The 113,912-nt window shown below is 47.8% G+C and overlaps 2 protein-coding genes across 4 annotated transcripts; both read left to right on the top strand.

Annotated features, from left to right (window-relative positions):
• Positions 1–15,510: 15,510 nt before the first annotated feature.
• On the top strand, positions 15,511–48,656 carry LOC147600333 (transient receptor potential cation channel subfamily M member 8-like). The gene is made up of 9 exons (XM_086751222.1): positions 15,511–15,583; positions 17,079–17,128; positions 19,138–19,373; positions 20,265–20,406; positions 21,048–21,255; positions 21,491–21,668; positions 24,369–24,534; positions 26,825–26,887; positions 48,552–48,656. The coding sequence occupies exons 1-9, from the start codon at positions 15,511–15,513 to the stop codon at positions 48,654–48,656; spliced, it is 1,221 nt and encodes a 406-aa protein (XP_086607348.1).
• Positions 48,657–61,479: 12,823 nt separating this feature from the next.
• Positions 61,480–74,525, top strand: SPP2 (secreted phosphoprotein 2). 3 transcript variants are annotated; one of them, XM_086751060.1, is made up of 7 exons: positions 61,480–61,611; positions 61,716–61,840; positions 63,170–63,292; positions 64,790–64,900; positions 69,446–69,500; positions 69,878–69,985; positions 74,239–74,525. In XM_086751060.1, exons 1-6 carry the CDS (start codon positions 61,563–61,565, stop codon positions 69,973–69,975), a joined length of 561 nt encoding a protein of 186 aa, XP_086607186.1. In that variant the 5' UTR covers positions 61,480–61,562; the 3' UTR covers positions 69,976–69,985; positions 74,239–74,525. The 3 variants fall into 3 exon arrangements, with proteins under 3 accessions (XP_086607186.1, XP_086607187.1, XP_086607188.1); XM_086751061.1 differs by having other exon boundaries at positions 74,236–74,525; XM_086751062.1 differs by lacking the exon at positions 74,239–74,525 and adding an exon at positions 74,075–74,133.
• The last annotated feature ends 39,387 nt before the right edge of the window (positions 74,526–113,912 follow it).

Raw genomic sequence — 113,912 nt, 5'->3', positions numbered from 1 at the left:
GGGATCTTGCAGAAAATTGGCGTTTGCGAGCGCGGGAATGCATTTTGGCGGGCTGCAGACTGGAAGCGGGGGGAGGGGACCTTCCCTTGTTATACCCGATTACCATGGGCCCGGGGGGGCCGGTGTGGAATCCTACAGATTATAAAATTCTGGTTCAGCTGCGAAAAGAGATAAAGGAGGGGGGCATACAAGGGGGGCCGGCTCAACTGCTCCTAGATAGGGTATTCCAAAACTGTCCGAGTGCTTTTGACTGCAGACAGATGGCCAGAGCAATATTCTCCCCGGCACAATGTATGCTTTGGGAAAACGCCTTCCAAGCAGCTTGTGAGGGCGCTTTCTTAGAGGCACAGCATAATCCTGCGCACCCCGCGTGTGGGGCCACGAAGGAGCAGCTAGCGGGGAGGGGGGCCTTCACAGACCCGCAGGTCCTGTGCCATCTGCCGGTGGGTACTTTGATGGCGACGCCGACTGCCGCTCGCAAGGCTTTTGACAAAATGGGAGCGCTTATAAGTAGTTGCCCTGCGTATACCCTGATGAAACAAAAACCGACGGAAAGTTTTGGGGCTTTCGTTGATTGGCTGTCTGCGGCTATAGAGGCGAGTAATTTAGATGATGGGGCAAAAACACAGTGCTAAAAGATCCCGTAGGAACAAACTGCATGCAGAGTTTTAAACAGGCACCGGCTCGTCTCCCATGGGAGGCAAGTCTCGGGGAATTGTTACAAGCTGGGGTAGATTTCGAAAAGGTACAAGAGGCAGCGCCGTTGGCGGCAGCCATCTCTGCAGCCTCTCAGCAGGGGGAGCAGGACCAAAGTGCTTTGGGTGTGGGGGAGAAGGACACCTGCAAAGAGAACGCCCCAACAAGGAAAGGTCGGGGTGCGATCGCCTGCCCGCTGCGGGGTCTGCGGGGGGCAGGGCCATCTGGCCCGGAGCTGCAAACAACGAAAGCAGGCCTCGGCGGTGGGGAAAGGTGCAGAGGGAAGGAATATCGTGGCAGGAAACGGGAGCCGCAGCCAACCGCGGGCCCAGGTGGCTGCGACAAGATCACGGGCCCAGAACCGAGACCAAGCTACGACTCTGACGGCACTGCTCATTCCCTGGAGGGTACCCTGGCCGGGGCCCAACCAAGAGGAAAACTAACATGTGCCCCTATCACGGTCGCGCCCGGTGAAATTCGACTCGCGCGAATAACCTCTCCCATGGAGCCTGGATCAGTGGTATATGGGGCGGGAGCACACGCTTGGGGGGTGGACATCCCTCCTCAAATAACGAATGGACACACGGTGGTAGTAGAATCAGTAGGGCTAGAAGGGGAAATACCGGGAGAGTGCCCGTTAGTAGGCCTAGCCATGCAGGTGAAAGGCGCCCGACCCATGGTATTCCTACAGCTGACGTGCTCAGCGGGGCCTTGTAAGGATCCAACAACACGCGTTGCAGCAATGATCGACACGGGTGCGGACATCACCACGGTACCGGACAGTGTTTGGCCAAAACACTGGCCCCTGAGCACAGCACGACAGCTGGGAGGGTAGGCGGGATGGCGATTGCTAGGCAATCAGAGGTAATGATTACAATTCAGATAGAAGGAGAAAAGGGACAGGGCCGATGTCGGCCGTACGTCCTCCCGAGTTTGTCCATTTCGTTGGTGGGAAGGGATGTCCTCTCACAAATGCAAACACAAATTGTCACTGGGGAACATTTTTGTTAGGGGCCACTGGAGTGAGTTGCCAGCGGATGAAATGGGTTTCCGATAAGCCGGTCTGCGTGGACCAGTGGCCCCTCACAAAAGAGAAGCTGGCAGCTTTGCACGAATTAGTGGACAGAGAAGTAAAAGCAGGACATTTAGTCCCTACCACGAGTCCATGGAACTGCCCGGTGTTCCTTATAAAGAAAAAGTCAGGTCAGTGGCGATTTTTGCATGACCTGAGAGCGGTAGCGCTGTGTTAGAAGCCATGGGCCCTTTACAACCTGGTCTTCCCTGGCCTTCCATGTTACCGGATAATTGGCACACCCTAGTAATCGATCTAAAAGATTGTTTTTCCAGTATTCTGTTGCACCCAGATGACGCTCCAGGATTTGCGATGAGCATCCCCACTACCAATAATGCGGCACCCGCAAAAAGGTATCACTGGGTGGTGCTCCCACAAGGGATGACAAATTCACCCACCTTATGCCAGTTATGCATTGCTGCGATACTAGAGCCGCTCCGCCAGAAACATCCAGAGTGGGCTGTGTATCATTACATGGATGACATCCTGACAGCAGCCGACCTTTGGCCTAGCACTCTGCGTGCTGAGGTTGTAGGGACCTTGGAGTCAGCAGGACTCCAAGTAGCCCCCGGAAAAAGACAAGAGGGATGTCCCACGAACTACTTGGGGGCCCGCATTCAACAACGCTTTATCTCTCCGCAAAAGATAGTAATAGAAGACCCTAAAGTGCATACCTTAAATGACATGCAAAAACTGGTGGGGGCAATCCAATGGCTGCGGCAATTCGCCCTCTTTTCACCCGAAGAGATGAAGCCGTTCACAGACGAACTGGCAGGGACTCAAGATCTTGCAGCCCCGCATAGCTCGGCATAAAAACCTGCTGTCCACCTTCTTCCGCTGACTACAGGAAGGTGGACTACGGCGGTGGGACCCGCAAAAGGAGATGGGACGCCACATCATTCTGCAAAAAGAGGGAGCAATCGTACTCATATTTCAGGGTTTGCCGGAAGCACCCCTGATGTATGGGTATGTGGGAATTCCAAGAGTGGCGTTACCCCAGTGGTCAGCAGTACTGGCCGGAGCCATCTCCTGGGGCTGGAAAAAGATCACACAATTATGCGGGGAGGAACCTCAGAAAATCCAGGTAGAAATGGAGGCAACATCCCTCCACCATGTTATACAACATAGTACGGCAGTGCAAGCCGCCTTAGCCGACTGTCCTGGCCTGCTAATCGGCTCTGCGCCCACAAAAGTAGGCACAATCCTGGCGGTGGTTCGTGTCTTACCAAAAATACTCATTGCAACTCGGCCGGTAAATGGGCCGACGGTATTTACAGACGCCGCAGGAAAAAAGGCAAAGTATGGGGTCGTTTGGTTGCAGAGGAAGCAATGGCAACAACGTGTGGTACATTCACCTGAAACCCCCTCAGTACAGCAGCTGGAACTCGCGGCAGTGTGCGCAGCGCTCCAGCAGTTCGCTGCCTGCCCGGTCAATACAGTGACAGATAGCCAATACTGCTTTTGCATGGCACAACTGTGTAAAGACTGCTGTGGGGCTCGCACCCCCACGGCGCTACGACTGTATCAGGCGCTGAGTGAACGTGCATGCCCCGTGTTTATCATGCACTGCAATAGTCACACCTCCTTACCTGGGTTTATAACAAAAGGAAACCGCAGAGCCCACAAAGCCTGCGCCATGGCCGTGGGAATCTCGTCCTTAGATCTCGCACGCGCCTCGCATGCTCAATTCCACCAGAGCGCAATTGCATTGCAAAATTTGTTCCATATTCCTTTAGCGCAAGCACGGCACATCATTCAAGAATGCGAGGCCTTGCACGTCACTCCCCACTTTCCCTTCAGGAGTAAATCCCCGTGGCTTAAAACCGGGAGATCTCTGGCAAGGAGATGTCACGGAATACCCCATATTTGGTCGCTTTCGTTACCTTCATGTAGTGGTAGATACCTGCCGTGGAGCCATTTGGGCAATGGCTGAAACAGGGCAAACAGCAAGACGTTGGAGAAGGAGTTGCAGAAGGTCCAGAGGAGGGCCACAAAGATGATAAAAGGGCTGGAGCACCTCTCTTATGAGGACAGGCTGAGAGAGTTGGGGCTGTTCAGCCTGGAGAAGAGGAGGCTCCGGGGAGACCTGAGAGCGGTCTTCCAGTACCTCAAGGGGGCCTACAAGAAAGATGGGGAAAGGCTGTTCAGTAGGGCCTGTTGCGATAGGACAAGGAGTAATGGTTTTACAATAGAGGGGGGTAGATTTAGATTAGAAATTAGGAAAAAATTTTTTACAATGCGAGTTATAGAACACTGGAACAGGTTGCCCAGAGAGGTGGTGATGCCCCATCCCTGGAAACGTTCAAGGCCAGGCTGGATGAGACTCTGAGCAGCCTGATCTAGTCGGGGATGTCCCTGCTCCTTGCAGGGGGGTTGGACTAGAAGACCTTTGAAGGTCCCTTCCAACCCTAACCATTCTATGATTCTATGATTCTATGACATTGTGTTTGAGGCCTCCGCGCGGCATTCGCGGTACTGGGAGTTCCAGTAGAAGTAAAAACCGATAACGGCCCCAGCTACCGCAGTCAGACCTTTGCTGCATTTTTGGCCAGGTGGGGGATACGACACTCTTTCGGTATCCCAGGTAATAGCCAGGGACAAGCAATAGTAGCAAGAGCCCATCGAACACTCAAACAGCGTCTACAATGCCTTAAAGAGGGGGGAGGACTAGAGAGGGAGGAGGGGTGTCCTCACGCAATGCTACATAGAGCACTGTCCTCGTTAAATCATCTGGAGGGACGCATTAAAGACCACTTTGGTGGCCCACAGCACCCTATAGGGATAGTGCAGGTAAGAGACCCCCTCTCAGGAATGTGGGAGAAGAAGCCGGTGCCTTTGCTGGTAATGGGACGCGCTTATGGTTGCGTACAAACAGCATCAGGACCGAAACGGTATCCGGCCAGCTCTTGTGAATGCAACACCCAGCGACTAAGAAAACCTGTGAACGCATTTGTAAAAGCCCTAATAATGAAAGCCAAGAGTGTGTTTTGTCTTGACAGGTGAGCAGCCAACGCCTTCTGCTGGGACTGCCAGCAATCATGATCGTCCCAACAACAGCGACAAATTTCTGGGAGGAGTTTGCATCGTACACTCATGAGCATTAGGTTTGCCTGGCGCTGAAAAGCGTGGGAGCACCTTTCACCACTTGTGCCATCGGGGTACGCTTTAGCAACATCTCAGACCGACTAGGCAACGCAAGTCAATGGCTTACTTCACCACAGATACAAGTACGGAATATCAGAATGTCGGAGAGTGGAAATATGTCTGACCGGTACAGCAAAGACAAAAATGTCAAATGGTTCGCTAGCGTTTGGAAGATGAAAAACGAAAACTGCAATCATAACGACATATGTATATTCAAAGACTCGGATCGCTGGATTCAGAGGACTAAAGGCTGGATCGATAGGAGTGGATGGACTGATTATAGACAATTCAGTGGATTCGCTACGGCTGCCTTAATCCTCAGTGGGAAAGAGGTGCCAACAGGAGAAAACATCAGATGGCAGACCCTAGGGACGATGCGCCCAAAAGGTTCCACGGTGGGCTGGCTATGGTTCAACAGCACATAAGCGAAAACAACTCTCCCCATCAGTGAAGACGCCCGTTGGGAAGACATTGGCCCCAATGATTTAGAGTTTCTCGGCAGAATTGAGGGAATCTACAAAAACAGACGCTGTGCCACCATAATACAACTGACACTAACTAACGATCGGCCATTAAGACTGCCGGAAGGGATGTTCCTCATTTGTGGATCAGGCATGGTGTATCCGACCATTCCGCTGAGGCCTCGGGGCGGACCCTGCAGCAGCGGTTTCCTGGCCATAGCCCCAACAACCATAAGGGCGACCAAAAGCGCCGCAAGCAACAGAACAAGACGAGAAAGCATTCCATTAGACCCAACTTGCAACGACCAGATAAGCCTGACCGGAACGACACAGATGGTCTTCGAGACATTCTTCACGTGGCCGCAAATTGTGCGTAACACGGGCAGTCTGAAAAACTCAGCGTGCTGGGCTTTGAAAAATGCCAATCGCACGGCCAGTGCGGTGAGCGCGCTAGCGGATGTCCTGGAAGGGCACGGCGAGGCGCTCATGACTCGAAAACTAGCTATGGACTATACACTGTCCAGACTGGGTATCGGTTGTGAAGACACAACAGAAGAAATAAAAAAAGAATACTGCTGCCTGGACTTTGACAAGAACGCCTCGACAGCCATCGAAAAGGTGCGGGAACAAGCAAAACAGATAGCAGAGTCAGGCAACAAAGCAAGAATCCAAAAAGACTGGGGGTGGTTCTCAGGGCTGTTCAGCCTGCCTGGGTGGTTGTCAAACGTAACATCTATGGGCTTGACGATTTTAGTAATCACCTTAACAGCAATGTGTTTACTGCCATTACTCTTAAAAATGCTGATGCGCGTGGTGGAAGGAGTCGCTAGTAAAGTAGCTATGACCACTTATGCTATGGCAAATTATCAACCGCTACAGCAGAAGGACCAAGCATAAAGAGGGGGGAAATACAGGATAGCAGAAGCGGGGCGGTAGGGAGGCGGAACTAAAAGGGGGAAAGCCAAACAGGGGCGAGAGGGGGCGGGTTAGGGAGGTCGTGGGTTTTTGGGGCGGTCGGGTGTACAGGTGGCACGCGGTATATAAGGCTGTGTGACGCAGCAATAAATCGGCATTTGGAGCTAGATGCAATGTGTCCGTCTCTGCGAGTCCCTGTTCTGGGAGGGCAGACGAGATGGGTCTGAGCCCTAGTATTCGGGACCTCCTGAGGAGAGGAGCCCAGAGAAGAACACTACAGGTATCAGATTGTCTCCACACAGGACACATCTCACTCCACAGCAAATGCTTTGGCATGACACTTACCCTGGCCTGCAAAGGAGAGCTCAGATGCAATGACCAATCCTGTACTCCCTGGGGGTTACAGCACACGAACCTCTGCTCTGCTGACACGCAAGGATTTGTTAATCTACCAGGGAACTGCACAGCCATGCTGGGACAAGGGGCACTGCCAGCACCCTGAAAAACCACCCTCTCTCCCGTTCTGAACTGTCTCTTGGCTTCTGCAGCATCAACTCGACGTGCACAGCACAGCCTGCACGACGCACACATCCTGACCAGCTGCCTTCACCAGCCAGGACCCTGAGAGCTCAGGCATCAGCCCCGTTGTCTGAAATGGTCCTGTGAACCTCCACCCAAGCCAAGCTGGATCAGCCTCCAGCTTCAGAACCTTCCCAGTGAAACAGTTCTGCCTGTTCATGCCCAGCTCTCACAAAGGCCTTTCAGCCTCTGGAAGAACAGAACCACGCATTGCATCCAAAGGTGCCAGACTGACGACAGGGAACCCACCGGAAGCAGAGGCAGGAATACCACCCCCCAGCCCCACCTTGGCTGCCTCCAGCCTCGCACCCAGTTCTCCAGCACACACACACTACTGGCTGCCAGGACAGGAAAAATCTTGGATGTACGGGATTACTGCTGTACTGCTACAGCACTGGCTGTAAGCCCCAGGTGTTACAGAGCACACTTTGGCTTCACCGAGTCCTTTCCCACCCTTCAGTCGGGGGGCAAGGCTGGACAACCGGGTACGAGCAATCTGCACCCTCCTGGAGCAGTCCAGCCTTGCTGTTTTCCCTAGGTGTACGCAGGAACTGCTTCCCAGAAAATCACCCACGGGTTTAAAACGCAAGGGGAGTCGCGGTGAGTCAGCTTTGCAGTCCCTTCCAGCTGGGCCAGCTGTTGCACTTCTCATCATAAGCCTTCACCGCATTTTATAGACAGAGCAAGCACAAATAATCTCACCCCTCATTGACAGGCTGAGCCAGAACATGCAAAAGGCCACGTGCAAGATGAGGAGGGCAACAGCAGCAGCCGCGAGGCAGGCAGCCTCTGTCCCCTCCACGTTTAACCCACAGCCTGGATGCAGTCACAAGGGCATCCCATGGGAAGAAAGGAAGAAGTTTTGGCAGTTTGTCTTTTGGGGAGCAAAGCTTGCTCCCTGTCCAGCTCTGCGGGGGAAGAAGGGGCTCCAGCTCCCAGGCCCTGACACGGAAAGCGCTGCCGCCCCCAGGTGCCTCTCAGGCAGCAGCAGAGCCCCCACTCTGCTCCACAGGCCACCTCACCCCTCAAATCCTCCCCCAGAAAAGCAGCTTGGTCGCAGGGGAAGGGATCCCACAGGAGGGGAGCACAACCTGCTCCCAGGAGAGCTTTGTCAGGCCCGAGGTGGCCCTGGCCCAGGCGCAGCCCTGCCTCTCTCCCCCCTCTCACACAAGGGGTGCCCCCACACCGCTGCGTGGGACAGGGGGTGTCAGCCCTCCGCGAGCTCCCCCACAGCCCTGGGTCTCTGCCCAGCCGCGCTCCCCAGCCCCTCCTCCCCACCCTCAGCAGCCTGGGCTCAGCGGCACCGACGGCTGCCCTCCCTCTTTCAGAGGGGACAAGACGCAGCCACGTCAGCACGGGGGTGCTCACCAGCATCCCTCACCTTTCCCACGCCGCGGGGACACCGAGGCACACTCACCCGCTTGATCCCAGCTCTCAGCCGGACTGTTGCCCTCGTTCCCGTAGCAACAAGGGCATCCCAACACCGCCATGGCGACAGCAGGGACACAGAGGGGAGGAGGCGGCTTCGGAACACCATGGGGGACACGGAGGCAGAGGGGACGGGGACGCTAGCGCCCACCCACTCCCGCAGGAGCAGCGCACGCCATCAGCAGGGATCTCTGACCCGCTCCTTGCTGCCCCAGTGCCACAGAAACCAGCCGCACCTCCCTCCTTTGCTGGGGCACGCACACCAGAGCGCCTGGCTAGCAGGGCCTCATCTCACAGCAGCAACAGCAGCTCAGGGAAAGCACACAATGGCCACTGCAGGCATCTCTGACATTGCCGCCAGCACAGCCTCCCCGCTCCAGCGCAGCCACATCCCTCGGGGTGTTACCCTGAAACACAGCAGCGGCCAGAGAAACTCATGGCAGCACCCAAAGGCTTCCTCCCAGCTCTATCACCTGTGCCAGGGCTCAGACCAAGCCAGCTAGCCTGCAGGACTGACCGTGAGCAGAGCCACACACCACCTGCAAACACCCACTCTGGCCCAATATGCCAAAAGCCAAGTCCCACACAGCCCACAGAGGTGCCAGCGCTGCCCTCAGAAGGGGCCAGCTGCTCTTCTCTCCGGCACGCTTGGTGATAACTTGGACCCTGCTTCAGCCCGCTGCCCTGCTCTGCTGGCACCTCGCACCTCCCAGCCTGCCCGTGGCAGGGCTCTGGGCACAGGCTGACACCCACGCGCACAGCCCAGCACAGCCGGCCCTGTCGCTCTCACAAAGCACCCCGAAAAGCACAGCCTGACACACACAGCTCTCCACTCTCTCCTGAACCCAGGCTCCCCCTGACTCCCTCACCCAGGAGCTCCACACGGCCTCCGCGCTCCATCGCTCTGCGCACCGGGGCTCCCTTCAAACGGATGCGTTTCACCCGAGCGCCCCTGCCCAGGGCTCTTGGGCAGGCTCTGGCACGGGGCTCAAGGGAGGTCAGTGCCTGCTGACTGTGGCTCAGATCCCTCATCTTCATCTCACGGCCAGAGATGCTTCTGCAGCTAAGGAAACAGAACTGCTTGGCTGGCCGTCACGAGCACAGCGGGAAACTCCAGTTGCATAAGATGGCAAACCAGAGCACTTCCAAACCAGGTCTCTGCAGATTAACTTCTGCTTCACAGGGAGCATCGCCGCTATTTCAGTAAGACTCCGTCCACGACACTGCAAACCCTGAGCCCTGGGCAAATCCCACGGGACGTCCAAGTGGCAAATACTTAAAAACAGCGCGTCGGCTATTCATCTTCCCCACGTTTCCTCTCAGACAAAAAGGCCTTGCCTCAAGAACTGGCCCTGAGTAGCACCGCAGTCATTAACGCGCTTCCCCTGGGAGCGTGTGCACTGCGATCCTGAGCACGGCCTGAGCTCATCCTCCGCCCACCATCCTTTCAGCTCAGAGTCAGATGTTACCTGTGGGCCAATCCGTTTTTCCTTCTCTTCCCTACGCTGCTGCAGAGATGAGCCAGACACAGGGAAACACAGGGCTCCCAGGTCGGGTCAGCAGGGCAAGATATGACCTGCAGTTCTTCCCAGCCACTGCTTTCCGTCCGTCAGCCTCAGAGCAGCAGACAAAGGACAGCGCCTTCAGCCCCGTTTCACCAGGCAGACATTGCCATCTGGATACCACGGCCTGGTTATTTCCCTGCATGTTCTCATCCAGATGAAGACCCCTCAAGACCTGACAGAGGTTGCAGCAGCTTGAGGCAGGTCAGTCTTTCTGGCCGGGAGCTACATTAGCAGCAGAGAGAAGCACCTTCACCTCTTCTCTTCAGGGCAGCAGTATTCCCCTGGGAACTCCTCCTGGCTCATGACATGGGGCAGGGTCACACAGCCAAAGGATCTGTAGGCACAAGGCAGGGCTTCACACAAGGGCAGTTGGGCCAGGACCTGGAGAATTCAGATGGCTCAACAGCACAAATCCAGGCCCAGAGGGGCCCTTCGGGGCCCACGAGCTTGGCAGAAGCGGCCGTTTCAGCCACAGGCACAGCTCTGTGTCCCCACAGACGCCGTGGCTGGCACTGCCCACACGCCAGCGCTCTCATTTCAAGGGACCCCACCTCCCTGGGGCTGAAGCAGCAGCAGCGGCCTCTGGCCTGGTCTGACGCCAACCGACGGCGCTGCAGACGGAAAGGCTGGGGACGGATGGGCACACTGTGCGCTGCAGAGCACTGCGCCCAGCTGTTCTTGCAGGAGCACAGGCCAGCGGGTGAATTTGGCCTCAGCGCGCAAGAAATCCTCTTTCTTCTGCCGGCCAGGCCGCTGCGCTGCACAGCTCGGCCTCCATCTGATTGGCGGCCCGGGCTGTCACTCTCTGCAGGCACAGTGCCCGCCCTGCCCTGGGGCGATGCTTCCTGGGATTGGCTCTTTGCTCACTGTCAATCACGTGACTTGGCCCCGCCTACTCAAATGGCACTGGCTGTCCTGGGCCCACTGGCGCCCCCCTGACTTCTGGGCGGGCGTTGCCAGGCAACGGGCTGGGCCTCCCGCGTTTAGGCCCTCAGGGTGGAATTTGGGCCCCCAGAAAAGGCCGGGGGTCAGAGCAGACGGGTTGGGACCCGAATAGTGAGGATTTTGGCCCCAAAAGTGGGGCGGTGGGCACTGACAGGATGGGCTGGTGCTACAAATGGCGCTTTGGGCCCTGAAAACGAGGGGAACCTCTTGGTTCCGACCCGAGCTGGCTTTGGTGCCCAATGGCTCCGCGCCGTGCACCACCCAGAGCCCTCAGCTGCTCCTCTGGGACACGCCTGCCAGCCCCGCCACCAGCTTTCCTGCCCTCCTTTTGACACCGCGGGTATGGGACAGCGAAATAAATTGCTGTGGGTAATGAAAGACACATTGTCCCTTAAAAATGAGACTTTCCAGATCACGACTCGGGGAGGCTGTGCCAGCCCAGAGCACACAGGAGGTGCCCACCTCTGTGCACGGGGACAAACTTGGCAGGATGCGAGTGCTTTTTCGTGCTGTGGGCTGTCTCAGGAGGGGGCAGGTTGCCTAACGCGCCTCTCCCCTTCCTCCCCTCCGGGTTCTTGTGCTCCAGTGGGGCAACGGGGGCTTTGCTGCATGGACACCCCGGGTCAGCGTGACGCGCGGATCAAACTCTACAACTCGGAGAGAGTTACAAAGCAGGCATGTTTATTCGGCGCCGGGTGCGTGGGGGATCGCTCCTCCAAAAGCACGCACACCGACAGCACATTTTATCCAAAATTTATCTGGTGCAGGTACACACATCCATAGGATTGCACAATACAGACATACATGTGCCTGAGCGAGGCGGGGCTATTAAAAAACCACTTGCGTTAGCATTTCAGAGCTGTCTCTGGTGGTCGTTCCCTTCTCCAGGGGTCTGATCTTCCTGGAGATGAGCTTCAGTCGTTCACCCACGCTCTCCTTTCACTGGGGCATTTCAGCAGTTTCCGACTTCTGACCGAATCTGAACTGACATTCTGTCCTTTGCTAGACATATCAGTCCTTGACAAATACCAGTTTCTTGACAAATTCCAGTCCCTGACAAGCTGAAGTGAGTTTCAAGGCAAACAGGATTGCTAGGCATTGTCTAGCAGTCTCCTAAACCAAGCGATATTTCGCAGGCAGTCTTCTAAATCAAGCGATATTTCGCAGGCAGTCTCCTAAATCAAGCGATATTTCGCAGGCAGTCTCCCAAATCAAGCGATATTTCGCAAGCTGTCAATCTCCTAAATCAAGCGATATTTCGCAAGCTGTCAGTCTCCCAAATCAAGCGATATTTCGCAGGCAGTCTCCTAAATCAAGCAATATTTCGCAGGCAGTCTCCTAAATCAAGCGCTATTTCGCAGTCAGTCTCCTAAATCAAGCGATATTTCGCAGTCAGTCTCCCAAATCAAGCGATATTTCGCAGTCAGTCTCCCAAATCAAGCGATATTTAGCAGTCAGTCTCCTAAATCAAGCGCTATTTCGCAGTCAGTCTCCCAAATCAAGCGATATTTCGCAGTCAGTCTCCCAAATCAAGCGATATTTCGCAGTCAGTCTCCTAAATCAAGCGCTATTTCGCAGTCAGTCTCCCAAATCAAGCGATATTTCGCAGTCAGTCTCCCAAATCAAGCGATATTTCGCAGTCAGTCTCCCAAATCAAGCGCTATTTCGCAGGCAGTCTCCGAAATCAAGCGATATTTCGCAGGCAGTCAGTTCCCTGTGCCGGCCCCGGGCACCCTCCTGCGGCCAGAAGGAAGGACGGAGCCCTCGCTCTCCCCAGGGGGGCCGACCACGGCCCCTCCCTTCTGTCCCGGGGGCTCCCCAGCGCTGCCAGGCCCCGCGGGGCTGCAGGGCCCAGCGCAGGCCGAGGCGCCAGGGCCTCCTGGGGCTCAGGGCAGCTTCAGGCGTCTCTGGAGCGCAGGCGCAGCCGCCCCCGGGCTCCTGCAGATGCACTTGTTTGCCTATTTGAGGGGAGGGCCCGGGGCTCTCAGGGAGGGAGCGTGGCCGAGGATGCGGCTCTCGCCGCGGGGAGCCAGGGGGTACAAAACCCAAACGCCCGCTCAGGCTGGGAGGCCCACAGGAAAGGTGGGAACAGCCAGGAGAGCTGGGCCGCCTGCCGGGGCGGGGCGTGCCGGCGGCACCAATCACGGCTGGCGGGAGAGCAGCACGCGCACGATTGATAAGCTGCCTGACCCATCACTTGATGGGAGGGGCAAGGGGCACATCCCACGCAGCCAATCAGAGGACGCAGCGCCTCAGGTGAAGGGCGGGCACTGCAGCCCAGCAGCCTGAACCCCCCGGGGGCCAATCAGAGGCAGCATCCACACAGGGAAGGGCAGGCCCAAACCAGGGCAGAGTGACAGCCAAGGATCCAATCAGAGCAAGACGAGGGCAGAGTGACAGACCTAGGCAACAATCAGAGCCAGAAAAGAGAAGAGTGACAGCCGAGCCGAGCGAACCAATGAGAAGAAAGAGGATTTCTTGCGCGCTGAGGCCAAATTCACCCGCTGGCCTGTGCTCCTGCAAGAACAGCTGGGCGCAGTGCTCTGCAGCGCACAGTGTGCCCATCCGTCCCCAGCCTTTCCGTCTGCAGCGCCGTCGGTTGGCGTCAGACCAGGCCAGAGGCCGCTGCTGCTGCTTCAGCCCCAGGGAGGTGGGGTCCCTTGAAATGAGAGCGCTGGCGTGTGGGCAGTGCCAGCCACGGCGTCTGTGGGGACACAGAGCTGTGCCTGTGGCTGAAACGGCCGCTTCTGCCAAGCTCGTGGGCCCCGAAGGGCCCCTCTGGGTCTGGATTTGTGCTGTTGAGCCATCTGAATTCTCCAGGTCCTGGCCCAACTGCCCTTGTGTGAAGCCCTGCCTTGTGCCTACAGATCCTTTGGCTGTGTGACCCTGCCCCATGTCATGAGCCAGGAGGAGTTCCCAGGGGAATACTGCTGCCCTGAAGAGAAGAGGTGAAGGTGCTTCTCTCTGCTGCTAATGTAGCTCACGGCCAGAAAGACTGACCTGCCTCAAGCTGCTGCAACCTCTGTCAGGTCTTGAGGGGTCTTCATCTGGATGAGAACATGCAGGGAAATAACCAGGCCGTGGTATCCAGATGGCAATGTCTGCCTGGTGAAACGGGGCTGAAGGCGCTGTCCTTTGTCTGCTGCTCTGAGGCTGACGGACGGAAAGCAGTGGCTGGGAAGAACTGCAGGTCATATCTTGCCCTGCTGACCCGACCTGGGAGCCCTGTGTTTCCCTGTGTCTGGCTCATCTCTGCAGCAGCGTAGGGAAGAGAAGGAATAACGGATTGGCCCACAGGTAACATCTGACTCTGAGCTGAAAGGATGGTGGGCGGAGGATGAGCTCAGGCCGTGCTCAGGATCGCAGTGCACACGCTCCCAGGGGAAGCGCGTTAATGACTGCGGTGCTTCTCAGGGCCAGTTCTTGAGGCAAGGCCTTTTTGTCTGAGAGGAAACGTGGGGAAGATGAATAGCCGACGCGCTGTTTTTAAGTATTTGCCACTTGGACGTCCCGTGGGATTTGCCCAGGGCTCAGGGTTTGCAGTGTCGTGGACGGAGTCTTACTGAAATAGCGGCGATGCTCCCTGTGAAGCAGAAGTTAATCTGCAGAGACCTGGTTTGGAAGTGCTCTGGTTTGCCATCTTATGCAACTGGAGTTTCCCGCTGTGCTCGTGACGGCCAGCCGAGCAGTTCTGTTTCCTTAGCTGCAGAAGCATCTCTGGCCGTGAGATGAAGATGAGGGATCTGAGCCACAGTCAGCAGGCACTGACCTCCCTTGAGCCCCGTGCCAGAGCCTGCCCAAGAGCCCTGGGCAGGGGCACTCGGGTGAAACGCATCCGTTTGAAGGGAGCCCCGGTGCGCAGAGCGATGGAGCGCGGAGGCCGTGTGGAGCTCCTGGGTGAGGGAGTCAGGGGGAGCCTGGGTTCAGGAGAGAGTGGAGAGCTGTGTGTGTCAGGCTGTGCTTCTCGGGGTGCTTCGTGAGAGCGACAGGGCCGGCTGTGCTGGGCTGTGTGCGTGGGTGTCAGCCTGTGCCCAGAGCCCTGCCACGGGCAGGCTGGGAGGTGCGAGGTGCCAGCAGAGCAGGGCAGCGGGCTGAAGCAGGGTCCAAGTTATCACCAAGCGTGCCGGAGAGAAGAGCAGCTGGCCCCTTCTGAGGGCAGCGCTGGCACCTCTGTGGGCTGTGTGGGACTTGGCTTTTGGCATATTGGGCCAGAGTGGGTGTTTGCAGGTGGTGTGTGGCTCTGCTCACGGTCAGTCCTGCAGGCTAGCTGGCTTGGTCTGAGCCCTGGCACAGGTGATAGAGCTGGGAGGAAGCCTTTGGGTGCTGCCATGAGTTTCTCTGGCCGCTGCTGTGTTTCAGGGTAACACCCCGAGGGATGTGGCTGTGCTGGAGCGGGGAGGCTGTGCTGGCGGCAATGTCAGAGATGCCTGCAGTGGCCATTGTGTGCTTTCCCTGAGCTGCTGTTGCTGCTGTGAGATGAGGCCCTGCTAGCCAGGCGCCCTGGTGTGCCTGCCCCAGCAAAGGAGGGAAGTGCGGCTGGTTTCTGTGGCGCTGGGGCAGCAAGGAGCGGGTCAGAGATCCCTGCTGATGGCGTGCGCTGCTCCTGCGGGAGTGGGTGGGCGCTGAGCGTCCCCGTCCCCTCTGCCTCCGTGTCCGCCATGGTGTTCCAAACCCACCTCCTCCCCTCTCTGTCCCTGCTGTCGCCATGGCGGTGTTGGGATGCCCTTGTTTCTACGGGAACGAGGGCAACAGTCCGGCTGAGAGCTGGGATCAAGCGGGTGAGTGTGCCTCGGTGTCCCCGCGGCGTGGGAAAGGTGAGGGATGCTGGTGAGCACCCCCGTGCTGACGTGGCTGCGTCTTGTCCCCTCTGAAAGAGGGAGGGCAGCCGTCGGTGCCGCTGAGCCCAGGCTGCTGAGGGTCGGGAGGAGGGGCTGGGGAGCGCGGCTGGGCAGAGACCCAGGGCTGTGGGGGAGCTCGCGGAGGGCTGACACCCCCTGTCCCACGCAGCGGTGTGGGGGCACCCCTTGTGTGAGAGGGGGGAGAGAGGCAGGGCTGCGCCTGGGCCAGGGCCACCTCGGGCCTGACAAAGCTCTCCTGGGAGCAGGTTGTGCTCCCCTCCTGTGGGATCCCTTCCCCTGCGACCAAGCTGCTTTTCTGGGGGAGGATTTGAGGGGTGAGGTGGCCTGTGGAGCAGAGTGGGGGCTCTGCTGCTGCCTGAGAGGCACCTGGGGGCGGCAGCGCTTTCCGTGTCAGGGCCTGGGAGCTGGAGCCCCTTCTTCCCCCGCAGAGCTGGACAGGGAGCAAGCTTTGCTCCCCAAAAGACAAACTGCCAAAACTTCTTCCTTTCTTCCCATGGGATGCCCTTGTGACTGCATCCAGGCTGTGGGTTAAACGTGGAGGGGACAGAGGCTGCCTGCCTCGCGGCTGCTGCTGTTGCCCTCCTCATCTTGCACGTGGCCTTTTGCATGTTCTGGCTCAGCCTGTCAATGAGGGGTGAGATTATTTGTGCTTGCTCTGTCTATAAAATGCGGTGAAGGCTTATGATGAGAAGTGCAACAGCTGGCCCAGCTGGAAGGGACTGCAAAGCTGACTCACCGCGACTCCCCTTGCGTTTTAAACCCGTGGGTGATTTTCTGGGGAGCGGTTCTGTTGGATACCTGGAGTACCAGGGGCACTTAGTGAACAATGCAGACCGAATGGAATTGTTATGTTTGTGAGCAGCAGGCCTCAAGGACATCACTGAAGCCGCTTGTGAGAAAGTACTGAAGCTGCCTGTAAGAAAGTACTGAAGCCACCTGTGAGAAAATAATGAGGCCGCCTGTGAGAAAGTAATGAAGCTTCCTGTGAGAAAGTAAACGAAGCAACCTTGAGAAGAAGGAAAACAGCTGGCATACGTGACTGGGGGCTGAACGTGAAGCAGGGTGCAGGTGGAGAGAGCCGTGCGCGTGAACATAGAGACTTAACGAATCATATTTTAGCTAGGAGCGCGTGCATGATATAGTTAACCAATTAGTAGAGAGCTTGCGCATGATACGGAATTAGAAGGGCTATATTAACCGGGATGTATCAACAATAAATTGGCATTTGCTTGATCATATTGGTCGTCAGCAGTGTCCGTTACTTCCGCGTCAACAACTTCCAACTTCAAAAATTCCATGATTCTGTGAGGTGTTGAAAGTAAGTTTGCCCCAGATTTAATGTTTCTGGTAGCTGAAGGAAATATGTGTTGCTCTGACCTTGGATCTCTGTTAAACATTGTGCTTGTGTTTCTAGGGGTACCACTTGGCCCACTACATAACGGAAGATCTCGAGAGACCCCCCGTGTATTGCCTTGATAATAATCACACCTCTTACTGGTTGATAACGGCACCCACAGACACCTGACAACAGAGGCAAAAGTATGAACTCAGTTAGAAGAGTATATTTTGGAGTGGGTTATTCCAGGTAGGTGTGGGTGTCAGGTCACAGACCTGCTTCTCCTTAATCCTTGCATTGCTTTGTGGCTGATTTTCTGGGAACAAGAGTAGTTCTCCTCCAGGTAGCCTCCCTTGGATGCTGAGCTGGAAGGGATATGTTAACTGTGTTGCATCTTGAGCACTTTCAGGAACAACCAGGCTTCTTCAGAGCAATATCCCTCCCCTCATCTTCCTTTCTGTATTTGACAGTAGTCCTTCATGGGACACAGCAAAGGATCCATTTCAGCTCTACAGCCCTTCCCTTTCTTCCTGCTGCGCTGTTGGAAGTTGAACCATTCTACTTTTTTCCCATCTGACACTGAATTCCAGGTAGCTGAAGCACAACTACACAGGAGCTGAAACTGGACTTGTCCCAAAATATTCATTTGTGAGGGTGATTGATCTATCTGCAGCCTGCTCCTAAATAATTTCTTTTTCAGCCTCTTCATCAAAATGGAAAAAAAAAATCAAAAGCCTTGAGAGGAAATTCTTAGTTATAGAGTTTGTTTGGATTTTTTTTTTTTTTTTACCTCTGTAACCTCAGCTGAAGCGTACTTGCTGTTAGTCATGATGAAGTACCTAGAATCCTTATGAAACACTGTATGTCTCTCAAACACTAGCTCCTAGAGTTACAGGATTCTTAGTTTTCCTTCATGACTGAAAACGTGAAGTCAGAGGTTCTGAATCTTCAACTTACGATAAGAACCTTACACCTGTACTCAAAATTATCAAAGCAGTTGGTAAATACAGTAAAATCACATGTTTTGGAGATTTCTGGAGCTAGTAAGAATTATCATTGTTAGGAGAAAAAAGCATCTGTTGGAGAAGAGTGTCTGAAGCCAGCTATGCAAAATGTCAGGTGAAACTGAATTTGCATTAAAAAAAGGAAAAGCTGTTAATAGATTTGGCAAAATCAACAGTAAACTAGTATTGAAGTGTTTGCATGAACTGCTTGGAAAATCTCTGGGAGAGATGGAGGAGGGGGAGGTGGATGCCTGAAGGAGGCTGTGGCCCGTGGGGGCCCCGCTGGGACAGCTGTTCTGGAGAGACTGCACCCCGTGGAAGAGATGACCCACCCCGAAGCAGTTTCAGGAAGGACTGTGGCGCATGGGTGGGACCCCACGCTGGAGAAGGGGAGGAATGTGAGGAGTTCTTCCCCTGACTATGAAGCAGCGGCGTAAAAGAACGCATTATGAACTGACCACAACCCCCATTCCCTCTTCCCCCCGTGCCACCTTGGGGGAAGGTGGTAGAGATAATGTTAAACTCGGGAAGAGGGAGGGGTGGGGGGAAGTTATCTCATTCTCTGTCTCATTATCCTGCTGTTTTTAGTAACAAATGAATAGTTTTCCCCAAGTCGAGTCTGTTTTGCCCGTGACGGTAACTTTAAGGATCTCTCCCTGTCCTTATCTCAAACCTTGAGCCATTTTTCTTATATTATCTCTCCCTATTCTCTTGGAGGGTGGGGGGAGTGAGAGAGAGACTGCGTAGTCTGGTCCCGATTGGGGCTGAACTACGACACCTGGCCACTGATGAGATCTTCACCAATGACCAAAACTGGGAGGTACCGACTGCTTTTGTCTGAGTCCAGTGACATGGGACAGGGGAGCAGTGGGATGAGAGACTTTCTGACAGCAGCCACTATCTCAGCACCCCAACCTCTGTGATGATAAGCCAGAGTGTCTATTCTTCCTTGCACTGACATCACTGATTGCAAAGGTTATCTACGTGTGCCAGAAGTACTCTGGGCCATCCAACAAAGGCAATTGCATGCAGAAAATGATTCTGATGAAAATATGTCAGTTGGCCACATATGCTTAGGTAAGATTTATGTGTCTCACTTGCCCCCTAATATTTGCTTTTCTATTTCTTTGTAGTCTGCTGACCTGCAGGATGTCATGTTCACAGCCCTGGTGAAAGACAGGCTCAAATTTTTCCGTGTCTTCCTGGAAAATGGCTTGAATCTGAGGAAGTTCCATACCACAGAGGTCCTTAGAGAGCTGTACACCAACAACTTCAGCAGCCTGGTGTTCAAGACCCTGCAGATCGCAAAGAACTCCTATAATGATGCACCACCCACATTTGTGTGGAAGACCGTTGAAGATAGTGCAAGGTCCTGCAGCTGGGTCATGGCAATCTCATCTAGTCCAACCCCCCTGCAAGAAGCAGGGACATCTTTGACTAGATCAGGTTGCTCACAGCTCCATCCAACCTGGCCTTGAACGTTTCCAGGGATGGGGCATCCACCACCTCTCTGGGCCAGTGTCCTACCACCCTCATGGTGAAAAATTTTATTCCTAATATCTAATCTGAATCTACCTCCCTCTGATGATTGAAATGGATTTAGGTTTCATGACAGTGCCTTCAAGACTGACTATATAGAGCATATCAAAGTCACAGAATAAGACGACTAATATCTCAGAGTGTCAGAAATTCTTTGGGATTTTCTGACTACTGTTATTGACTATGTACTATGATAATCTGGAGCCTTTGAGCTTTAGTTTTTTATTTAAGGGCACTACTTCTGCCTACAGTAATTTAACAATGTCATTAGCTCATGTAAGCTGTTTTATGTCAATGTGCAGGTTAACAAGCATGACAAAGAAATGTGTGGAAACACATTTTACAGTGTAATTGTTCAGTCCACTATAACTTTGTTCTTGTTGCCTCAGTGCAGCAGAGTGGTCATTGCACTGTGCTGTTTTTGGAGGGCTGTGGGAGTACTTATAGGTACAAGATTTTTTTTGCGAGTAGTAGTTGTAGGGGGGAAGAGGAGGCATAATGATTATGTGGCTGAGGTAGGAAGTGTGTAAACAAGGCATGCATTAACCAGTTTTACTACCTGTCATTGGATGGGAGTGGGTGGGAGAGGCATGGGGCCCTGCCTAGCTGTGCTCTGTTTTCCAGTTACTCATTTTCCACTCCCTGTTTCAGTGTATTTTTAGCTGATTTCTATATGCTTTACCCAACATTTCTCTTCATTATCTTTTACTGTCTCCATCAGGCTTCTCTCATCTGATGAAAGCTCTTGGTATTCTGGGAAAGCCATCTTCTGTTTGGACTACACAGTTTTCACTCTGAGGCTGATCTATATTTTCACAGTTAGCAGGAATTTAGGACCCAAAATTATTATGCTGCAGAGGATGGTAAGATTCTGGCAACTATCCAAGAGTGTCTAAATAAATGATGTGGCACCTTGTTTTTCCTCAAGAGTGAAAATCACCACCCTTTTGATGATGGCAGCAAGTTCTATCCTTCTCCTTAAATCTGCTAAACAGGATTAATTAAGATTTAAATAGGACCTAATTAAGAGCAGGGCCTTTTTCTCTCCACAAGGAGAGAATAAAGATCAGACTGAAGAACAGAAGAGGAAATTTGTTTTCTGGTAGCTTTTGTCTTACATGTCTCAAGTGTTTCAGTGGTATATTCTGTCAGATTACCTGGCCCTAGAGTGCCTTATGATATCGAAGCAACAACACAGGATTTTTTTTTCCTGTACGTCTTTCTCTTGTTCAGCCTTTTTCCAAAGGGACAAGTTTTTGAGTAGGTCTTAATAACAAAGACGCTTGGGGCTGTGTTCTGAAAGGTGCCTTGGCTTTCTGGTTGCATAAACATTTTTGAAGATCCTTGAGTGGGAATGCTCAATTACTTGTGTGTGTTGGTGACTATAAATTTTAGAAGTGGTGATCTGCATTAAAATGATGCTAACTTGTGCAGGTGTTCCTATTCGTTGTCCACTGTAATATCAAATCAGAGGGGAAAAAAGGCCATGTGTGACTTCCAACAGGCATGGAGTGGCACACTGATGCATTTGCTGGTTGTCTTTTTTGAAATGATAGATGTCGTCTTCCTCTTTGCTGTGTGGATGATGACCTTTGGTGTGGCCAGGCGAGGCATCCTGAGGAAGAACGAGCACCGCTGGGAGTGGATATTTCAGTCTGTCATCTACGAGCCGTACCTGGCTATGTTTGGTCAATACCCTGATGATGTTGACGGTAGCTATCTTCTGTGGGAACATCTGGGCAGGTGGATGGAATGCTCTGTCTTTTGGTGATTGTCCAGTCCCTGTGTTGAACCCTTTGCTCCAAGCAGCAACAAGGTAAGGTTTGATGTCTGATGGGGAGGTGAGGAAGGAGGAGGCCGAATGTATTGTGGTTAGAGGCAGGACCTGACCCAACAGAAAGAGGGGGAGAGGACTCACTGCTTAATCTCTTCTCTTGCCCTCTTGAGGTACCACCTACAATTTTGACTGCTGCACCTCTTCTGGGAAAGAGTCCAAGACTTTGTGTGTGGAGCTGGATGCCAACAACCAACCTTGCTTCCCGGAGTGTATTACCATTCCCCTTGTCTGCATTTACATGCTGTCAACTAACATCCTCCTCATGAACCTGCTTGTGGCCATGTTCGGGTACGTAACAAGGGAGTGATCGCTTGCTTGTGATCTCTGTGTTGATATCCCTCTGAGAAAGGGAGTGAAGTCTTGGAAAACAGCAGGAAGCTAGACCTTGGATTCTGCCTGTATCTTTTGCAGAGGAATTACTGGGAATAGTCTGGACAGGGTTTCTGACTTGAAAGAGACCTATCAAGTGAAAGGTAGTGTGGGAAGGTGAACAAAGGCAAGGTTATTCAGTATTTCTTAGAGCAGTTTGATCAAAACTGGTACAATGTCCTGGGGATGGATTGCTGACTGTCCTTTTACTACTTTTCTAAGCATCCTTTGCACAGTGGATTTCTTACAAACCCCAGTGGTTCACACCAGGGAGGGTGATAGCCTGGTCAGTGTTTTACCAGGTATGAGTTGCTGCACAACTGACCTTGCTAGACTGTATAAATGAGTTGTTATCACAACCTGTTTGACTTGATGGTTTTATTAACCAGAACTGCTGTGTGGTGATGATGAGTGTGTTGTTACTCTGGGGAACCTATTTATTGTTCTGACTTAAACCACAGGCAACGGGCCACATCTCCTTGGGACGTACAAAAGGACTTTGTCTTGAAAAATGCCATCACCTCTGGTTTTATATGGTAATTTATCTGTGGGTCTACCAGTCAGGAGGCCTGTTCTGGCATCTTGTGAAGTGTTACACCATGCAGATGGATCAGACACCTGAAATGTGGTGCTGGTAACCGCTGACCTTATCACATGGCCAACACTAAAGTGCCAAATAAAAATGGTGGCTGTTTTGCATGTTATCAAATATATATTGACTGCACTGGGACCAGCAAGAGCAGGGAGAAGTTTCCTCAGCTTCTTCCAGAAATCTTTGTTGTTTACACTGTGAGCTCTGGTACACAGTTGAGTTAATAATGGGAAGTCCTTCATATTGGACTTTGGGAGTGTGTGGCTCTCCTGTCTCACTTCTGACTTGTGAATACAGTTGGATGGGTGCTGTGGCTCTGTTCTTCCCAGCCCTGCTTCTTTTTTTTGCTTTACACTCCCTTGCAGCATAACAAAAATACTTACAACCCCTGGCCATTATTCTCAAGGTCCACTATATTTATTTTTTGTGTGTTTTGATGGTACCTTGGTAGTGATGGACTTGGCAGGAATTTACTTTGGCAACAGGAGTATTTACAGGAACTCTTGGTTTGCCTCAAGAAGATCTCCCTTCCTCAGGACAGTGTCAATTTTTCCTGGCCTGATGTGAGATGTATTACTGTGATGAGCTGAGAATGCTTCAGCTCTGCTCTAAACCTTTCTTCCCATGCTGACCTGGACTCCAAAGACAGTCAGAAATCTGATTTTTGGCAAGGCAGCTAGGACTGATGCAGGGTATTTATTTATTGTACATCTGTTTTCCTAACCTGCACAAGACCTGGGGAGAGAAGACAATGCTTATACTCCCTAGAAAGGGTGAAAGCAATTCGTATTAGTAAAGGAAAGTATAGCAATAAGCCAGATCTATCCTAGAGCCTTTGATATTTGTTAAAACACTTATTTTAACAGCTTCTAATGGTAAAAGTTCTGGTTTATGCCAACAAAAACCTAGGTTTTGCCAGATCAGCTTATTTTGTGGAAGGGCCCAGCATGAATTCCCTAATGGCACGCTCAGAGCTTTGCCCAGTTCATTTTAACAATAGACTGAACGACTTAAGCAGGAGCGCTGGATGGTGCTGAACTCAGGAGGCCCGGTGGGCAAACAGTAATCCCAGATGGTTGTTTTTTTTCTTGAGGCAATTAGAAATGTGTGAATCTGTGATGGCTCCTCCTAAGACCAGTGTGTACATAGTATTTGTCAATTTTTAATAAAGCTGATGGCTATTAGATAACAGTCCAATCAATGTTGCTATATGTTGTAATTACGATTATACATTAATTTTAACAACAGATAATCCAACTTTTACTTTGCACCCAGTATGCATTAGCTGAAAAGGATGAATATTACATTTTAGATACTTCTGAAATTCAAGATTGTATTTATCTTCTAAAACAATAGATAATTTCCACCAGGTGAAGGGTTTTAGCCTCTCTCCTGTAAGGGTCCATTAGGATCTCAACACAGACATTTTGGAAGTGTCCATCTGCTGTTTAATGTGAGCAATGAAAGGTCAGGCAGTTTGTGAGGTGCTCGCTCTTGTGGTTGTTGCTTTCCTGGGTTCGTACAGTGCTTAGCATGGTAGGTTTGACCCATGTGTGGAGCGTTCTTAATGCCTCTGCTAAAAATCTCGGGAGCTTTTCATTTTTTTTGCAATTGTTCTATTTTTAGGTGGCATTTTTTTTTGCTTAGAAGGAAGTTAGCTGATGAATTAATGAGACAGTATCTTGCAAGGAAGCATCCTGTTCTCATGTGTCTAGGCTAGAAGAAAATTGCCTAGAGCTAAGGCAGTGAAAGTATGTGGAGTATTTTCTCCCTGTTCCTACTTTTTCCAGTTTATTTGTAACTTCGAGGTTTTTTTCCTCCTATCTTAGTTCTTCCAATTTTCAAATTTCTTTTGAAAAAGGAAAACAAACTCTATAACCTCCCAATCAGTAAAAATTACCAGCTTCAGTATGACTTTATGAAAATGTGCCTTGATATGATAAAGAGAAATGCTGTATTCCTTGGTTCTGATGGAGGTCTTTGAATAACTAACACTGTATGTATTTTCCCTTTTTTTCACCTGTTAGTTATACCGTTGTATCAGTGCAAGAGAACAACAACCAGATGTGGAAGTTCCAGTGTTACTTCTTGGTCCAAGAATACTGCAATCGCTTGACTATCCCCTCCCTGGTCATCATCTTTGCCTACATATTCATGGTGATGAGGAAATGTTTCAGATGCTGCTGTAAGAAAGTAAAGAGCCATCTATTTGTTGTGAGTAGGCTTATCCCTTACTGCCTAGAAGTCAGCTTTGTGACAGGAGCATTGCAACCCTTCATGGCATGGTATGCTTAAACCAGGCAGCTAGTGTTTTGGGAAATTTTCATGGGTGACGTAGACCTTGGAGGAACTGTTTGTACCGGAAATGAGGGGCAGCTCATTCATGTTCGCCATCAAATGTGAAACCACTGTGTTGCTGGAAATATCTTCAGTAAGATTCAAATCAAAGCTCCTGGCTGTTTCTCAGCTATAAACTTCCTTCAGTATTCAAGGCATGCTCTCTCTGGGATATGGAGAATTATACTGTTAACCCCTTATGAGAAAACTCCAGTTAAGCTTAGATTTTGGTTTGGTTAAAGAGCTTTTGTGTACCATGAGACCCACTCTGCTTGAGTGCTGTGCAGTTATCTGCTGTTTTCTTGTCCAAGTCATTTTAAGGCAGTTACCCCAAGTGTGTAAATCAATTAAGTCTTCAAATTAATCCTGTCAGTTTAGGGCTGCCTGTGCTGCTTCCTAGCTTTGAAAGGTGGGTGTTTGTTGTTTGTTGTTTGCTGTTTGGGTTTTTTTGTTTGTTTGTTTTTATTATTATTATTATTTTTTATTAGAGCACTGAATAAATTCATCCAGAGCCTGCAGCAGCTGAAAGTCATCTTTATAGTCTACATGAAAAACATAAACCATCCCATTTGTTATTAGCAGCTGGTGGTGTATCCCTCCTGCACTGCTCCCAAGTGGCAGAGATCCCTGATTTTGCAGGCTTTGAATGTTTAGGTAAATTGTACAAGAGGTGGTCTTAGTCTCTGCTTGCCACTCTACCTTCTGGAATTGCATTTCTTTTTGTCCTTTCATTCCAATCTCCCAGCTAATACAGCTGGTAGCTGCTAGGGTAGACTGGTAGAGCCAGATATTCTTCAGAGGCTCTTCTGCCTGCTGCTGAGTGACTGAAAGAGAATGCAGAGCGTCTCCTAGCCCTCTGGGCATGACCAAATGGGCAAACCACCTCAAAAATGCAGCAGCAGCTGAGGCAGTCCTCTAGCTATTTCCCCCTTATTTACTCTGTCACAGGATGCAGATACAAATTGCTTTAATAAGCTTTTTTCCCCCTAACAAATGGAATGTTTTGTTTTTTTTTTTAAAAGTGCTATTCAGAACCAGATGAGAGGGTAAGTTGAGTTAATTGACAGACTTATTCCCATCCATCAGCAAGCTGACTGTTGCCCTGCAGCACAGGCTGGATTTGTTATTAGTTTAGGAGAAAGATGCCCACTTTGGAGTATGAAATTCCTTAGCGGTGACTAAATAATTTTGACTGTCCAAATCACTGTTTGGCTTCCTTGCTGAGGGCATTGTTTCATGGCAGATAATTCTGCCTGAGTGATGTACAGTTGATGTTGCAGTTCCAAAAGCAAATGGAAGAACTGGAGCCAGAATATCATTGCGGTTGAGCTGATGACAGGAACTGAGAACTGCATGGAGAAAGCACACCAATGTATTGACTATTGTGAAATCCTAGCTTCCCCTCTTAACTCTTATGGAAATGGTTTGGATAAGGTGTTTAAATGCCTGTTGGTATCTGGGAGAACAACTGAGGCTGTGTGAGGTCAGAGGAGCACTCGGTGGAGGAAATGGGACTTCAGTCATTTGCCAGCTGTGGGCTTCTTTTGTCTCAGCTAACTTTTCTTTTATTAAAACCCATGTGGTTTGTGATGTCCTGTTGGAACAGGATACAATGCAGAAGTGTTATCCTGGAGAACTTTGCCTCGAAGTAGTTTGTTCTGTGTCAAAAAGACTGTGATGGTTTAGCCCGAATCACCACACAGTTTCTCGCTCACCCTCCCCCTCCCCAGGGGGATGGGGGAGAGAATTGGGAAGGAAGGAGAACTCGTGGGTTGAGATAAAGATAATTTACTAAAATAAAAAGGGAAAACTACAATAATAACAGAATATAAGGATATTTAAAAATATACAAAGTGAACAATATGTGTTTTCTCACCACCTGATGTCCCAATGACCGATACAGCCCATCCCGAGCAGCGATCACGGAAACAAAACCAAGCAGCAAGCAAAGGAGCAAAAGGGAGCCAGCAAGGTAGAGGGAATGATGCCAGCAAAATGAGCAGGAAAGATGGATGCCAGGAAGGCAGATACCCACCCTCACCTGCCCCCATGAGCATGACGTTTATGGCATGGAATACTCTCTTTGGCCAGTTTGGGTCAATTATTCTGTCTGTCTTTCTCCCAGCTTCCTGCATCTGCAAATTAGCGAGACTTGGAAAGCAGGACAGTGTCCTTGGTCTCATTCACAACAACTGGTATCATCAACATGGTGTTTATCAACATTCTTCACACATGAAATCCAAAACATACCAGCTACTGAGAGGAAAAGTTAACTCCACCCCTGCCAAAACCAGGACAGTATTCACCCCTTATTCCATACCATCTACATCATGCGTATACATATACATATATATACACACACACAGATGTAATTCCTTCAATCTATGGGCTATCCCTCCAAAGCCTGTTGAGTTCATTTAGTCCATGACTTTGGGTTCCATATGTCACACAGTCTTTCAGGACAAGAGAGATGGTATGTAGTGTGGGGCTGTTGCATGCTGCATCTGGAACTCGCAGTTGGTGCATCTGGCGTGGCTGGTGTATCATGTCCATGGTCTGCGAGTTGAAGATGTTGATCTTGAGGAAATTGTTGTGCGCCAGTTCCTGTTCCATCATTGTTGCATCTCTCTTGGTTTTATTGAAGCTCATTCTTCACTGATCAGGTGTTCCTTGCTGCAATACTTTGATATGACATATAAGAACTACAGAGATGATTATATACAGTTCAAATTATTGGCTGTTCTCACCTAAAATCAGATCTCCTTGAGGTACACATCGAACTTCCCCATCCTCCCGCATCACCCACCAAATACATCCAGGTCCTTGAGCAAAAGCAATCCCACGGGTGGGTTTGCCTTTGCCCAGGGGAGGAATAACCCAGACCGTCTTTCCTAACATACTCCTTAGATGCACCACAGGGACTTTATCACCCTCTGCAATATGTAACAGTTCTGGCTGGGCAGGGCCAGCTCAATTGGTGGATCCCCGAGTGTTAACTAACCAGGTAGCTTTTGCTAAATGTTTATCCCAATTTTTGAAGGTCCCACCACCCATTGCTTTCAGTGTAGTTTTCAGCAGTCCATTGTACCGTTCAATCTTTCCAGAGGCTGGTGCGTGATAGGGGATGTGGTATACCCACCCGATGCCGTGCTCTTTGGCCCAGGTGTCTATGAGATTGTTTCAGAAATGAGTCCTGTTGTCTGACTCAATTCTTTCTGGAGTACCATGTCGCCAGAGAACTTGCTTCTCAAGGCCCAAGATGGTTTTTTGGGCAGTGGCATGGGGTACAGAATAAGTCTCTAGCCACCCAGTGGTGGCTTCCACCATTGTAAGCACGTGGCGCTTACCTTGATGGGTTTGTGGGAGTGTGATGTAATCAATTTGCCAGGCCTCTCCATACTTATACTTCAGCCATCGTCCTCCATACCAAAGAGGCTTTAACCGCTTGGCCTGCTTAATAGCAGCGCATGTTTCACATTCATGGATAACCTGTGCAATAGTATCCATGGTCAAGTCCACCCCTTGATCACGAGCCCATTTGTATGTTGCGTCTCTTCCTTGATGGCCCGAGGTGTCATGAGCCCACCAAGCTAAAAATAGTTCACTTCTGTGTTGCCAGTCTAGGTCCACTTGGGAAACTTTAATCTTAAGCAGCCTGATCCACCCTTTGGTTATTTTGGTGTTCATCTGTGGCTTGACTCTTGGGTACGTGGGCATCTACGGGACGTACTTTTACAACCAGATTCTCTAGCCGAGCAGCAATATCTTGCCACAATGTGGCAGCCCAGATGGGCTTGCCTCTACGCTGCCAGTTGCTCTGTTTCCATTGCTTTAACCACCCCCACAGGGCATTTGCCACCATCCATGAGTCAGTGTAGAGATAGAGTTTTGGCCATTTTTCCCGTTCAGCGATGTCCAAAGCCAACTGGATGGCCTTCACTTCTGCAAACTGACTCGATTCACCTTGGCCGTCAGTAGCTTCTGCAACTCGTCGTGTAGGACTCCACACAGCAGCTTTCCACTTCCGATGTTTTCCTACAATACGACAGGACCCATCAGTGAACAGGGCATATCTCTTCTCATCTTCTGGTAAATTATTATATGGTGGGGCTTCTTCAGCACGTGTCACCTCTTCCTCTGGTGGCATTCCAAAATCTTTGCCTTCTGGCCAATCTGTGATTACTTCTAAGATTCCTGGGTGATTGGGGTTTCCTATTTGGGCTCGCTGTGTGATCAGTGTGACCCATTTACTCCACGTGGCATCAGTTGCATGATGTGTAGAGGGGACCTTCCCTTTGAACATCCAGCCCAGCACTGGCAGTCGGGGTGCCAGGAGGAGCTGTGCTTCAGTACCAATCACTTCTGAAGCAGCTCGAACTCCTTCGTATGCTGCCAGTATCTCTTTTTCAGTTGGAGTATAGCAGGCCTCAGAACCTCTATATCCCCGGCTCCAAAAGCCTAGGGGTCGACCTCGAGTCTCCCCTGGTGTTCTTTGCCAAAGACTCCAGGTAGGACCATTTTCCCCAGCTGCGGTGTAGAGGATGTTTTTCACATCTTGTCCTGTCCAGACTGGCCGAAGGGCCAGTGAACAGCTGGCCAGCTAGCCCAGCTACTGCATGAACAATCTCCTGTTTAATTTGTTCAAAGGCTTGTCATTGTTCAGGGCCCCATTTAAAATCGTTCCTCTTTCAAGTCACTTCATAGAGAGGGCTTACAATCATACTGTAATTTGGAATATGCATTCTCCAGAAACCCACAACGCCCAAGAAAGCCTGTGTTTCCTTTTTGTTAGTCGGTGGAGCCATAGCTGTTATTTTATTGACCACATCCATTGGAATGTGACAACGTCCATCTTGCCATTTTACTCCTAAAAACTGGATCTCTTATGCAGGCCCTTTGACTTTGCTTTGTTTTATTGCAAAACCGGCTTTCAGAAGGATTTGGATTATTTTCTCCCCTTTTTCAAAAACTTCTTCTGCTGTGTTGCCCCATATGATGATGTCATCAATGTATTGCAGGTGCTCTGAAGCTCCACCCTTTTCTAGTACAGTCTGGATCAGTCCATGGCAAATGGTGGGGCTGTGTTTCCACCCCTGGGGCAGTCGATTCCAGGTGTACTGGACACCCCTCCAAGTGAAAGCAAACTGTGGCCTGCATTCTGGTGCCAAAGGGATGGAGAAGAACGCATTGGCAATATCGATGGTGGCATACCACTTGGCTGCTTTTGACTCCAGTTCATACTGAAGCTCTAGCATATCTGGCACGGCAGCACTCATTGGTGGCGTAACTTCATTTAGGCCACGATAGTCCACTGTTAACTTCCACTCTCCATTAGATTTTCTCACTGGCCATATGGGACTGTTAAATGGTGAGTGGGACTTGCTGATCACTCCCTGGCTCTCCAGTCGACAAATCAGCTTGAGGATGGGTATTATGGAGTCTCAGTTGGTGCGGTATTGCCGCCGGTGCACTGCGGTGATAGCAATTGGTACCTGTGTTCCTCAACCTTCAGTAATCCCACAACAGAAGGGTCCTTTGAGAGCTTGGGCAAGGTGGCCAGCTGTTTATTCTCCTCTGTCTCCACAGTGGCTATACCAAAAGCCCACCGATACCCTCTTGGGTCTTTGAAATACTCACCCCTGAGGTAATCTATACCAAGAATGCAGGGAGCATCTGGGCCAGTCACTATGGGGTGCTTTTGCCACTCATTTCCAGTCAAACTTACTTCAGCCTCCAATACAGTCAGCTCTTGGGATCCTCCTGTCACTCCAGAAATACAAATGGGTTCTGCCCCTTTATAGCTTGATGGCATTAGGATACACTGTGGACCAGTGTCTACTAGAGCCTTATACTCTCGTGGGTCTGATGTGCCAGGCCATTTAATCCATACAGTCCAATAAACCCTGTTGTCCCTCTCCTCCGCCTGGCTGGAGGCAGGGCCCCTCTAATCCTGTTCATAATATTCGTCGCTCACTTCCTGTGAATATGAATTAGAATTCCCTTCCATAGGATCATAGGTAAGATCAGCCCTTCTATTCCATCTGGGGAACTGTCCACTGGAGACCGGAGCAGCAGTTTTCTGGGGAGAACCTCTATTTGCAAATGTTTTTCCCTGCAGCTCACGTACCTGTGCCTCTAGGGCTGAGGTAGGTTTCCCATCCCACTTTCTCATAACCTCTCCTTGGTCACGCAAGGTAAACCACAGGATACCTCGCCGTGTGTACTGTCTCTCTTGAGCAGGGAAACGTTTACTCCTAATAGCTGAAATACTGCTCTGTATGGGCGGGGAGTAGGACCTATCTTCTTTTAACTGCTGGACCTCCCGAGATAGTTTCTCCACAGCTGAGACAAGGGAAGAAGAGAAAGTGTCTTCATATTGCCAGAGCTGAGTAGCCAATTCATCTATTGTTGGTCCCTCTCCCTCTTTCCAGAGCATAATTGCCTATGAATTGGCATATGATGATGGTACATTCCGTAGAAACTTCTGCCACATAAACCGTGTGCACCGGACTTCATCTGGATCTTGGGGTGACTCCTCACTGTCTAGGTCACTATATATGGCTTCCAGCACAGCTAATTCCCTTAGGTACTGGATACCTCTCTCTATGGTGGTCCACTTGCCTGGATGATAAGTAATATCTTCCTTGAAGGGATATCTTTCCTTCATACCTGACAGGAGTCGCCTCCAGACGCTGAGAGCTTGTGCATCTCTTCCAATCACTTTGTCAATGCCTGCTTCCCTAGAAAGGGATCCCAGCTGTTTAGCTTCCTTACCTTCTAATTCCAGGCTATTGGCCCCATTATCCCAGCATCGAAGCAGCCAGGTGAGAAAGTGCTCGCCTGGACGGCGGCCAAAGTCTTTTCGTATGTCTCGCAACTCATTCAGGGATAGGGATCGGGTGGTTTCAGTCTCCTTTATGAGTTCCTCTCTTATGAGTTCCTCTCTCATGAGTTCCTCTTCTTCCTCCTCTGTTCGTGATGGTCCTGGTTTTCCCTCATCCCTTACTAAACGAGCTGACTTTCGCTTCCAAGATTTCTTCTTCTGTACAGGGGTGACTGATACTGACACAGGTTGGCTCTCTGCTCTGGCTGCAGTGCCAGTAGCTACAGTTGGAGTAGCCGCAGTGCCTGTTGTTGGGGCTGGAGTAGCCGCAGGGCCGGTAGCTGGGGCTGGAGTAGCCGCAGGGCCGGTAGCCGGGGCTGGAGTAGCTGCGGTATCGGTCGGTTGATTTTTTCTCCCTCCTTCCTGGAGGTGCTGCACATTAAGCAGTTTTTGGTAGATACTAGCCAGTGCCCAACACAAAGCGATAAGCTTTGCCTCTTTAGAATAGCCATGGCATTTTTCTTTCAAATATTCGATCACTTCATCAGGATTCTGTAGTTGTTCGGGAGTGAAGTTCCAGACCATTGGAGGTGAGAAGTTCTCTAGGTACCTGCCCATCTTCTCCCACATACCATGCCACCCCTGCCCCTCCAACCTCAAGGCAGATCTCTGGGTGAATTTTTTAAATAGTTGTTTAATCCTAAACAACATCTGAAACCCATTCAGGAGACAGAACAATAGGAGTATGCTGGCTTGCACATCCCAAGGATATACAAAATTATCGAGAGCTGATGTAACTAGCTCAAAAGAAAAAGGGAAGGTAAAGGAGTAGGGGAAGGTACCCTCCTCTGACTTCCCCATAGATTGGTTCTCCAGGGAGAAAAAGAAAAATGTGCGATTATTAATAATTCTTACCAAATGGCATCCAAAGTACGGAGTTGCGGGCAATGCCGAAAACAAGGACCAGACTAATTTCATGACCAGTGATGTTACCATATCATAAGCCAGTAGTGCCCAGTAAATCAAAATGAGAATTCTCATCCATTTCTGACAAATGATAAACAGCATCAAAGGAAATATGTGATGCAACTTAGGAAAGACATAACACAACCATGTGAACACGTAGTACAACATTGTGACCAGGGATTCAAATAAAATAATGAGCACTTGTAACAACTTTAACACACACTAGTCAGATCTCTCCTTACCTCAACCCTTCGAGCCCCACGTTGGGCGCCAAAAAGACTGTGATGGTTTAGCCCGAATCACCACACAGTTTCTCGCTCACCCTCCCCCTCCCCAGGGGGATGGGGGAGAGAATTGGGAAGGAAGGAGAACTTGTGGGTTGAGATAAAGATAATTTACTAAAATAAAAAGGGAAAACTACAATAATAACAGAATATAAGGATATTAAACAATATACAAAGTGAACAATATGTGTTTTCTCACCACCCGATGTCCCAATGACCGATACAGCCCGTCCCGAGCAGCGATCATGGAAACAAAACCAAGCAGCAAGCAAAGGAGCAAAAGGGAGCCGGCAAGGTAGAGGGATGCCAGCAAAACGAGCAGGAAAGGTGGATGCCAGGAAGGCAGATACCCACCCTCACCTGCCCCCATGAGCCTGACGTTTATGGCATGGAATACTCTCTTTGGCCAGTTTGGGTCAATTATTCTGTCTGTCTTTCTCCCAGCTTCCTGCATCTGCAAATTAGCGAGACTTGGAAAGCAGGATGGTGTCATAGAATCATAGAATGGTTAGGGTTGGAAGGGACCTTCAAAGGTCATCTAGTCCAACCCCCCTGCAAGGAGCAGGGACATCCCCAACTAGATCAGGTTGCTCAGAGCCTTATCCAGCCTGGCCTCAAACGTTTCCAGGCATGGGGCCTCCACCACCTTTCTGGGCAACTTGTTCCAGTATTCTATAACTCGCATCGTAAAAAATTTTTTCCTAATTTCTAATCTAAATCTACCCCCCACTATTTTAAAACCATTACCTCTCGTCTTATTGCAACAGGCCCTACTAAGCAGCCCTTCCCCACCTTTCTTGTAGGCCCCCTTGAGGTACTGGAAGACTGCTATCAGGTCTCCCCAGAGCCTCCTCTTCTCCAGGCTGAACAGCCCCAACTCTCTCAGCCTGTCCTCATAAGAGAGGTGCTCCAGCCCTTTTATCATCTTTGTGGCCCTCCTCTGGACCTTCTCCAACTGGTCCATGTCCTTCTCGTGCTGGGGGCTCCAGAACTGGACACAGTACTCCAGGGGGGGTCTCACCAGGGCAGAGTAGAAGGGGAGAATCACCTCCCTCGACCTGCTGGCGATGCTCCTCTTGATGCAGCCCAGGATGCAGTTGGCCTTCTGGGCCGCAAGGGTGCATTGCCTGCTCATGTTGAGCTTCTCATCCACCAGCACACCCAAGTCCTTCTCCTCAGGGCTGCTCTCAATCCATTCCCCGCCCAGCCTGTATTTGTGCCTGGGATTGCCATGACCCAGGTGCAGGACCTTCACTTGGCCTGGCTGAACTTGATGAGGTTGGCACGGGCCCACCTCTCCAGCCTGTCAAGGTCCCTCTGGATGGCATCCCTCCCTTCCAGCGTGTCAACGGCACCACACAGCTTGGTGTCGTCGGCGAACTTGCTGAGGGTGTGCTCTATCCCACTGTCCATGTCGCCAACAAAGATGTTGAACAGGGCCGGGCCCAGCACGGACCCCTGAGGGATGCCACTCATGACCGGTCTCCACATGGACATTGAGCTGTTGACCACCACTCTCTGAGTGCAGCCATCCAGCCAACTCCTTATCCACCGAGTGGTCCGTCCATCAAACCCATGTCTCTCTAGTTTAGAGAGAAGGATGTCGTGCGGGACAGTGTCAAAAGCTTTGCACAAGTCCAGGTAGATGATGTCAGTTGCTCGTCCCTTGTCCACCGATGCCGTCACCCCGTCATAGAAGGCCACCAAATTGGTCAGGCACGATCTGCCCTTGGTGAAGCCATGTTGGCTGTCACCAACCACCTCCTTGCTCTCCATGTGCCTTAGCATGGTTTCCAGGAGAATCTGCTCCATGACCCTGCCAGGCACAAAGGTGAGGCTGACCGGCCTGTAGTTCCCCTGGTCCTCCTTATTCCCCTTTTTAAAAATTTGGGTTATGTTCCCTCTCTTCCAGTCATCGGGGACCTCACCACGACTTCTCAAATACGATAGCCAGTGGCTTGGCAACTTCATCCGCCAGTTCCCTCAGGACCCGCGGATGGATCTCATCAGGTCCCATGGACTTGTGCACCTTTAAATTCCTCAGATAATCCCGAACCTGCTCTTCAAGTACAATGGGCAGTTCTTCATTCTCGCAGTCCCTGCTTGCACCTTCTACAGCTTGGGTGGTGGGACAGGAACTCTTGTCAGTGAAGACTGAGGCAAAAAAGTCATTGAGTACCTCAGCCTTCTCCATGTCCTGGTTAACCAGGACACCAGTTCCCTTTCGGAGGGGGCCTACATTTTCCCTGGACTTTCTTTTCTCCCCTACGTACCTATAAAAGCTCTTCTTGTTGCATTTTATATCCCTGGCCAGATTCAGTTCTGCCAGGGCTTTGGCCTTCCTTACCTTATCCCTGGCCGCTCGCGCAGCCTCTTTGTAGTCCTCCCAAGCTACCTGTCCCCACTTCCACCCTCTATAGGCTTCCTTTTTCACTTTCAGTTGGTCCAGGAGCTCCTTGCTCATCCATGCCGGCCTCCTGGCCTTTTTGCCCGACTTGTTTTTCATCGGGATGCACCTCTGCTGAGCTTGGAGGAGGTGCTCCTTGAATATAGACCAACTTTCCTGGGCCCCTCTTCCCTCCAGGGCCGCCTCCCATGGCACTTGGCCCATCAGGTCCCTGAAGAGGCCAAAGTCCGCCTTCCTGAAGTGTAGGGCAGAGAGCTTGCCATGTAGTTTCCTTGCTGCCCCGTGGATCTTGAACTCCACCATGTCGTGGTCGCTGCAGCCAAGGCTGTCCTTTAGTTTCACATCCCCCACCAGCCCCTCCCTGTTGGTGAGCACAAGGTCAAGCATGCTCCTCTATCGCCTGCAGGAGGAAGTTGTCGTCCACACATTCCAGGAACCTCCTGGACTGCCTGTGCCCTGCCTTGTTGCCTCTCCAACAGATATCAGGGTGGTTGAAGTCCCCCATGAGGATCAGGGCCTGTAACCGTGAGGCTGCTCCTATCTGCCTATAGAGCACTTCATCTGCTCTGTCCTCCTGGCCAGGCGGCCTGTAACAGACCCCCACCGTAACATCCCCTGTCCATCCCCATCCTCTAATCTTGACCCATAAGCTCTCTGTCAGCTCCTCCTCCATCCCCAGGCGGAGCTCCACACACTCCAGCAGGTTGCTGGAGTGTGTGGAGTGACACCCCCTCCTTGTCTCCCCTTCCTGTCTTTTCTAAAAAGCCTATACCCTTCCATGTTGATGCTCCAGTTGTATGTGTCATCCCACCACGTCTCCGTGATGCCAATGAGGTCGTAGCCCTGCTCGTGTGCAAGCATCTCCAGCTCTTCCTGTTTATTCCCCATGCTGCGTGCATTGGTATAGAGACACTTCAGCTGGGCCCCTGACAAAGCCGACTTGCTGGCTGGAGCGACAGGGGTGCTATTGGACCGCAGTTTAGGTTTGTTTGCACTTATCTGTGATCCTTCCTCAGCTTCTGGACCCTCGGTGCTGGCACTGGCACCATGCTGACAGCAGTGGGCTGAACTGTACTCCCCCTCCCCCAGCAACACTAATTTAAAGCCCTCCGGATGAGCCTGGCAAGTCTTTGTCCAAGCACTCTCTTCCCCCTCTCGGTTAGGTGCACGCCATCCGCCCCTCGCAGCCCGGGCTTCTCAAAGCATGCCCCGTGATCTAGATACCCAAAGCCCTGGCTGTAGCACCACTCCCTGAGCCACGAGTTGACCTGCCAGATACGTCTGGCCCTTTCAGCTCCCTGCCCTTCGACTGGGAGGATTGATGAGAATACCACCTGCGCCCCAGAGCCTTTGACTGTTGAACCCAGAGCCCTGAAATCCCTTTTGATGTTTCTCAGGCTGCTGCCGGCTGTGTTGCTGGCCCCCACATGAAACACCAGCAGTGGATAATAGTCTGTGGGCTGTATGAGGCTAGGTATTCTCTCAGTGATGTCCCTGATACAAGCCCCCAGGAGACAGCATACCTCCCGAGAGACCGCATTGGGGCGGCAGATGGGTGCCTCCGTACCTGTCAGGAGGGAGTCACCCACTACTACCACTCGTCTCTTTTTCTTGGTAGCGCTAGTTATTACACGAGCCAGGCGCGCTACCTCGCACGGCTCCCGTGCCTCCCCCGAGGTGCTGGGTCTTACTTCTTCAGCCTGCAGAGCGGCAAAGCGGTTCTGCAGGGGCACCTCGGGGTTCTGGGGAAGCTGCTTCTTCTTCCTCCTGCGCCTTGCCCTTGCAGCTTTCCATTCAGTGGCATCTTCTGCCTGCTTGCTTACGTTCTGTGTCACTGCGGGGGGGGTTGATTGGTTCACTGGGTGCTGCGGTTCCGGTGCAGACTGTGCCTGGAACCAAGTATCCAGCTCCCTCTCCGCCTCCCTGATGTCCCGCAGCCTCCTGACCGCCTCCTGCAGCTCAGCCACCTGCCCCAGGAGCTCCTCCACCTGGGCACACCTTCTGCAGCCAGGGCTGCCGCCTGCCCCTGCCCCGGGAGCGGGGTCCGGGCAGTGCCTGCAGCCCGAGGTCTGCACCGCAGCCTCCCCCCTCGCTGCTCCGTCTGCACGGAGGCACCGACCGCCGCAGGGGGAGCCGGTGCAGGCCTCCCGGCCGGAGCTGCAGCCTTTGCTCTCAGGCGGGTGTTGGCCATGTCGCCCTGAGAGGCGTGAATCACCCAGTGCCCCGGGGCAGCGCCCTCGCTGACGCGCCCTTCCTGCGCGAACTGCCGTGCCGTGCCGTGCCGTGCCGTGCCGTGCCGTGCCGTGCCACACCCATCCGTTCGCCGCGCTCCGGCTCGCTGGCGCTCCCTAGGTTCTGCTTTATGTGGGGAGAGGGGCCGGATCGCCGGTGCCCCCTGGCTCCGCCCACGGCTCGTCAGCCGCTCTCGCGCGAGCTGCGGGCTCCTGGCGCCCCGCTCCGCGCCCCTCCTGAGCTTCCCTGCCTCGGGAATGCCCTGGCTGCGCTGCGCTGCGCTGTGTCGTGCTGCTGCGAATCGTACCGACTCCGAAGCTGTTGCCTCGGCGACTGAGCCGAGTCCTTGGTCTCATTCACAACAACTGGTATCATCTGGGTGTTTATCAACATTCTTCACACACGAAATCCAATACATACCAGCTACTGCGAGGAAAAGTTAACTCCATCCCTGCCAAAGCCAGGGCACACTCTAACTTACAGCATCAATACGAGGTGTAGGGAGGCAGGCGTTGGTCTCTTTTCCCAGATAACTTGTGATGGGACAAAAGGAGATGGCCTCAAGTTGTGGCAGGAGACGTTTAGGTTGGATATTAGGAAACACTTTTTTTACCAAAAGAGTGATCAGGCACTGGAACAGGCTGCCCAGGGCAGTGGTGGATTCACCATCCCTTGGACGTATTCAAAGAATGTGTAGATGTGGCACTGCAGGACTTGGTTTAGTGGGCAAGGTGGTGTTGCGTTGACGTTTGGACTCTATGATCTTGGAGGTCTTTTCCAACTTTAAGATTCTATGATTCTATGATCATTCTGAAATATTTTAGTTCAATGATAAGTTATATAATATAGTTCTTAACACGTCTTATTCTGTATGATCCTATACGGGATAATGTAGAAACAAATGGAAAGCTTAAACCATGTAGGAAGTTCCTGGAATGTCCTATGCCTGTTGAAGAGGGGTTGAATTTCACAAAGCACTCGTGTTAATCTAGTCTCAAAAGATTCCAGAAAGACTTTTCGTTTTTTTTGGTTTATATTTCCTTTTTTTCTTAACCAACTCTGATTGCTGGGAGCATACAGTAAGATGCATTAATATCATGGTTATTAGAGCTGTGTCACCGGTGGGAAGTGGGGCTGCAAATGCTCTGGAGGCAGAGAAGGGAATTGTTAGGCTCTGAATGCAAGCATTAACCCAACCTTTTTGCATCTTAGTCTTGTTTGTTTTTTTCCTCACATACATATCCCAGGCTCAAAAAAAACAGGACAATAAAATTCTGGATTGGGAAACTATCATAAAGGAAAACTACCTTTTCAAAATCAATACCGAAGCAAATGATTCATCAGAAGAATAGGTCTGCCCTTCTTTGTCTTCGCTCTCTTAACCTTCTGTGGAATATTTTTAGTAAAGTCAAGTTTTCAGCAGCTCTAAATGTTTACAAACTAAGGAGTAGATAAATAAACTCAGCATAAATATGCCTTTTCTTTTTATTTTTTAAGTAAAATGATGGCATTTTTGTCAGCTGCTGCAGACTGTCTTCAGAAGTAGTTGATTGGGCTGGTAAAATGCTAATGGCAATATTGTGAGGGTTATAATGACGTATTATGCTTGTGGTAGCTGGACAGATGTATTAAACACACTTGTTCCAAATATCTGTCACAGTATTTCTCAAATTATTTAACCTTTCTGTACTTTAATCTTTCTATTATACCACCAGAGGAGAGAATGTTGTCTTCCTTTAATGTTCTGAGGTCTCATTGTGGAAAGCAGTGCTGTATATTTAGTGTTCGACCTGGAATATCAAGCATTCCCATGGCACCAATCTAGACATGAGTAGGAAAGACCTCTGGAGAGGGGAAGATGCTATTTGGAATGATGGTATTTGATGCTTGGTGACTTGGACTACTCTTCTTTGACTGCCAGATCCTGACACTTTATCTTTGGGATCCGTCTCAATGTTTTCAGAGTGATAGTATATCGGAAAAGAGAAATATAAAGAAAACTAGAAAACAGCAACAGTAACCTGCTGTGTCTGATGGCATAATTTTGTAGCTAGCTTCCAGCAGCTTGAATATTTCCATAAATCAAATGAAGGAAAGAGCTGGTAAGAACAGATAGGAAAATCCAGACTCTTCCATTGCTGTCCACAAGCAAGTGTTTAGGTTAAGACTACCCAGAGGTGCTCAGCATTGTATTAAGAAGCCAAACAAATAAAAAGAAATAACTTTTATACTGGAAGCAGAAGAGTCTTGACAAGGAAAATGGAATAGTGCAGCGCTAATGGTAATTCATACGTTAGTTAATATACTTGTAATAAAACCAATGCCAAACCACCTGCAGCCCTGCCTTCTTGGAAGGATGAAAAACTGGTGTTCCCAAGCAGGGGTGTCTGCAGATGATCTGTTTGGTAACTGACCTCTGGCTACATGCAAAGAGGGCAGTTTTCTGACAACATCAGCCTCTGCAGTTGCCTTAACTCCTCTTTTTGGCAAAAGATAAGGACTAGATCTCTTAGCTCCAGACTTCTGCAAAGCAGTTCTACACAGATTTGTCAGGAGGGGAGGGGGTTAGCCAAGGCTTCTCTAATACCCAGGCTTAGCCTTCTCTCTGTCCTATTTCTGTTTTCAGGATGGTGCATCAATTTAGACAACTGGATGCCAAGGTATTTGTTTCAGACTTCTCTGGGGTATGTGCCCCTGGTAAAGCAGGTAGTGGTGCACAAGAAAAATGAGCGTCACTGAGAGTCATGTGCAGTCTTTGTTACTGTTGCAAGAAGTCCATTTTAATTGGGCTTTTTTAACATACTCCTTTGCTCCTTTGATTCCATATGTAGCTTCATGTTGTGCTGGAAAATGAAGTAGAAAGATGCTTGCTTAGCATTGAAGAAGTGCTTCTCATTATGCCTCATTTTGTGGAATAGAAATAAAAATAACTTCCATCTTATAAAACTGCAATATTGTGCTGCATAACAGACCCATGAAACACCGATGGGAAGAAGAGGCATGACATGCTTCGAGTGTACCCTTCTCAAATATGTGTTCTGTCAAGTTTAGCTTCTAGTGCTGAAGGCATGAGGTAATTAACCTTTTTTTTTTTTGTTAGTTTAACCTCTATTTATAAAATGAAATGGCAGTTCAGCTATATTGTGGCAAGCCTTCAGATAGCACAGGCAACACATACTAGGTAAACAAAGGATGCTCCATACATAGTGCAGGGTAGGAAGACCTTTAGTTATTATTAAAATAACCAATTGTCATCTGATTCACAGAAACGTCTGGTGTTGAAGCAATATAAAGCTACCACTCTACTAGAGAGCATGCCATTATCAGAATTGTCATACAAGAATACTTTTTATGACTGTGATACTGGAAAGACCTTCATAATGGGTATTTTTTTGAGGGCTTGATTAAATTATGTATTTTTCTTCTGAAGTGGGGAGTTGCTTTAATGTGAAGAACACAGGCTTCATAAGAGTCCAAGGGTGAAAAAAACCCACATACACTTCAAAATGCTTCTAAATTCCTTAACAGCAATCGAAAGATTACAAAATGATAGCTTGCTTTCAAGAGTGAAATGGAAATGATGAGCAACTATGTGTCCAGTGATGCTCCTCTTGAAACTGAAATAGGATAACTTTAATTCTCTAATGAAAAGTAATAACCAAATTGTAGCTGGTATGCTGTGAGGGAATACCTTACAGCAAGCTGGTTTGTCTATTCGTGCCTTCAGCTTTAATGACAGAAATATGCTGAAGCCAGTGCTTAGGAGAAGTGCCTTAGAGAGCCAGGCACTCCAGGGATATCTCACTGGCTCTTACTTGAGATGATGTCATAAAAACAAGGATGTAACTGAGTCCTAGGCATAAGCCTTGATCATGGGGTAAACTTTTCTTTAAACATGATACAGATGTCTGTCCCGAGGAATAATGGACTTCAGTTACAGCATAGGGAGGGTTTGAAGGCAGCTTCCCGCATCAGAATGAATGCTCCACAAAACTCCACTGATTTGCCATCTCTGATTTGAAGGAGCACAATGAGACGGGATATAGATGGGAGCTTGTAGCTGCTTGTGAACTAGGTAAAATACATATGCATTAGGGCTCACTGTAAAAATTGCATTGATGAAAACTGTGATTGGGAGTGTCCTTTCAAGCACTGTTGCATTTGGTGTAATATTTGGAGAGGCAATTACTTGTTACTCATATTACTTCTTAGCATTGCTTTCCTGTGAGAAGCAATGTTAACACCGCTTTATTTCCCACCACAATGTGACTACTGAATATAAAAAGCAGTCAGTTACTGCTTTTGAAGTGTTGGCTGGTGTCCACATGGTAGCCAGGAGTTCAGATAACAGGTTTTATGCCTGTTGTTGTTGATGTTGTACAGTATTTTCTGGGGTATGTATGTTCTAGGGTATTTTAAGGTACTTACTACTGCTTGCTTGCTTTTTTCTCTTCCCTTCCCTGCGATCATCTCTTGGAATGAGTTAGACTGACTTTATATACACAAAGCTGCTTGGTTTTTGGTTTTTTTTTTTTTTTATTCTTAAACTCTCTGATTTGAAAGAGATTTCCAGCAAAATCAAACGAATGCAGCTGAAATCCAAGAGCAGCTATCTGAGCAGGGTAAGCCCTCTTTAAACCCATCCTCTGACTTGAATAAGTTTTCAGCATCTGTGATGTTACATCAGTATGTCTTTGGAAGAAGAGTTAGTATTAATTATTGATGTTGTCTAATATTGGAAATTAAATCAGAGCTAAAAAATTCTCATCCTCATTTGTTTTTTCTGAAAAATATGATTTTCTATCTGGTGTTTCTAAGAATTTTTGACAGGGTTTAAAATATTTTATTTTGCTCCCTTGCCTTTGAAAAACTGTGAATAACCCAAAGTTATTTTAGCTGTCTTTGTGCTGGAGGTCCTCTGGAAAATGAGGAGCTGCTGTGCTGGATCCTTTACAGTTGGTTCATTTTTATGCCGAAGAACATTAAAAACAAATAGAAAAGAGAGAATTGTGGGTAGGAATAAAGTTTATTTTCCCATTGTCAAAGCAGGGCATTATGGCAGATCACTATGGCCTTCCCGTGTCCCCTGTGATAAACTGCAGAGTGAAGAGTTGACCCCAAGTTTCCAGAGCTGCAGTTTAGTGTCTGGTCGTGAGCCTAGTGTCCTTTTTCACCAAGTTCTCTGGAAGATCTAGTTTGGAGCCACAGGTACCCATGGGATGTGAAAGTCAGGCAGAATACTGAGGGATGTGGAGAACTCGTCTTCTTTAAAGACAGCCGGTTAAGACATGTAGCTGTTGACAAGGATAATCTGGAACAGACTGAATAACCTGAACATTAGAGCCTGGCTCCTTCTCCCATAAAGGATTTTTCTGTAAGATAGCTTATACCTGCGCCAAACGTTCCTGAATCACCTCCCTCACCATTTGTCATAGTTTAGCCCCGATTGGGACCAGACTACCCAGTCTCTCTCTCACTCTCCCCACTCTCCAAGAGAATAGGGGGAGATGATATAAGAAAAATGGCTCGAGGTTTGAGAAAAGGACTGGGAGAAATCCTTGAAGTTACCGTTACCAGCAAAACAGACTCGAGTTGGGGAAAAATACTCATTTATTTCTACAACTAGCAGGAGAATGAGACAGAGAACAAGATAACCTCCCCCTCCCTCCCCTCCCTCTTCCCGGGCTTAACATTATCTCTACTACCTTCCCCCCCCCGAGCGGCACAGGGGGGAAGAGGGAATGGGGGTTGCGGTCAGTTCATCATGCGTTGTTTTATGCTGCTGCTTCATAGTCAGGGGAAGAATGCCTCACATTCCTCCCCTGCTCCAGCATGAGGTCCCACCCACAGGCCACAGTCCTTCGTGAAACTGCTCCGGCGTGGGTCATCTCTTCCACGGGGTGCAGTCCCTCCAGAACAGCTGCCCCAGCGGGGCCTCCACAGGCCACAGCCTCCTTCAGGCCTCCACCTGCCCTGGCGTGGAGTCCTCCCGGGCTGCAGGGGGATCTCTGCTCCTCTGTGGACCTCCATGGGGTGCAGGGGGACAACCTGCTCCACCATGGTCATCACCACGGGCTGCAGGGAAATGTTGGCCAGGAGTCGCGTTACTCCTCCCACTCCTTCTTCACTGACCTTGGTGTCTGCAGCCGTTCCTCACAACAGGCTGGCAGACGCCTCTCAGGATCCTTTTTACATCTTATTCACTTCTCATCTCCTCTCCACTTCTTGCACCCAGGCCAGGCCGATTTGGGCCCAGTCAGCTGCTCAGCAGGAGGCCAGAGGGTGAGGCCTGCAAGGCCCACAAGGCTCATGCCTCCCCCTCTCTGCCCCCGCTCAGCTTCTTCACATCTTCTCTTCTCCCTTTTTTTTTTCCTGTTTCCCCCTTCTTAAATACCTTATCACAGGGCATTATGAGGGAACATTCTTCTACCAATTGGCTTGGCCTTGGCCAGCAGCAGGTCTGCCCTAAGCCTGGCCGAGTCCACTGAACAAAGGGGAGCGACTTCTAGCAGTTTCCTACAGAAGCTACCACCTTAGCCCCCCCCCCCCCACTAAACAAAACCAGAACACTATTTTTCAGGGATAACTTTGTATTCACTTGACCTGAAGTTCCGTTTAGTTATGAATGACTTGCAACCACCTAATAAAATCTACAAGGTTTGCCAGTTACTGGGTGTTTTCTTGGATGCACTAAACTCCAGGTCACATAGAGAATAGGCTGTAGAATTATGGAATTCTGGAGGTCATCTTTGATGGATGGACCACTTGATGGATAAGGAGTTGGCTGGATGGCCGCACTCAGAGAGTGGTGGTCAACAGCTCAATGTCCATGTGGAGACCGGTCACGAATGGCGTCCCTCAGGGGTCCGTGCTGGGCCCGGCCCTGTTCAGCATCTTTGTCGGCGACATGGACAGTGGGGTAGAGTGCACCCTCAGCAAGTTTGCCGATGACACCAAGCTGTGTGGTGCCATCGACATGCTGGAAGGGAGGGATGCCATCCAGAGGGACCTTGACAGGCTGGAGAGGTGGGCCCGTGCCAACCTCATGAAGTTCAGCCAGGCCAAGTGCAAGGTCCTGCACCTGGGTCATGGCAGTCCCAGGCACAAATCCATGCTGGGTGGGGAATGGATTGAGAGCAGCCCTGAGGAGAAGGACTTGGGTGTGCTGGTGGACGAGAAGCTCAACATGAGCCAGCAATGCGCCCTTGCGACCCAGAAGGCCAACCGCATCCTGGGTTGCAGCAAGAGAAGCGTGGCCAGCAGGTCGAGGGAGGTGATTCTCCCCCTCTACTCTGCCCTGGTGAGACCCCACCTGGAGTACTGTGTCCAGTTCTGGAGCCCCCAACACAAGAAGGACATGGACCAGTTGGAGAAGGTCCAGAGGAGGGCCACAAAGATGATAAAAGGGCTGGAGCACCTTTCCTATGAAGAAAGGCTGAGAGAGTTGGGGCTGTTCAGCCTGGAGAAGAGGAGGCTCTGGGGAGACCTGATAGCAGTCTTCCAGTACCTCAAGGGGGCCTACAAGGGAGAGGCTGTTCAGTAGGGCCTGTTGCGATAGGACAAGGGGTAGTGGTTTTAAAATAGAGGGAGGTAGATTTAGATGGGATATTAGGAAAATTTTTTTTACACTGAGGGTGGTAGAACACTGGAACAGGTTGCCCGGAGAGGTGGTGGAAGCCCCATCTCTGGAAGCGTTCAAGGCCAGGCTGGATGAGGCTCTGAGCAACCTGATCTAGTTGGGGATGTCCCTGCTCCTTGCAGGGGCGTTGGACTAGATGACCTTTGAAGGTCCCTTCCAACTCTAACCATTCTATGATTCTATGATCTTGTCTGTCCATGCTCAAAACTGCGCCGTCTCAGATCAAAGGTAGCTGCAGTTTGACTGAAAAATATGTTGCAATTCAGTAAGACCAAATGCGAACTTTACAGTTACCTGGGAATCTCTGGCTACGCAGTCGTAAAATGGGGGGAAATCTGATAAGACAGCAGCTCTGCAGAAAAGTGTCTGAAATTTAATATTAAATACCTGGTGTTTTGTTTGTGAGATGTATGAACTAATCCTCCTGCTGCTGATAGTGCAATGAATCCTCTCTTGGGCAGAGCATCCAGTGTTAGCGCTAGGCTTCAAGGAAGACAATGGAGTGGCTGGAGAGTGTTTGGAACAGTGACAAGAGGAACTGCAAATCTTAACATCATCATCTGTAGAAAGGAGTGAATGAATTATAGTTAACTAGCCTGGGAAAGAAGATACCTGTTTATGATGGAGTTTGTGGAAACAATCTGTCATTATACATAATCAGTGTCTCAAAAATGGTGTCCCTTTCCAGTTTATGCCTGATAAACTATCTAGATGGCATCTCGATTGTGATCAAACTGTTTAGCGTGCGAGCTGTCCTGGCTCTGAAGCCGAGCCTTGGCAGTCCACCATAGTAACATTGTGGTGTGAACAGAGAGGTTAGTGTCTCACAGGAAGCAGATGTGTGCATTGTGCACTCTCATCTGAAAGGGAACACTTGTATCTGCACTGACCATCTCTGGTATGAGATGCTGGATTGGCTGTTCCAGGTACTTTGCTTGCAGGTGTTTCTTTTGCTTTGACTTCCTGCTAAGACACCGTGTTCTCAATGGGTGCTGCAAAGAGTTCCTTGATCCCAAGTGTTGCACAATACATCCAATTTTCTGAGCTGATGTCACGAGGATGAAAGTAAAACGATGAGGTGGGCTAGGAGCTCTACTCTAAAGTACTTCCTTTTGCTTACACAGGTATTGATTCATCAGAAATAATTTCTCTGAGCTGGCATTAACCACCAAGCGAACGGCAACTGATCCACCAGAGTGTCAATGTCTCAGCAAGAGTTACTAGGATTTTTGTGGGATTGTTTTTGGTAAAACAGCCCTTTCTGCTTGTTGCAAGATGATGGTAAAACATTAAGATGACTGTTTATCTCCTGGCAGGACTCCCATGTTACACAAGCTCTCCTTTTTCCTCATCTCCCCTGATGTTCAATGGCAGCAATTAGTCATAAGCTGCTGTTAAAAAGCACTCCTAATTCCAAGAGTGCTACTGCTGCCTAAATCACTTTGCTTTTCAATTTCACTCAAAGGGGCCTGTTCATGGGTTTCCTTTAGCCACTAATTGCTTATCTCAATGAATCAATCTCCCTGCCCTTTCCTTTGTGTAGTTACCAGATCTAGCTTTGCTTGCATGGTCTGTCTGTCTGACCTGCTGAGGTCCATAATGCTGGTGTGCCACAATACAGCGTGTTTCAGCATCATCCTCCTGGAGGAAAGATAGCCTTTGGTCCAACCGTGCACCCACATCTCAGACTCTACATGAACGCTATGGACTTCTTCCCACTCTGCCTGGAACTGTGCAGCAGTGCAGAAGCTCAACTATTACAACTCCTGATGGGAGAGACTTAGTTCATCTAGCAAGTGTTTCCAAAGGCCTTGTGTGCGATCCTTCCTTTTTTTCTTTAGTGATAATTTGTATACTGGGAGCACTGCAATTCATCTGACATCTGTTTGCAGATGTTTGCATTTTGAAATGGAGACTTGTTGGCCAGCTTTATATATTGTAATACTTGCTGCGGTCAGATTGCTCTTTTTGCTTTCTGAATGGCATGGTGCAAAACAGCAGCTGTGTTTTGTGGGGTATCACTAGGTGCATGACCAACTGAAGGGAAACCGCTACAAGTGGCATTTATTTACCTGGCAAAGCCATCTTTATCCCTAGTGTCTAGGAACGATCTCCCAAGATGTTTGATTTGGAAGGTGTAGGTATTTTCCTTTTGCCTGGCAATGGCTTTCATGGTCTATACACTTTACCATGACTTGCAGTTTGTCTGAGGACTGTCAGGCAGAATATATGGGTGTTTACATGGGTACCACATGAGGTCTGCAGGTAATTAGTTAGGAACGTGGAGATGGAATTTTGGCAGAAGCAGAGCATTCCCCAGGTGAGTTGTCTTGACCAGTGGAAATAAAGCCATGGTAGAAACCAAAGCCTGTGTGCAGGCCTGCCTCTGTGGACAACGACATGCTCCAGTCCATGGCTGCTGTGAAAACATGTCGGTCCAAGATGGTGAAGACAAGACAGTTTTGTATGTTTTGGTGTTTGCTTCAGTACAGGGATATTGCTTCAGTACAGTTTCTACTTCTGGGATGTAGCTGATTGAGGTGCAGCTTCCTGACTGAGGGGGCTAGCACCTGTATGCATCCTTCACTGAAGCTGCTGCTCTGCTTGTCTTTGTAGCTGAAAATCAAATAGTTTTACAGGGAAAAGTGTGATGAGACATTATCAGAAAGGTTATTGCTCTCTTGTTGCTGCTTTATGTTACTTAATGCCATGCATTACAGGATCCCGGGGGATGCAGCACTATCAATAGCAGCGTTGCTTGTTTACATGTGGAAATATCCGTGCGTTGCTGTTAAAAAGTTTATAAAGGACTCAGGCTTTCATTGACTCCAGTTAGCTTGCATCATAAATTATTGAGATAAGTTTCCCTTCTAGAATTTCTTTTTTTCTGGCGTTGTTTGTATGCCTTGAATGTGAAAAATATGCACGTAGTTCATTCCTTTCACATATAAAGCCTGCAGTGTACTTGCCAGCAGTTCTAGTGATCTGTCCTCTTGTAAAATGCTGAAGGTAATTTTGAACCATGTTCTGAAAAATCAAAACCCTGGAGTCTGTCCATGCCCGCTGCTGCAGCCTTTTGCCGCCATCCTGCACCCCATGCACGCTCCCTTCCCTTGGGAGCGTGACCCCATGGGCTCCTCTCCAGGCTCATTCCACCTGGGGATGCTGATGGACCCCTGACCCAGATAGGCTTTGGCAGCAGGGTGGCACCGCAGCTCCCCAGGAGCGCCCAGCCTTCTGCTCCCTCCAAAGCCCAGCACCAGCTGACTGTTGGCTGGGTGTTGTGGGTGTCCCGGCAGGGGACCAGGGACCTGGGACCACCCAGCCAAGAAGGGAGAATCTGTAGACTCTCTACAGAAGATTGGGTGGCTCCTGGCCTCTCCCTGCCCTCTAAGATGACAGCTCCAGCCCTGGGGCCTTTCCCATCCCCTTCACCTGCTCCCAGCCTATCCCTCCGCTTGGCCTTCTGCAAATAAACAGTCCTGCTTCTTCATCTTATCTGTGTGTCTTTTCTTTGTGGAGGTGAAACAGCTGAAAACTTGGGCCCTGAAGCGCATAGGTCCTGGTCCTGCCTTTCTTTTGCCTCGTGTGCTCTGTGTGGAGATGAAGAGCAACGTCAGTTCATGATGGAAATGTCTTCCAGTATGGTCAGTCCCTGTTCTGAAGGTCTCATTACCTTCACAGATGCCAGAGGATCTTTTTCCTTCTGGCCTGGGTCTCGGTGCTGCAGAGGAGAAACCTGGCAATGGATTTAGGAGAATGGCCTTCTCTACACAGGGGTGGATGGGTTGGGATGCTGAGTAAGAGGATGGTGCCCTTGGAGAAGGAAGTTCGGAAGCTTTATTCCCACTATTCCCTGCATATTTCCTAGGTGTTCATTGCTGAGAATAACTGCTGTTTCATCTCCTGCTCACCTCTCTGCCACCACCTTGAATAGCAGCTGGAGCTGTGGAGAGCATTCATTGCCTGGGAGCCCAGCTAGGCTACTGGATCCTGGCAAGTTCCTTATCTCCTACCTTGCTTCTGCAGGGTCTGGTGGAGGGCAGGGCAGTCTCACCGAAGGGTGACCAAGGACAATTCTCAAAAGACAGGGCCTCCCCGTGAGCAGTGGCCACCTCAGTCCATCTCCTATAAAGGCAAAAGAAGAAGGCAGAACAGGAGACCACCCTGGCTTAACAGTGAGTTTTGGATGTGCTTAAAAGCAAAAAAAAAAAAAAAGAAGCATACTGTCAAAACTGTTACTAAACATGGCAGGGAAGCTGGTGACTAATAATGCTGACAAGGCAGGTGTTCTCAATACCTTCTTTGCCTATGTCTTTACTTGTGTACCTGGACCCCAGATCACCAGATCAAGTAGCTATGATAACGCATGTGTCGACCTAGCAGGAGTGGAGGAAGGGCTGGTCAGCGGGCTCTTGCAAGGGTTCAAACAACATAAATTGGATGGAATCCACCCCAGGGCATTGAGAGGTGGCTGAGATGGTGGCAAGGCTGATATCTATAATATTTGAAAAGTTGTGGAAATCAGGGAATGTCCCTGTTGATTTGAAGAGGGCAAATGTCCTACCATCTAGAAGAAGGGCCCAAAAGAGGATCCAGGAAACTACAGTCCTCTTAGTCCTACTCCAGTCCCTAGGAAAGTAATGAAAGAAGTCCTCCTGGAAATGATTACAAACCAAATGAAGCAACTGACTGGGAAAAGCCAGCATGGATTTACCAAGGGCAAACCATGCCAGGCTCGCTGAATCACCTTCTACAACAAAATAATGTCTGTTGTCATGGGGAGAGCAGTGGATGTTGTTTACCTGGACTTCATCAAGGTGTTTGATAGTGTTTCCCATAGCTTTCTCCTGGAAAAACTGACAAGAACAAGATCGGATGGGTCGTCTGCAGGATGGGTAGGAAATCAGAGGAAAAAGAGATCACTCTCAATGGTTTTCACTCAGGCTGGCAGCCTGTCAGAATTGTGATCCCCAGGAACTGATACTGAGTCCCATGCCATTCAACATCATGGACGATGGAATTGAAAGCACCCTCACCAAGTCTGCTGATGCCACCAGACTGGGTGGTGAGGTGGACATGTCAGAAGGGATAGACCTGGGCAGGCTGGAAGAGTGGGCTAGTAAGAACAGCATGAAGCTGAACAAAGACAAGTGCAAAGTCTGGCACCTTGGACACAATAATCAAAGAGCCTAGTACAGACTGGGATCTGTGTGGCTGGGGAGCAGCCTTGCTGAAAGGGACCTGGGAGTTCTGGTGGACAACCACTTGCATATGAGTCTGCAGTGTGCTGCTGCAGCAAGAAGGGCCAATAGGATCCTGGGTTGCAGCCGCAGAGACATTGCTAGCTGAGACAGATGTGTGATTGTCCCACTCCACTCACCGCTTGTCAGACAGCAGCTGGAGTGCTGCATCCAGTCCTGATCCTCACAACTCAAGAATCCCAGCCCCTGCATAAGCCGCAGTCAGAAATCAAACGAAATGAGACCAGAAATAGGGGACCTTTCTAGTTTGTCCTGGACATTACTGCAAAATGGCTGAAGGTGCAGCTGCTCCTTCTTCCTCTGCCAGTATTTGGGGTTTGCCAACACTGGGTCTGAGCCAGGTTGTGCTCCATTGTCCAAAGGCTGTTCAGAGCAAGTATGAAAAATGTGCACAGTGGAGAGTCCTGGATATTGCTTGAAAGAGCATCCTGTGGGAAGAGAGGTCTGGTCTCTTGCTGAGAACGGGCTGGTTTTGCTCTCATGACTGGAGGCAGGAGCTCAGAGCTGTGAAGACAGCAGCCAGCTTGTGTTTGTGGTGGGCCTGGGGCTTTAAATCTGAACCTGAGTCTGGATACACACTTGGAGAAGTAAGGCTCAAATGCCTGTTCTGAAAGGGTTTAAGTGTGTGTTTGTTTTCCCCAAGAAAACTACTAATTTGGGTAAATCCCTTTGGAGGAAAGGGAGTTGGTGGCTAGCCTAGTTCCTGGGACATGGTCAGTTCAGTACAGCAATGAGAACTGTGAATTAAAAGGTCTTTCCCCACACGCTTATGCGTTATCTTACCTATTTAGGCGTTTTTAATCCATGACAATATGCATTTGCCTGGCTTTTGCTGCCGTGTCCCAGGAGGTGACGGATGTATCCTGCTTTTTACTTCCTTTACACACTAATCTAAGCTGGGGATGCATAAATTTAGTGTCATGATGTTCTAGCGCCCTTTCTGAGCGTCTTGGAGAGAATGAGGTAGGCATTTTTGGCAGTTGTTACCGGATGCTGTTTGCTCTTCTCTGGAGACATGGGAGGGTTTGTCTGGTTTGAGGATGACGTTGCGGATATGCGAGGGGATACGACCTGTACACAAGTTGGCCTTTAGGTTCTGTCCCGCAAAACCTCCCAGCAGTGCTCCTTTCACGTGTGGATGGCTGGTGAAGACTGGGCAGTGCTGGAAATTGAGGCAGCTGATACTGAGCTTGCATAGGTACCTACACATCAAGCACGATGATGTTCCTTCAGATATCCTTCAGGACATACCTGTCCTGCTGGGTCTGCCCTGACCTCACGGATGCCTTCCCCATCTCGTGGTACAAACTGCTTTCCTGTGGAAATGTCCTGCCTCTGTCCCCAGGGTCGAGGGCCCTGGCACAGGACGGAGAACTGCAGGGACGGGAGGATGCATTGTGGCCCGCTCTGATATCTGAGGCTCCACGTGGGGCGGGTGATGCCTGAGGCTGTGCTGCTTGTTCAGGAGGGGTGCAGATGCTGCTGGAGCCTGCCATAGGGAGCTCAGCAGGAAAGCAGTGCCTGGGTGTTGTAAATAAGCCAGGCTGTATTTCCTCACAAAGGAGGTGGTTTACATGTTTTTGCCCCTGGTTGTCTCCTGCTTTTCCATTATTAATTTGATGTAAAACATTGATATGATACTGTCTCAAGGCAACTTTGTGTCAGAGTTATTTTCCTGCATCCTCAGTATAAGTGGATAGTAGTTCTTGCTTTATGTCATTCCTATTGTTTTTCTTTTGTGTAGGACGTTGATGTATTTCCAATAACAACATTGTAAATCTAAGAAACATTTAAATCTAATAATCTCCCTGTTAATTTATGAGTTTTCTACTATCAGGAAACATTTCTTGTGAAAAGGAATTTGAACTGAGATCATATAAAATGCCTTTTTTTTTTTTTTAAGAGTATTTGCTTAAAAGATGTAAATTTGTTCTTCATGGTAAATAGCTGAAAAACACTGTGTTTTATCTGCAGTGTGGGCTTGGTCTGGGAGACACTAAAATGACAGACAGTTAAAAATATTGGCTCAAGCAAGGATGTATGAGTAAGTGAAGATTGAAAGCATTCTGCTTGCCTGGGCTGGTGGCTGACCTGCAGGTATTGTGAGAAAGGATTTATGTAATTTGGAGATTAATCATGGACTGTAATTAAACCTTAATTGCAATAAATTTGCTCTCTGTGAAATGTCAGACTCATAAATACAGGATTGTTTCATCAGGAGCAAAAATGCAGGATGAGGTTGTAACCTTGTGGCTGCATCGCCTGCAGCAGAACTGCTCGAGGTGAAGCGTTCCTTGGTATGTACAGGAAATCTTTACCCCTTTTTGAGTGCACTTGGTTGCTAAAAGAAGGCTGATTTGTAATAATTTATTCACAAACGAATTTTTTTCTTTCCTTTTCTGCTCTCAAAATAGTGAGCAAATAAGCATTACTCAGAGGTTCTGTTTGGATATTAGAAATGGGTTTTTGTTGTGTGACTGGTATCAGTCTAGAATTTGAGCTACGAAGTATTCAGGATGTTTGTGCAGTGTTTTGTACTTGGCTTGTGTCCATGTGCTGACGAGGTCCTAGCGCCTATGTTGGAGTGTAACTGTAAAACTTAATCTCTGTAAATTCTTGCTAATGAACTTAGATTGGGAACACTTGATAGGTGACTCCCACAAACGTCTTCTTCAGGGAAACCTGAGCACACTAAATGTTCCTGCCTTGCTGGAGCTGCACTTGTGTAGATTTAGTTGCTTTGGGTAACTTTTGCTCAAGACCTGTGACAGTGTATTTCCCTTAAGGCCTTGTAGAATCTACTTTTTTAAGAAAAAAACCCCAAAAGTTTGGTACCACGTGGCATGGAACATCCCTTTGGGCAGCTGTCCTGGCTGTGCCCCTTCCCCATCTCTTGCCCACCCCCAACCCACTTCCTGGGGAGCAGCTTGAGAAGCAGAGAAGTCCTTGATGGCTGTGTAAGCACCACTCAGTGGTAGCTGGAACATCCATGTGTTCCCAACACTCTTTTCGTTGCTGATCTTAACCAATTGCTCTAAAGAATACTAACTCTGTCCCAGTCAGACCCAGTAGAGCAAGTTATGATTTGGAACAGCAAGCTGCATGTTTAAATAAACTTGACAAAATAATTATCTACCTAGGATGCAAGTGATGAAGCAGAGAATTCCCTTGGAAATGGTTGCTCAGTTTGGCTGGAAGCAGAGTTGAAGAAGCTGGTGAGTGATGCTTGAAGGTGCTGGCAGATGCTTGCAGATAAACTTTAGTGAGTTTATTGTAAAATCAAACCAAGGTGTTCAAAGGTTTCCTCAAAGCATAAGTGGACGGAGAAGTGTCACAGTAACCCTGTGAACCAGGTAGGATCAGTTAGCTTTTGCAGACTGGGTGCATAGGCTGTGTTGCATGATAGGGAACCCAGATTCAGCTCCTGTTCCCATGGTGCTGCCACAGGAGGTTTCAAGATTTGCATACATCCACCTACAAGGGGGTAGAACTACCAGAATTTACAACAGTGCTGCAAAGTCCCTGTCTCAGAAGAGACTGAGCAAAGTGCCTACTGACTGTGATCAGCCAGGATCTGCTCTGGGTCCCCAGGTGGGCCGTAGGGTACAGGTGTTTATCAGGAGCAGTCCTAGGGGCTGTGAACCTGCTCTGTGCCCCCTCTGCTGCAGGACACCAGACTGTGTCTAATTTGGATGGCTCTTGCTTGCCGGAATACTGGCAGATTTAGGGCAGACTGGTAGCATGGAGGGCTGCAGCAGGTGCACCATGGCTTTCCTGCTCAGGCCTTTTCTGCTGTGGTTCAACCCTGGAGCTGATTTGCTCTATAAATCTACAATGAGAGACATGTAAGAGGTTCAGCAGCTCCTCTTTGTATTGTTGCTGCCTTCTGTGCAGGTGTAGGTAATCGCTACTAGTTGGTTGGACTCTAGAATATCTTGTCTTGCCTCAGGAAATGGTGTGGACAGTGTCCTGAGGAGTCTGGGTTTGGAGTGTGTCAGAGAGGAGAGGCCTTATCCTAGCTTTGGGCTTTAATTCTGTCGGGTGTTAAATGTGAGCTTAGGCAGCCTGGCTTGAATAATAAGAGTGGGCTGACAGTACCTGTTCTAAGAGCAGTGTGCTTGGAATTGGAGTTGATTCACCTGCGTGACTCTCAGCAATTCATAGGGAAAAGTGTCAGCAGATGTGCAAGACAAATCCCTTTTTGGCTGTTTCATCTAAGCCTTTGTCAGATGCCCAAGCACAGCCCTTGAATGAATGAATAAATCTAATTTCTCCAAGTAATTAAACGAGTTACTTAAAAAAAAAATACACCACTCTGCTGTATCCTTTCAACAGGGAGGACATGGGTGCTCCTGCTCTCTGGGAGAGCAGGGTCTGTGGTATTCTCAGTCCTGGGAGAAAGGGGTGCTGAGGAGAAGGCTTGGTGGTGGGATCTGGCGTAGGTCAGATAGGAGCTACCAAGCTGTTCCTGGTGTTTTTGTTGGCTCTTAACTGTGCTTGTGCCGAGCGGTTGCCTGGAGGCATCTGTGTACGTGGAGGAGGGAGGGATGGGTACCTGATTTTTGTGTTTGAGGGCTTCCCCTCAAGAGGAGGGTTTGCAGGAGGCCTCCATCCTGGGCTCCCCAATGGACTGGCATGCTGCGGTGCTCTGTCCTTGTGCATTTTTCTCCAGTCTTCCTTCTACTTTTTGCACTTACTTGTTCTCTATGGGCTCAGGTAAACAACTTCTGCAGCCAGTGCCTCTACTTCTTAGGGTCATTACAAGTGAGATGTCTCTAGGAGTATCTCTAAAGAGCACCAGCATCCCTGGGTTTGTCAGTAAGTTTTTTTTAAAAAAAACAGAAAAATGTGGCTGGGCACCATGTGTTGAAGCAGGACCAGAAAGCATTTCTTGGGTTTCTCTTTGCTTCCAACCTCAGGCACCAGAGTGGTCCCTTTCAGCATCTGAAAATCTCTGTGGTTTTATGTGTACCCTGAGACTTTTGCATCCCTTGCTAAATGCCAGGCTGCTGTTTTGCAGGGCATGAGACAAAACAGTGCCTGCAATTGACTGTTTGGCTCTTGGTTTTGCTCCTCATTACTGAAGTAATTATCTGAAATATATGCTGATTTAAAGCTCACTGCCAATGACTTTTTATCTAGTGCTTAAAACCTTGTGTAACTGCTCACAGACTCTTAAAAAACCAGATTAAAGTGACAGCTTTAGTATTTAAAAATCCTTGAAGTTTGTTCGGACTTCTGATTTTTCTGGTTATGGATCTTAACACCTCTGGGAAATTACAAAAAAGATTCTAAACCCTTTTATTGAGCAAAAGAATGTAACTTGAAAAAATAAATTTTTAGTAAAAATTCATGACTCATGTTCCTCTGAATCCAGACCTTCTCATGACTTGCTACCAGAAACAACCCTTTGTGTGTTGAATTACACAGATGCTGAAGTTGGAATAGCATTAAAAGGAGATGCTGGTAATGTGCCTGAATGCCAGAAAGGCTGAGCCCACTTCAGCAGTGCAAAGCCACTTACAATAAATGACAGCATGAAGCTCCCAGGGGACAGAGTGTGACACTGGTCACTGCACTTAGCAGAAGTGGGAGGTGAATGTTTTGCCTGGTTTTGCCTAGGATTTTGAGTTTTACCAGGGTTTGGTTTGACTGGTGGTTTCAGGTAATTTTCACTAAGAATGCAGAAGAGTGTAACAGCAGAACAGAGAATGTGCCCTAGGGATAGGGAGAAAACCTTGGAAATGGTCAGTACGGTCAGCAAAACTTGAAAAAAAGAAATAAATTTAAAAAGAGATGTAGCTCTGGCTTTTCAAGTAACAACCTCTGGGTCTGGAGGTGATGTTTGCATTGCGCCAGCAATGAAGTTGTGCCAGCAGCCCATAAGAGCTATTACTGCTGACCTGGCAGGCATGGGAAATATAAATATTGAAAGTTTCAAAGGCTCAAAGCAATGAAGTGAGGCCTCTGAGATTCTGCTGCAGCCTGTGATGTTTGGGAAGAGTCATCCACTGTGTGTTACTGAGGCTTTGTTTGCTGTAATGTGTGCTTTTTCTTGCTTCACTCTCAGAGTCCACTTCCAGCAGCAACAGCAGAAGCTGTTTAGGTTGTGTTCGTTAGATGAGGATGTACGATGCGTCTCAGAAACGCAGTGCAAAAGGCCTTAGGCACTACCTCTGTGTGCTTACTAACATGTTTGCTTTAATCTTGTAAAATTACTGTTGAGAGCTCAGTTCCAACGATTTTCAGTCTTGACATAGAACAACGCCATGAATTCTCCCAGAGCATCAGCAACCCTTACAGAGTATGAAACTGCCATGGTATAAACTCCAGACTTACAAAATGTATCTGGTTTAATTTTTAATACTGTGGATGTGGGAAGCTGGAGTGTCACTATATTCACTTGCCTTCACTTTACTCTCCTTCCAGCCACCAAATCTTCAAGCGCTTTCCAGCAGAACGCTCAATGCAGGACTGAAAAATGCAGAGGGTACCATCTTATTAGAGAGCATTAGACCAGCTAGAGAAATGGGAGGAAAAAAATATTCTCCATCCCAAGCAGTCAAGGGCTGGAGAACGTTCAGCAGCCCACAGGCAGTGTCTACACTGGCTGTACAATGGTCTGCTAGTTTCTTGAGGGACATGCAGACGAGACCTGAAGGGAATCAAAGCTGAGTCTCTGTTGGTGAGTATGAGCTATGGGTCAGGTTACCAAGCCTCCGTTATTCTGAGCAAAATGTAGAAGCCCTTCTCCTACCTCTGACAGCTGATGTCAATACAAGAGTTAGTCTTCTGATGTGTGAAAAGAACTTTTAGGGAGCCTTTTCATTTTGCCAATGCAATGCTGTGAGAGCTAGGGGAAAAAAATAACAAACACAAAAAAAACCCCCGTTATTTTGCATTTAATCGAGTTTTCTTTTATCTGAAGGGACATCATTAACTTTCATCTGTCATCTAAATGTTCAGGAAACAAGGGCTCAGGAATAGCTCCTCAGTGCATGGGATGCTGTTTAGACTATTTTCAGAGTACAGACATGTGATGATGCTGGATGATTTACTTTTTAAATGAAAACACATCTTGTAATTATCCAAATGTCACTCACAAAGAGAAATTATTTTTCTTCCAGTTGCCTGGGAACAGAGCTGAGAAGATTGCTAGGAGTGAAAGTGGTCTGAAAACAGTAATTTAACAGAAGTTCTTTGATTTGCTCTTTTCTTAAATAGCACGTATCTGTTTGCTATGTGGATTAAATTGGATACAACCCCCTCCTTCTGTCCCAAGATGCATGGCATCTGGAACTTGCTGGTAGTAGTCCTTCAGTTCCTTAAATTAAAAGGGTCTCCATCTCACCTCCTCTCAAGTTTCAGGAGGTTTTGTATTCTTGGGGATTTAACTATAACATTTCTGCTTTCTAAAAAGATGTATATGTATGTGCCTATATGCTTTTTCTGTCTGCTCTGCAAGCTCTCTCTAAAAGTCTTCACAAACTTCTTCAGTCTGGTTAATTGGGGAAAAAAAAAACAACATTACCCTGTTCAGAGACGTTGTGAGCTCTGTTGCTGCCACTGCAATTGGAAGCCTTTGTAAAGCTGGAAGTCTTTGTAAAGACTGTGGCTTCTCCCCAGTGCTACGTGGTGTCTGGGTTGTCTTCCCATGAAAGTCCATGTAATTCCTGGGGATGTGGAAGGCAGCAGCAGTTGGGCAGCAGGCAACATGTCAGAAATGCTTATGGTCTCACTTTTTGCACCTTCTCCGCTTTGTTTTGCCCTGTTTTCCGTTTGAGGCAAAGGCTTCACCTTTTGTTGCTTTTCCATGTGCCACAGCACCACTCACCAATATGGCTTGTAGCACCTAGGAACTCGTGGCAGGGTCCTTATCAGCATGTGGCCAGAGCTGGTCTTTAGAGGAAGGGAAGGATGCTTTGCTCTTTCAAGAGCACATCGTCCTTGGTCTGTGTGGCCGTGACTGTTGTTTCCTTAGCATAGGTGAAACAACAGCTTTCTGTTCTGAATTTTCCAATAACTGAAGAGTCTCTTGGGTTTGATTGCAAAGTATTGAATTTCAGGTGGAATCCCAGTCGCTCTTCACAAATTTAGTGGTGTTTCCTAACCTGATGCTTCAGTTACAGTCTCCAGTCCAAAGAATGCAGTCAAAACCTCAGAACTCCTCAGAAACCCACAACTCAGGACACTTCAAGTCAGAAAATGTAGAATTGGTTCCACTGCTTAAATCTACTGAAAGCAGAGGCTTCCCAAGAATGCTTTTTTTCCAACCCACTGCCCCAAAAAGAATTAAACCATCCTTCTCTTGTTGGTTGCCCCTGACCATTAGCACTAAGCAGGTGCTACCTGTGGAGATCCGTAACCTGTGAGAGGGGACAACTTTGCACCCTGCTCAGATTTACCTTTCCTCCCGCCAGCGTGTGCCCAAGCCTGTTCTCTCCACAGACCTTCCATTCTTCCCATCCCTTCTTCCTTCCCTTCTTCCCATCCTGCCCACCTCCAGTTTCTGCCTCTTGCTCAGCTCCTGCCTCTGGGTTGAGCACCCTTAACCCAAACGCGATGCTGACACGGACAGTGGATGGAACCAATTTTGCTGTAGCATGAATCTACTGGAGTATAATGTATCTGTGGAGAGACAGCAGAAATATTTACCAAGTTCATTACAGACTTAATGAGCCAGGATTCAGAGAGGTGGAATAGCAAACATTTCCATTCTCTGGATGCTGCAAAGCAAAGCAGAGGAACTTTCATTTCATTAAACAACTTTATTTTCAAGCCCCACTCAGCATTACTGCAATCCTACTGGCATCATTTCCTAGTAGCTACTCTAAGAGGAAAATCTTTAAACCCTGTTCAGAAGTTAAAAGTTACTACTGGACTGGCTACAACGCTGTGGCTCGGCAGTTAGGAAGCAGTTTTACATATTCAGATTCTGGTGGAATATCAACCGGTCCCCACCTGCAAGAGGCAAATGGTTCATTTTCTAAAGATGAAGTTGAAGGCTCAATGTTATCCAAACTACTGCAGCAAGTGGGTGGTGAAGCGTGTTGGAAAACAATAAGGACCCTGGGGCTCTGAATGCCAAGTTTTTCCATTCAAGTGATTTGAGTTGTCTTAATTCTTGTGTTTCATTACTGCAGCAGCAGCACAATTGACTGCAGAGAAACCACGGTAGAAGCAGGTCAAAGTGTAACAGAAGGTTTTCTCCTTCACCTGAGGCAGCATGGTCTTGACTCTGGTCGCAGAAAAGTTGGGCATAGGACAACAGACTCTGTTCTTGAGAATCTCCAGCTCAGTTTAAGTCTTCTGTATTGTGGTGCTCTGGCAGGGCTGTGGCCACAGGACACGGGGCCTCCCTGTGACATGAACAGCAGTTAAGGAGAACTGGGAAGCAGTAGGTCAGACCTTACTACAGATGAGTGTCTCCAAGAGCTGGGAGAGAGAGTCTTCAGCCGCAGTCAAAAAGGAGAATGGATGTACAGAAAAGGCTCTGGCTTTTGACTGGGCAAAGTTTCAATTGGCGTTTTTGATCACATTTCCAATGCTGAAATCAGAGTTGGCTGGTAAAAAAATGCCCACCCCTCTTTGGAATATGCACCCACATCCACCTTTCTGAGAGCAGCGCTTGGGCGGGACGGCACGCATGTGGTGTGGCACCAGCCAGTAGTGTGTCCCTGGTGAGGTTCCTGTTTGGCGCCGTGTCTGCTCATCCCTCCCCGGCACAGCTTGTTCCTGGCACGATCTCTGTCCTAACATGCAGCTCTACCAGCTGACACACAAACTCTTTCCTGGGCTTGTACCATGGCTCAACAGGTTCCTTTTCTAGGATCTCACAGGAAAAACGAGTGAATCCAGGGACCATCAGGGCCCACACTTGGGCAGTTGTGTCTTAGAAGAGCATTGGTTTTACACATTTTTGCCTTAAAGTATTTTCAGTGTGAGTGATATTTATCCAGCTCCATTTGTGACCCAAGGAATCAGATTCTCCCAGCATGTGATCGACTGCCCTCCTGCCATCTGACAACTGAACAACCAAAAGGAACTTCATCCTCTTCCTTGTCGTTCTTTGAGTGTAATTTCAACAGTTTTAAAAATTATCTCGTGCCACATAATTCAAGTGGAACTGCGATTTAAAGGTTAATGGAGGAATTTCGCACATGGGATCTTCAAAATGAACGTGGTGAGACACTTTTGTGCCTTGTGAATGGTCAGCAGTGGGTGAACTTGTTTGAAGGCCACAGTTTCCCTCCCAGCTCCCATGGACAGCCTTTAAGCACTTAAAACCCAGGTGCTTCTCTGACCCTTACCAGAAGTGTTTCCATGGTTCTGTTGTGGGGTAGTTGTGGTAGAGTGATAAGATAGATTGCCTGTATCTGGAAAGCAAGACTAGCAGGTGCTATGTGCCATGTGTTGGAGAGGGTGTGGAGAACATGTTGTCCTGTTGCAGTCTGGCTCCAGTTAGCCGAGAGCTGAGGTGTCGTCTCTAGCTCATTCCTTATTGTGTTTTCAGTAGTGAAGTTGGGCCGTAATTTTTCAAAAATCCTGTTAATTTCTGTGCTGAAACTGAAGCCTGAGCATCAGGAGGATCTGACAGGGGAAGCCAAATGTCCGCAGCCACTCACTTTTTTGGTTAGCTGGGCTCGGTGAGTGAGAGCAATGTGGGAGTTCTTCTGGCACGCACCGAATAGTAACGGTCCCAGGAGGTCCCAAGGCAAACAGACCTGGGGTTCCCAAGGGTCTGCCGTGTGCCTCGTGTCTGGGAGGCTTCTGTTGGATGCTTTGGCCTTCGGGGTGATTGTATCAGATGGGTCTACATGGGTGGACTCCCATTCTGTGCTGGGGAATCGTCCCCTTCTCAGGGAATGCCAGCTTCCCATTGCTGCTGAGACACATGAGTGCTGGGTCCGGTGCTAAGGAAAGAGTTGACTCACCACGTGGAAAACTAATGGCTAAAAGTGAACAAAATAACGAGATTGCCTTTGGCTATGGAGAGATGGGGAATTCAGTGCTACCTTTTAGCTGCAGTCCTGGGAAAAAGACACTGCAGCCCCTCTCTTGTTGGAGCACTGCTGCTAAATGGAGAAGGGCTGACAGCAAATATTTACTATCGGATCAATTCTGTTTAAAGTGCAATGTTTGTAGCAGAGCTTGCACACAGGAAGGTCAGATGTGGGATCAAGGCTACATTTATATAAAGACAGAGGAACGTGCGCTGGAAACCTTTATTTAGGAAGGGAAAGGACTGGAGGATTTTGGAAGTCACACCATGAGGATCTTAATTTTTGTCCTCATGCTGAGTGTTTTCTCATGTTCAGGTAAGTTGCTCAGAATGGAACCACCTCTTCCTTCTTATGGTGGTTTTGAGAGGAAAAGCACAAAACTGCACTGAACATCTAATGGAATGATGCGTCTGTCCCAGGGTTTCCAGTGTACGACTATGAACTCCCTGTCACAGAAGAGGCTCTCAATGCTTCCCTTGCAAGGATCAATTCCCAGTTGTGGGGGACAAACCTGTACGGTGTTGTCAGGAGCCATGTTGCAAAAGTAAGTGTGCAGATAACAGAGATCCTTTACCTAAAATATGCTTTGCTGCGGTAGAAAACTCTTTTTTCACCCAACCCTGGAAACCCAGATTTAGTTGGAGTTTTCTGATGTTGCTTGGAAGAGGGTGGGTTTGGGGCATTATCTGAAGCTATGGCTGTAGGAACCTAAATATTCTTTGTATGCTGGTTTGTAATTAAAAATACTTTAGGAGTTTAAATTTTCCACCCCTAAAGTAGACATCTGAGGGATGTCTTGTAAGATTTTCTTCAAAACCAATGTTTTTAAATACCTCCAGCTGACTGCTTTGCTTTGGGTATAAAGTAACCTGGTTCTCAGCCTAATGTCTGCGCTGCTAATTAAAAGCCACCACAAACACATTCAGGATTCTTCTTCCAGTCTGTGTTTACATCATCTGTCTCCACACACCAGTACTGATTTAAATCTATACTAGTGACTAAATGCAAGCAGGAAATCCTTATCTATTTTAATTCGTGTTGCTAAGACTTATATCAGATACCTAGAGTTAAGGGGTTAAAGCTTCCTAATTTAAAGTTAGCACATCCATGTTCCTGAACAACCTCAGAACTGTTCTGTTTCCATAGATCACATGTATCAAGCCTTCTGCAGGAAGGAATGATGAGATGACTTTTGGATTCATCTAGTTTGGGGGGGGGGGGGAAAGTGCTTGAAAGCAGTAGGGTTTTTGTTGTTTGTTGGGGTTTTTTGTTTGTTAGGTTTTGGTTTTGTTGTTTTGTTTTTTTTTCTTTTGAGTCTCCCATCTTGAGCTAAAACATTGATGAGATGGTGAGGAGAAGAAAAGAAAATCCTTATGTCTCAACAAAAGGAGCCAAACTCTTTAAGGCTTGCAGTGCCCATGGAGGCACCTGAGCTGACAGGGAGTGACTCTATAAGCTGCACTCTTTCAATTGCTTGTGGTCATGTGGTTTACTTTCAAAGTCATGTATTTGCTATAGACTTCTCAGCAGTCTGGGTATCTGAAGCAGAGCTGTTAGCATGCAGAAGAGGGGGCAGCATGCAGGAGTGATGCGATGGTTATCTGCCTTTGCACAGCTATAGTTCCCCTCCTCCAGCCGACTCTGAGATGTAGGAGGATCCCACAATGGCTGTGGGGTTTCAACTGAAACCCCCATGGAAGGCTTCTCCCCGTGGAAATGCCCTTTCTCACACACTAATCTGCTCTAAACTGGGTGCTGACCCACGATGCTCTTATGTGTTGCAGAACTTGACAAAGAAGCAAAGTTGCCATGTTGTGGGCATAGAAGAATGACCAGCACTAATTACATCTTCTGCTGGCCTTCCTTTTACCAGGTTGACATGTGGAACAGCAATGCATATAGGCTAGAGCTACAGTTCAGCATTCGTGAAACTGTGTGCATGAAAGCTTCAGGGAGAGACCCGTTCACGTGTGACTTCAAAATGGGGCCTTTCGTGGTAAGTGCCTCTGGTGTTGACATGAACCCCCCGCCCAGCTCTGTGCTGGAAGTGTTGAAACACTGCTGGTACTGTAGAATGAGGAATGGCTGGCCTTCTGAAAACAAAACCAAACCTAAACAAACATAACCTACGGCATCGAGTGGTTTTTAGGTGGGAAGGGTCAGTGTCAGTGCTGGGAAACCCTTCTGCCTGGTCAGTGGGGAACAGAGGAACTGCTCTGAGCTGGAAAGAGGATGCATGTCATGGAGCAGCGTGTAGTGAAAGTGTCTGTGTGCTATGAGACCAAAGCCTGGAAGGGAAGGTATGGCTTCTTTTCTAAGGTAATAGGGTTGAAAATCTTACATTTGACCTGCTTTTGTCTGTTGTGCATAGAGACATCATAGGAAGGCTTATCGTCCTAGGTAGCGCAGATTCCCACTCTGTGCTGACAGCACTGATCTTTTTCAGGTCTTCAACTCTCTTTTCCAGGTGGAAATAAACACGGATGAGGCTCTTGATATAGCTCTTGCTGCTCTCTGCTTCTTAGATGACCAGCTTTGGTGTAAATACATAATCTTTGAATCTGGACTTCTCTGTGTGCAGTGATTTTTGACAAAGCGTGGCTCCCGTTGCAAGCTTCTGAGTGGTTGTGTCCTAACTGCCTGCACAAATTGTATAAAGCATGTGGAGCAGCTCGAGTCCCGTGTGCAGTGATGCCATACTGTATGTCAGACTTCCACATAAATGATCTCTGGTTCTTTGTGCTGCTCCAAGCTGAGCCCTTCTTGCCTCTTTTTCCCCCTGTGAGCACAGCCAAACATGGCTGTCCTTCCTGGGAACAGTCTTTAGGGAAGAGGAGGGATTTGGGGAAGATGCTGAACAGGTGGCACAAAGGCTTTCCTCATAAGTTTTGAGTCATGTTACTACCTCAGGAGGTAGTTTTTCCCACGAAGAAGAGGGCAACCTAGCTAGGTTGCTAGGTTTTCTTTAAAGATGCAAGAGTTGGCTTCTGTGAAATTATCACTGTATCCTCAACAGACACCATCCCTCTTCTTTTCTCCTTGAGGCAATACAATATGAAAGATGGTGTGAGGATTTCTGTTTTCCAAACTTGGGCGTAGGTTTTGCTGGAGCTTCTATCAAATCAGGGAGACAGCTTCTTTAAAGGTAGTTTAACTTCTAGACCTGGAGCTGCCGTCAGCATAGCCCTGTGCAGCTGTTTTGTTTGTGCTTGGCGATGCCAGAGCCATGAAAAGGCTTTGGAGATTTTCTTCTACCTCAAGCAGGCTCAAGGCTTTGTATAGCTAACATGGAGCTGTGGAGCAACAACTTGTGTGTAGCCATATGCTACCAGAATACATTCTTCTGGCCACAGTCTGCTCCAATAATTTGTTAGGTGTATAATCTTGCTTGAGTTTCTCCCGTTTGGAATTTGTTTTTTAAATCCGACTCCCAGTGAAACTCCTGTGAGAGGATCTGTACTGTAGTGTTGCTATATTTTTTGGTCTGTTACAGCCAACCACTTTCTGCAGAAGTGTTGTGGAAGTCTCCGGGGAGCTGATCTCCAGTGTTATCGTGCAGTGCCATCGTGGTACGTCAAGCTCCGAATCAATGAGCAGTGAGGAGGTAAGGAAGGGGAAAAATGATTTTTGCTGCCTGGAGGAGTGAAATTTCTGCTCATCCTCTTTTAAGGAGAAATCAGGTGTCTATGTGTGAACTGCAACTCCTGTTGCAGTTGGAGGTTTTGATCGGAAAACTGAATGTGGTTTGAAATCCAGCTGTCTCCTGTAATGCTTCACTTTCCATCAGCCAAGAGGTTCAACCTTGCTCGATGGCTGCCTGGGGAGAGCGTGAATCTCCACAGCAGTCTGGCACATCCACCAACTCCGACACCCTCTCTTCTCTGACATACAGAGTGTGAGCCTGGAGAACAGCGACTGGCACGTCTTAGAAACAAATACCGACAACTCTGGCTCTGTTACCAAGCCCAGCTCTGAGCTGAGGGTGTAATCCCAGTGTAGCTGAAGAACACTAGCTCTACCAACATTTGTGCTCCCTCTTTGAGCTCTTATTTGGTTTTTAAGGTGTGATTAAATGCTGACCCAACCTGTGAATGCCTACTGGCTGTTTTCAAATCATACCAGTGTCCACTTTTTCCATGAAACCTGGGTGCCTGCACTTACAGATCTACAGTGAGTGTTGTGCTTGAGGATTGCATTCAGGGAACAAAAGATAGCTTCACCATCAAGGTGCCAGAGGATACAGACAGCTTTTATTTTTGGAAGGTGCAAGTGACTAAATGAATAATTTTAAGCAAACAGGACTCTGTATCACCTTCTCTTGGCTTGAATTGCCAAATTAGCTTGTAGTTATTTTTTGTTGTTGTTTAGAATCTCTACTCAGAGCTAGGTGGTGAATGCACCACAAGAATTCTTGATTTGCAGAGCAGAAAGACTGCATGTGAAGTACTGAAATATGTAGCATGGTCTTGGATGTTCAGTCTGTCCTCTGTGGGTTAGGCATAAATCTTGTTTAATAGGGCACTCCGTATAATCACTTGCATTTACAAGCAGAGATCTTCCTGCAAGCCTGCTTTAACCATCACTTAAAATTCAGTACTGCTGCCAATATTCCTGCTAGGGAATATATTTCCTGCAATGTTAACAAGGTAAAAAATGCCAAAGGGAATTATTGCACATGAAAAGGGAAGTATTTATTTCTGCTGAGGGCTGCAGCAAGTGTGCCGCAGCTCTTGCTCTAGAGCTGTAACTCGGTTTGAGGGATTTCAGCCTGGTTCACCGTGGATGGTGTTGGTGTAGCTCCCATAGTATGGGTGGCATTTGGATAGGAGGAGGAATTGTGGTTGACTGAGGCTGGGATCGTATTCCTGGGATAGAGACCAACACAAGTAGAGTGTCTGGAAAGCTTTTAAAAGAGTAACGAGATGAATAAACATTTTAAAAGATAAATGAGTCAAAGAGGTGCCCTGTGTGACTGCAACAGGCTAACTCTGCTCTCCAGGCTTTGCTCTTCTGGCTCTATCTGCCCTGCAGGAAGGTCAGGTAAGGTATGAAGTATGAAATATGTTGACTTGAGGGCCGACCTGCAGCTGCAGCCTTCCTTAGACACATCACTGCTTTGCAATAATATCAGCAGTAATCTTGTTGGGGCTGAGGCAGCCGTCTCGGCTGAAGTGCATGTACACCAATGCACGCAGCATGAGTAACAAACAGGAGGAGCTGGAAGCGATTGTGCGGCAGGATAACTATGACCTGGTTGCCATTACTGAAACGTGGTGGGACCACTCCCACGACTGGAGTGCTGTGATGGAAGGCTACAAGCTCTTCAGAAGGGATAGACGAGGAAGGAAGGGTGGTGGTGTGGCCCTTTATATTAAAGACTGTTTTGACGTTGAAGAGCTTGGGGTTGGGAATGATACAGTTGAGTGTCTATGGATAAGGATAAGAGGAAAGGCGTGTAGGAGTGACATCGTGGTGGGGGTCTGTTATAGACCGCCTAATCAGGATGAAGAGAAGGACGAGGCGTTCTATGGGCAGCTTGAGCGAGTCGTGCAATCGCCAGCACTCGTTCTTGTGGGAGACTTCAACTTCCCTGATATATGCTGGGAATATCATACAGCGCACAGGAAACAGTCCAAAAGGTTCCTAGAGGGTGTGGAAGATAGTTTCCTTATGCAGCTGGTACGAGAGCCTACCAGGGGTGGTGCCCTGATTGACCTACTCTTTACTAACAGAGAAGGTCTGGTGGGAGACGTGAAGGTTGGGCACTGTCTTGGGCAGAGCGACCATGAAATTGTAGAATTCTCTATTCTTGGAGATGTCAGAAGGATCACTAGCAGAACGGCTATCCTGAACTTCAAGAGGGTGGACTTTGACTTGTTCAGGACGCTTGTTGCGAGGGTCCCTTGGGAGTCGCTCCTTAAGGGTAAAGGGTCCAGGAAGCCTGGACGCTCCTCAAGATGGAGATCTTAAAGGCACAAGAACAGGCTGTTCCTGAATGCTGTAAGGCGAGCCGTAGGGGAAGAAGACCGGTGTGGATGAACCGGGAACTATTGTTGAGGCTCCGGAAGAAAAAGAGAGTCTATGTCCTCTGGAAGAAGGGACAGGCTACTTGGGGAGATTACAAAGAAGTTTCTAAGGTATGCAGGGAGGAAATTAGGAAGGCAAAAGCTCAGCATGAACTCAGATTGGCCACTGCAGTAAAAGAGAACAAGAAATCCTTTTACAAATATATCAGTGGTAAGAGAAGAAATAAGGAGCATTTACACCCTTTACTTGATGCAGCGGGGAATGTGATCACTGAGGATAAGGAGAAGGCTGAGGTCCTCAACGCCTTCTTTACTTCTGCCTTTAATAGGCAGATCAGTTATCCTCAGGGCACTTTATGCCCTAATCTGGAAGTCTGGGATGCCAGGCCGAGTACACCCCCTGTGGTACAGGTGGAGACAGTTAGAGAGCTCCTTCTCCATCTGGACTGCCACAAGTCCATGGGACCGGACGGGCTCCATCCTAGGGTGCTAAGGGAGTTGGTGGGGGTGATTGCCGAGCCGCTCTCGGCCATCTACCAGCGGTTCTGGTTATCTGGGGAGGTCCCGGAGGACTGGAGGCTTGCCGATGTGACTCCCATCTACAAGAAGGGCCGTAAGGAGGATCCGGGGAACTACAGGCCTGTCAGCCTGACCTCAGTACCTGAGAAAGTTATGGAGCAAATCATCTTGGGTGAGATCACTCGGCATATGAGTGGCATTCAGGGGATCAGGCCCAGCCAGCACGGGTTCACGAAAGGCAGGTCGTGCTTGACCAACCTCATTTCCTTTTACGACTGGGTGACCAGACTGGTGGATGAAGGAAAGGCTGTTGATGTGGTCTACCTGGACTTCAGCAAGGCCTTTGACACGGTCTCTCACAGTGTTCTCCTAGGGAAGCTGGCTGCCTGTGGACTGGGTAGGTATACCCTTCTTTGGATAAAGAATTGGCTAGGGGGCCGTGCCCAGCGGGTGGTGGTTAATGGAGTCAAGTCCAGCTGGCAGGCTGTTACAAGTGGTGTCCCCCAGGGGTCGGTACTTGGGCCCATCTTGTTCAATATCTTTATTGATGACCTAGACGAGGGGATTGAGTGTACCCTCAGTAAGTTTGCAGATGACACCAAGTTGGGTGGCGGTGTTGATCTGCCTGAGGGTAGGGAGGCCCTTCAGAGGGATCTGGATAGGCTGGATCACTGGGCTGAGCTGAATGGCATGAGGTTCAACAAGGCCAAGTGTCGGGTCCTGCACTTTGGCCACAATAACCCCATGCAGTGCTATAGGCTCGGAGCTGAGTGGCTGGAGGACTGTGAAGAGGAAAGGGACCTGGGGGTGTTGGTTGATGCTCAGCTGAACATGAGCCGACAGTGTGCCCAGGTGGCCAAGAGGGCCAACGGCATCCTGGCCTGCATTAGAAATAGTGTGGCCAGCAGGAGCAGGGAGGTAATCATCCCCCTGTATTCGGCACTGGTGAGGCCGCACCTTGAGTATTGTGTTCAGTTTTGGGCCCCTCACTACAAGAAAGACATTGAAGCCCTGGAACGTGTCCAGAGAAGGGCAACAAAGCTGGTGAGGGGTCTGGAGCACAAGTCTTATGAGGAGCAACTGAGAGAGTTGGCATTGTTTAGTCTGAAGAAGAGGAGGCTCAGGGGAGACCTCATTGCACTCTATAGCTTCCTGAAGGCAGGTTGTGATGAACAGGGGTTTGGCCTCTTCTTCCAGGCAACAAGCAGGACCCGAGGAAATGGCCACAAGTTGTACCAGAGGAGGTTTAGTTTGGACTTGAGGAAAAACTTTTTCTCTCAAAGAGTGGTAAGGCACTGGAACGGCCTGCCCAGGGAGGTGGTGGAGTCTCCGTCCCTGGCAGTGTTCAAGAGGCGGCTTGATGAGAAGCTACAGGATATGGTTTAGTAGCTGTGGCAGCAATGGTAGTGGGAAGACGGTTGGACTAGATGATCTTATAGGTCCCATCCAACCATGTGATTCTATGATTCTATGATTCTTGTTTTTGGAGAAATTAATTATGAATTTTGGGATTACTTCGGTGGTCACATACTATTGAGGAAATGATGGAGAGGCTGACTTATTCACAGATGAGCTTTTGTTAAAAAAAAGTCTTTAATTTACAGATGATGCATATGCCGATAATGAACCCCAGCAGGCGAGGCAGCAGTCGCAGAGAAGGTAAGGCATTCCTGTCATGCCAGACTGTCCTGGTGCGTGTCGGTTTGCCTTTTGGGTCATCTGTTTGGGCCATCAGAAGGTCACCTGTCTGAGGGAGAACAAAATGTGGAAGACCAGCAGTTTGCTCAGGTCACAGCCAGCTGCTTTTTCCTGTGCAGAGGGGTGTCTGCACAGGAAGGCAGAGGAGGTGGGAAGGCATTAGGCTGCAAAGTAGGGCAATGCTGAGGTTTGTACACTCTGTGTACGTATTTTCTGGATTGCCAGATTTGTGCTCTCTTGCGTGAATCCTTGAGATTGTCCTGATATGCAGAATGCTGAACAAATATGTGTTTGAAAGCATATAACTCTTGTGTGTGTCCATGTTCTTTTTTTAAAAGATGTATTTGCTCCTGAAGCCTTCCCTTCAAGGGGAAGAGACGGCAGCCGTGGAGACTGGCATAAATCCAGCTATTTCAGCTCTGACAAGATTGAATAATATGGTTTGGGTGAGTACAGTTCAAAGTGTAGATTTTATGCACCCTAGGTCTGCAGGTTTTGCAACAGAGTGTGAAAGTGACTGCTCAGAATAAAAGACCTCTTTGGGAATGTCCTTCTTGGTTGCAAGCATGTTAAAAGCCATTTTACTCTGGGCATTCGTAGGACGTGCTTATGGGGGAACTCAGTGAAACAGAGTGCAAACAGCACCCTCAACAAGTGTTGATGGGTGCCTACGGGAGGGCTCACAGAACAAGGGTCTGACCAGTGGTCAAGGCAGCAGAAGATATTTCTGATTTTTGTCTTCTTGCTTCACTCCTAGGAAGGTATCCCAACTACAGAGTTCATGGCTTTCGCTCACTCTCATGTAGTCCATCCCATATGCTCATGCAAACACCAGCGTCCTGGTGTGCAGGAAGTGTGGACAGTGCACAAGAAAATCAATCTGCTGGTCTGAGTTCAGAATACGGCTCAAGCCTTGAGCTACAGTTCTGCCTTTTTGTGTCCATCGCTCTTAGCTGCCAGAGATGTGTTTTGGTCTTATGTTTCATGGATATTTTAGACCTTGCCCAAACTGGTTGCCCTTAGCAGGACTGTATTCGCTTGGCTTGTGGGATCTCGAACATGCCCTGCCTGTGTGTTGGCAAAGGCAGATGAGTTGTTGGGTACCCCGTTCTGCCCCAGTCCTTCAGGAAGCCACCCACTGTCTTTATGCTGCTGCTTTCCTTCCACCCATGGCTTGTGGTATCTATTTATATTGCAAAATCTTGGAGAAATGGCCATGTCTTTGTGCCAAATCTAACGCAACAGGGCCCTGAGGCTGCACAGTTCAGCAACCAAAAAAAATGAACATGGTAGTAATGTGGGAGAACCACGATGCAGTGTACACAGAGCAAGTGTTAGAGAGAAGCTGTGAAGGAGATATTTGGAGCCTAGTTAATGGGAAGGATCATGAAAGGCACTCAAGATTCATTGGAGCTGGCAAGGCCTATCCCGCAGACACCACCTTTGCTGGCTTACTTCTCAGGCTTCATGTGGGAGCAGCTCTGATTGCTGCTAACGTTTTACCTGCCATCTTAGGAGTTAAGCAGAAGGGAAGTGTTTTTGAAAGAGTTGCAGCAACTCAGAATAGAGATCAGTTTTTGGCAAGCTGAAGGGTTTTAAGCTAGTTGAGGAAAGGAAGAGGAAACCACTTAGCACTATATCTTTGTGATGACGCACACTCACTTGCATATGTATCGTTAGCAGGTCTCTGTCCCTGTAGAGCGTGCCAGAACTGAATGCTGCATGCATGTGGAGCTCAATTCAGACCTGCTGCATTGGAAACAGGACAGTTTTAGATATAATTTAGCACCGTTGACTCACCAAAAACTAACGTGTTACTCATAAGCATATCCGTGGTAAACCTGTATGTGCTGAAGGAGACATACTCCCTGCTCTCCTAGAAACTAGACATGGAAGGAAAACCTTGTCATTCTGCTAGGTCAGGTCTGTCTTTGTAAAAATTATTTCATTAAATCCATATGCTGTTTTAGTTTATTCATGAGCCAGTGAAGGTGATATGCTGTTTGAATCACTGCCTTTCCTCTTATAGGAATCTCTAATTTTTCTAAATATTTTTGACCTTTCTTGAGCTTATTGCAGTGGCATTCTGTTGTGCACTCTGTGTCCTTTGGGGTGGCTTTAACCCAAGAAGACAGTGTTGAGGCTTAGTGAAGAATAGCATAAGGTTGACTGTCTATTCCAGAGAAGAGAGGGACAGATTTTTTAAATGCATGACCATGGTTGGTTTCTGACAACCAAATTGTCTCAGCGCGGCTGGGTGAATGTGAGTTGAACCTTCTTCAACCAATCTTCCAGAAAAGTTGTGGGGAAGGAGGTCTGTGAGCTGGAAATGAGCAGACATCCTTTTCTTTGCATTTGGAAAATGCCAGGTATCTTAAATTAATTCTTTGGCTCTCAGGAGGAGCTATCTCGATTAAGCAGTAATCACAAATGTTTTGCATTCCTTGATCTAATGCCTAACAAATCTCTAGATCACAAGCAAGCTGCAAAATCTTCTTAAAAGAGAATATGAAACAAATGGGGAGAAATTTATGATTCTTGAAATCCTGCACTGTTCGAGTTTTAGTACTTTCTGCTTGCTCTTGCGGACAGGTTGCAAGTGTCATTTGTGGAACTGTGTTTCACAGACAATCAAATTTCTTCTGCATCAAGCCAAGGGGCTGTGATTTCCTCCTGGAGTTTTCTACATTTTTCTTAAAATGGCTCTCTGACTGAGTTCTCACCTGGCATAGCTCACTGCTGGTGGGAACGTGGTGACACCAGTTGTTACAAACTGATTAGCAGTCTTGCCAGAAGCAAAAGTGAATAGACTGGCATCCTTGAATATTAGGGGGTTTTTTCAATGGAAGAGTAACTGGTAACATTGGGCCTCTTCTCATACCCAAGAACTCCAGGATCCAACATTCAGAGTAAAATGGATGCTTATTTGTCTATTTTCTAGAAAAATAGTAATGGAGCAGGGTGCAAGTCATCCGAGGGTATGGAAAGATGAGTTTTTATCCCCAGTGGCCTCATTAAGCTGTTTGATTTTAGTTCCTGTTTTGCATTCTCATGGCTTCTTATATTCTGTCTTTGTTTTTTTTCCTCTCCGTTCACACACCCTGCTTTCTCCAGTTCTCAGAAAGCAGCTTATCGCTTTCTGGGGAAAAAAAAAAAGAAGTGAAGCAGCAGCAGAAGGGAAATCCCTGCAGAATGGGATCTGTTGCATAGTGCATGAGTTTTGTATCAGATTGGCTTTCAGAGTTGAGAGCTAGAGCAATTTATCGTTTAGCCAATGCGGAGAAAATGACAGGCTACACTTATATTCCTCCTGCCTTGGAGTCTGTCTGCGATAGCTAAGTCCGTGGTGTCACCTGGCATCTGTGATACACTGTAGCCAAGAAGACAGCTTGCTTTCATTTGTCCAGAGGCAAAGGGCTGAAATTGAAACAGACCCAGGCAGGACCTTTCCTGACCTCTAGTCAGATCGTGGCGCGGGGATGAAGCGGAGGTCTTATAGTGAAGGGAAGAATCTCTGCAACAGTCTCCTGTTGCTATTCTGAACAGCAGCAATTTTTGCCTTGCCCTTTGCCCACCTCTCACACGTCTGTTTTGAAGGATTAGACCCACTCCTGCGCTGAGGAAATTGTTCCTGCTTCTGGAGGATGCAGAGCTTGGATGATTTCTTAGACTTCACTATGTCTTTAAGGTCTGATTGTGAGCCCCTGAACCCAATTGCTGGAGAAAAATAACAGGACTTTGCTGGAGGAACAGAAAGGTCTCTCAGCTGTCGTCCAGCACTAGGAATGAATTTGTCAAGGAATCCTGCCAGTTGGGAGGGACCTCTAGAAGCCCAACCCCTGCTCAAAGTCCCAGGCTAGGTTCATCAGGCTATGTAGCTGAGGTTTGACTACCCCAGGATGTAGATGCCTCATCCTCTCTGAGCTCCAGGTTCAGTGTCAGAGCACACTTGTGGGAAGATTTTTCCTTAAACTGAGCTGAAATTTCCCATGCTCCCACCTCTTCCTGTTTTTCCTGTTGTCATTTGGTCCCCAGTAGCTGATCCCAGTTTTTTGGCTTGCATCCCCCATCTCCAGGGCTGGGCAGGGCCCAGGTGCTCCTGGACAAGCCACCCTCAGACAGTCCTGGTGTCTATTGCTACCACATGTATGGATACTCCTGTCTGGCACAAATCTCCCCCTAAAATTTTACTGACAAAACTGCCTTACAGAAAAATTTCAGGTCGCTATGGTGACAAACTTGCTGAAGATAACAGTGTAGGCTACAGACTACTGTAGAAGCAGTCACGTTCTCTTAGAAAAACACAGCTCAAATTTATTGTGCATATTGTAGCTCTTAATTTCTCACGAGACTATCCACCATAGCCTCAACCACCTCAACTTTAGAGACTTTACAATATGCATTGATTTATGCCCCATGTTACTTATTTCACTGTTGTTAATTTTTCTAGCAGTCTTTTTTTTTTTTACACTAATTAGCAATTGACGTGACATATGTGCACATGTAAAGTGTTTTGCACATGTTTCTTTTTACAGATTCCTCATAGTGTGATTCTGACACTAAATAAATGAATAAGCAACTTGGTGCAGCTGAATATGCTTTTTCCGAGATCATGCATGTTTGGTTAGTTCTGTGAAGTATGATACAAATTTTGAGCTATGACATTTCTTCCTCCCCTCTCTCCCTTTTTTTAAAGTAGATTGCTGAATGAGAAGAATCAAGATTCAAAAATCCAGCATGTGAAGAAAACCTGGTGCCATTTCCTTTTCTTCTTCACGGAAAAATGTTCTGTAATGAACTCACAGTCTTTCCCTAAACTTTCTGCTGTAATGTCCAATGGCAGATGAGCTCATGAGATCACTAGCTGCCTTCTGACATGTTAGAGCTCACTGGGGAGGACTGTCTCAGGCACCCAGCATAACTGTGCCTGGTATGTCTTGTGCCATCTCATAATCATGCTATTAAAGGATCGTTATTCCATCTGCAGCTGCTCTCTGGTTGCCTATAATTTTCTGTAGTGCTTGTAGCTAATTATCAATTCATTCCAAGTAATAAAGGCACTTAATTCCTTTTTCTCTGGGGGGCAGCAGCTGTGGGAGAGGTTTCTTGCTGCAAATCCGAAGGCGTGAGTTTTAGCCCACCAGCAAGTCTAGCTTTAATGGGTATTTGACCACAGATGTAGGGGGCTGAGGGAAGCTTGTCGGGTACTAATTGCTTTTGGAACAAGGCCAGAAGAGACCTTTGATGGGTTCCTCTCCTGGAAAACAGGTCTTGTCCCTTTCTCCCCACTCCACACAACAGTCTCCCCTGCAGCCCTTTGGGAATGGGAAAGGTTACTGTGCAGTGGGTTTTTTTTTTGGTTTTTTTTTTTGTTTTTTTTTCCTCCTTTTTGAGTGTAGTGATGGTGTAAGGTGGTATTAGGGCTGTGCTTCTATGCACACCTGGTTCACCTAGTGCAGATGTGACCACACTGGACATAGGCAAGTCAGTTGTAAAGGGGCAATGGAAGCTGTTCCTAAAGAAGCAGTCATGCAGGATTGTCTTTTGTATGTGGGGAAGGTACTGAAGAGGTGTTTCGTAGGTAGTTGGGGTAACAGCAAAAGTTGTCACACCAGCCCGTGAATCAGCAGGGTTATAAGGACTGAGCAGCCCTGCAGTATGCAAAGTCTCTACTGATGGAGCTGCAGAGCCTGCTTCAAACTGCACTGGAGACTCTTGTTGCAGCCGAACTCTTTGGGGAATTTGCTTCCTGCATGAGTGTTACCTGATGCCAAGACCCCAATGAAATAGTTTTCCTCTTACCCAGCACTCTGCGGAGCATGTCTTTCCACTGCTCCTGGATGCAATGGAAAGAAACTAGGTGAGGAGTTTGCAATTCTGCAACCAAATATGTTTTCTTCCCTATCTTTCCCTAAGTCTTTCCTTCCCTGTTTCCAGCTCTGTTTTTCTGGTACAGCTGGGAAGAGGTCTCTGCAGAAGGTGCTCATTCCCTGAGCACTGGAGAGCTGGGTAGGTGTTTCCTTCACCTGCTCATGATGGCTTTGTGCCAAACTGGATCAAAATAACAGGTGAAATTTCTGAAAAATTGTAAAATTAGTTGGATATATGATGGAGTACAACAGTGCCATTTAGTGCCAGAGAAATCTTTAAAACATGCAATCATTATGAAGCTGTCTTCTTTAGGGAGAAGCTGTATGGGAGCTGCAGAATTGATCGTTGGTTCCTTCTCAGTTATGCAACTGGCTCTTCTTTTGAAATCAACCGATTTTTTTCTCTCTAAAGCAACTCTCCCATCCAATTTGATGCTCAGTTAATTTTCCTTACTGCTTGCCACAAGGTAACCTGATTTGTAGGGATTTCTATCTCACGAACATGACAAGAGGCAGTCAGAGGATCCCTCAGTGGTAGCAAGGAGCAGAAGGAGGTGGAAGGTGTCAATAAGGTGTCGCATAGAGGTCTATCACAGGAAGAGCTCTTTTTCCTTTCTCACGGTGGTTTTGCTTTGCCTGTGCCAACAGGACTGGAAGCATCACCCCTTCCTTCACTGTGAACGCACAGCTCCAAGTGCTTCCATAATCTCTCTCTGCTGCAGTCAAGTCATTTTTGCTGAGCATCTTCTTCCTAATAGGGGTGACCTCATGCCTTTGTGCTGATCTTGGGTAGAGCCTTGACTCTTAATTTAAAAGCTGGTGGGAAGAAACAGCTTAGCTGCTCTCTGAAACTCCTGAGCTCAACTGATTGTGGCCTTTGGCTTCTCATGTAGATGTGTACATCTTCCTGTCCTAGGCCAAGGCATGGCTGAGTAGGACTTCCTGGGCTGTTCCTTTAAGACCTGACTGTCTCCTGGGAAGGATGAGGTGGATTGACCCATGAGCCACCTTTAGCGGTGTTTGTACTCTTCCCTGTATCACTTTTGTTTTCCCAATTCTCAGCAGACAGTTCTCTTGATCTGAAAGCGGTCGTAAGTTGCTGAATGAGAGTAGTGGCAGGCCTCTGCATTGGCAGAATAGGAAGGGAGCATGTTTGCTGCAAAATCCTTATATTGTGGCTCTGTATGTCAGGAAAAAGAGATGGAAGAGACCACTGAGTCTGATAGGCAGTGCCAGCTCTCTTGCCAGCAAACCAACCGAGGACGCACCAGAGCCCCGCCCCGGGGAAAGCAGGGCATCACACAGATACCGTCAAGCTAAGCCTTCACTTTAATGCTGCGCAACACAGGGTTAAATACCCATACACCTGCTATGCACCCACCCCCTGCGCCCGTGGATCTATCCGTGCCTGCCACGCACCTGCCCCTGCACCTATGGACTTATCCGTGCCCCCACCATGTACGTGGACACAGCTGCCCCCTGCGCCCATGGACCTATCCGCGCCTAGCATGCGAATCACCACAGACCCCCCCACCTCCTGCATACATGCAGCCCTGCTAACGTTCCCCCACAATTCCCCCCCTCTATGCTAAATCATCCTGGTCTAATTGCTGGTACTCTGGGGCAGATGCCACCATAACATAGTTGATCATGGATAGTCACCTAGTGACCCCTTAATCATAGCATGCATGAAACGTAACAATAACAGAAACAAAGCATTATCAAAGCAACTGCTAGGATTGTCAAACCTATAGACACAATATTTCTTAGCCATCTAGGTAAACCAAACAGGTCTGAAACCTACCCCCAGTCCTTTAGGGCTTTGACGTTGAATACTGACTGGGCAGCATGCGCATGCGTCTTCCCCAAGGCCGAGGAGGTGTTCTTGCTGAAGTCCAAACAGCAGTAACCCTGGAGACCTAGGACTCCCTCTAGGTCGCTGCAACCGATGCCAGGCCTCACAAGGGCAAAATCTAATGCCATCTTCATTTGTGTCAGTCCTTCGTCATATGCTGCTAAAGCAGTCACCGGTTCAGATATGGTGAGGGCTGTGCAGCTGGCATTTTTAAGAGCTCAACAGGCCATGTGGTATGCAAACCTGAGTAGGGTTTGTGTAATGCGTGAACTGCTTCCAGAAGTTACTCGTTATCACTGGCATTGGAAGACTCACAATCAGGATCAATCCCACTAGGGTGAGCTGGAGAGCGCTGCGCCGCTCGGTTACCCTGTCGATCCTCCAGTCACGGCTGTACCAACCAGGCTGGGATCCATTGGGTCCCCGCACCTGTGGAGATACAAGCATACCCTCGTCCCCATGTTAGCAGATCAGCAGGACCTTCCCAACGTGGATTTTCTGGCAGGCGGTACCAGAGCTTTGGGAGTGCCTTGCCCCCAAACAGCAGCTGACGCGAGGAAAAATGGTTTTGGATAGGGGAAATCGATTGGGGGTTAGCAAAGGATACACGATTCAGTACTACAAGCGCTTTATCGACTAAGACCTCTTGCGAACCCCTCTCTCAAGCACGTTAACTGTGCGCCCTGATGTAGTATTCTCTGTATCATTTGTAGGCCGGTGACCAAGCAGGAAATATTAATGATTATACCTAGTATGATGCCTATATCACAATTCCGATTTTAGCCAAGGATAGCAACCACCCAGTTATGCCACACACAAGCTTAGCCAATAAAAGTTACTGATCACACATTATACATATTCATGACTGCTAAGCAAAACTAAGTTTCACTACCTTCTAGTAATTTTCTACTACAGCATTCTTCTACTATTACAGACATAACAACTCCAGTAACTTTCTTATCTACAAGGCCAGTGACTAGTTTTTTGCAAGCCTCTCTTGAAACAAGCCATAAATTCTGCTAACAATGTCTTGTATCTTAAAGCTTCCCTTCTCATTCCATGGCTTTCTTCCAGCGAGCATGATTGTATCCCTCTCCCAAGGTCAGTTTGCTTTCACTGACACCGTACTGGCTCAAGAAATACCGACATCTCTCTCTTCTTTGTTTATGAGAAGAGGCTCGTTTCAATGCTTTATCTATTAAAGTCTGCACATATTTCAACACACACACACAGAATACAGATCAAAATACAAATATTAAAAAGCATGAATAAGCATTCTACAGCTATTTGTAATAAGCTTATATCAATCCACCAAAAAGATTTCTGAATATATCAAAATCACTTTGTTGCAGTTTTTGTACACCTTTTTGCAAGTTTTGAATACTTTGTGAATAGATTCCGAATAATCAGACAGATTCATGCAGCAAAGCCTATCAAAATCCTGACAACCATGATTTGTGCTAATAATAATAATAAAAAAAAAAATCTATTATTGATCTATTCTGTAACCAACCCGACTACGCCAAAGACACTGCCGAGCAAGAGGATGTTTATCAGCGGGGTCAGAGCAGAGAAAGGAGGCAGGCGCAGCACCTTCAGGGCGTCCCCTGTTGTTAATAGAGTGTGCTCCGGGTCCCTCCCCTCTCCTCCACTCCAAGCCATCTCGGTTTTTACTCTCAGCAGATTCAGTGAAAGAGTAGTCACTAGATGTTGCTGCACGCGTGGCCTGACTAGACGTTGCTGCATGCGTGGCCAGCGCACACAACAAGGCCTGTCAAATATGGGCTCTGCAGGCTAACAGTGGTTCTGTTTTGTAAAGTAGTGTTGTGTTTAGAATCTACATCAGTTAACAGCGTTGATAGTACCAATGCAGTTGTATGCGTTTGCTTAGCAAGCCAAAAGCCCAATTTTTTTAGTGTAGCTAATGCCTGGGCACTTGCCACACCAGGTGCAAAGATTAAAGCAGCAATAATTTCACTTGGTTTCCAGAACTCTATATTATCTTGGCAATCAGATTTAAAGCTATGTGTACTTCGTTTAGGTCTTTTATGCTGTCAGGATTTTGATATGCGCTTGCGTGATTACACCATGCTGTATCGTTGCAATGTATAGGTCTTAAAGCATTTACAATCATTACCCCTCTAGTAACATTAGCTCCTGAATAGTTAAAGAAAACAGGCAGAAGTCCATCTTTAGTGATCCCAAGAGTTCCATCTTTTGTAATTTAGCACTCAGCACTCGCGGCTGCTGTTGTTTTACACAGAGTTGCCATCCTACCGCTATCTGATTTGGCAGATTGACCAAGCATGTTCTGAAAGGCTTATTTGAAGATGATACAGACAGACAAATGGCGCCCCACCCTCTGGCACCAGCCATAGTTACCCACACGTTTGTTCTTTCCGTGACTGATGTCCATGGAGCTGCCACACAGCTTGTTAACAATCCGACGAACGCAAGGCAGCTTGGAGCGCTGGTCATACCCATCGTGCAGGGATCCACTTGCTCACTGCTCCTGTAGAAACACAAGCATATCCTTTCCCCCATGTCATAAGAGGGAATGGTCCTTCCCAATTACCCGTTTCCAGATTATTTTCACTCCAACTTTTTTTTTTTAAACTGGACATACAACAAAGGATTATTAATTTCCTTTAACATTGTCCATTCACTGCATTGTATTACATTGACCACATAGGCAGAATCGGAGACAATATTGAGGGATTCATCTTTTCACTTACACAAAGTTTGTACCTCGAAGGAGATGGTAAACCCTGTTGCAAAGGTCCCATAACCTCAATTACTGAATTTACTGCCCTTAAATCCTGTAAGAGTCGTCATTTACCCGATTTGTCTGTATTACAAACACAGGTGTATTCTAGGAACTGTCTGTTGGCTTTATATGTCCAAGTTGTAATCGCTCATCAACTCACTCATTCAAATGGCGCAGCTTTTCTCTTGCTAAAGACCACTGGTCAACTCAGACGGGAGTATCTGTAACCATGGCAGTTTTTGGGTAAGTTGCCCCCGCCCCGCCGGATGGGGGGGGGGTGATGTGCACGCCTGGTGGCAGCCGCAGCAAGAGATCCTTAAAGCCACCGTCACAGGCAAAACAATCTATTACCAAAACCAAAGCAGAATAATGAGAAAGGGAACAAGACAACCTCTCCCCACCCCCACTCTATGCTGAATCATTCTAGCCTAAAGTTGAAATTTCTAAAACAAAATAAAATTTTCTTAAACCACTGATCTATAGTTCTATTAAGTACATAGCCAAAAGTCTTATGCTGTATTCCCAAGTAAACTGATGGGTTTGTTTCCCAAGTAATTAAATTGAAAGCATCAGAAAAAAAAAAATGTTTTTCAAATCAAAAGGCACAGTCAATAACAAATAATTAACAATTATCTGCTTCATTTCATTTATCTGGAGCTGCTTTGCTGCAGGCGCTTGTTCTGCCGACTCCACCTTTGCATTCAGTTGTTCCACCACAACTTTATCCACTCTGTGCAGCTCTTTGAGTTTCATTTCATCAATGGTTTTCATTGCTTTGGTGAGTTCAGGAGGGAGTTTGCTATTTGTATCCTGCAAGCTATTATATCTCGCCTTTTCTTCATATGCCTTGGCTTGTTCCAGCTTGACCTCTGCCTGCACGCTCTCCACCTGAAGTTCCAGCTTCTTGATGGTGTATATTAGCTGCTGCTTCTCCTTCAGTTCTGATGCAGCAGCTGAGCTTTTCTTTCCAGTACTTGGCACTTTTCTTGAAGCTGCTTCTGAATCAATTCTGCTTCTTTTACCTTCTCATGGGCTTCCTGAAGCTTTTTAAACAGCACAAACTTGCAAACTCAGAGTTTCTACTTCACTGCCAACAGCCTCTGAACTCTCCTCTGCTTGCTGTTCAGTTTGTGTCCCACTCTTCAGGCAGTTGCTGGTTTTCTTCTCCAGTTTTGACAGTCTCTCTTTGTGATTCTGCAGCTCCTTCTCAAGTTCTTCCCTCTTTTGAGTTTCATTTGTAAGGCAGTAGAGCAGTTGGCTTACAATTAGCTCCTCTGACTGCAGATTCTTTGATTCGTCGGCAGTTTTGTTCCTGCCGTAGATATCAATGTTACTGGTCATTTCACCACTATTCTCTTGATGTTCCTTTGCAGTTCTATTTATTTCTCCTTCGTTCATCCCAGTCTCCACAAAGGAATCCTCTGCTGAGATGTTCAGCTTGACCTGCAGATCTGAAATGATGCCTAGCATATCGGCCTTCTCAGCCTGGAGCCGTTGCACCTGGGATATCAGCTGCCTCATTTCCTTCTCAGTAGCCATGCAGCCCTCCATTTCAGCTCCTTCTCTTTCCTTTAAGTTCTGAAGTTGTTGTAGCTTTTCATTTTCCATGCACTTGTCTAGCAAGCACTGCTTAACTTCCTTAAACTTTAACTCATAAAATTCTCGTTCTTCTTTCTGCTTCTCTCGACAGATGGAAAGTTCCTCATACTGGTTCTTCATAGCTTGGTTATGCAACTTCATGGCTTCTTTTAACTCACTGCTCTCAGTGATGAGCTCTTTCATCTGCTGTACCATTTCTTCTGGTGTGTAGGCAGCCATGCTGTCCATTCCATTTTCCGTTTTTCTCTTGGGATGCTCTCCATTTTCAGCAGGATGGCTTTTCAGCTTGCTGGACATCTCTGAAGCATACACCCGGATCCGCCGAGTCATCGGGCGAGCCCGCCCACGGTGACCGTGACAGAAACCGGCCTCCGCCCGCCGTTTCTCCCGGCACCGGGCTCGCCTGAGGGGCAGCCACCGCCGTGCCTCTCCCCGCTCGCCCCCCTCACAGCTCGCCCGCGGCGGCGGCGGCCCCGGCCCCGGCTCAGCTGACTGCTGCAGACACTGTTTGGCAAGATGTCCGCCCCGCCCACATCGCAAACATCTCCTTTGCTGGCCGCCTGTAAGTTCTATCCCCTGATCGGTCCCCGAAGGACACTGCCGCTTAAAGTGTCCTACACCCCCACAACCAAAGCAGGTGGGGCCCGCGGGGGGTGATCGCATAGCGGAAACTGCCGCAATGAGCGGCTTTGCTTGCTGCAACGCTTCTGCCTCCGTAACTCGCTTAATCATCTGCGCCACACCCGCATCCCCAGGCAATTGCGCCAAAACTTGTTGCGTTACCTCGTTTGCATTCTGTTTAGCTAACTCTTTCGCGACTAGAGGTTTCACATCTTCTGGCAAATCAGAATTCTCAATCGCCTTCTGTAGCCTTTCCAAGAAAGAGGTATACGGACTCCCCTACGCCCTGCCTCCCCTGAGTGTACGGCTGCCTTTTGCCCTCATATTTACCCATTTTTGCGAACGCCACCCGCGCGGCGGCGTGGATATCCCTGCCCCGCATATTAGCCTGTGCGGCCGGATCAGCAAAGTCACCTGACCCTAGAATCCTTTCCACACTAATCCTGTGCAAGGGCTGATTCGGCTCTAAAGCTTCTAAAACCACCTTGTCCGCTTCCTCCTTTAACGCAGCCTCCCACAGCACCTTTTGGGGGGTTGTAAAAACTGCTCTAGCCAGCTGCCTACAATTCAAAGGAAGCGGGTTTGCTGCCCAGATCACATCCAAAATCGCTTGAGCCGCCACCCCATTAACACCTTCCTCTTTCACCGCCTTCTGCCATTCCCTGAATAACTTGTAATCCAACGGGCTCCACTGCCGACCCTGCTGCCCGTGTCACTGGGCACACCATTATACCCCCATCTCCATGTGATGGCACTAGAGATACCCCTTCCAATACGCAATTCTTAGCAATCAATGTCCAATCCGTTGATCCACTACCTGTTTTCTGTTCAGCCGCTGCCTCCGCTTCCCGCGCCGACCCTTCTACTTTACTCGGTGTTTTTTGTACGTCCGCCGCCAACCGCTCCAACCTGCGGATTAAAGCGTCCGCTATTTCCGCTTCGCTGCCCCCTCCCCTGTCCGCAACCCATGAATCCTCAGGGAGAGGTGACAAGCCGGTCTCGCCCCTCCGCGAATCCACAAGCGGTGGAGCCGATGGGGCAGAAGGAGAGACAGAGGGCACCCGCGCGTCCTCGCATCCGGGGGGTCGCCCCCTCGGCCCAGGCCCCCCCCGACAAGCAAGGCGCAATACACGGGGGAACACACCCAAACTCCACCGCCCCCTTATCACTGTCAGAGGCTCTTGGCCGAACCGGGCAGACCACCGGAGCGCCACCCCCCGTCCCCTCCGCGCCGTTTAGACCCTGTTCGTCCCCCTCCCCTTCCGACGGCTCTTTCCCCGCCGCCTGTAACCGCGCCACGTCCATCACCTCTCCCGGCTTGCCAATCAAGCCCTTCATCAACGGTGCCGTATGCACCGGACAGTTTACCTCTTTTCCCAACGCCTTTATTGTATCCTGGATGGATGCCATCCTAACAGCAGGCAGGCACGACCGCCCCGCGGCCACGCGTTACCTTCTGACACGTCGGGGGTCACCGGTTGTCGCTGCACGACAACTTACAGACCCTCCCTCTATCGGGATCCCATCCCGGGGAATCACGTCGGGGTCACCACTTGCCGGCTCTCTTGCCAGCAAACCAACCGAGGACGCACCGGAGCCCCGCCCCGGGGAAAGCAGGGCATCACACGGATACCGTCAAGCTGCGCAACACAGGGTTAAATACCCGTACACCCGCTATGCACCCGCCCCCTGCGCCCGTGGATCTATCCGTGCCTGCCACGCACCTCCCCCTGCACCCATGGACTTATCCGTGCCCCCACCATGTACGTGGACACAGCTGCCCCCCGCGCCCATGGACCTATCTGTGCCTAGCACGCGAATCACCGCGGACCGCCCCTCCTGCAGCCCTGCTAACGTTCCCCCACAGGCATCGTTTGTGGGACAGGCTGCCGGTACATCGTCAAGGGCAATGGGTTGACATTTAGATTATTAGACATTTATTATTATTAGATAAGAAAGAATCTTACTACTGTTAAAGAATGAAAACTGGGGTTGCCTCTGACCTCCAGATGTGACCCTTGGATAGAAAAGATCTTCTGATCTCTTAGCATTACTAACATGGATGTCCCACAAGAAAAACTTCACAGAAGGCAGGACTTTGCAGTCATGTTCCTTGGGAACGAAGGCAGGAGCTTGTCTGCTTGTCTGCAGGCCAGCACCGTTGTAGCACATGCATGGACTGTAACATCTCCTTTTGATAGACGTGAGGAAAGCAACGAAAGGCCAGCCCTCTCCAGTATGGTAGTCATGTGCACTTCTCTAAAAAAAAAAAAAAAACCCAAACCAAAAAAACACCAACAAAGAAAACACTTTTTTTTTTTTTCCTTAGCAAAATAGATTGCAGGTACTTTAAGCTCCTTGCTGCATTTATGTAAATACCTTCACACCTAGAAGCTGATGTGGCATCGCTGTGCAGATGTTTATCTGTTACTGGGAAGTAATATTTTCTTTGTCTGCATTACTCAAGTCTTCTGTGGTCTCAAATCAATGACCTAAGCACTTGTTGCCCCAACGTACTAATGATAGTTGCTATGGATGTTCCCTTCCAGCTCCCATGTCTGAGAGTCTGGTCTGAAATACCACAACTGTGTCCAACAGCAAATCTCTCCTCACTGTGACTGAAGCCTGAAATCCTTCTGGGCTCCTGGTTCCATTTTTATTCAGCCATGTCCTCACGCTTGTGGACTCCCAGCTTCCAGGTACGCTGGTGTAGGCCCCAAAACTGCCTGTCTCAGGGGGAGAAAGCTCAAATGGAGAATTTCATCATCAAGCCCTTTTTGCAATCCTGCACCATAAAATATATTGATTCATTGTCCATTTGCCTGCTCTGTTCTCCATGACCACCCTCCCCAAGATGGCAGTTGGTTTGAGCCTTGCCCTCGCCAGAAGGTAAAAATGTAGCCACCTTTTCAACACAGAGCATCTGCAGTAGTTGTAGGATGAGGAAGGCAGCGAGGACTTAGGTTGATTTGGACTTGTGCAATAATCTGGGGAATGAGTAGGGGCAACAGTAGCTACCTGCTGCAGCTGGGGCGGCGTCAGGAGATCTGTCCCCGCACACGGCGAGCCTGGCCTGTGCGGACCTCCAGCACCTCAGTTCGGCCCTGTGGAAGGAGGAAAGCTGCCAATTTTTTTTTACTCTCTATGAAAAGGTGGTAAAACCTACATTCATGGCAGGATCTTTCCTGGGTAGAATTACCAGCGACTAAGAGGAGTTCGGTGCTACATGAAACTAGTCTGAGAAATTCCTCAAGTGAGCGAGATCGTCTTGAGCAAAAGCTGGATGGAGCCTAGCCTGTGTAAGAAAGAAGGTTATTTATTGCTCATCCTGAAGGAATGTGGAGATTTCCTGGCTGTACACTCTACTGTCAGCACCCTGATCTCAGGTGGGTGACAAACTAGGCTGACCCCGGGATGATTGGTCAGGATCAAAGGATAGGCCTTAATTGCCAAGCCCGCATCCTGATTCAGTGTAGTGAGATGCTGGGATCAGGACCTGGCCATTTTCCAGTCTGGACTCCACCGCAGATCGTGTGGTTGCTGGTACGTCTGCACGCGTGAGTTCAGTGTGGCGGCTCAGGGGGGTTTAAGGAGATAAATGTGCATGGAGCACATCCCTCGTGGGAGAATGAGTCGGTAGGTAAAGCTGAGCGTCAGCATTGCTGCTTAGGCTCTTTGCAAGCGTGGCTGGCCACTTCTGCTCCTGCTTCCCACTGGTGGTGATGCCCACTAGGTGTCAGAATTGAATAAACCCAAGACTGGCACAGGGGAGACAGGATACCAGTTTTCAAGTAATTCTGATACTCTTTTTTTCCCCCTTCACATTTCTGGCCTGCTGTGTGATAAAATGACTTTTGGGGAAGGAGGTTCTGTTTGTTTAAATGGTGAAGAGAACAGAGGAGGAGGAAGAGAAATGACTGAGACACAAGATCCTGGCCAGGTTAGAATGCTTGATTTGCATGTAGGAGCCCAGAGCTTAAATTCTACTCCAGGCACAAAAATGTTTTTGCTTTTTACTTCTGAGGAGGGTAGACTTATCCCTCTCCTGAATGACAAACTTATCCTTTTTGATAAAATGGCTTTTAATCAAATTTCTCAGTCCTTGCCTTGGACTATAGGCTGTAAGGTGCCTTTGGTAAGAGGAAAGCTAGAGAAATGCAAGTTGTGGGGAGGATTTAATTTTATAGATGAATTTTCTACCTGTTCCTCTCACCCCTGTTCCTAGCTTCTATCTCTCATCTTATTCAAGAGCTCAGCTCATTCACTGCAGTGATCAATGTTAGCAAGGGCATCAGAATGGCTCTAAAGATTAGATGGGCTAATTAATGCTCACACAACCAGCAAGAAATTTGCTGCTATCTGACACTTCACAGCTGCTGCTGCATTTTCTCCTTTCAGACCTTCTGCTGGCTTTAAAATCCTCTCTTTTTTGTCCTCTTCCAGGGACAAATTGCTGCAGTCTCACACTGCAGCAGGGACTCTGCAGGAAACAGAACACCAGTGGATCACTGGAACCTCAGACCAGTTTTCTTGAATGAGCGCCTGTGTGTATCACTGATTGGATTTGGTGGTTCAGCAATCAGATTTGTCATGTGAAGACCAAGACCCAAGAAGACCCAAGACTAAGCTGGCTCTTGGGGAAGGAGACGCGCTCTTGTGGTTTTCATCCTGTGGCACTGGTGGGGAAAGCACATTCTCCTTCAAGATGTTCTCACATGCCTTGCTTAGTCAAGGGTGGCTCAAAACATCTCTCAGGGAAGGAAGCCCTATGTTGAATGACTTGTTGAATGTGCTTGTCCTGGCCTTAGCTTCTTTCCCAGAATATGATATTTCCTTTCCACTTACCTGGGGTTTTCTTCATACTGTCTCTGTGTCACTTTCTTGGTGAAACAAGAACTTACCATTCATGATCTTTGCTGTACTTGAGTCCAGTCCTGACTTTGTTACTCCTCCTGACCGAGCTATAAGTCTGAATCTTTAGCAGCAGTAGCCAAACGAAACACTTTTCCTTGCATGAAGAAGAAGCAAAACAGGAATCAATCCTTTACTGAGAGGCTGTGATGCCTACAGTATTAGGATTACACTTTTTTTTCCCCCTCAGTTTTTGTTCTAGTCCTGTTTGAGTCCTCAAGCACTAAGATGCTTGGAGACCTATGAGATTCACTGATCATGATCACCTAGCCACGTGCCTCTCCACATCTTCCAGATACTGCTTATTTTTCAGACTGATACTGAAGCCAAATCCGTCTGTGCATATCTGCCTTGATTGCCAAGACACATGGCACTTGTTGCAAAGACCAGCCTCCAGCTGCAATCCAGGTAACATCGAATGGCTGACGATGCATTTGTCAATCCTCCCTGTGCTGAAGGCTCCTGAAAAGGTGGTGGTGATGTGTCCACAGACATTGCTTGTTCTTCCTGACAAGCCGGGAGTCTGTGCAAGAAAGACCAGTGCTAGAAAGGGAAGCTTAGACCACGGGTCTTAACTCTTTCAAGGAAGTCAAACTTCTGGAAGTGGTCTGGATGTTCATTGCAGATTAGGTTGGAGGGAGGTGAAGCTGGAAGAAATGGAGCCCAAGAAGGAAACTGGGATTTCTTGTTGGCCTCCAGAAACTAAGCTGGTTTAGGGGTTTAGCTGCCTGTGAGACTTGGAGTTGAAGGAGGAGACCACCAGGAAAACTGCAGAGTCTGGCAGGATCCCAGAGATTTCAGGCTGTGATTAATGAGAACTTAAAAAGAATCTGATATGCTTTTTGAAGACTGAATCTTTTTGTGAGCAGTGGGGAGGTGCTGCTGCTGGCTGAGACTCCTGATCTGGAATGAATAACAAAGAAAAAAAATAACAGCCTCGGAGGCTGTTGATTTAAATGAAAAAAAAAAAAAAGGAGCCCATAATGTCATAAAAAAGAGATACTATACAGAAGAATGGGAGCCAGAAACCTTTAAACCTGGAAATTAAAGTGGTAAGCATTGTGTCCACACTAAGCATATAAACTGAAATTATCTTGAAAGTATACCTGGAGTATAGCAGTGCAGTGAAGTCTGGACAATGCTGTTCTGCAGAGTAACGCTTGGAAGTGTTTGGGATGGATTGGGAAAGTAGAGGCCTGATCTAGACTTCCCAAAAGCCTTCTGCTAGGCCTTCCTAAAGAGACTGTTCGAGAAGTGAAATAGGCGTGATACGAGGTGAAAAAGTGTTGCAGCTCAAAAACTGGCATGGAAAAAATTACAAAGTGAGTGGATAAGCGCAGCTGGTGCAGAGCTGGTTGCAGCAGACAACCTCTGAGACAGCGGTGAATAGTTTTGTTGATGCCCTTACAAGCATCAAGCTTCTGGTAAAGGGCTACGTGACACCTGCGGGTTGCTGGGATGGAGCAGCGAAGGCCCAGTAATTTTTTCTGTGCGTGTTTTAAATTAAATGTATTTAATTTTCTTTTCTATTTGAATACTGAAGGCAGTCTTGTTCAACAGTGAGAAATCTCCATTAAGCAGATTTGCCAGGTACTTTGCGAGAGCTAGATGGGGAAAAAACCTTTTGTCCAAAAAAGCTTACATGCCAAAACCTGCAAGTATACCTGCTGAAGTGGGGGTGTCTGGGGAAAGACCAGAAGTGAATGGTTGGGTGCTGTTGCTGCTTGCTTGTGGTTTAGAATCTCATAGATTTAGTTCTTTCACTGAAAGAGGATGGAACAAAAGCCTGAAGCTGCAATATTAGGCCTTGGCTTTCTGTCTCGATTGCATGACTGAGTCTTCTTTAAAATTATGACTTTTTCATAATGAAATTACTGTTTTGTTGCTATCTGCCTTTGCACAACAGGCTATGTTCTGACACTTCTGAATTTCTCATCCTTCTCTGGCTGAAACAACTCTGCAAAGAGTTGCCAATAATCTAGTTTCCCTAAAAATCCTATTTTTAGGAGAACTTACTATTTTTTTAAAATGCCACACGGTCTCACTGTGAACAAAAGCACAGGTCCTTGGCGCAGTGCTTGTGCCTGTCATCGATTGACATTTGCGGCGTTGGCTCTGCTGGGGAAATGGAACTTGGAGCAGAGGGCTGGAATTCCAGAGGAACATGCTGGTAGGCTGGAGTCTGTCATGGTTTGAATGCAAATGCTGCCGGCGATGCAGGAGACTCTATCTGTTTTGTATTCTGATGATGCTCTGGCCTTGCAGGGGCTTTGAAAGCCAGTGTGCCCAGGAGCCTGGCTTGTAGGAGTGGAGTGTGATCTCCGTAATGTGCACCTCTGAGCAACCAGAGAGGTTGCAAGACTCGAGTCTAGGGTAAGGTAGAGTAGAGTCTACAAATTGTGAGACTCAAGTCTAGACCCTTTGTCTAGGGTACATAATGCCAGAGCATCGAGTCCTTCTGTTAATTTAAGGATAAGGCATCTGTGAGATCTGGTGTTAGTGGTTTTCTTCCAACCCTGAGTACTCTCAGATCTGCCACCCTTTACGCTGCTCCAGTATGGGCAGTGGTGGAGGGAATTGGGCTTGTTCCATTTAGAAGTCGTCAGAGCCAAGAGCCTATTTGACAAAGGAGGAAGTTTCTTGTGCTTGTGCCTCCTCTCTGCTTCTAGAGAGAAGAAACAGAGGAGATCTGTGTTTGCATGGAAGAGCTGCTTTTCAGTTCCAAATTAAAGGGAGGCATGAAGGCTTTCTTCGCCCATATGTGCGATGTGACAAGAGTGGGAAATTTACTCTTTAGCAGCCCATGGCATATGGCAGAGTTCCGTCAAGGCTAAGCTGAAAGCCTTGTAAGTGCTTTCTCTTGTCCTTCTCCTGATGTCTCATCTCTTACCTGCTGTCCCTGTGAGTGCAGAGTACAACGTGACTGCGGTGCTGCTGGTGTCCTGAAAATCCACACCCCAGCCCCTCATGTGTTAAAAATATTGCAGCTACTCCTTACAGAGTTGGCAAGAGATGTTCTGAATGGCTGAGCCCAGCGTGGGCCAATACTCTTTGCCAGTTTCCCTTGCACTAATCCCATGTAACGTAACCACAGGACATGCTGTGGCATGAAGATACAGCAAACAAATGCTTTGCAATTATTAGGGGGCCCGTAGATGCTTGCTAGCATGGAGTGCTGCCCAGTTTGTGGTTACTTGCTCTTTTGAATCCACTTTTTAGAGTAGAACTAAACAAGTCAGCCACCATCTGGTTCCAAGACACTGAGTTGAGCAAAAGCAATAAAAAAAAGTCTGGCTCCTCTCTTTTTTTTTCTCCCCCCCATCCTGCTCTTTGCTGATCAGGGACAGCAAGTTTAAATGTGCAAGTAAAACGCGAGCTGAAAACATGAAAGACAGGGAGATGAGGTGGCTCTGAAACTAGGTTAGAGATGAAACGAGCCTGAGATTTGGCAGCTGTAGGCAAGGCTGGGTGGCCCTAGGGAAATGGCTCGAAGTGATTGATGAAGTAAATGATTAATGAAATGATGTGATTAGCCTATCATGGGATTGCATTACTGTTTGGATCCCAAAGACAGAAAGTGAGAAGAGTCGTGTGGGTGTGAATCATGTGGAGGTAATGGTGCAAGAGCAACATCTCCCAGAAGGCAAGTAGATCCCTCAAGGCAACCTCATGTTGGCTTCATTGCACCTGTGGGGTCTAAAATATGCCCTTTGCTACCACCCTGTTCAGTGGATTGACTCATTGTCGTAGTTCAGCCCGAATTGGGACCAGACTACGCAGTCTCTCTCTCACTCCCCCCACCCTCTGAGAGAATAGGGGGAGATGATATAAGAAAAATGGCTCGAGGTTTGAGATAAGGACTGGGAGAAATCATTAAACTTACCGTTACGGGCAAAACAGACTCGACTTGGGGAAAACTATTCATTTATTACTACAAACAGCAGGATAATGAGACAGAGAACAAGATAACCTCCCTCCACCCCTCCCTCTTCCCGAGCTTAACATTATCTCTACTACCTTCCCCTCCAAGCGGCACTGGGGGGAAGAGGGAATGGGGGTTGCGGTCAGTTCATCACGCGTTGTTTTATGCCGCTGCTTCATGGTCGGGGGAAGAACTCCTCACATTCCTCCCTTGCTCCAGCGTGGGGTCCCTCCCACGGGCCACAGTCCTTCATGAAACTGCGCCGGCGTGGGTCATCTCTTCCACAGGTGCAGTCCTTCCAGAACGGCTGCCCCAGTGGGCCCTCCACGGGCCACAGCCACCTTCAGGCCTCTGCCTCCCCCAGTGTGGGGTCTATGCCCTCAAGGTTTTGGGTTTTTGTTTTTTTTTTCTTTTGCCAGTTAAAAACATAAATGCATCACTGTTGCTCAGGTCCAAATGTTTACAGTGCAAAATACTGCCAATCAAAGTCTTGTTCATTAGGAGTTAGCTTGAAGAACCAGTCACTTTGGGCCCATCAGATGAATTCTATATTTCCAGAACTGCAGATACATGAGTTGGCTTTCCATGGCTAGTGTGTCCTAACAAATGGCTACCTCCTGCTGTACAAGCTTATAGTAAAAACTGCACCAGGAAGATGCTGTTTCTCCCAGAAATTGCAGCACTTTCTGGCTATTTAATCCCAACTGGCTGAGACGGCTGGAGACTAAATATGTATGTGCGTGGACACCCATACACATATATGTATACATAGATATAAATGTGGCTGCCTTTGCTATCTAGAAGATTTTCTTCTCCCCTTTCGCTCTGTAGTTCTTCATCTGTCGTTGATTAGGCGGACATGGTTGTATGGAAATCATACAGTATAGAAATGTCAGATTTCTTCACCTTTTCCATTCTGATATGAGCAACTTCTTCAGCATGGCCTGGTAGCTGAAGTGGTGTTCTGAGCAACACAGGTCTGATCTCTCTTCCTGCTTCTGCTGCTAAATAAAGAGGCAGCTAGCTTTGCAGCCCTGTATTGTCTCCCAGAGCTACACAGGCAATGAACACTCCATACTGGAGGTATTTGCCAGGGTTCTTTATTTCCCATGGGGCAATAAACTTATGTGAAATGGATTGTCAAAGGACTAGAAGCTGGATTTTTAAACGCTTGTGAATTTATTCCTGGGCAGCTGTTGTGTAGAAATGGAGTATGCTAAGTCTTTCGTAACTGTGCGAGTGGAGAGCTTGTTGTGTTGCTTACTCGTTAGGCTAGAGGTGTGCTCTGGTCTGACTTGGAGAAAGGTAAAGAAAAAAAACCCAATTTCCATGTGTCTATCCTTTGCTTATTCTTTTCTTCTTCTTCTTCACAGCAACACAGCGTTTTGGGGAATGCGTGCTCTTTTAAAGGCTTGGATGTGACTCTCGGGCTGGGTGACATCACCGTTTAAATGCTGAGGTAGATTTCAGGTACATATTAATTTGGTGAGTGCAAAGTCATGAGCCAGTGAATTTGGCTGACCTTCTGCAAGGCATTGACATCAGGAGATAAGGACCTCTTGTGAAACCGTTGAGGTGTTATGCAAGAGCCATTCCCTTCTCTTGCTCCTGCTGACAACAAAGCTGTTTGGGTGGCTCCTTTACAAAACTTTGTAGGACTTTTGTGAACAATTACCCGTAATGGTTTGCCTCTAAGGAAACTAGCTCTGACTCCTGTCATGCGCTTGGCCCATGTTATGGGTAGATGCCAGTGGGGCACTGTGGCTCTGCCTCTTTTTGGCTGAACATTAAGAGGTACGCATCCAAATGTCAAGTTTTTTTCCATGTACACAATCTAAATCTTTTCCAAATGACAGGATTAAATCAAGGAAGCAGAAATGAGATCTCCATGTGATCACGCCATATAATCTGTTCTGTCCTTGAAGCTGCCAAGTAGGCTGGAAAGCCCTTGAGACCAAAGATCTCGGAGATGTGTCATTGTCATGAGACGGAGAGAGAAAAAAAGACCTGTACAGAAGCCAAGTGCACTGGTCTCTCCTTGGATGCTACTGGTAGAGATTTTGTAACACAAGAAAGCCTTGTTTTCCTGCAGGACTGGTTTCCTATAAGATCTTGGGAGCTAAGAAGCCTCAGGAGAAATGTCATAGCCCAATTGCTCTCAGGGTCATCTGCAACCATTCCATGGCTTCTGCAAGGGCACATCTTGCAGGCTCACCAATGATGCTGTGAACACAGAGGGTAACACTCAGCTGCTCTTCATGCTCTTCCCTGCCTGTCCTTCTTTCCTTCTGCTGGCTACAATACGCACATCTCAGGGCATTGGCAATCCTCACAGTTGCTGAATTTATTTCAGAAGCCAAACTACGCTTGCGATGTGAGGTTTCTTTGAATAAAGTGAAGGATGAAAAAAAAATTTTTTTTAAAAGATGGGATATAAGAAGAAAATTGTGCAGAACAAAATAAAATGGCATGCTGAAAGAGATTGACAGGGTGGTTTCATCACCTGCTTGCTCTCACAAAAACCATATACTTTTTTTTAATCCTCCCCCCAAAAAAAAGCTTTTACAAGTGAAAAGTGTCTTCAGCACAACATGCTGCACCCTGTCTTCTCTTGGTTTAAGTGAAAGGCAGTGGTGCCTGCTCCCCTGAAAGTGGCAGCAAACAAGCCAGTTCTGCTGCCTGCAGATTCCCAGGTAAAAGCCCTTATGTAAATGTCAGAAGAGTATCCCAAAACTTGAAAACTCAACTGTCATTGCTTTCACCGTAACATGAAATAATATGCAGTGGGAGCGGGGTGAGATGATAGGGGAGAACAAAAACTGAACTTCAAGCCAGAAGTAGGCCTACCTCAGAAAGCTATTTTCTGATAGAGAGGTGGGTTCTCTTCACGTGTGGTAGGTTGACCTTGCCCAGCTGCCAGACGCCGTCCCAGATGCTTTCTTTGCTGCTCCTCCTCAGCAGGGCAGGGGGAGAAAATAAGATGGAAAAGCTCATGGGTCAAGATAAAGACAGGGAGATCATTTATCAGTTACTGTCATGGTCAAAAGACTTGCCTTGGAGGAAATTAATTTAGTTTATTGCCAATGAAAATAGGTTTGGATACTGAGAAACAAAGACAAAAATTAAAACAACACCTTCTCCCCACCCCACCCATCTTTTCCTAAGCTCAGCTTCACTCCTTCATTCCTGATACCTCCCTTTGCCCCCTAGGGACCGGGGATGGTTGCGGTCAGCCCATAACAGCTCCTTTCTGCTGCTCCTTCCTCCTCTCACTTTTCCCCTGCTCCAGCATTGGTCCTTCCCAGGGGCTACTTCGGGATAAACTTGCCTCTATGTGGGCTCTCCCGGGGCTTCAGTTCCTTCAGGTAATATCCAACTGCTCCACCATGGCATCTTCCATGGGCTGAAGCACAGACATCTGCTCCACTGTGGTCCTCTCCATGGTCTGCAGCGAAATATCAATGCAAGATTCACCCTTGCACCTCCATCAATGGTCGGCCCTCAGCCCTACTGAAATGTTTTTGCACATCAGGCTGTGTTTCTTTGTTGATCCAGGCAACGTGCTCTTAAAATTGCACTCTCTGCACCCAGCATCTCCTTGGCACTGGACAAAGGAGATTTTTAAATTTCTCTACAGTAGAGCAGCTACAACAGTGGAGAACATGGTCTGAGACATCAGTCATCTGGACTGTGGGCAAATGAATTTGTCTTTAGGGCTTTATTTTCTAAATCCAATGCAGGAGACAATGTTGACCACCTCTTGTGGAATATTCGGGCTTCAGTTGATAACTTGAGGGTGTAATGATATCACCAAGTCATTTAAAATTCCTACTTCCCTGTTCATTCTGAGCTTGCAATGTATTCTTTAATAAATGCTTTAAAACACTGCAAATTAAAGGCCGCTTAATAGGTTGTCACTTCAAGTTTATGTACTTTCAGTTTTTGCATAACTGCATTCATGAATTTGGCACTTCACCCAAAGCCATCACAGAAGTTCTAGCTTCTTGGCTCACCCAGCAACAGAGAGTAGGGTTGGGGGTAGATTGCAAGGGTTGGTTTTCTTTTCCTGTGGGGTGGGCAGAAATGTTCTCCATGCTGGTAAAAATAGGCGGCTTTTAGTTCAGCCAGGCTGGTGTAGCTGAAGAAAACTGAAGTCTGCGGTGCTCCCACTTCTCTTCTTTCCTGGCAGCTACTACAGCAGTAACAGCTGCTTATGGGCCTTAGCTGTACGAGCTGCTGCTTCAGTCCAGGCAGCTGAGATCTTGTTCCAGGACAGAAAAATCTGAGCCCAATTCAACATCTGTATTAAATGCCCCTGCGTCACATTGTACCAAGTTGGGCTGGATGGCTCATGGAACAAAACTTCCAAGGCTCTGGAACTTGCCAGTACTTCAGCTGGGTATCTGGAGTAAAGAACCTTTTCTACCCTCTTCCTGGTTTTATTTTCCCTGATGAGGCATCAGCCGTGTTTTCTCAACAAAATGTGTTTTAAGAACACAGTCTGCAATATCTTGGATGTAGACCTAGCTTTTTGTTTGGAAGGAGTTTTTGGGATATGCCAATTAGAACTGGCTGAGGTTCCTTTTCCAAAAGATTTCTAAACATCTAGAGTAACCACATTGCCCTGATTTAAAATTGGAAAATGCGTACAGAAAAAAAACAGACATGTGCAATACAGGATGCATGCTCCAAGCATGCCCTATTGCACAAAGCCTTCGAAAGCATATTAGATAGCAAAAAGCCCATTTGTAATAATGTGTCATGGTTTAACCCTGAAACCAGGACGTTACTTCTTGATGGTGTCTGGATAAGACAGTAAAGTGGTCAGATTGATGGTAGTACTGCTGAAATAATGGGGAGTAGAGTACCAGGAAGGCGCAGGAGGCACAATGAAGTGGGAGTTTTCATAGCCAGAGTCCAAGAGAAGCTGAACTCTGAACAGCAATGCAGGTCTGTCTCATAGAATCATAGAATCATAGAATGGTTAGAGTTGGAAGGGACCTTTAAAGGTCATCTAGTCCAACCCCACTGCAAGGAGCAGGGACATCCCCAACTAGATCAGGTTGCTCAGAGCCTAATCCAGCCTGGCCTTGAACGTTTCCAGGCATGGGGCTTCCACCACCTCTCCGAGCAACCTGTTTCAGTGTTCTACAACCCTCAGTGTAAAAAATTTTTTTCCTAATATCCCATCTAAATCTATCTTCCTCTATTTTAAAACCATTACCCCTTGTCCTATCGCAACAGGCCCTACTGAAGAGTCTCTCCCCATCTTTCTTGTAGGCCCCCTTGAGGTACTGGAAGACCACTATCAGGTCTCCCCGGAGCCTCCTCTTCTCCAGGCTGAACAGCCCCAACTCTCTCAGCCTGTCCACATAGGAGAGGTGCTCCAGCCCTCTGATCATTTTTGTGGCCCGCCTCTGGACCTTCTCCAACTGGTCCATGTCCTTCTTATGTTGGGGGCTCCAGAACTGGACACAGTACTCCAGGTGGGGTCTCACCAGAGCAGAGTAGAGGGGCAGGACCCCTTCCCTCAACCTGCTGGCCACGCTTCTCTTGATGCAGCCCAGGATGCGGTTGGCCTTCTGGACCGCAAGGGCGCATTGCCGGCTTATGTTGAGCTTCTCGTCCACCAGCACTCCCAAGTCCTTCTCCTCAGGGCTGCTCTCAATCCATTCTCCCCGAGCCTGGATTTGTGCCTGGGATTGCCATGACCCAGGTGCAGGACTTTGCACTTGGCCTGGTTGAACTTGATGAGGTTGGCACAGGCCCACCTCTCCAGCCTGTCAAGGTCCCTCTGGATGGCATCCCTCCCTTCCAGCGTGTCGACGGCACCACACAGCTTGGTGTCATTGGCGAACTTGCTGAGGGTGCACTCTATCCCACTGTCCACGTCGCCCAACAAAGATGTTGAACAGGGCCGGGCCCAACACGGACCCCTGAGGGACACCACTCATGACCGGTCTCCACATGGACACTGAGTCATTGACCGCTACTCTCTGAGTGCGGCCATCCAGCCAACTCCTTATCCACCGAGTGGTCCGTCCATCAAACCCATGTCTCTCCAGTTTAGAGAGAAGGATGTTGTGCGGGTCTCACAGAGCTTGAGATGCTTTCTGCCTGCCAGAAGGTGATGAAGAGGGACCTGTGTTATGGAATGGATGTTGAGCTCCTGTTTATGCTCAGTTTCTCATCTCTAATTGTCCTCAGGTTGCCTTTATAAGCTAGCTTACAAAGAGAGAACTTAGAGAACTTCTTCCCCTGACTACTCGGCTGTGATCTTCAGAAGTACAGAGCACTCCGGTTCCCTTTGCCCCTGTTATCTCTCATTATGCTGCATTGCTATTGATGTATGTAGGTTGTTCTGAAATCCACAGTAAACATTTTTATTTGTTCTATTGATGGGAACGTATACATCCTTTTCTTACTGTAAGACAGATTCCTTAAACTATTCTAGTTCCTAGCTTATTGCTAGGAAACAGCAAGCGTCCAGTCAGAAAAACATTACCGATAGAGCCCATTTACAATCTTATTTTCTGACAATTTTCCCTGCTTTGAAAAGTCTTTTGGAGAGCTCTTTTAAAACCAGTCTTTCTATTTTTGGAGACACTTTAGCTTAATCTTGACCTCAAAATATCTGACTGAGCCATATCAGATTCGATACTCTGCGAGTTTGGGTTGGTTTTTGGTTGTTTGTTTTTTTTTTTCTCCGTGTGGAAACTTAACACTTCTGCTGTGCATCAGCTGTAATTAAGGAGATTTCTTAGGATTTCTGTAGGAAAATGCTCCCTTGCTAATGTATTGGGAGGATGGTAACAGCTGCTGTGAATTGGCGGTGACCCTGGAGGCTCCTGGAATGCAGGCAGCAAGGGCAGAGCGAGACAAGAGAAAGCGAAGCCAGCAGTTGGAGGAATTAAAACACTGATACCCTTTAGTCATGCCAAATGAAATGCGAATGCTCCATATCGCTGGCATCCAACTAAAAAGCAGAAACGGATGAGCTAATGAGATGCTGAAATTAATGTGATGTGCAAGAGTGCCGTGGATCCAGTGACGAGCAGAGGTGGGAAGCGGGTGAAAGTTGACGTGAGGTGATGGTTTCAGACACAGCTCCCACCTATCTTTTGAGCGTGCTTGCAACGCCTTTGCTGAGTTAGAGAGGGTTGAAGCACTTCAATACTTGAAGTATCCTATCTTCCATGTGCTTGTTTGCTGCTGTTTGTGTTCTCTGATTTTAGATTATTCAGGCTGAATGGGATAGCAGCTTGTTAAACACGGAGCCTGTTAGAGAGTGAGACCTGTGCTTGGAAGAAGGCGGAGGGAGAGGACTGACGGAGCCGTGAAGGCTCCTTAAAATGGCTTTGGTCCTAACCTTGATGCAAATGCTCCTGCCCATTCAGAAATGGTTCCTGCTTCTTTACCCTGGGAATGGCTTAAACAGACATGAAAATTTGACCCATGGCTCAGAAACTTGAGAAGTAAATGAGTCTAAAAGTGTATTTTTAACTTTCTGTGCATTCATCAGAGATAAAAGCTGAACATTCTCTGCATGGAAGTGGAAATTTTGTTGATTGCTTGAGTCATAAGCAGAGAAAAAGAACCTTTCTTCCCCTCATCCTTCCTTAGCCATCAGTGAAAATCTGTAATTGTAACTGTGTGAATGTTGGCATCTAGTGCCTTGCCAACCAGAGCTGCTGGGAGCCACTTTCTCCCACATTTGGTTCTTACTAGGCTGTGCTGTGCTCGCAGGAGGAGTCGGGCCATGCATCAGGTGTCTCTGCCCCTCAAGAGAAGTAGCTGGCTTTGGTTGCACGTGGGCGCAGGATGTGGCTTTGGAGATGCTGTGGAAGCCCTCTGTTTGGAAAACCGCCACTCGCCATCTTGATGAGAGTCAGCAGCAGATGGCATTAAGCATCAGTTGCTGATCTCCAAATGCATGGTAACAGCTTCTTTTATTTCTAGCTTTTTCACACCAAATGTGTGTAGCAGTTGATGGTCTTGGATCTGACCTAGTACAGCCCCAAGAAGTTTCCTGCAGTAGTTAATTTTCCCCAAATTCTTCATAGCATTAACAGTCTGTTTAACTAGTGGGGTGGATGGTAGAGGCTGCTGTGGATAGTGTGACTTCAGTAAATAGCTGGGACAGAGTTGGGCTCAATGCAAAAATACTGCTGGAGCTATCAAGTATGCAGGCTGTCTGTCTTCAGCAACCTTCAGGATGTTTCTGCCCCGAAATAAATTTTTATCTTGTGGTATGAATCAGTTGTATCCTTAAGCAAACCCACAAAATCTGAGTCATTCCTCTTTGCCTTCAGTCATATCCTGATAAGGCCAATACAAGCCCCATCATGGGATGGCGCAAAATATCACTTGCATCTACTGGTCCCTCTATACACTTCAGCAATGTTGGGAGGGAGGGGAAACTACCCCTAGCCAAGGCTCCCTATCCTCCTGGCAGGAGCCTTTCTGTAAAGTGTTGAGATCATACAGAGAGTGACTACACATACATAAGTTTGGGAAATTCCTGTTTCACACTTTAATTAGCTCAGTTTCCAGAAGTGTTTTCACCACCCGGTTATGTACCAGTTGAAATTTACCTCCACAAAACCGAACTTGTTTCCCTGTATGTAAACCAAGAAATGAGAGGACTTTTGAACACAAGGCAGGAATGCTGTTGTGGTAGTAGAGATGCTCATTCCCGTGGACAAACCAAACACCATCCTGTGCTGACATTTCTGGCTGATATCTGACTGTGAATAATGAGTTGAACAAGCCATAATGCCTGTCATTGCTCTTATCTGGAAATGGTGTTGAGGAGTGACTGTCAAATATCCTGTTCTTCTTCCAGTCGCAGTTCCACTTCAGCTTTCTGAAAGCAAACCACTTTTTGTCACATGTAAACTCTCTCTTCTGGGTTGTCTGAGTGAATGCTGATTTTCCAGTAAGTCACAGTAAAGTCGAAAAAAAGTTTTGTACTTCAAACTTGACGAGTAGTTCCAAAATCAAGGTCAGCTTTGCTGCCTGTCACTTTTCAGCCAAGTGATAAAATGCACTTGGACAAGGATTTCAAAAGCTTTCTTTGCAGCACGAATTGTGGGAACTTGGATTCTGCAGGACCTGAATGCTGAGCAGCCTCAAGGAATCTTGAAATCATCTTTGATATGTGTCGTAGTTCAGCCCAGACTGGGACCAGACTACCCAGTCTCCCTCTTGCTCTCCCCACCCTCCGAGAGAATAGGGGGGGGATGATATAAGGAAAAACGGCTCGAGGTTTGAGATAAGGACAGGGAGGAATCCTTGAAGTTACCGTCATGGGAAAAACAGACTCGACTTGGGGAAAACGATTCATTTATTACTAAAACTAGCAGAAGAATGAGACGGAACAAGATAACCTCCCTCCATCCCTCCCTCTTCCCAAGCTTAACATTATCTCTACTACCTTCCCCTCCTGAGTGGCACAAGGGGAAAAGGGAATGGGGGTCGTGGTCACTTCATCACATGTTGTTCCATGCCACTGCTTCATCGTCGGGGGAAGAACTCCTCACATTCCTCCCCTGCTCCATTGTGGGGTCCCACCCATGGGCCACGGTCCTTCGTGAAACTGCTCCGGCGTGGGTCATCTCTTCCACGGGGTGCAGTCCCTCCAGAACAGCTGCCCCAGCGGGGCCTCCACGGGCCACAGCCTCCTTCAGGCACCCACCTGCTCCGGCTTGGAGTCCTCCACGGGCTGCTGGTGGATATCTGCCCCTCCGTGGACCTCCATGGGCTGCAGGGGGACAACCTGCTCCACCATGGTCGTCACCACAGGCTGCAGGGGAATCTTGGCCAGGAGCCGCATTAGTCCTCCCCCTCTTTCACTGACCTTGGCATCTCAGCCGTTCCTCACTACAGGCTGGCAGACTCCTCTCAGGATCCTTTTTACATCTTATTCACTTCTCATCTCCTCTCCACTTCTTGCAGCCAGGCTGGGCCGAGTCGAGCCCAGTTGGCTGGCCGGCGGGAGGCCAGAGGGTGAGGCCTGCAAGGCTCACAAGGCTCGTGCCTCCCCCTCTCTGCCCCTGCTCAGCTGCTTCACATCTTCTCCCTCTTTTTTTTTTTTTCTGTTTTCCCCTTCTTAAATACGTTATCGCAGAGGCGTTATCACGGGACATTCTGCAATTGGCTCGGCCTTGGCCAGCAGTGGGTTCGCCCTAGGCCTGGCCAAGTCCACTAAACAAAGGGGAGTGACTTCTCGCAGTTTCCTACAGAAGCTACCACCTTAGGCCCCCCTCACCAAACAAAACCAGAACAATATGCTAGGGCTCCTTCTACTTGAAAAGTTGTAAAATCTACCTGAGACATCAGCAGTTTTTCCAAGAGGAACTTGGCAAGCATGCAGGATACTTCATGCACTTGTCACCTTGCTCGGGCTGTAAAAGATGACAGTGGGAATTGCGTATTTAAGGTTTGGGATCCACAAAGACCATTGAACAAAGTCAACTCATGGTCCACAACCCTTCTTTCCTATCTAGGAAAAGCACTCGCTGAGTAGAAACCTCTAGGCTTTCCCACAATGTTTAGCAAGATTTTTGGACATCCTTGTTCTTTCCTTCATTTATTTAAATATTGAGGCCTTTGACTCCTACAGTTGACTTTGAATGTGGTATCTTGCAACTAGTGGGAAGATGTTTTGTGTGTCCTGTAGGTGTTTTTGCAGACAGTAACCAAGATTTTGATACTGTTTGCAGCAGGTTTCTGAGAGACATTGCTAAGGAAGGCGCAAAACTCGGCATCCTTGACACTCTTCGTGTCAAATTAATTTAGCACCGAAATGCTTTTATCTCCTGAGAACTTGGGTGGGATGAGATTTATGTGGCCACTATGTACCTGAAGAATGATCCCTCTGTAGTGCACGTAGCCAGAGATGCTTTTCCACTTGCCAAATGATTGCTTAATGCTCTGGCTTGCTACTCAAATTAGAGCTTCATATTGAGCACACGGCTTATTAATTAACAGCAATAACCAATTGCACTGTAAGATAATTATTTTGCCCAATTACAAAATACTTTCCAGGAGCTCTCAACTTTTGTATCAACTCTACCTTGCCCCTGCTGCTTTCTTTCAAAATTGACAGCTCTCGGTGGCTTTGGAGAGGCTTTTTCATATGGATGTTTGTCGTCACACTTCTGTGATGATTGTTCCTCTGAGCTAATGCGACGGAGCGCATTCCCCGAAGGTCTTACCCATCCCCGTTCACGCAGCTTAGACCCTGTAGCTGTCGGGTATTTCAAATATGCATAAAATATTGCTGTATTTCTGGACTATTTATTTCTCACTCAACTGTTTGTTTTGTAGTGGATTTTTTCCTTTGCTCTCTTTTCTTTAATTTCTTTGCGGGGGAGGGGGGGGAGGTTGTGAAATTCTCACTGGAAAAGTGCATGGCTGAATCTCAATTCTGCCCATTGCTGGCTTGATAAATGGGCTTGAACAAGTCGTCTAACCTGGCTGGGTTTGAAGCTGTGTCAACAAATACAGCGCTGTGTCAACAAACTGAAAAGAACTAATTGAAAGCACTGTAATTAGAAAAATATATCCTAGGAGATTTTTTTTCAGTGTGCTTCCTATGTTTTAACAGCAGTGTCAATGGAATGTATAGTACTTTATAAGAATAACTGCAAGAAATCCTAGATTGAAAATTAGAGGTGCAACCCTTGTAATTGTACTGAAATAGCAGCAGGGAGCATTGCTGAGAGCTGTCTGCAAGGGAGGATGCAACACATGTCAGATCCTTGCTTTGAGTTGGCAGCTCGGCTCTAGCCATGTCTGCCTTTCTTCGGTGTCCCACTTGGTGGTAACTCTGCTGAGGTTTCCTCCAGTGCAGAGAAGTTGTCAAGTGGGCATTTTTAGTTTATTTATTAAAGCACTACAAAGAGGGTTGATGGATTGAATGATTTTTAAATGCACCTTTCCCATATCTTCCAGTGATATGGCTTGCACCATGGAAATTGAAATGCAAGCTCGGAGCTCCATGAGAGCTTTTGAACTGCTAGGGACATCTGTTGTTAGTGCCATGGGCAGGCTCTGGAACAGACAGTGCAGCTGACAGCAGACAGGAGAAGATCTGTCCAGACAACGTTAATCACAGTCTCTGGCAGGCTGGGTATTCGACACCAAGCACAGATGGCAGCCTGTTCTGCAGTCGCTTCCTTCAAGTACGAAATTGCCATTATTTGTAGCTTGGTGGTATTTTGTGAATCTCTCTCGTTTTAGCACAGTCGTGTGCTCTCACCAGGCAAGGACTGCCATAGGTGTCCTCTACAGCAACACCGAACTGGCAGCTCAAGTTTTATTCCTACTGTGCTTCTTTCCCATGTTGGGGTAGGATGTGTGTCCTTCTGGCCAGCTTCTCATGCCATTTAAATGTCTTTTATGTGAAGGGGCTCCCCTTAATGAGAGAAATAGATCTCTTTCAGCTTGAGTAATACTTCTTTATTTCCTTTCATCCCAATCAAATTATCACTGGGAACTTGATTAGGAGGAAATATGCAGACCATCAATGAAAATATTCTTTAACAGCTTTGCATTTGGAAGTGATCCTAGAAATACTGTTGTTCATTGACAATTGATTAACATAGTCATTAACATACCTGACTGAGGCCTCCCTAATAATCAGATGTGTTAATGCTTTCATCAGGAAAACAAAGGAGGCAAGTCAGATCTCACAGCATATTTTCAGTGACTCTGTCTAGTAGGCATGTAGCTGTGAAGGTCATAATTTCAGTTGCCTAGTCTGAACAATGCTATCATAGAATCACAGAGTGGTTTGGGTAGGAAGGGACCTTTAAAGCCCATCCAGTCCAACCCTCCTGCAAGGAGCAGGGACATCTCCAACCAGATCAGGTTGCTCAGAGCCCCGTCCGACCTGGCCTTGAATGTTTCCAGGGATGGGGCATCCACCACCTCTCTGGGTAACCTGGGACAGTGCTCCACCACCCTCAGCGTAAAAAATGTCTTCCTTTTGTCCAGTCTAAATCTACCTCCCTCTATTTTAAAACCATTACCCCTGTCCTGTCACAACAGGCCCTGCAGAAGAGTCTCTCCCCATCTTTCCTGTAGCCCCCTTTAGGTACTGGAAGACCGCTATAAGTTCTCCCTGGAGCCTCCTCTTCTCCAGGCTGAACAGCCCCAACTCTCTCAGCCTGGCCTCATAGGAGAGGTGCTCCAGCCCTGTATCGCATCAGCTAGATGATTCTTAGAGCTTTCCTGTTGTTAAAACCCTAAAAGTGGACAATGAAGATCTCAAGCAGCTCCTCCAGGACTCCTGCATCATTGTTATGCAGGCCAGCTTTAATTTCCTCGCGCATCTTGGGCTAATACTTAATATCTTTTATTACTTCCTGGGAGGAAGTAGTTTGGTTCAGCCCAACAGCTGCTCTTTGAATACAGATGAATCTTCTATTGATCCCTTTGTGATAAACAATTTATATCAATAGGATGCCGATACCCAGGAGCTGCTGGTGGATGGGGGCTCTGTGAAGGTCCCAGCTGTCTCCAGTGGAGACAGCTGAACCCATTAGCCACAGGTGGGACACCTCTGGGAAAATTGTATTTAAGAAAGGGCAAAAGCACCAGAGAGCAGGAAGGAAGGAGATGAGTAATAGGTGTGAAAAGCTGGTGGTAGCAGCTAATGTGTAAGGAATAAGGTCTCAGTGAAATAGCTTTAGTGCAGGATTTCTAGGTGCTGGTCAAACTGGCTGGTAACTTGTTCAAATGAAACTACCCAAAGAGCATGTATGTTTGTAAGCTCCATACTGGTGCGTTTACAAAGTACCCAATGTAAAGATGCCATTCTGTTGGGAATGATTCTATTCATTGCTGTCAAAATGCTGATCGCCTTCTGTAAAGGTAGGTCTGTGCATGTGTGTATAAAATGAAATTATGCAAAGAGGGTTTGCTTGCCGATCACAATTGGTGCTATAAATAATTCTAACACTAAATGCTGCGTGAGCCCTGCAGAGTTGTTGGTTGATGTTTTCTCTTAGTTCAGGTCTTAAACAGGAGCCTTAAGCTTAAACAGGAGTCTAACATTATGTTTTGGTGGTGGCTAACTTGGCATCCATAGCCTAGGGAGGGATACAGTGGTATTGCATACAGTCCTTGCATCAAAGTCCAGCTGTGGTAGAAAAACAGAAAATATAGCTCCTGCTCTAAACCTGGGAAGCGAGAAGTTTCTTGGTGGACGGCTCTGTTCGAGTGGGGCTGTGTTATCATGCTGGGACACTGGCTCTCCACAGTGCCTGTGTACGGTGGCTACTGTGCAACCAGGAAAGCTCGTTCCGGTGCTCCACATTAATATTTTGCCAAATTATGCCCTTCTGTACTTCTCGTTGCAGTGATTGCTCCAATAAGGTGCTGGAAGACCCCCAAGGATTCTCCCAGCATTGTAATTGTTCTGGAGCAAATCTGGGATATCTACGAGAAAAGGAAGGATGTGGGCTATTCTGTAGCGTGGTATATCTTCATTCCAAAGCATTGCTTCTGCAAAGCTTCACTTCTGCAAAGCAAAGCTTCATTTACACTGTGCTAGCAGAACAAATTTCAGTGAGCAGTTGATAAAATTCATAATTAATGATCTTTGGCTACTGCAAATGCTGATTCTGTTCAAAATAAGCTTGCATTCCACACTTGCTTTTCTAAATACTAATGAATCTGCTGTTAGTAGAATCAAATGACATCTAGATGTATATAGCCTAAGGGGGAAAGTGCATTCTTCAGCTGTTTAGTACCTGTCCCAGTATGTTTTCTGGGGTATGTTGACTTTGGCCTTCTATCTAAAATGCTGTCTGGAAGGCAAGACAAAGTTGTATCAAGTAAATATATAAATATTCCCTGGAAACATTCAAGGCCAGGTTGGACGGGGCTCTGAGCAACCTGATCTGGTTGGAGATGTCCCTGCTCCTTGCAGGGGGGGTTGGACTGGATGGCCTTTAAAGGGCCCTTTCCACCCAAACCATCCTGTGATTCTAACTTAAGGTTGCTGGAAGAACTGATGTGTCAAGGGAGACCCCCTTGCAGACCATGCTTTGGTAGAGGGTTGTTTCCTTGCTAGCAGGTTCAATAAGCCAGTTATTTCCTGCAGGGAACTCATAAATTAGCCCTGGCTGCTCATGTAACCAAGAGAATAGTCACGAAGCAATAAAAGCTGTGAAAAGGTGAGCTGGGAAAGTTTAACTGGTGAAAATGAAGGAAACCTCAGTGGCCAGCTCAAGTAGGGTTAAGAATCAGTGTGGTTAGATGTTGACATCTGTCAAGCCAGAGCAGGGTTTTTATTCTTCAAACCAGCCTTAGATTAGCTCTGCCCTGGCAGAGATACTATAACTTATTATTTTTCATCTAATTGAGTGAGATGGTTGCCTAAAGTGTGGTGAGAACATATCCAGGGACCTACCAGGGAGGGGAGAGCGTTTTCTCTGCTTTCAGATCTTGGAGACTATGTCTAGGGAGACTTAATTTGTCTAATAAAAACTACTTCACATCTTTCCTACTGTTGTCTACTGCAAATATTTATCTTTGGCCTGCTGCCAGTCCTGTTGATAAGAGGAGATGGCTATGCGATTTTGTGTAGCTGTGTCAGGAGCCACATAAATTCAGGTGCCGGGATGTGTCCTGTGTGGGTGTGCACGCCAGCTGATGTTACGAAGACATATGTGGGCACTTAAATGCTGTAGCTTCCATGTAGCAGTGAGCTAAGGTGGGGTCAGGCAAGGACAGAGACCCCCTGAGGAGCTGCCTTCTCCTGGGTGGGAGGTCCTGGGGGCATCTGAGGTGGCATGTGACTAGAAGCTGCCTGTTGAAAATAAACCCAGCTCTGGACAGAAGCAGAAGTGGAAAAGTAATGCTGATTTGGGACTTCGTGAGCTTTTGGAGTTTTTTTAAGACTTTGATGACCTGTTTGGGACAAGAAAAACCTATGGCTCCAAAGCAATACCCCTATTCACCTGCTTTTTTAGCTTTAAGAGATTTAAACAATCTTTCAGGTGGAGTGGAGCATGTTAGAGTAGGTATAGGCACCTGGTGCCTCCCACAGTTTTTTCACACATTGGCAAAGGGTTCAATATTCCTTCAGTAACCAAATCCCTTTATAGTCCAATACAGTTTGCAGGGCATGAAGGAAACCCAGCTTTGTAGCAGGATTCAAAGAGAAAATAATTAATTGTGGTCTGTTTCAAGTAATTAAAACACGCAGATATTAAGTTGATCTGTCAAGGGGCATGAGAGAGTAATGTCTGTCCAATTTGTTTCAGAGCTAGAGTTTGAACATTCTAGTATAAAATTATAACCTATGAATTAATCACAGGAAAGTTAACTGTATCTAGGTCAAATCCACACGTGAACCTCCACAAAACTTTTGCTTCATTCAGCTTTTTCACAATTATCTTTACTTTTTGGTGCCTCAAGGGAGAAAAAAACCCCTTTTATTATTATCATTTTTTTTTTTTAAAGGGCATTTTTTCAGCTTCTCTTTAACTTCTCCTTTCTGCCTCATTTTTAAAGTAAAATTTTTTTGCTTTAAAAAGGGAAAAAAAAAGATTCGTTTTATGTGGTTTTTCATGGAAAGTTGCTCAAATTCAACCAGTCCTAATGTGGCTGTGAAGGAGCAATAAAACTTAATTCCTACTTTTCCACAGAAACCAATTCAAGTGTCCAAGACTTAGTCTTGTGGTTTAAAGATCTCTCTCTAGAACTGCTCCGTGCCTCTCTTTTGTCCCTCTGTGGCTGCCAAGTTTGGTTCACGTTTGCTGAAGTATTTCTTTTGGGACTGAAATAAATTAAAACTGTGAAGAATTAGAGGCTTTGCTTTTGGGTTACCTCTAAATCTTGGCTTTGTGTTCATGATCATCCCACTCTACAGGTTACCATGAGGTTGGATGCAGTCTTCCTCATTCTGTTTATACAGAGACTGAAGAAGAGGTCTAATATTCTAATATTAGAAGACTTCTAATATTCTGTTTCTAGCTGAAGATCTGAAGGGGTTGGGGGGGGGGAGGTTGGTTGTTTTTTTTTTTTTTTTGTTTTCATCTGTGGTAGACACTGCTAAAGCATCATCTTTACTGGTGCTTCCCTAGTGAGGTCCACCCCCAGGGCTCTGTTTGAGAGACTGAAGTACTGAACTGCAATTAGTCTTACATTTTTCTCCAGGGAGCTTTTTAAACTCGATTCCTGTGTCAGCACATGGAGCTATTCTTCACATGAAATAATGTAGTTTGGTTTTGGTTTAAGTATTTGCATTTGTTTCTCCCCTGAATTCCTTCCCTGTTTCTCTGACATCCACAATTGGTTTCAAGTCAGCCCTTGGTGACCGCAGGCGCATTGCAAAAATGGGTGCTGTATCTGCTTGGGTCACTGCGGCGCTGGTGTTTCTGCAGGGACCTCAGATGTGCTGGTTGAGTGTCTGCAGGGCTTTGCTGGAGACACAGTCCTGTGAAGTTGTGTGTGCCTACTCATATCTATAACAGTTAAACAGCAGCTGTCAAAGCTCATAGGGATACCATATGCCCAGCATTGCCTGTTTTGGGCTTTAGCCCTGCAGTGAAGTCAGTCCCTCCTTGATCTCCAGTGGAATCAAAAGGTAGCAGCAGATGCCTCCATAGTGCTGGAACAGGATCACTTCCTCCTCACTAGGAATATTGTGTAAGAAGGCTTTTATTTATGTATTTGGGGGGCAGTGGTAGTGCACTGTGGTCCTTGCCTTCCCTTTCTGACTATCATGCAGGCACAGCAAGTCACCAAGCCTGTCCACACAAGGGAACAGCAGGCTGAACTAATGAGACGTGGTAAATGGTGCAAAGAAATCATATTCCTCTCATATACCAGGGATTGGTCTTCACTAATAGCCCTTCAAAGGGCTTTAAACATAAAGTAGCCATAAAAATAAGAATCAAAACATTCAGTTTTAGCTCTTCTTTTCCCTTTTTATGTTAAAGCTCTTACAATCGGATTCCGTTGAAACTGTAACACCTCCTCAGGTTTGAGGCACCAGCAATAGTTCCCATAAATCTTCTGCCTTTGGAGGACACTCATAGAGAAAAGTGGAGTTTGGGAGAGAGTCGAGAATATTTTAAGGTGTTTTCTTGGCAACACGTGGGAGCTTGTGCCAGTGCTGGCTTGCTTCTGTTAAACTCCGGCTACTTTAAGCTTGGCCCTAGCTTGTATTTCAAACTTCTGCTTCCAGTTGGGCAGCTGGAGAGAATGAAGCACAACCTCACCATCCTCTGGAAAGCTTTCATCAATGCTGCAGGAGTTACTGGCAGTGGATTGACCGATCCTTCTCTTCCTCCCCTCTTCTCCTGAGATTTGCTTTTTGACTCAAACATGCAGCAGAGCTTGAAAAGATGACATTGATTTTTTTATTTTTATTTTTTTCCCCCCTTTGTAAGGCTGCTACAGCCTTGCAGAAAAGAGACACTTCTGCTCCATTGGCCTTCACCGGACACATACTCACCTTGTGCGTGCTGCTGCAGTGAGCTGAGAGGCATGGTACACAGAGTCCTGTGCCTTTGCTCCAGCTCTGTGCGTTTGCCAAAAACAGTTAAGCTACTTTCCTCCTGTTTCTTACAGGGGTGTGAGGGATTTCAGTGATAGTCAGTGTAGGGCCACTGTGGGAAATTACAAGCTTAAGAGTGCGGGTTGTGGAATACCACAGTGTCCCAAGTATGGACCATGTGGTGGCATGTGTGAGGGACTTCAGTGATGGTCTGTGTAGGGCCACTGTGGGAAATTACAAGCTGCACACAGCTGTAAGAACGCAACCTTTGAGAGGGGAGCTAGGAGGGGTGTTATCTCGGAGAGGGGAGCTAGGAGGGGTGTTATGGAGCTGTATGTTGCTGCTATCCAGGAACTGCTGTTAGCCAGCAGGGCACGTACTTGGCAGCCTTGCTGCATGCGCTGGCCACGCGTGCATCAACACCTGGTCAGTACTCTGCCACTGAATCTGCTGAGGGGATAAACAGAGGCAGCTCGGAGCAGAGGGAGAGAAAGGACCCACAGCACACTCTACGAACAACAGGAGACGCCCTGAAGGTGCTGCGCCTGCCTCCCTTCTCTGCTCTGACCCCACTGATCATCATCCTCCTGCTCAGCGGTGTCTCCAGCTTAGTTGGGTTGGTAAGACTCTCACAAAGGGAAAACAATACGCTGGTAACTGCTTATACTAGGAACTGTAACTGCTTATGCAAGGCTATAATAGAGCAATAAATACTGTTGTGCTTTTAAATATCATATGCTGTGTGAACTTTGTGCATAGGAATCCTACGAACTGGTTACAATGGGTTACTGTTTTCTCTCCATTTTGGTAAGTCCAGGCTCTAATTTACTGAGCAATAATGCTAGGGGAAAAAAAAAAAAGAAAAAAAATAGAAGAAAAAAAAAACAAAGAAGAAAACTCCAAAACCAAACATTGGGCAGGGGAGTGGGATACACTCATGTCCTGACTCTAATGATATGACTGTTGTCCATACAACTGGTCGTACTAAAACACAAACTTTAACTCTTTAAAGAGATTGTGGTTTGAATTGGCCTATAAATTCATCTTGACCATTCTGCCGTGTCTTAAACTTGATCTCTGCACCAGGGATTACTTCAGCTGCTGACCAGTGCACTGAAGCCTGATCCTTTCTCTCTTGAAACATCCTCTTCTCATGTCCCAGAGAGATGGATCCTCTCCTCCATAACGCTTTCCCCAGAGCAGCAATGCGAGAGCAGTTGCGGCCCCTTCATTGACTGAAGGCTTGATTTAAACTCTAGAAGACTCAGGTGAAATTGCTGTTTGTTCCCACAACAAAATGCCCTGCTAGTTTCAGGCAAGGCTGCTTGCGTTTCCCAGGTGGCCCATGGGCAATAGTGTGGCCCTCAATCAGAATAGACCCTTCTGACAGACATAGTCTGAATAAATATCTCTTCTTTGCCAGCTTTCCATTCTCATTTTTGCTTTCCCTGCTGACTTGTGCTTTCTCACCACCACCAAGAAAACAGATTTATTTTTGAACACTTAGCTGAGCTGGCAGTGATATAACACCTTTTCAGCTCTCACTTGGTGTAACTGGAGGAATAAATAACTGCTTTCTCTTCTTAGTTCCGGGAGTATTTCAGCTTCCCGTGACTTTTCGTTTGATTTGAAGACCTTGGTGGGCACAGAGGAGGCCAGTGGCGTTGTGATGCGAGCCGTGGAGCTGAGGCCTGTGATGAGGTGTTGCTCTGGCTGGGCTTTGCTATGCTGGAGGAGCTGGGCCAGTAATAGAGGCGCTTGTAGGGGTTGTTCATTAATGGAAGAAAAACTGGAGCTTGGATGTGCAGTCTGGGAACAACTGGAGACAGGGACTTAGCCAGGCTGAAAGCTTTATGTGACAATGATTAATGGGGTGAAAACCATGCAGTTTCGGTTCAGAGAGACAGATGTGTTTGCTGGTGCAGATACACTTGTTTTCTCTGCGCCTGGGAGGTACAAGGCAACCTGTGCTTGAACTCCTTGTGTCCCACAGCCTAAAACTTCTTAAGAAACTCATGTGCTTCCAGTTTGGGCACTGCTAGGTCTGTAAGTCTTGCTTTTTCCTTGAGGTGACTGTGGGAGAACACAAGCTCTGCTGAGAGGCTCTGCCTTCTGTTTGGTAGTGCCCGTTGCTTTTTCAGACCGGTTTCTGCAGGTTTATGACCACCTCTACAAGGGTTTGGGATGCACTTGGCTGACAGAAGGAACCTGTGCTTTTTGAGCGTGGGAAAACCTGAGCTGGAGACTTGCTTTCCAACCAAGTCACGCGGTGCACAAGGATGCTCTCCAGAAATTGCTGGAGTGTGCAGAGGGGGTGTCCTGCCCTTTTGACTGCGTTTGCCAGCAGGTTTCTGGGATTTTTTTTCTTTCTCTGGCCTCCCACGTGGAAAATAATCACTTCAACATGCAGATGGCAGCTCCCTTCACAGAGGGGCAGGCCTGTACAGAAGGCTGTGTTTTTACTTTATTCCTAGAACATGTGTGCATGCCACTTGCAGGATGTTACTCTCAGTATTTTATTAAAAATAGCTACTGTCTTAAGCATCTAATTCTCACTTTTTTTTTGCTTGGGCTCCTGATTTCAGAGTAATTTGTGATTTACAATGTAAAATCTCTGTGGATGAGAGAACTAGCTTAACTTTCTATGAAATGTTTACAGCTTTCTTCTAAAAACCAGGTTCTGTGTTTCTAGACAGTAATCATGAAGAGATCTGACTTTTATTCTAAAAATGCCAACGTGGACACTGCACAACCCTAACCTGGGCTGAACACTGGCGCCTCAAAACACTGAGTTTTATTCTAGAGTGAACAGCAGTGCTGTTGCTCCATCATTGGATGCTCGGATCATGAGTGGGTGAGGTGGCAGAATCCCATAGTAGACCGTCAAACTGCCGAAAGTTGATGTTAGAAGAAAGTGTGTTTTATTTTTTATCTTCTAGCCTTTCTCCCATAATTTGTGCAACACCACTGGCCTTCTACCTAGAATGCTGCAGCGTTTGGATGTGCTGCGTTTCTGGGCTGCTGGTCTGTCGGGAGAAGAGATTAAGTGGGAGGAAGAACAGAAAGAAATGAAGGATTTCTTTTTTTTTTTTTTTTTTTTGAACAGTATAACTACCCCTCTCCTTCCTCCTGCATTTTGTCCCGCATCATCTTGTGATTATTAGGAGCCTCCTGTCACTGCTTCCCTTTCATCAGAAACTTGACATAGTGCCATGGAAAAAAAAAAATCAATACAAACCCCAAAAAGCAGATGCCTTGGACTGATCTCATCATGTCGGGGATGCTGCTTCTATGCTGGACTAATCCCTTAGTCCAGCAAACTACAGAACAGTCTGCACATCCCTGGGGCGAAGTGTGAGGGGCAATCACGCAGGCAATGAGCAAGCTACCAGTATGCTGTTCATGGCATCTGCAGCAAGACCTCAGCACCCCTGGTTCACTGGGGCAGTGACTTCTGGATACAAGAGCAAACAAGACACTGGAGCTGTCACTGTGGCTATCATGTCAATGTACGTGTAAATTCTAGCATCATCGTTGCTGTGAAGTTATTAATGAAAATCATCACCCTCATCTAGTAGCTGCTATCACTTAGTGGATTAGCCTTTATCAAGCAACTTTGCTCTGCCAGCTGCACAGCACAGTAATTACTTTCAATAGAATCTGCCCTTGATCTAAAGCCATAGGGGAAGCAATTAAATTTAACAAAGGCAAAAGCCATGACTTAGAAATGAAGATGGATGGCTTTTGTTATCTGTTTCATAAATTTTATTGTGTACCAGTATTAGAAAATATACAGTCATCTCAAGTTTTTGAGGGTTTTAAAATGTGGTATTAGACTTTTTTCTTCTAAGGATGAATTGGATGTCATCAGTACTAGGTCTGGGACTTTGCTCAGAAATAGAGCACAGTATCCTTTACACTGAAGTCGCAAATGACTTGCAGGGGTCTTGAGCTGCCACTTTCTTCTTAAGCCTTTGACGTTTGTGTTCAGCATGAAGAGTATACTTATGAATTTTTGGACCACCTGATCTATTCCCTAGGTTTAGCTAGTTAGGTAGCATTTATCTTTAAACCAAGATGTACCCTGTACTGTTCCACATGCCTATAGACTTTTTAAATTAAGATTGTACAAGTGAAAAAAGTTGGTCAGTGTGTATCATATGTACTTGTATGCTGGCCCCGAGTAAGTTAGTTTGCAAACAGCTAATGAGCAACAATAGAGCTGCAGCATGCACTTCTACTGCAAAATTATGGTGATGTCCAAGCACTTCAGGAGAAAAATCTGTCCACAACTACTGTGTTTGCTTA

Source organism: Chlamydotis macqueenii, chromosome 6 (assembly GCF_036417535.1).
Source record: "Chlamydotis macqueenii isolate bChlMac1 chromosome 6, bChlMac1.mat, whole genome shotgun sequence".
Classification (NCBI taxonomy): Eukaryota; Metazoa; Chordata; class Aves; order Otidiformes; family Otididae; genus Chlamydotis; species Chlamydotis macqueenii.
This window is presented reverse-complemented; position numbering and strand designations above follow the sequence as displayed.

What these genes read in the sequence shown, in the direction of transcription:
- SPP2 (XM_086751060.1), top strand. Translation starts at nt 61,563, where the DNA reads ATGAGGATCTTAATTTTTGTCCTCATGCTGAGTGTTTTCTCATGTTCA. An exon ending in TCAAAATGGGGCCTTTCGTG is followed by an intron (nt 63,293 to 64,789) that starts GTAAGTGCCTCT and finishes GGTCTGTTACAG; the next exon opens with CCAACCACTTTCTGCAGAAG. An exon ending in AATCAATGAGCAGTGAGGAG is followed by an intron (nt 64,901 to 69,445) that starts GTAAGGAAGGGG and finishes TTTAATTTACAG; the next exon opens with ATGATGCATATGCCGATAAT.
- LOC147600333 (XM_086751222.1), top strand. Translation starts at nt 15,511, where the DNA reads ATGGCGGTGTTGGGATGCCCTTGTTTCTACGGGAACGAGGGCAACAGT. An exon ending in GATCTCGAGAGACCCCCCGT is followed by an intron (nt 17,129 to 19,137) that starts GTATTGCCTTGA and finishes ATTTCTTTGTAG; the next exon opens with TCTGCTGACCTGCAGGATGT. An exon ending in CAACTGGTATCATCAACATG is followed by an intron (nt 26,888 to 48,551) that starts GTGTTTATCAAC and finishes TTCTTTGTGGAG; the next exon opens with GTGAAACAGCTGAAAACTTG.